The 121,896-nt window shown below is 47.2% G+C and overlaps 1 protein-coding gene across 1 annotated transcript; it reads right to left on the bottom strand.

Moving 5' to 3' along the window:
- Positions 1 to 656: 656 nt before the first annotated feature.
- grin3bb (glutamate receptor, ionotropic, N-methyl-D-aspartate 3Bb) lies at positions 657 to 76,789 on the bottom strand. Its single transcript, XM_072482679.1, has 9 exons — positions 76,122 to 76,789; positions 42,050 to 42,648; positions 37,795 to 38,842; positions 11,445 to 11,590; positions 6,373 to 6,488; positions 4,683 to 4,834; positions 3,644 to 3,808; positions 2,704 to 2,771; positions 657 to 1,398 (listed from the first exon to the last, which is right to left on the bottom strand). Exons 1-9 carry the CDS (start codon positions 76,548 to 76,550, stop codon positions 1,008 to 1,010), a joined length of 3,114 nt encoding a protein of 1,037 aa, XP_072338780.1. The 5' UTR covers positions 76,551 to 76,789; the 3' UTR covers positions 657 to 1,007.
- Positions 76,790 to 121,896: the final 45,107 nt, after the last annotated feature.

Raw genomic sequence — 121,896 nt, 5'->3', positions numbered from 1 at the left:
CCCATTATTTATAGCTTTATACTCAACCCTACAGTTTAGCTACTGTCAGGGGGCCTTTAAACCATTCACACAAGTGATTTCTTTCCTTTGCTATTTCTTTAACACCACTCAAAATGATTCTACATTTTTATCCTCTGAACCAAGATCATTTCACACTACTGTACTGATCTCATCCTTCATTAAAAAAGCCACCTCTTATTTTACATTTGGAAAACTAATGAAGGCCGTGTTAAAGAGAAATGAGATGACGAGTGATATCAGCAATTAATAATTGACGATAACAAATTTGCAAATCATTATTGTGCAAGAAAGGCAATAACAAAGGAGATAAGGGGTTCTAGTTTCAAGACCCTATGGAAGAGAAAGTTAGAGAACTAATAGTGCACTGTGTCTTGATTTCTACACAATAGTTCCGCTACTTTTGCAGCACTCCATGATCAAGGTGATGCTCTTTAATGTCCATTGCAACCAAGCACATCAACTTTTTGACAGCAAAGAAAAAAATATCAATTACCTGAAAAGTTATAATCAGCATAGGCGATTGTCTCAGACTAGCAGCAAATCAATGCTTTTTATATAATCACGGTTTCAAAATAGTCTTTCTACCCCTGCCCAACCACCACCCCCACCCCCACCCACCCCTCCCCCCACCACACTTTCTATTCTGATGCTGGTGAAGTAGATTTTCTCAGATTCCGCTACAATATCATATAGATTTTAAATACAGACTTAAGATTTTTATTATTAAATTTTCCGAGTACTGTCTCTGTTTCAAGTTCAGTAAAAGTACTCGAATTTTCTGTGACAGTTTTTTTAAAAACTGCATCTGTTAGCAGTGACTTCAATTTAAATCAGCTTGCAAGTGATGCTCATGCGGCCAAAGTGCTTTGAAATGTGCTTTTATGGGATTCTAAATGGTCAGGTGAAGATCGCTAAAGAGTTGCAAACAGTTAAGTCTGTTTTTTTTAGTCAAAAGGTCCACATTTCTGTTAACGTCACGGCCACCATCACCTCTTGTCATGATTTTCTTTACCACCAGTGTTTGTAGGGGTTTGGTGATTGTCTTTAGGAATCTCGATGCAAGCAGCCAATTCATCCCTCTTGTTCATGGCAACGCGCAGCTGCTCTTTGATCATCTGTATCCTTTGCTCCAGCTCTTTTATTTCATTATAGTGTGCGTTCCTCTCGCCCTCGTGCCCAATCCCTCCATTCTCACAGATTGCACCAGGCGACTCCTTTTCCGACTTGACCACGTAACGACTGTGCGCGCAGCTTTGCAATTCCGCCTGGGTCCCCGTGTTGCCTTTGACCACTGCCCGTCTCGCGTTGTTCCACCTGGTCTGAGAGGTCACTCGTACTGTGGTGGGCGGCACCTTCTGGATCTTCTGCAAGTTGCACCTATGAAAGACAAAGCTATTACTGGACCTTCCCCCAATAATCTCATAGCGTTTACTGAAGGATTGTTCATATCTTAAATTACACAGAACACCAGAGGTCACTGTACTTTCTTTTCTTTCAGACAATGGTACATTGGCCTTTACCCTACCCTTTCAATCTCTTGAGAAAAGAGTCAACAGAAATACTTCCTGGTACCCAAAAGCTGTCAAGCAAAACTCCATCATCACATCACCACATCTAACTATGGCTTCCAGGGATCACATTGCATTCTACCCTATATCCAATAATGTCCCATGAGAGGATTTGATCTATCCCTATATCCTCCAGTTTCTTTCTGCTCATCAGATTTTAACTCAAATTCCTTTTTCGAAGGCGTGAACAATCACGGTTTCAGTTGCTGTTTCTGGGAGTCAGGTTCATACCCACTAACCTAACCCCATCTGCTGTGATACAATGCCCTAATTCAACTACATCTGGAATGCCATGTACAGTCTTCGGCACCACATCTTAGAAAGGACATACTGGTCTTGAAAGGAATGTAGAACAAGGTTCACCAGAATGTTACCAGGACTCCCAAATGTTAATCTTTGAGGCGATATTACATAAACTAGACTTGTATTCTGCGGAATATAGAAGGTTAAAGGATGATTTGATTTAGGTTATAGGATTATGAAAGGAATTCACAGGGTATATATGGAGAACCATTTTCCACCAGTGGGGGTTCTGAAACAAGTATAACATAACCTTAAAATCAGAGTCCGACCATTCAGGAGAGAAGTTAGGAAATACTTTGTCACTCAAAAAGCAGCAGATGCTAAGTCAATTAATAATTTTAAACCTAAAACCAATAGATTATTGTTAGTCAAGGATTGTGGAGCCAAGGGGTAGGTGGTTGGAGCTCGGATACAATTCGGCCAAGATCTGATTGAATGGTGGAACAGACTCGAGGGGCTGAATGGCCTACTCCTGTTCCTTTGGTCCTAGTCTTTGCTCACAATGCAAATTAAACTGCTGCTGGCTTTGACACCACCTCCAGCTCTCCAAGATCGGGACCATGTTTCCCTTTAGTCTTTTCTTCAATAAAACCAACTTCAGTTCTCTTTTATCTCTGGTTTACAGAATTCTGAATCTAGGAGCTTTCATGCTTGAAACCCATCTGTAAGAAATGTCAAATCAGTGGGGGGGGGGTCCTTGATTTAAATTTAGTATCTATATTAACTGTGTATTTAATATTTTTCTAGGAGCAATGCTGAATCTAGAATAGAGATGTATCTAATCATTTATACATCAACACTGAAAGCCTACCTTTTATCTGTCGTCACATTTTGAATTTTCTGATCTTCGAAGGTCATATTTAAAACACGATGGATTTTCTACAAAAAGAAATGATCTCTTGTCACATAAGTCCATAGTATTTGCTGCGCTTGCAGAGTTGTCTTCCCACACAACGGATCAACAATCAGATCACTGACTAAGTAAGAAAAGCTGACAGCACCACTAAAATCTTATATCTTTTCAAATCTTGTTCCCTCCTGTAGTCGAGGTCCCCGTGCCTGAGAGGAGGTGGGACGTTGGAACGACGGGGATATGACAGAGAAGCCTGATCCAAGCTCAACTCAATGACCACAGATATGCATTCCCTGGCCAACACTGACTGGGAGCAGGAGCTGGCTTTCCCTTCCCTGCCCTAGAGATGCCGGGATTAATAGTGCAACCCTAGCTGGAATCAGTTAGCTCAGCATCGGCTGTGGATCCTCAGGCCCTAGGACAGTCATGATCTCAAGTTACACAATGAGACATTGGTAAGTGAGCAAACTGTCCCCAAGTTTTCTTTTATGTGACCTCTTTGCAGTAGACATAAAGCAACATAGAATGATCATTGCCCAGTGCCTTCTGGTTGTAATCACAATTGAATGACATGGGGATTCACACACCATCTGCTCATGCTTCAATATTGTCCTTAATGCATTCACTCTCATTTGTTCGTTACTTTCCTCACCTTGGGCTGTGTAAATTGCATATCAATTGGATGTTTGACTGTATTCACATGTCTAATTGGGAATTCACCGACACTTGTATTACATCTATATAGTTCTGAATGAGGGGTATGGTTTTGGAGGAGTATTATATGCAACATGAATCTCTGTAAATAAAAGCCTGAAAGTGAATAAGCTACAGTGTTCGATCATTCACTATCTGATTATCTGAGTTGGAATAGTCAAAGTGCACATCTGAAAAGTCTTACCTGGCTTGTGTGGAGCCAGTACTTAAATCTCTTCCGTTTCCTAATCCTTGGCAGGACCAGCCTGTAGACGATCTGCTCCCCAACTGTTGTCAGCAAAGATCCAGCAAAACCCAGGCACAGTAAAACAAAGAGCCCTGAGAAATGTTTGATGCCCATTTGTAACGTCTGCAAAAAGCATATTTCAAATTTTAGTCCCAGACGAAAGCTAGGGAGGGGTCTGCATGACGCTGTGTGTTGGACGCTGGAGCAAACGTCAGGTCTGAGATGCATTACAGAAGGATATGCAGCGGGAGATTTATAATTCTTGTGCTCCGAGAGGCACAGTAGCCGCTGAGAGCCTCCAGCACAGAGAGAATGTGGTTCTCCTGATTGAACAGGAGCTGACACATTTCATCTAAATGTTCACTGCAGAGGTGACTGGGAGGTGATCACAATGAAGTGTGTGCGACACAAAAAATAATGGAAAAGGTAGATCCTGAAAATGACTTCAAACCAAATAGGGACAGCAGGACAAGGAGAGAGTCAGCTCAAAAATTAATCAAGGGTAGCGCGGTGGCACAGTGGGTTAACCCTGTTGCCTCACGGCGCCGAGGTTCCAGGTTCGATCCCGGCTCTGGGTCACTGTCAGTGCGGAGTTTGCACATTCTCCCCGTGTTTGCGTGGGTTTCACCCCACAACCCAAAGATGTGCAGGTTAGGTGATTGACCATGCTAAATTGCCCCTTAATTGGAAAAAATTAATTGGGTACCCAAAATTTATTTTTAAAATTTTTTTTAAAATTAATCAAGGGTAAAAAGGGTCAATGTTAGGAAACTTTCCCCCACCGGGGTGTTCGAAACATGGAATGGACTTCAGATAGAGAAGATGAATCATTTAAGAAACAAAGTGGAGACAGGGTCCTGCAATAGGGAAAATGTTGGCTCAGATGGTATTTATTGATTGTATGTATATACACTGGCAATAAGATTCACCTTGTGAATATTTTTGAATCAAATTATATGAGAGAATGCTGGAAACAAATGGGCTTTGGGTTGCTCACCTCTGTCACTTCAAAAGTCCTTTTCCCACATGGGACCACCTTGTACCACTTGTCATGCAGCATATCCATGAATCCATCTGATTTGTAGCGACTGACCAATGCAGAAATGTTAGAATTTAGCCCCACGTTATGTGGCAAACCGATTCCATACCCTGTAAAAATAAAAAACATTTTAATCTAAATCTTCACCAACAACAGTAAATCCTCAAGAAGCTAATAGAACAAAGAGAGGCTTCTCAGAAACCTGAATCCGGACACCAGATTTCAAAGCACCAATTTATGATGGATGGCACCTGCATGTCAGGTCGTCAGAATGCAGGCTGGTAATCTGTGATGTTTTAAACGGTGAGGCAATGAGGAAGTGGTCAATTTGTTTAGTTGTTTAATTAGCAGCTGGTTAAGAGAGGAATGTTGGCCAGGGAGAATTTACTATAATAAAAACAATATAACTCATAATTGGGCTTGAAACATTAGCTCTGTTTCCCTCTCCACAAATGATGCCAGGTCGGCTGCGTTTTTCTCGCACTTTCTGTTTTATTTTCAGATTGTAGCACTGTGGGTAGCACTGTTGCTTCACAACTCCAGGGTCCCAGGTTCGATTCCCGGCTTGGATCACTGTCTGTGTGGAATCTGCACGTTCTCCCTGTGTCTGCGTGGGTTTCCTCCAGGTGCTCCGGTTTCCTCCCACAAGTTCTGAAAGTTGTGCTGTTAGGTGGATTGGACATTCTGAATTTTCTCTCTCTGTACCCGAATAGGCGTTGGACTGTGGCGACTAGGGACTTTGCGCAGTAACTTGATTGCAGAGTTAATGTTTGCCTACTTGTGACAATCAAGATTATTATTATAAAAGATTTCCAGTATCATGTTTTAATTTTAGCGAAGAAAATACTGCCTTGGCGTTCTTAACAACCAGCTGAGCAGGCAGAGTTGACCTCAGTCTCATCCCAAAGAATGGCTGCGGGATTCTCCGTCGGCGGATCTTCCGCTTCGTCGGTTGCACACCCACACTCGTGGGTTTCCCGAAGGTGTGGGATATCCACAATGGGAAACCCCATTGACCGGCTCCTGGAACGGACGATCTCGCTGCCAGCTGGAGCACCGGAAAACGAGGCTGGCGTGACGGAGAATCACGCCCTGGATTTCTGACAATGCTGCACTCCTTCAGTACTATATTAAAGCGTCAGCATGAATTATATGCTGAAATTCTGGCAAGTGGATTGAGCACACAAGATTCTGACTCAGAGAAGCAAGTGTTCCCAAAAAAGTCAAGCTAACAGTACCATCGTGGAAGAGGTACTTACTGATTATGTGATTGAGTCTACAGTTGTTTGATAATAATAATCTTTATTATTATCACAAGTAGGCCAACATCAACACTGCAATGAAGTTACTATGAAAATCCTGATTAGGTATCATGATGTGTATTGCTAATACATGTAATGCAAAGGAAATACAGAAACACTGTGTAGGCAGACGGAGAATGTCTAATCCGATTTGGAGGGATTTGTACATTTTCAGGCCCAGTTGAAAGCTATTACAGCTCCTAGAAAGGACATGACTAAAATATTGTTGAGAAAGATTCCTGCATCTGACTCTAATTCTATAAGAGCTCAGAATGTGACAAAGTGTACCATTCTATTTTCTAAATTACTGACTGCCTTGCATACATCCCAAAACAGTGGCATCTTACCTTCGATTGCAAATGGCTTCCCCACTGTTATCAGCTTGCATTCAGCATCAATGGACACCTCGTAATCCAGCAGAGCCTTGTCCATGATAAACGCATCCAATTTTGATGGATCGCTCCTGCAATTCAAAGCAATTGTTATTAAAAGTGAGATCTCTGCCGTGTTACAATTGTGAACTTGACGGAACAGAACGATCCTAGGCTCTATCCCCATTCTGTACAGAGATATCTAATCTCAGCTGTTGCAGCAGTTAAGTCTCTACAATTTTCAGCATGGCTCAAAGACGTCCCTCTCACCTCTGGCCCAATTTGGATTGAACACACAATCTAAATTATGATTCTGGTACAGGATTGAAGGAGCATTGTCACTGGTGTCATTTGTTGGATAAGTCATTAAACCAAGGTTCTTTCTTACACGGACATCTTTACTTTGGAAAAGAATTCTTAATGCAATCTGTAATAAAACTGTTACATCTGTTTTCTAGTTTCTCTCCAAATAAGTTTAAAAACAATGGAGCAGAAACAGTAGAGGCTACAGAGAAATGTTTAGCCGTTCAGTTGACTGAATGCTCGGGAAATTGAGCATAGTACTCAAAGTCCACAATCTGTATTCAGTCACAGCTCAGGGCAACAAAGTCCAAAGTTGGCATCCATGGAACAATTAAATACTTTAATTCAGTGGATAATAGTACTCACATTGTGAGATGCAAACTTTGTTAATGGAATTTTAATACTTTGCTTAAGACTTTGTTTTTGGCAATATAAATATCAGTTACTGTGATGAGAGAACCTGGCAGACTTTTCAGAAAACATTTTGTGTGATTCGTGGAGGAAAACAGTTATGGCCCCTATTTTGCGATCAGCAGTAAAGGGACAGCACTCACTTTTCATTTCGGGCAGCTGCCCAAAAGGCTTTTGAGACTCTCTGTTATCGGATGCTTAATCCAACACAGCACCGTCTACAGGGGACCTGGGGCACCTGTAAAGGGGCCAAACAACAGGGTGGTTCTTCAGTCGATCAGATTGAAGAATCCTCACACACAGCATCTAAACCAGGAAGTACAATTTAGATTTAAGTCAGAGGTACTGGAAGCTAATTAAGATTGGGGAAGAAAGAAAAAAGTTAAGAAAGAACAATAAAATCAGGCAGAAAAAAAAACAATTAAAAAAACAATTTCCAACAATAATTGAATTCTCAAGTAGTGAAACCTCAGACTGGTAAAATTATACTTTCAGGCCCAGGGAGGTTCTTTAGAATAATTATGACTTATCATACTGTTAAAATTTCACCGACACCGGAAAGAACCAGCCCTAAAATTTTTCTACCGTGTTTGTGGGTAAGTAGAACAACCGCATGCCGTTACATTGATTGCCTGCTGAGTTGATTGGTGCAGTACTATTAGTACACAGTCTGTGGAAGAGGAAGGTAACCCGTACCAAATTTCTGTGTTTAACTTCACACGTGCATACTCCGGCAATGCTGTTCCATTTACTCCATAAAGAACGGTCAGCGCTCGCTATTAGCTTCACCGCTATTCTCAAAGCATAATCCAGGCCAATGAAATACAGAATGATGGTTCAGCACTGGCAGTCCAATTAGAAAGCCATGCTCTAGGAAAATGTCATAAACGTAACACGTAAATAAGAGCATTTTATCACACTCAAACAACATGAACTCATAGATTGATAGAGAATGGATACTCTATTTTTAAAACAAATTGGAGTCGAGAGGTTAGGTGACCTTTTTCTTTCCTGTCAATGTACATGGAACTACACAAGGCCCTAGGGCAAATCTTCATGTCTGGAGAAGACATTAAAATGCAAATGAATTTTCAATACATCTTATTGAGAGGTCATTAAAATGTAACAGGTCTTTCCTGTGCCTGCCCTTCCTCAAATATTTTAAAAAACTGGTTAACAACAGACTTGCCGGCATTTTGGCATCAGAGTGCAATCCCAATGAACGAATGCGAAAAAAAACATGTTCTATCACGATGATATTGGAAGGGATGAAACCTGGACCCCTTTGTTTAACATGGTCAAATCATCAGAGGCCGGGGGTGGGATTCTCTCTTCTGGGGACTAAGTCCCCACACCCGCCGGAAAACGGGCGAGAATCACTCCAGACTTTTTCCTCAAAGGGGGCTAGCAGAGCCCCAGCTCTGGCTGCCGGCGGGGCCCTGCTAGCTAGACCGCTCTGCCGCGCATGTGCACAGCGGCCGCAAGTGGGTTCGCACATGTGCGCGGCGGCCCACCGCGGCGAGGGCACCGCCAACATGGCGGAGCCACACAGCGGGCCCGCGCAGAGGAAGGTAGGTTCCTCCCAGAGCGCGATACCCTGCCAATAGGTGGCCCCCGATCGGGGCCTGGCCACTGCTGAGGTCCCCCCAGAGTCAGAGACCCCCAGCTCCCCACCAGGACCGCCACCACGGCCGCGGGTCCCAGCTCCCGCCGGGTGGTACCATATGTAAACCACGCCGGCAGGAGTTCGGCTGGTCGAACGCGGAGAATCGCCGAGGGGGCCTGTTCCAACTGCCCCCAACCGGCGCCGTGTTGGCCGCGTGCGTGGGTCTGGCGGGTCCGCATAGAATCGCGGAAGCACCGTGCGCCGGATTTCCGGTGTGAACGGCTATTCTCTCCCCCCCCCCCCCCCCACCCGCGCTGGGTGCGATTCCGGGGCGGAGAATCCCGCCCCAGTTGTGAGTTGGTGGCCACGGTGGTTAGCACTGCTGCCTCACGGCATCGAGGACCTTGGTTCGATGCCAGTCCTGGGTCGCTGTTCGTGTGAAGTTTTCACATTCTCTCAGTGTCTGCGTGGGTCTCACCCCCACAACCCAAAAAGATGAGCAGGGTAGATGGATTGCCCACACTAAATTGCCCCTTAATTGGAAAAAAAAGAATTGGGTGTTCTAAATTTATTTTTTTAAATAGACCATTTATGAGAACAATGAAAGACAGATACTATGATCACTTGACAGAAGCCCTAATGGGAATTTAATAAGGCATATAAAGCAGCAAGAGGAGAGAATAAAAATCTAGACCAGCAAAGGGGATTCTCTAACCCTGGGACTGGGTCAGAGAATCGCCAGGCCGGGCGCAATTCACGCGACGATGCCCTGACGCCGGTCCGCCGATTCTCCGGTGACCGGAGAATCGGCGGCATTGGCGCTGGCGCAGTCAGCGTGGTGCCAGTCGGGGCCGCTCTACGTGTCCCTCCTGGTGATTCTCCGCCCAGGATGGGCTGAGTGGCCGCCAAGATAGCCCAAGTCCCACCAGCGCCGTTCACATGTGGCCTTACCCGGCGGGACCTTGCCGTCCATCCTGCGGGGGGCAGCCTGGTGGGGTGGACGGGGGATTCGACCCCGGGGGGGGGGGGGGGGGTCTCCACCATGGTCTGGCCCGAGGTCGGGGCCTATCGATCAGCGGGCCGGCCTCTCCTGGTGGGGGCCTCTTTTACTCCGTGCCGGCCCCTGTAGCTCTCCGCCATATTGCGTCGGGGCTGGCGCGGAGAAGGAAGCTAGTGCCCATGCGAGTGTTCACGCCGTTCGCAATGTGCATGCGCAGACCCGCGGCGCCTGTTTGACGCCGGTATCGGCAGCTGGAGCTGCGTGAGTCACTCCAGTGGTGTGTTGGCTCCCAGTAGGGCTCAGGATCGCTGCTCCTGGGGGTCTGTTGACGCCGACGTAAAACGCAACGGCGTTTACGACGGCGTCAACACTTAGCCTCAGGATCAAAAAATTCCGCCCAGGATGCCTAATATCCACGAGCAGGCACAGAATTCAGGCTAGCTTTTACTTATATTTATGTTATTGGACCTCAACTGGAGTGATGTAAGATAAATCTGCTGTTGCAAGCATTGAACAACTGCATATCCATTTTCTTCAATTGGACAGATTTCTTCAACGAACTGAAAATAAATCACAGGCCTGCAATGTTTTAACACTTCACCTCGGGAGAAGCAAGTATGACAGTGATTCTTTGGACATAATGCATGCTACTGCTTTTGTAATCACCATCTTTTCTTGAGAGTGTGTGAGTTGATGTGATTGCAAACACATTTTGGATGTTGAATAATTAACATTTAACCATTTTTTAAACTTATGAGGAAACCTGTCATTTGTCTGTTCTTGAGAGTTACAGCACTCAGGGACTTAAAACACATTTAGAAACACATCTGTCTTCGGTCAGTCAAGAGATGAAAAAAGCAGGAACCATCTTGCTGCCATCTCTCCCCTGTCCATAACAATTAGAATCTCTTGAGGAAATATTTACATTGCTGTTTTAATTTGACTGGAAAGCTTGAACATATGTTAGAATTTTTTATATATCGTAGAAGTTGCTCAAGTCTGTTGACACATGTCTCACAATTTCTCTGACTGCAGCTATTGTGAGAAAATTGTCCGGGATTCTCTAGTCTGAGTTCACCCCGCCCCCGCTGCCAGCGAGAACGGAGAATTTGGCTCTCGGCCAAAACTCCCTTCATTGCAATGGGACCGCCGAATACCAGCCGAGGGCGCGAACGAACAAAGAATTCCGGCCAATTAGCCGTCTCTCCGGGGACTATCTCCTACCCAAGCATTGTCCATAGAATTTCATAGAATTTACAGTGAAGAAGGAGGCCATTGGGCCCATCGAGTCTGCACAGGCCCTCTGAAAGAGCACCCTGCCTAAGCCCATGTCTCCACCCTATCCACATAACCCAGTAACCCCACCTAACCTTTTTGGACACTAAGGGCAATTTAGCATGGTCAATCCACCTAACCTGCACATCTTTGGACTGTGGGAGGAAACCGGAGCACCCGGAGGAAACCCACGCAGACACGGGGAGAAAGTGCAGACTCCACACAGACAGTGACCCAAGCCGGGAATCGAACCTGGGACCCTGGTATGTGAAGCAACTGTGCTAACCACTGTACTACCATGCTCCCCACGGTAAATGGTCCATCTCCCATTTGTTATCAAGTTCTGTCAGTTACTTGAACAATCAGGGAACTACCTGTATTTGCCAATGTAGGCAAATGCGGTGCCAATATTGATACAATGTTATGTCGTAATCGTAACGTCATGTTGCTTACTTCAGATGTGCCACTCCATCCAGGGTGGTTGGAACATTGAACCTTCTTATGTATTCATGCATCTCAGGAAAGCCCTTCTTCATGTAGTCCTCCGCACTGCTCTCTCGCACTGTTGCAAAGCGGAAACCCTGAGATGGATGGTGAAGCTGAACAACAAGTATCATAAAGTTGAATTAAATTTTGAAAAATTATGCCACTCCCAAAAAACAGCAACTTATGTTTATCTATACAACACTTTAATGCAATGAGGTGCAGGGTGCATTGCTGGAGCATTATAAAACAAAGTATGACACCAAATTATACAAGGAGGTATTAGGTCATATGACCAAACGTTTGGTAAAAGAGAAAGGAAGAAAGTGAGGTAACGAGGCAGAGAGGTAGGTAAGGTATTCCAAGGATGGGTCCCAGGCAACCGAAGGCACAGTCACCAATGGTGAAGTAATGGCATTTTGGTGGTGCACAGGGTGCATATGACTTGGGCAAGAATGAGTGGGTTCTTTCAGAGGGTAGCAGATGAGTGTGAGAGTTGTGGGCGGGGGCCAGTGAATCACGCGCACATGTTTTGGAGTTGCGAAAAATTGGGAAGATTCTGGGCGGGAATGTTCGCAGTCTTAGCCAGGACAGTGGAGGAGGAGGTGGACCCGGACCCTTTGGTGGTGATATTTGGGGTTTCAGGGAAGCCGGAGCTCATGGAGAGGAGGAAGGCCGATGTCTTGGCCTTCACCTCTCTGATTGCAAGGTGGCGAATTCTGCTGGAGTGGCGGTCGGCATCATCACCGGGGATAGCGGCTTGGTTGGGTGGCCTGTACAACTTCCTGCAATTAGAGAAGATAAAGGGTGAGTTAAGGGGTTCTTCAGGGGGGTTTGAGAAAAGGAGAAAAGATGTTTGTGACTGTGTTTGAGGAGCTGTTCGTCGTGGGGAGGGGGGGGGTGAAAAAGGGGGAAAATCTGTACAGACTGTATAGTTGATTGTTGGGAAGTATGTTTCCCGGGGGGTTTATTCGCTGTAACCTGTTTTGATACATGTTGGGAATAAAATACATTTTTAAAAAAAAAGTAATTGCATTTTGGGATGCTTAAGAGGCCAGCATCAGAAGAGCTCTGATATCTCAAAGGGTTGTGGAGCTGGAGGAGATTACAGAGATAGGGAGGGCAAGGCTACGGAGGGATTTGAAAACAAGGATGAGAACTTCAAAAGCAAGACGTTGCTTGACTGGGAACCAATGCAGTTCAGTGAGCATAGGGGTGATCGGGAAAAGCCCTTTGCTGCGAAGCAAGCAGCAGAGAGGTGTGGATGACCTCAAGTCTACGGAGGGTAGAATGTGGGAGGCCAGTCAGGAGTGTGTTGGAATCTTCAAGTCTAAAGATAACAAAGTCGCAAATTAAAGTTTCAGCAGCCGAAGGTTGTGAACAGACTGGCTTAATCACAGACTGTTGCTAGAGAGAGGAGTGGAGTTCACAGCTAGGGAACAGAGTTTGAAGCGGGGACTGAAACAACAGCATCCCCCTTCCCAGTATTTAATTTGAGGAAATTTCTGCTCATCGCATACTTTAATATGCTCCATGTACTTTCCTTTGCTTGTTTTCTATAAATTATCTCAGCAACCAAAATTGGGTCATTGACATGGGAGATAGTGCGAATTGATTTTTTTCCTTAAGAATATATTTTTTTTAGACTGATGTGGATTGTTGCAGCTGCTATGGTACAATTTGTCACAGCTGTCAAATGTGAGCAGGATTTTCAGAGCAGGTTGTTGGATCTGCATTGGCCTGAAGCCTCCTGAGTGAGATGGAAGCTCTTCATAAAAATCATTTTTCGCCTTTATAGTTACAGAGCATCAACCAGGCATGGAAAAGCCTCAGGGATGATTTGCATCGTTATAACAACAATTGGTTAACACAGCATGGTGGAGGTACGTGTTCTACTCTGTGCCCTCTTCATTTGTTTCTCCTGAGCCTGCTGACCCCTGCTGACTTATAAGAGATTTTACCTGCTTTATTTGGAGGCTATTCTGTTGTCTTGATTTGGTGGTGGTATGGGATGATTTGGTGGCGGAATTGCTGATTTCATGAATTCATATTTCCAAGTGGGAAACCTCTCAAAATTCCTAATCTTCATTTGGCTGTATGTTCCTGTCATTTCCATGATGTGGATTCTAATCACATTTAATTAACTCACAGAAGTATTACATGACAGAAGGAGGCCATTCGGTCTGCAGTTTCCATGCCAGCTCTCTGCGAAAGCAATTCACCTAGTCCCACTTTTTTACCCTATAGCCTGTAATTCTCCTTTTTTCTGGAAATTATCCAGCTCTCCTTTGAAGAGCATGACTGAATTTACATCTAACACCCTCTCAGGCAGTACATTCCAGAAACATTTGCTTTGTAAACAAATGTTCCCTCATGTCGCCATTGCTTCTTTTCCCTAAATTAGTGGCCATGGTTCTCGGCCCTTCTGTTGTGTTATGTGCTTGCATGCCAATGTAATGAAAACATGCTTGGTAGAGTAAGGGTTAGGGTTGGACTGAAGAATAACGTCGCTCATCGCATGATGTATCAAGTCACATGGTAAGGGACTCAGCGAGAACAATCTAGAAGCAGCTTGCATGGAGAAGCAGCACCATGCAGGATTTTACCTCTGCACTGTAAATTCTATGATTCTATGATTCTTGAACTGGAATTAGTAAATAGTTCAAGATTAACAATAAACAGTTCATGTTCAAACATATAGGTCTAGGGCGGAATGATGGTGCAGTGGTTAGCACTGCTGCTTCACAGCACTGAGGACCCAGGTTTGAACCCAGCCCCGAGCCACTGCCCGTGTGAAGTTTGTACATTCTCCCCGTGTCTGCTTGGGTTTTACCTCCACAACCCAAAGATGTGCAGGTAGGTGGATTGGCCACGCTAAATTGCCCCTTAATCGGAAAGAAAAAGAATTGGGTACAAATAAGTCTCAAGATCTATTAATTGAGACATAACAGATTAACCCATAATGCTACATTGGGCTCAGCAGAGACACCATAATACAATACTTTCCACCAATGGGAACAATTTCTCTCTATCTATTCTCTGCAAGCCTCTGTCTATCAAATCTCTTCTTGATATTGTCCAAGGAGAACAGCTCCAATTTCTCCAATCAATCCACATAACTGAAGTTACTCATTACTGAGATCATTTTCTGCACCCTCTCTAATGCCTTCACAAACTTCCTAAATTCGTAATTCCTACCAGGGCTGTGACCAGTGGTGTTCCGCAGGGATCAGTGCTGGGACCTTTGCTGTTTGTAGTATATATAAATGATTTGGAGGAAAATGTAACTGGTCTGATTAGTAAGTTTGTGGACGACACAAAGGTTGGTGGAATTGCGGATAGCGATGAGGACTGTCAGAGAATACAACAGGATTTAGATCATTTGGAGACTTGGGCGGCGAGATGGCAGATGGAGCTTAATCCGGACAAATGTGAGGTAATGCATTTTGGATGGTCTAATACAGGTAGGGAATATACAGTGAATGGGAGAACCCTCAAGAGTATTGACAGTCAGAGAGATCTTGGTGTACAGGTCCACAGGTCACTGAAAGGGGCAACACAGGTGGAGAAGGTAGTCAAGAGGGCATACGGCATGGTTGCCTTCATTGGCCGGGGCATTGAGTACAAAAATTGGCAAGTCATGTTGCAGCTGTATAGAATCTTAGTTAGGCCACACTTGAGTATAGTGTTCAATTCTGGTCGCCACACTACCAGAAGGATGTGGAGGCTTTAGAGAGAGTGCAGAAGAGATTTACCAGGATGTTGCATGGTATGGAGGGCATTAGCTATGAGGAGAGGTTGAATAAACTTGGTTTGTTCTCACTGGAACAAAAGAGGTTTTGGGGTGACCTGATAGAGGTCTACAAAATTAGGAGGGGCATAGACAGACTGGATAGTCAGAGACTTTTTCCCAGGGTAGAGGGGTCAATTACTAGGGGGTATAGGTTTAAGGTGCGAGGGGCAAGGTTTAGAGGAGATGTACGAGGTAAGTTTTTTACACAGAGAGTAGTGGGTGCCTGGAACTATCTGCCGGAGAAGGTGGTGGAAGCAGGAATGATAGTGACGTTTAAGGGGCATCTTGACAAATACATGGATAGAATGGGAATAGAGGGATACGGACTCCGGAAGTGTAGGAGATTTTAGTTTAGACGGGCAGCATGGTCGGTGCAGGCTTGGAGGGCGGAAGGGCCTGTTCCTGTTCTGTACTTTTCTTTGTTCTTTGTTCTTTCTATTAAATTTCATCTGCAACGTATCAGCCCATTCCACCTGTCTTGCCATGTCCTATTGAAGTTTACCACTGGATCCTCGCAGTTCACAATACTTCCATGTTTAGAATAATCTGCAAATTCTGGAATTGCGCCCTATACTCCGGACTTTAGGTCATTAATAGATCAAGAAAAGCAGTGGTCGTAACACCAGCCATTGGGGAAACTCATGATTTACCTTCTTCTCGTCCAAAAAACAACTGTTCAATATTCCTCTCCGTTTCCTGTCACTCAGCCAGCATTGTCCTTTTCATTCCACGGGCTTCAACTTTGCTGACAAACCAGTTATGTCGCGTTTTATCAAACATCTTTTGGAAGTCCATATACACCACATCAACAGCATTCTGCTCATAAACCCTCTATAACCTCATCAAAAAACACAGAAGGCAGCAACCAATTTGGGCATTGCAAATGCTCCCACAAACAGCATTGCGATAATGACCAGATAATCTGATTTAGAGATGCTGCTGAAGGTAAAGTCATTGGACAGAACACTGGTGAGAATTCTTCAACTGTCCAGCAACAACTTGGAAGGAGGCAGCATCGTTAGAGGTAAGAGACATTGGACGAACTGAAGAGGAAGTGGAAACTAGCAAAAGGATAGGAATTGAGACACCTCCAAATAAAACACTTCCTCTGCAAAGAGACAGTAGGGTACCCCGGGGCCCCAGAAAACACCTGATAGGCACAAGCAGCGAGAAGGGGGGGCTAAGTGAGAAAATATATGGACAGCAGCTGGACAGAGCCCGAACACCACTGGACGAGACCAGACAAAAATGGAAGGGCGAACTGGGGACGGAGGTAGAATGGGGACTCTGGAGCGAAGCACTGAGCAGGGTGAACTCCACCCACTCCTGCACAAGGCTAAGCCTAATGCAGCTCAAAGTGGTGCACAGAGCGCACCTGACCAGAACCCGAATGAGCAGGTTCTTCCCGGAGGTGGAGGACAAATGTGAGCGGTGCCAGAGGGGCCCGGCCAACCACACCCACATGTTTTGGGCTTGCCCCAAGCTTGCTGGGTTTTGGACAGCCTTCTCCGAGGCAATGTCCAAGATTGTGGGGGTGAGGGTGAAGCCATGCCCAATAGTGGCAATCTTCGGGGTATCGGAGCAGCCAGAGCTACACATGGGGAAGGGGGCCAACGGCCTTGCTTTCGCTTCCCCAATCGCACGCCGGAGAATCCTGCTCGGCTGGCGATCGGCAGCACCACCCACAGCTGCAGACTGGCTCGCTGACCTCTCGGAATTTCTCCACCTGGAGAAGATTAAGTACGCCATCCGAGGGTCAGAGGAAGGCTTCCTGGATACTTGGGGCAGTTCGGCGGCCTGTTCCAAAACCTGTTCAAGGCCAACAACGAGGAGTAAGCTAGGGAAAAAAAAGATGAGGAAAGCAGATATGCAGCAATGAAAAGGTGCATTAGGAGGTTCATTAATCAAACTGAACGTGCAACTGCCATACAATGGACAGACATTGCTGGAAAGCAGTGACATTTCAAACAATAAGGTCCCACACTGCGAACCCATATTGTTCACAGCTGTAGCAGTCGAACACGAGGGAACAGGTTTCTGAAGGTTTAAATGTGTAAATCTATCCTGCCGGCATAGAAAGTGAATTAGTTAAATTAGCCTGTTGTTTTTATTTTCCTATTTTATTCCCCATTCATAAAAATTCCAACTTTACAAATGCTGGACTCCTAAAAAGGCAACTGCTGGAATGCATCAATTGCACGGTCGGTTCTGTGTTTGTGGGAGACAGTACCTATCTGGGACAAGGATGGAAACTCCACTCCCATTACACTGCGTCTTGAACTGAAAACCCGCTTACAGAGGCAGAGCTTCATGGAAATGCACTCCTTAACATCAGGCAGACAATCCAAATTCCTGACACAATTTGGTACTAGGTGATGATTTGTGTTGTTATTTGGCTTTGCACTGGATACAGCAAACTAGTACAAAGCCACTTCTAAAAAGCACCCAGTAAGCCTGACACCTTGTGATGATGTGTGAACTATCATCTATGTAGATAATGTAATAACCAAACTGTATGTAAATATTAGTGCCTGTATGTATAGATTAGTATTCTAGCATCTGACCACAGGTGGCATGGTGACAGGAGTAGGTCACTAGAAGACAGGCCACATAGGATACATTCTAGTATCCAGCCACAGGTGGCATGGCGACAGGTGTAGGTCACTAGAAGACAGGCCACATAGGATGCATTCTAGTATCCAACCACAGGTGGCGTGGCGATAGGAGTAGGTCACTGGAAGACAGGCCACATGGGATGCATTCTAGCATCCGACCACAGGTGGCGTGGCGACAGGAGTAAGTCACTGGAAGACATCCACATGGGAGACAGGATGTATTCTTCTGGACAGCACAGAGACACAAGCTGGACAGCAAGTACAGAATACAGTTGCACATCGAGTAGCTCCTGAATCAACAGATCAACAGTAATTAATGATAGTTAATCATAGTTGTTTATATTTAGCCATCGTATCCAACTATAATCTTAGTAGCTGTCATAAAAACCTTTTAGTGTTTTAGTTAATTAATAAACAGTTTTGTTCATTTACAAAGCCGTATGTTCTCTGATCACTTCAACTACAAAGATCTCGCCATCCGTGCATACAGAGAACATTACATACCTCAGGCAGTTTTTTACGCTCACATCAAAATTTTTAATATTCCTGCCTGCATTTGAAACATTAACAATTTGCATAGAGTGGAGCTCTGTCCAACCTTCAGTGGCTCAGTGTTTCCCAACAAACTGAATTTACAAGTTTTATTTGCAGTGGGAATTTTTTCCATGTATTTGTTTATCCTATATCTGCAGTCTTCTCCTGCCCTACATCCCATCTTGTGGCCATCAGTCCCTGTCTCTGATTTCCTATGCATCCCGCCCAACCTCTACTCCACCATCGGCCACCTTAGCCCTATCCCTGGAGTTCAAACCCTGAACTCCCCTAGTTCTCTCCCTGCTATTGAATGCATAAAACTATAATTTCAGGGCCTTCGATAACCATTCCCACTATCCTTCGTGTTAGTGTCTCTTTCTCCCTCAGCCCAACACCCTCCATGATCTCTGCACCTCTCCAATTCTGTCTCTGACACGACCCAATTTTCATTGCCCCACCATTGGCAAGCATGCCTTCATGAGTTAAGCTCTCAAATTTCATTCCTCAATCACTGTCCTACCTCTCTCTCTCTCTTCACCTTCTCCTTAAAAGGCTCCTTAAAACCTACCCCTTTGGCTAAGCTTTTGGCCATTTGTCCGTGTCAAATTTTGTTTGACAACACTACCTGTGAAGCATTCTGGGATATTTACTACGTTAAAGGTGCTATATAAAAGTATGTTGTTGTTGTATAACATGTCATCAATTTGAACGTTAATATATAAGCAAATATAATGGATAACCTACAACGAGAGGCGTGAAAAAACGCAAGTTGGGACAGGCACTTAATAATCAAAGGAATCACAGAGGGGAAAATGCTTTTGAGCAGACCGAGACATAAGTTATTCTAAAATTAGCAGAGGTTGGCCTCTTAGTGAAGGTCAATAAAATCTCTGAGCCAGGGAGCATTAATCATAATTGGAATCTGTCACGGACTCGGAAAATACTGATGAATTTTGTAATAATGTTGAGCATTGAAGCACCATCGATAAATTATGTTGAATAAATAATAAACAAAGTAAAAAGTATGAAAACAAATCTAATTTCCAACAGGCACAACTGGACAGCCTTTAGTTTTTTTAATCCAAACTGTAAAAAGTGGGAACAAACTTAATCAAAATATTAAATGACTGGAGCGTTCGGGATGCCACATAGAATAAACCAATATTCTGGATTCTGGTTATTTGTCTCCAGTTTGTATGTTTGCAGGTTCACAGAATTGCATTCTGGATATTGCATCATTCCACCAAGAACTAACGGTTATTTAACTCTGATGGGCATCACAATCAGGCATGACTGAGTCCTCATCCATGTTGTGTTGTGTGACCTTGCTGTTGCAATGATGCACACAGGGCTGCTGGTGACTTAACTAGAAAGTTGATTAATTGATCAACACATGGAAAGATAACAACCACAATACTATACAGACTAAGTTACTATTTGAGCTTTGTGAACTCTCCTGGAACAACCCTTTGTGCGACTGTCCTGTTGTACGCCTTACTACTAACTGGTGAGAGCCGGATGTCACATGACCAATGTCTGGCACCACCAGCTGGTTGGAGGTTGCATTGCTAATATTATTATTGTACAATATTATTCACAGGCATATCACCACATCCCCCTTCCTTTGGAGATGTTAACATTTATATACAAAACATGATTGGTATTATTATTTAACACATGTGGCATGTATATACAAATTTAACTGCTTTAGGTCACATGATATGCCTTCTAAATGTGTCCCATGTGCACAGCTCATTTTGTATCACCAACAGGATCACCCCGCTAATCGTCTGGGCTCTTGTCAGCTTTCTGGAAGATTGGTTTCCGTGATGGTCTTTTGTACCTTCGCCTTTTGACGCGGTACGTCCTGAAGACCAGTATCCTTACTGGCCATGCATGCTTCACCAGCTTCTTTTTGTCTTTACGCGATGCTTTTTGCTACTGCGTTGTTGCATATTTTCTGGCGCAACCAGCTTCTTTTGTGTGGTTACACAATGCTTTTTACTGCTGCGTCGTTGTGTATTCTCTAGCCTGCCGGCTGCATTGTTGATGTCTTCTTGTTTGATGTCATCAGTGGGACTCACAGTGTCCCCACTCTCCTTCTCTTCCTCTTTTTGGTTTTGAGAATCATTTTGTGTCTGATTTTGTGACGACTCTTTTTTCGCTTGGGTTTGGCCGCACTCATTTTGCCGCTGGCCTGTGCCGTGGGAGCAGTAGTTTGTGGATCGTCTGCTGAGACATCTTGTGTTGCCGTTCTTTTGAGGGACTGTGCAGTCGTGGTCAAGTCTACACCCTCAATGGAAGGCTGCAGAGAGTCTGGTGTTTAGGTTGGATCCACATCCCCAACGATAGTTGCTGTCCCTACATCCTGTATTTGAGCCCCAAGTGATGGTTCCTCGTCACTCGAAATTACAATCCTTAAGTCATCTGTTCCTGAAGAGCCAAGTAGTGGCTCATCCTCGTCTTGTAATATATACGTTTCATCCATCTTCATAGAACTACATACCTATATAGCCATTTGCTCCTCTAACTCATCTTTCGGGGAAGTGGCCTCGAGCATTGGAGAGTCCACTACCAGAGCCATTTCAGAGGCCTGATACGATTCACCATATGCCTCTGGAGCCAGTTTCTCCAGAGTTGTTATTAGTTTGTTCGCAGCTGAGCCATTTTGCTCTGAGGTGTCTGCTACTGCAATCTCACTTTCCATCTCTGCGGGCGCCACCTCAGAGCTTTCACACTTCTCAGTGTCCTGCGCAGACTGGCCGTCCCTTGTGATCATCTCATCACTCCCGTGAAACAATCTTACTCGCGTTCCATCATCGCCCTCCAAGCGTTTACTTTCTTCATCGTATTCATGGTCAACGTAAATATCCTCGTATTCCTCATCGTCGGAGTCAATATAATCGTACTCATCATCGTCTTCAGTGAAGTATAACACTGCTCATGGGATTATGTGTTCGTACAGGAATTGACCTATTTTCAAATCAGCAGTCTTGCTGCAGAGCTGCCATCTAACAGCATGCTCTGGAACCTCAGGAGGAGTGAAGAGTTGAAAAAAAAGAGTAATTGAGTACAGTTTACGTGACTGCTTTACGAGTAGGCCGGCCATTATTTGACTGCTTCACTCTAATGGTTTCATTGTGACATTTTTTTCTTTCTTCCAGTCGATGTGGCAGCCTGTGCACCCCGTGATTGTACATACGAAGAAGCCTGACCCATCAGGCCGCGACTCCATCTGGTATGTTTTTGCGAGCACCTCATTTGTGAAGTACTCAGTCGGTTCAAACGTGAACTCCAGAGTGAAGCTCATGGGCTGTTCAGGATCTGAGAGGTTTATGGCAACATCTTGTAAATGCAGCAGGATGAGCTCATCGTGCCCCTGTATCATGTGAATGAATCCTCATTTTCCAAGACCGTTAACCAGAACCCTGAAGTGTCCTTCCGATCCTCCATCTCTGTCTCTGGTTGATCTTCCTCCACTTTCACTATCGCTCATATCTCATCAGATAATTGCACCACTGCATTGAGCTGCGAGTCGCAGTAATCTTTTGTTGACTCGCTGACTGGGACGTACAGTCTCTCCACTAGGTTCAGGGTCTCACACGCATCCGCCCCTAGGATAGACTCATGTTTCGTGTCCACAATGATAAATGGTACGATGTGTCTTCTGTTGCGTACCCATGCTTCCAGTTCACATTTCCCCAGCATCTCAAACTCATTCCCACTGTAGTCTATTAGCAGTCCTGGTTGACTGACAACTTTCGGCAGAACTCGCAGCCTGTGCAAATCGCACCCGTGTTGAGCTTGCATTTTATCAGTTTAGCATCACTGAAATGGTCCACCTGTTTACGATGGTATCAGCTGGATCATTACTGTTGTCCCAACTGGTCCTTACGACTTCTTCCTCCACATCATCTTCCTCTTTTATATTCAGACTCACCGTGTCCTTGGTTGAATTAGATCAACGAAAAATAGTTTGTCAAGGGGCATCTCATCAATTACATTGATTGAACCCGTTTGTTCCACTGTAGGACGCGAAAAATATTGTTTTGCTCAATGATTTATTTATACGGCCACACCTGGAACGTACTTTTCCAAGTGCTGGACATTGCCGTGGCCCATATCGGTTACCACATTTCTGGCATAAAATGGCAGCTCCTGTCGGCAGCTTAAAATTCCTGCCCGCAGTGAGACCACGTTTCTGCATCACAGCATCAGATGGCACTGGCATCTTTTTCCATGTTGCTGGCAAAATGTTTCAAACTGAGTGTACTGATTTGCTGTGCAGCCAACTCACCCGCAAATCTAAATTGCATTTTCCAATTTCAGAGGTTCTTCCCGTAACAATCTCTCACGGAGCTTATCATTCGATATGCCAACTATTTGGTTGCGTATCATCGATGATTTTAGAAATTGCAGGACTGGGCCTTCAGCCTCAAGTCGGTTACAAAGCTGTCAATAGATTCGGGGTTTCTGCGTACACGTACAAAAAATATATTTTTCAAATGTTTCCTTTTTTTGGAGAGCAATGCCAATCGAAGTACTTTATCACCTCATCATGCTTTTGCTTTCCTCTTTGCTATCAAAAGTGAAGGTATTGTAGATTTCTATTTCTTGTGGACCTGCCACCTTGAGAAGCAATGCAATGTGCCTTTCTTCAGGCTGTGCCTACAGGCCAAGGGCAGAGACATAGAGTTCAAACTGCTGTTTGAAAACGTGCCAGATTTCATCTCTGTTACCAAAGATGTGTGGGTTAGGTCGATTGGGCAAGCTAAATTGCCCCGTAGTGTCCAAAGGTTAGGGATTGCTGGGTTGCGGGGATGGGGTGGAGGTATGGCCTTAGGTAGGATGCTCTTTCAGGGGTCGAATGGCCTCCTTCTGCACTGTAAATTCTCTGACTTCTACCCAAGACTTGAAGTTGGTGGGGTGCCTTTAAACCTTCCATCTCGAAATTTACCGTTGTTTGTTGCATTGATTCGTCAATGGCCGTAGTTCACCAGGTTGGTGGAAGAATGTTCGCTTTTTCGTTCTTCGGCCGGTTTTGTTTGTCTTTTCTGCTGCTACCTTTAAATGTTCAACACTCCTGGTACCATGTTGTGTTCTGTGACCTTGCCATTGCAATGATGCACACAGAACTGCTGGTGACTTAACTAGAATGTTGATTTATTGATTAACACATGGATAGATAACAACCAGAATACTATACAAACGAAGTTACTATTTGAGTTTTGTGAACTCTCCTGGAACTACCCTATGTGCGATTGTCCTGTTGTATGCCTTACTACCAACTGGCGAGAGTAGGATGTCACATGACTGATGTCTGACACCACCAGCTAGTTGGAGGTCACATTGCTAACTATGTACAATATTATTCACGACATATCACCACAACCCAATGTTTACATGTACATTTTCCAGCAGTGGCCATTGATCAGAAGTAGGGACATTGGCTGATTTTCTTCACTGTCCTTCCCAAACCCAAGGCCAATTTAAGAAACATAACTGCAGTTCAGCTACAACTAACTAACTCAGCATGACCCAGGGATCAACACTGAATCTTTCTGGCCTGCAAGGGTCAGTTCCACACCAGAGGGTGCATTTAATCACTGAGCTATCAAGGTAACACACAGTGCAGTTCTGCGTCCTGTCTAAATACCTCTCACATTTCCAATCTCTTCCTCGGCTAAATATTTAGAAATCATTTTTAGAATTGAGCTGTGTGTCAAGGTAGCAGTCAACCTCTGTCATGGTTTGTGCAATCTGCTTATCATAACTGAGGTGTTTATCATCCCATATCTATTACACTGATATTCCTGTCATTTTTCATTATTCCTGCAGCATTGTTTCACACAGTCATCCCTGGGACCAAGATTCAAACATCCCAGATTAGAGATGCAAAGTGCTACAGCCAAATTGCAGAGTGCTACAGCCAAAAAATAGGCCTTTCAGATCATCAAGGCCGCACTGGAATTTTCCCCCCAAGTGACCAGGGGCGGCACGGTGTCACAGTGGTTAGCACTGCTGCCCCACAGTGCCAGGGGCTGGGGCTTGATTCCGGCCTTGGGTGTCTGTGTGGAGTTTGTACATTCTCCTTCGATACAGATTCAGTGGGGCTGGTGGCCTCCTTCTGCACTGTGGGGATTCTATGGACCCACTCGGCCAAGCACAGATCTTTATGCTCATTACACTCCCCACACCTTTTGTACTCATCCTTTTCAAGCACCTACCTAATACTCTTTTAATAGAGATGATGGGCCCTGCATCAACAATGGTTTGTGGCAGTGAATTCCACATACTTACCACTGTGTTATTCTTCTCCTTGTGTTTACTTAGTCGGTAAATATCAATAGGCAGAATAGAAAAGCAATTGAAATATAAAGTGTGTAGATGCTACTGAAATCAATTATGAAGAAAGATTTGGTCATTCTTCACAAAGCTTAAAAGGTCACAAGATAGACCCAAGATTATGAACACTTAGGATAAGGTAAGTAATGATTGTTTACATGGATTGTTAATGCATGGTCAATAAGAGGTAACTTAAGATGATGCTGAGAAGAATTAAACAAGAGTTTTGAGCAAAATTCTTTACCAGCCGGTGGTTGTTGTGGGACATCATTGAGTGAGTGGGGTTATTGTTTAGCAAGTTCAATATTGCTTCGTTGTTTCTGTAATTTATGCTTCTAATTATAAAACCAAAGATTCTATTTGGCATTTTGTGACTTTGTCCACTTATGAAACTACCTGTAATGGCCTGTGACCATTCAGGTCCTTTTGCTCTTTACATAATTTAATACCTCACTTCCTTATAGCCAGGAAGTAAGGCCTGAAATAAGTCCATGATAGGTCATTTTTATTCCAAACCCTTAACTTTCAGCCCATCGGTCATCTCTCTATTCATTTGGGAACCATGAGTGGGATTCGGTTTTTCTAACGGGGTCAACACTTAGCCTCAGGATCAGCAATTCTAGCCCTTACAGGGGGCCAGCACGGCACTGGAGCAGTTCACGCCGCTCCAGCTGCTGATCCTGGCATCAAATGTGCGCCGCGGGATCCACGCATGCGCAGTGGCACCGGCGCCAACGTGCGCATGCGCAGTGGCTCCCTTCACCGCGCCAGCCCCGACGCAACATGGCGCAGGACTACAGGGGCCGACGCGGAAGAAAGCAGGCTGCCAGCCAGAGAGGCCAGCCCGCCGATCGGTGGGCCCCGATCGCGGGCCAGGCTACATCGTAGGCCCACCCCGGGGTCGGACCCCCCTCCCCCCCAACATGCAGCCCCCCCCCCCCCACCCACCCTTCCACGCCGATTTCCCGCCAGCTGAGAACAGGGGTGGACGGCGCCGACAGGACTCGGCTTTTTTACGACGGCAGCTCGGCCCATCCCGGGCCGGGAATCGGCGGGCCGGCCGCGTAGAGCGGCCCCTGACCAGCGCCGCGCCAACCATGCCGGCGCCATTGGCGCCAATTCTCCGCTCTGCGGAGAATCGCGTGGCGTGATTTGTGCCGGTCGCGGGGATTCTCCAGCCCGGCCCCGGGCTGAGAGAATCCCGCCCCATACACCTTTAAAAAAACAATGTTGATTGATCCTGACTATTTTACACTTCACCAAATATTTTCCCCCATATTGTAAACTCTAGTGCTTGGACTTTCCATGAAGTTTGCTTGATCTCTCACCGTAACCTGACCAGAAAATAAGCCAAAGCCCCTGCGAGGTTTCTGTTATTCTTCTGCCAAGTTATGGTAAAGCACTGAGAGAATCCATGGATATTCTATTCTGAAAAGTTTACACACAACTGAAGTCAGACAAAGTGAATTTCCTGGCTTACTCCAGCATCCCCTTCAGAAGAAGGTGTGATCCTCTGGCACAATATTCCTCTCCACAGAAATTTGAGAATAACAGTCTTAATAACGTTTTTCAGCATCCTCAGATTTGAGCCAATAATTTTTCTACCCTCAAGGACAAGCAATTTCTTTAGTGATATTCCTATTTAAATAGTAACTTCCACTAACAGCTCTACACCCATCTGTGATGCTCCCACAATCTCAAAATATTCCTTCCTCAAGTATATCAGTCTTTCTTTACTCTGTAATATGGGCATGCCTTCTTCAACTGATAGTAGCTCAAACAATCATCTTCTAGCTAAAGTTGATGAGGGTGACAAACTAGAATGGCTTCATGCTCAATCCCCATTTATGCTGTTTTTCATGCGCTCCACTGCACCGGTAATGACATTGCACTTGGGATCAATGCTTTTGGATTAAAGAGGAAATGAATCAACCTGGATTTTTGCTCACAATCACATCCATGGCCCTTGCTGGAAAATACATATCACGCACGAAGATTGGTCACTTGGATGAAGTGGCAGAGAGTGTCCAGCACCATGGAAAAGTAGCCAGTAAAGGGGTCATTGCCCAGAAGCAAATGAGATGGGGGGGAAAGAGAAATTCGGGAGATAAACTGTCCATACTAAATGAATGTAACCTTCGAAGATGGAGCTTTCTTCTCTATTTGCCTTGCATTGCATCTAATCTAGAAGCATTTAATGGAGGGGTGCACAATGTACTTAGCTAACATGTTGGGTGTGATTCTCCAGCCTTGTTACACTCTCATTCAAGCGATACGAGGCCGGTGAATAGCGGGAGAGGCACAAAACGAGATCCGCGCCAGCCGGCAGTTTGCTAAGCAAACAGCCCGCTCCCGTAGCGTGGCGAGAAACCAATTATCACCACTTAAGCCCCATTTCCATACAATTAACGGGAGCCACCTCTTATCCTATGGCCTCCCGTCATTAACCGCCTTCCCCAGCAAGTGGTCACGCTGGTGCCGATTAGTACTCCTTTTTTAAAACGTGACCCAGGCGGAAGGGCTTCTGTGGGGAGCTGACGAGGTGTGTAACCATCTTTGCTCACAGGCAAAGAGCCCGGAGGCACTGGGCTGGCTGCCCCTGTGTTCAGCGGGGGGGGTGGGGGACCCTCGGCTGGGGATGGGGACTTCGGCTGGGGGTGGGGGACCCGTTGCAGGGGTGGGCCATAGGAGGGTGGGGGGAGGCGCTGGGGGGGAAACCAGGGGGCAATCATTTGCGTCACCACCATACCAACCCATGGATTGTATGTACCCATTCCGGGAGCAAACCTTGTCCCTGCCCGCCCTCCCCAATGACCACCCATAACTCCCGCTGACTGCCGAGGCCTCAGGCCATGCAGCGGAAGGCTATTGCTAATAGGGAATTGACAATCGTGGTTAAGTGAGCACTTCACACAACCCAAGTGGATCACTGTGGGTGGGCGGGCCATGTAGCATGTGGGAGTCATTGCCCAGCATCCCAATCAGACCGCGATGCCTGGACACTGTACCTAAACACTGCAGGAGGTAACACCACACGCACAGCAGCCATCACCCGAACACCCAGGGGATGGGAGATAGCTCCGGACACATGTTCACTGTACGCGGCTCGCCCGTGGCATTCTTGCGGTGGGGGGGCAGGAGAATCCAGTCCATAGACTCTGTCCTTGAATTGCAAAAAGTCCATGAGTCTCTCATGGTCAGTGAGAATGGGGCGGGTATAAATACCAGAGGAGTCAGTTGGATACAGAATCCTACCAGGGTAATGGAGAGGCTAGGAGACTAAGTGACAACGAGGGGGGAATTGTGTTATCAAAAAGCATTGTGTGTGAATGGCCACTGAAGAAGGGATTGAGAATTTGAGAATGCACTCTTGAGGGAACGAGGGCGTCTTTTTCCAGTGGTGTTGCTTCGGGGTAGGTGGATGTTGGCGGACTTGAGGTAGTAATAGCAATAAAAGTTTCAACGTTCAAAAGAGCCTATAAGTATTTTGACTCCTGCGTAAATAAGGTATTTCCTGTTATGGGGAGAGTTATTTTCAAAATGGCTGGCTTTCTTTCTGTCTCTTTTTCAAACAAAGAGATTCTAGAAACAGGTTGCGTACTTAACCAAACAGCTGCAAGACATTCGGGTAGAATTAACTTCTAATTAAGCATGGCCACAAAGATCCAATTCCAATTCTATTCCCGAACCTAGTGGTGCACTAAGGTAGGCTTTCATCTGTTTCCATAGCTAGTTATTTCTGGAACAGATCACTACTCTGTTGCCAGGGTCGGCGCTCCACATCAAGAGTGGCAGCCAAGAGTCTCCCGCTCTTACCGCCAGCCATTGACGTGTTTGGAAGGATTTTGCAGGTTAACACTCAACATGTTTGGCCGCATTATGAACACACCTTCCTTGGCCGTTACGTCCTGGGGTGGGACTTGAAACCAGAGCTTCTGGCTCAAAGGCAAGGACACTGCGCCTTGACCATAAAGTAGGACACAGGAAATATGTGTCCAGTACTCTGTTTTTTCCATTTAGTTTGAAGGCATTGGGAACACTTTAAAGAATCAGGGGCGCAATTCTCCCATCGGGAGACTAAGTCCCGACGCCGGAGTGAAAACCGGAGTGTTTCACTCCGGCGTCGGAGGCCGCTCCCAGCCCCCTATTCTCCCGTCCCCGGGGGGCTAGTAGCAGCGTTGTGTCATTTACACGCTCCGGGCCTTGGCGCCACGCAAACGCAGCGCCGCGTAAATGACGCGGCCGGTGCCACATGAATGACGTCAACCGCGCATGCGCGCTTGCCGTCCTCCCCGAGGCCGCCCCGCAAGAAGATGTCGGCTGGATCTTGCGGGACGGCGGAGGAAAGGAGGTCCTCCTTCAGAGAGGCTGGCCCGCCAATTGGTGGACACCGAACGCGGGCCAGACCCCTTTTGAGGCCGCCCTCGGTGCAGGAATCCCCCCCCCACAAGCCGCCTCCCCCCCCCCCCCCCCCCCCCAGCGTTCCCGCACTGTTCCCACTGGCAGCGACCAGGGGCGAAATTCTCCGACCCCCCGCCGGGTCGGAGAATCGCCGGGGGCTAGCGTGAATCCCGCCACCGCCGGTTGCCGAAGTCTCCGGCACCGGATATTCGGCGGGGGCGGGAATCGCGCCGCGCCGGTTGGCGCCCCCCCCCCCCCCCCCCCGCTCGATTCTCCGGCCCGGATGGGCCGAAGTCCCGCCGCTAAAATGCCTGTCCCGCCGGCGTAAATTAAATCACCTACCTTACCGGCGGGACAAGGCGGCGCGGGCGGGCTCTGGGATCCTGGGGGGGGCGCGGGGCGATCTGGCCCCGGGTGGTGCCCCCACAGTGGCCTGGCCCGCGATCGGGGCCCACCGATCCGCGGACGGGCTTGTGCCGTGGGGGCACTCTTTCCCTTCCGCCTCCGCCATGGTCTCCACCATGGCGGAGGTGGATGAGACTCCCTCCACTGCGCATGCGCGGGAATGCCGTCAGCAGCCGCTGACGCTCCCGCACATGCGCCGCCCGGAGATGTCATTTCCATGCCACCTGGCGGGGCACCAAAGGCCGTTTCCGCCAGCTGGCGGGGCGGAAAATTCGTCCGGCACCGGCCTAGCCCCTCAATGTTGGGGCTCGGCCCCCAAAGATGCGGGCGCCAGTCGGCGGACATCGCGCCGTTTCCGGAGAATTTGACCCCAGGTGTGGATGGCGCCGGCGGGAAGCCGTTGTGTTGGGCAGGCCGCCCGGCCCATCCGGGCCGGAGAATCGCCGCTCGCCCGTTACAAACGGCGAGCGGCGATTCTCCCAGCGGCCAGCCGTGATTCTCGCCGCGCCGGTTTGGGGGGATGGGAGAATCGCGTGCGGGTGCCGGGGCGGCGTGGCGGGACTCGCGCGGCGCCCCAGCGATTTTCCCACCCGGCGTGGGGGGGGGGGGAGAATTCCGCCCCAGATGTACACAAGGAAGAAATGGTAATACTTTTTCTGAGCCAGAGGAACAGCTGGGGATTTATGAGGACTCGAGTGATAAACGACTGGGGGTGGAACTTCCACAGGATTCCCCGAGTCCTTTCCATGGACCTTCTCCAAGTTACATCAGAAAATCAGAAACCAATGGATTTTAAGAGTAATTTGTTCTTGTGGTGTTTAAAGAGACAGGTCAGATTGCAAAGAACTCATCTTTGACAGCAGTGTAATATATTATATGTTTTGGACTGCAGTGTTTTTAAGATCACAAGGTAGTTGCTAATAAGGAAACCCATTTAGCCCAGTTCAGGTCATTGATTCAGAAAGGCCTTAAAGTTCCTCCATTGTACTATCCAATTGTTTCTTAAACGATTCCAAAATTCTCACCCCACTATTCTGTCTGGAAATCCATACTCTATTATTCATACTGCTGTCCTGGGTACAATCCATGAGCAATGTTGCTGAAAATCAAATTTTTTTTTTTTTTTACCTAATTACCACAAAATATTTTTTATAGGTTGCAATTACGAACCATCTAAATCTATAATTGTGGTCGAATTTTGAGTTTCGAAGGAAAGGATTGGTGTGCGCAAGATACAGATGCCTTACCGAGGAAATTGGCTGCCTCATAAAACGGAGATGAAATCTTTTAGTCATTGATAAATGAATTCATATCAAGAAAGGGAGGCACTCCAGAAACAGGGACTGACATTCAGCAAATAATTCTATCAGGGCTGCGCAACTGGATGTTGGCACTCTGCACAGATATAATTAATCTTATCGAGTGCTGGTGCTGTGGAACTTTCAGCTCCAGGTGTTTGTATTCCTCCACAGACTAAAGGCAGACAGATACATGGAGATAACTGAAACTAGCATTGATCTTCAATGCAGAACATAGAAGCTATCAGTCTGCTCAAAACAGTGAGACGTTCTCCAATTATAGCAGAACACTTGTACCTTCAGTGATCATCCATTATCGTTCTTAACTTTAGATGCTTTGGCTGGGGCAGCACGGTGGCGCAGCGGTTAGCACTGCTACCTACAGTGCTGAGGACCCAGATTCGATCCCGGCCCTGGGTCACTGTCCGTGTGGAGTTTGCACATTCTCCCCGTGTCTGCGTGGGTTTCACCCCACAACCTAAAGATGCGCAGATTAGGTGAACTGGCCATGCTAAATTGCCCCTTAATTGGAAAAAAATAATTGGGTACTCGAAATTTAAAAATAAGACTTTAGATGATTTGGAAAAGGTCAGCAGCCATGGCCCAGACTATTTCTAGTTAAGGTTTGTGACTTTTTAAAAACTTTTTTTTTTGAGTAAGTCAACATCCTCTTTATTGAACAGCAGCTTTCACGAAGCTCGGTTTTCTTTCTCGTGTGAAACCTAATAGCTTAACTCTCCATAATTCGTAAATTTAGTTACGATACCTGTATCCGGGGAGATTCCTCTCACCCATTTCTAACACTCCTGAAAAGGATCTGAGAAAAGAACTAACTATTTGATGAGTAATTCTTCCCTCATTAACATTTTTCCCCAACACTTTTGCATTCATAGAATACACATCTCAGAACATTCAGCTGTATCTGAGTTTCTGCTGATGCTCATACTCTCCTCCAACTCTAATTGATCTCTTCCTGCCCTACGTATTATACTGATAGTAATCTGAACTTTCCTCTTTTTAAAAAAAATTCATTTTTTGTTCATGGGTTGAGGGCGTCACTGACGAGGACAGCTTTTAAAGTCCATCCCTGATTGTCCTTGAAAAGGAAAGGGTGGGACTTCCGGTGGCGCCCTCGAGGAAGCAGATCGCAGGTCGGATCGCTGCCGCCCGCGATGGGCACACGGACCTTTGCCAACGGACTTTTTCGGGACCTGGCGACCTGAATCGGTGGAGGGGACAATAGGGAAGAGGCTTTCCCCCCCCCGGGGTATGGACAGCTGGACCAGAAGTGGTCGAGTGGAGCGGCAAGGATCGAACCGGGAGCAGCGGGGACCCCAGGCCGGGCAGCGAAGCATGGCGGACGGCAGGGACCAGGGAGCAGAGGCTCACTGGCCAAGGGAGCAACAGATGGAGTTCTTCAGGAATTGCTTCGCTGAACTGAAGAGGGACACGTTGGACCCGATGAGGGTGGTAATGGACCGAATGGTCGAGATACAGGCGGTCCAAGAGAAGGCGCTCAGGGAGGTCGAGGTGAAGCTCTCCAGCCAGGCGGACACGTTAACGGAGCTGGAGCACGAGGTGGAGGAGCTGAACGCCCACTAGAGGATGCAGGAGCAGCTTGAAGAGCTGGGGAACAGAGCCAGGAGGCAGAATTTGAGGATTGTTGGACTCCCCGAGGGCTGCGAGGGATCGGATGTGGGTGTATACGTGATGGGTATGCTCGAGGCACTGTTGGGACCGGAGGCCTTCCATCAACCCCTGGAGTTGGATGGGGCGCATAGAGCCCCTGCAAGTGACGAATGTGATATAAAATAGTTACTTTAAAGATATTAGTTACTGTAATGTAGATATAGGCCGGTCTAATTCATGTTAGTTCACAGACAAAGGATTTCAGAGAAAAGGAGGGGGGGTGGGGTGTTTAGAGTATGAGGAGAAAAGGATGCTGGGTAATAAGAGGCCAGGGGAAGGGATGAGAAGTGAGCCAATTAGGATGTATGGCCAGGTCAGGAGGGGTATAGGATGACCTATGGGAATCGTGTATGTGAAACTTGATGCCATTTGAATGTGTTGGTAGAGATTTCTTTGTTCTTCAGAAACACTCGATTCTGTAGACCTAGGAGACTGCTTGTGTTCTGGGTTTTGTGAAACGAGTCAGACTTGCAAGTCGAATAAAAATAACTAATGCTATGCCTACAAATCCATCTCGAGTTTTAATGAGGCCAGACTGACGGGTAAAGAATTTATTATTTCTCACAAGGAAGCCCAGGACAGGCGACCGCTGGTTGTCCGCTTTCACCAGCTTGCTGACAAGGAACATGTGCTGCGATGGGCAAAGGCGGAGAGGAGCAGCAGATGGGAGAACTGCGAGGTGCGCATTTACCAGGACTTGGGAACGGAGCTGGCCAAGAGGCGTGCAGGATTCATCAAGGTAAAGGCAGCCCTCTACAAAAAGGAGGTGAGGTTTGGAATGTTGTATCCTGCGAAGCTTTGGGTTACGTTTGAGGAACTCCATCACTTCTTCGAGACACCAGAACAGGTTTGGGCTTTCATTAAAGATAAGAAGCTGGACTTGAACTAACGGGCACTTAGTTTTTCAGTGCTGTACAGTGGCGGCGATCAAATTAACCTAATTTGCTCTGACTAGGTGTGGACTTTTATTAAAAGAAGAAGCTGGACTTGAACTAAAGGACTCTTTGTGTGATGGCGGTTTGTTAAATTATCCTGTACTGTAATGTTTTATCCAAGATTGTTTTCAGCCTGGACAGAGAGCGGGACTGGAGGGCGCAACGGGGGGGGGGGGGGGGGGGGGGGCTCGGTGGGGGGGGCAGGGGAGGTCGGGGGTGGGGGGGGCAGCTGAGAAGTAGAGCATTGGAGACTTAAGTGGGCAAGGTGGGGTGACCAGGGATCCCCCCTGGGGGAGAAAGTCGCTTGCAGGCTCTCAGGGAGCAGCGCAGGAAACCGATAGCAGCAGCACCCGAGGGGGAGGGGTTAGAGCCACGTTAATTTAGTTGAACACGTGTGGCATGGGCAAACAGAGCTGACAGGGAAAGTGCCTTATTAACATGTTTATTCTTTCCCACTGTTCGTTTTCACTATATTAAGGCTCTTTGCATAGGGCCTTTTTTCTCTCTGTAAATGTTACAAATATGTTTTAAATGAAAAATTTCAAAAAGAAAAAAAAAGAAGAAAAAAAGAAAAGGAAAACGTGCCTTGTTGAACGGCTGCAGTCCATGTAGTGTAGGTACACCCACAGTGCTGTTCAGAAGAGAGTTCTGGAATTTGGACCCAGCGACAGTAAAGGAACAGCGATATATTTCCAAGCCAGGATGGTGAGTGGCTTGGAGAGAAATTTGCAGGTGGTGGAGTTGCCATGCAGCTACTGCCCTTGTTCATCTAGGGGTGGTAGAGGTTGTGGATTTGGAAGGTGCTGTTGAAGGAGCCTTGCTGAGTTGCTGCAAATACATCTACATATAACGGGTGGAAGTTACCGGCTGTTCACGCCGGCAGGAAATTACGGTCCCATGCTTGCGCACGGGTTTCCCGGCGATGAGGGTGCTGTCAACATGGCGGGTGGGGGGGGGGGGGGGGGTCGGTAAATCCCGCCCAGCATAATTTCCTATTGTAACTCATTCTGTCCCATTTCATCAACAGTCTGGAAGGCCTCAGTTTTCTCCATCTTTCCTTTCTCCTACAACCTACAGGCTTTTAAAATCCAAGCTAGGCATCAATTCATCTCTGATTTAGCTTGTCCCCTCTCTGTTTAACCATGGGGTCCTGCACTGTGAACCTTGGACCCTCACCTAGGATTCTTAATAAAAGAGTACAGGATATGGCCATAGTGCAGGGCGTGTGAAAAAAAGCAGAGTAGGTGAGGGAACCTTCAAAATGTGAAGCTTATTTAACCCAACCAGCCCATCCTTTTTTGCTTTATCTCATGCCCACCCATCACCCTACCCCCCGTCTCCAGAATCTCTCTCAATCACTTCCCTCTCCAGAAATACATTGTCTTCTGACACATTTTAAATGCATCAACTTCAATCCCTCTCCAGGTAACGTGATTATTCACTGGGGGGAAAGATTGCCTTTCTGCTCATTGGGTATGTAACCTGTAGCACATGGCGCTGTTTACAGCTGGGGCAGTGAACTGCCAGAGCTGTAAAATAAAATGGATGTTTTTCAGATACCCAGGACCTTGGATCTTAACGAAGGGGTCAGTGAGCGATCAACATTGCCTCAGTGAAAGGCGATGTTGGAATGGGACTCAAAGCAGACATTGGACCCCCTTATCTACGTGTGTAAATGCCGGCTTCAGGCATGGGTAAAGGATGCCTTTTATTTGTCCTTACCCAATTTAAAAGCCCTTAGAACTTGGGAGTTTGTGTGTGCTTCCTGCTCACCATTTTGTGGCCTTAGGAATTCCATCCGGCTCTTGAAAACAGGTGCTACACACATTGTGACTAATTCTTTGAAATAAAATATTGATGCTTTGACCATGGGGACCGTGGGAAGGTGGGAGGTTGACCAGAACCCCCTCTGGTGGCCAACAACCACATTACGCATTCCTGCATTAATTCTTCATTGAACTGACAGGCAAAGCAGTTCAAGCTAAAGAGGCCACTTCAGAGTTTAAAAAGTCTGACCAGGGTGAATAATTTGAAGAGAGGGTTACCTGAGATCATCGTGCCAATAGTGATCTACAGGTTTCCCACAGCTGGATGGGGTAGTCCAGGCACTGGACCCCCCCATCCCAGGGTAGGGTCAGGAGTCCACCCCTTGCCCATAGCCTGAGACCACCCAAACCCCAGGACCTTTGGGGGACTCTCACTCTGCAATCTGGTAATGACAGAAGGGCACGAGAACAATGAGAGCACCTCCTTAACCCCCCTTGGGATCCATTGAGTGAGCCCAGGGTGTCAGTGCCATGGTGCCAGGGGCAAAGCACCATTGGCAATTCCAGGGGGTGGGGACTGAAGGGAGTGGCCTGAAGGGATGGAGCCTGTAGGGGTGTGGCTGAAGGGGTGGGCGGAGGGGAGGGGGGGGGGTCGAGGGAGCCGGGTTTGGGGGCTGATCCCTTATTCCCATGGTTGGGTGGGTAGGAAGCCCCTCTTTGCTGAGGGTTTGGGGGTGCTCCCCTTGTCAGCAGAGAGGGGGGGGGTCAATATTTATGTTGTGGGGGGAGATGGAAGGAGCAGCCGCTGGACGCTGGGATCAAGGCGCCATTCCAAATGGAAAGGAAGAGAAACCAGCGTGCTTGCCGCCATGCACAGCCACACATAAGTTTGCATGGCAGGGGTGATGTTGCTAATGCCAGCGAGGACCAGTCCTGATTCTTCGCTGGCGGGAGCACTTAAACTCCTGAACGGAAAATCTCACCCATTGTTTTTGTCAAAAGTCGGTGCGGGGGTGGGGGGAGCAGTTGTGGTAAACCTGCAATTTTAAGTACAGGCCAAGTTTCCTTGATCCAAAACACTCGAGGCTGATTGTGTTTCAGATTTCAGATCATTTCGATTTTCTGATACTGCATTACAATGGCCCAAGCATAGGCTAGCTACAGTCTACAGTAAATCAAATGGTTAAAAAAGTAAGATGCACCACTGAATAATAAGCACAGGATACTTGCAATGTGTTCAAACCCACGGCACCATCTGCGATTCTGCTTGTAGGTCGGGGTTTGCAAGGTAAACACAACAGATGAACAACTAGACTTCGCACACTAATGGTCGGGTTCGGTGGGTGATGTTCGTGCCGGCTTGGGTCATAGACCTCCTGTGTTAAATATCAGTGAGGTTTTCAAGAAGTGCGGTTTTTGGATGTGCTTGGTTTTTCGATGTAAGGAGAAAGAATACTCGACCTGTAATTATATCAGTGCTCTAACCCTCTGGGATGATAAAATAGATTAATTCTACAATACATAGCCATGATGCAAATCAGGGCTCAGTTCACACTCTGCATTTGCAAATATTAAAAGATTGTGTTATTTCTGACATGGACATTTCAGTAAACCACTTTCTAAACTGAATAAGAATTGACTTGTGAATCCCAGAGAAATTGGAAATAGTGAGCTACCATGACATGAATAGATAAGGTGTGGATGGGTGTTGTACCAACACAAACTCAACAGGATGATCCCAGCCCCATCCCTAGTCTGTACTGAGCTGAGCTGGGAGTAAAGAGAGCTATACGTAGCTTCAGTGGCCCTGGGCAAGGAAGGGGAATTAATTCAGGGTTTCCTGCTTCTGTTGGCTATTCTCAACCTAATCATTTGACCAAGGGCATTGGGCACAGCATTACACCCAATCTAGATCCTATTTCACTCAATGTTCTCACAGGCACATCGGATTGTGATCTGGAATAGGAGCACAGATATATCTATTTTTCTCCTCCCTAGTCTACAACATTGAGGCCAGCACTCCAACAGTCACAGAGTCCAATTTCAGCTATCTCAGCATTCAGCAAGGAGTTCCTTTGGACACTTTCAAAGTTTTGAAAAAAATTTAGAGTACCCAATTTTTTTTTTCCCAATTAAGGGGCAATTTAGCATGGCCAATCCACCTACCTTGCACATCTTTGGGTTGTGGGGGTGAGACCCAGGCAGACACGGGGAGAATGTGCAAACTCCACACGGACAGTGACCCAGAGCCGGGATCGAACCCAGGTCCTCGGCGCCGTGAGGCAGCAGTGCTAGCCACTGCACCACCGAGCCGCTCCGGACACTTTCAAAGTTGACTTAAAATAAAAAGTTAAACAATCAAAACTCCCTCTTGTTTTCTGGCCTGGGCAATGGGAGACAGGAACTTCACCTATTCACACAATCATTTTCATTTATCAAATTATGTTTGACATCCTCTTTAAAACACCTCTAGAATTACATTGTTAAACGTGTTTCCATTTTCCTTTCAAATAAAATGTTCTGAAACCTTTGTTTTTACCTTGGCGTCGTGAATCCCAGAAAGTTCCTCAAAGGTTTTCTCTCCAACCATAACAGCTGCCAGATTAGCTGTATAACTGGATAAGACAAGGAGGCAAAATATTGCCCAGAGATTCATTAAGAAACGCCCAGTCCAACATTTTGGTATCTTACTCGAAACCGTTCGTCCAAAGAGGATTGCGTAACACAAGTTAAGAGCTGAGGAATAAGAGAACACTTTGATTCTATTTCTTCCATTGGGGGTCATTCCAAAAGGACTGTTCCACTCGTAAAGAGTCAGAAACAAGGCCGTGATGTGGAGAGCCACAAAAATCCCAACCCACATTGACCAGTGTAGTGGCCACATAAAAGCACCAATTGGAGCTGCTGTGTCCTTTGACCTCACGAGGATGGCTAAACTGGTGGAGTAGAAGGGGCTGGTGAAATCTATCACCTTGCTGCGTGCTGAATTGATGCTAAAGGATGTGACGGCCATGTGGGCAGCGCCGCTGAGGAGATCACCCACCAATCCTGTCCATGAACCGTTCTTCCAGGTGCCATACTTCCCATCTCCAACAATGTACAAGTCAAAGTCAAAAGCAAGGTCGGCTGACAGCTTCTCCAGGAGGTCCATGCAGTAACCATAGCAGCATTTCTTGTACTCTGTTGGCACTGATCCATTTTCATTGTTGAGCTCCTCAAACAGCCGTGCCAGCACAGCGGGGTCTTTAGTGTGAGGGTCCAAGCACAAGAGACCTGCTGGACAGCTACCATCACGGTCAATCTCCCTGGTGAAAACAAAGGGCAACTCCACCAATGTGACGACCCGCAGCCTGGAGTGAGATGAGCCGCTGTCCTCGTTCATTTCATTCTGCATTCTGCTGGGCCAGATGCCGTGCTCAATCTCAATTTTCTGTCGGTTCCATTTGCCAACTGTCACCCAGGTGGGTTTTCCCAATGGGTCCTGCCTCAGGTTCCAGATATGGTAACGGTGATCACTGCGAATGTGTGATGTCCCCTGTACATGGATGTAACCCGTCTCTCCGTCAAACGACGTGTTGGCCAAAAACCTGGAGGGAATAAAAGTGGGAAGAAAAACTAGCTCAATGGCAACAACAACATGCATTTATATAGCATCTTTAATGTAGTAAAATGTCCCAAGGCCATGTCATCACACGCAATCCTAAGTACAAAAGGAGGTATTAGGACAGATGACCAAAACTTTGGTCAAATTGGCTGGTTTTAGAGGGCGTCTTCAGGGAGGAATTCTAATGCTTAAGCATTAGAAACAGCTAAAGAAACAGCTGCCATGGGCAGAGTGAGGCTAAGGAAATTGTGGAGCACATAAAGCTAGAATTGGAGAAACGCAGCACGGTGATGCAGTGGTTAGCACTGCTGCTCACGGCGCCGAGAACCCGGGTTCGTTCCCCGCCCTGTGTAACTGTCCGTGTGGAGTTTGCACAATCTCTCCATGTCTCCATGGGTCTCATCCCCACAACCCAAAATGATGTGCAGGGTAGGTGGATTGGCCATGCTAAATTGCCCCTTAATTGGAAAAAAAAAAGAATTGGGTACTCTAGAATTTTTTTAAAGAATTCGAGAAATGCAACATTTTTTGAGGTTTGTGGAGCCGCAAGTGGTTACAGAGATAGGGTGGGTCAAAGCCGTGATGGATTTGAACGCAAGGGCAAGAATTTTTAATTTTGAGGCATTGCTGAATTTAGGTCAGCGAGCACAGGAGTGATGGGAAATGGGACTTTCTACGATTCAGGATACAGTCAAGTCTTTGGAGGAGATGCAGTTTATGGAGAGTAGCAGAGGAAAGGCTGGCCAAGGACATTGGAATAGTTGAGTGTGGGGGTAACAAAAGCATGGATCAGGTGATGGGCTAAGGCAGGGTTGGAGATGAATTCCTGGATTTTGATAAGGGAAAAGCAATATATGTCCATATCAGGATGCTTTGGAGGAGAACTAGAAGGTGACAGAGTTCCAATGCACCAAATGCCCTTGTCCTTTAAATAATGGAACTCTGGTGTGGAATGTGCTCCTCCATCTCCTGTCTCCGCTGCTGAATTCTCTACACCTGCTATCAGTGGCAGGGTAAGAAAATCTGTGTGGAGGACTCTGACAGCCATTGGGAAAGAAGGATGTCTTAGATTATGCTGTTCCATGCCCTGGTCGAGTTTGGCAAGCGGGGCTGAGCGAATGGAGGGCAGTCAGGAAAGCTGAGCTTCTTTGCACTTCACCATCCAGAGGACCCAAAGGGGTAATGGGGTAAGGTCGGCTGCTAAGTGCCACTGAGATGAACAGCCTGTGGACACCTGGTAAACATGGGCAGCTGAAGCTGGTTTCAAGCAGGGTTCATAATAACTGCGTGTGTCAACTCACTTTAGTCAGGTTACTGTCCCGAATACACTCACGACCAGCATTGACTGCGTCAAGAAAAATAAATCTCTTAAACAGAAAGCTGGAAATGACTTAAACATAATGAAAGTTTGGGGTGCAACCATTTCATTTTTATAAAGCTTACTGATTGCTATCAAACCCAGAGAGCCTGGGTTCAACTTATAGCTGTTATTCTCTTGGCGGCTCCACACCCCATCGTACTCAACCAATCTCCTGGCTCTCACTGCTTAGCCTAACGACTATCAATGGCCAAAATAAATGCAAAATGCAAAAACAACAGTTCTGCAGAGGGATCATTTAGATCCAAAACATTAACTCTATTTCTCTTCACAGCCTCCTAGCAGGAGGCAGAGGGTGATGGGTGGTTTCTGTGACTGGAACACTGTGTCCACTGGTGTACCGCAGGGACCGGTGCTGGGTTCCTTGCTGTTTGTAGTGTACATTTATGATCTAGATGTGAATGTGGGGGAGTATGATCAGTAAGTTCGCAGATGACACAAACACGGGTGGTGTGGTAAATAGCGAGGAGAAAAGCCTTAGAATACAGGATGATATAGACAGGCTGGTCAAATGGGCAGGACAGTAGCAAATGGAATTTAACCCTGAAATGTTTAAGGTGATGCAGTTTGGGAGGACTAACAAGGTAAGTGGATGCATAATGAATGGTAGGACACTAGGAAGGACAGAGGATCAGAGGGACCTTTGGTGCATGTCTTAAGATCCCTGAAGGCAGCAGGACAGGTAGATAAAGTGGTTAAGAAGGGATATCTTTAATAAAGAAATTAGGGGTTGGGTTATAGATTTAAACCATGTCAGCACTTAATAATAATAAAAAATAATAATCTTTATTGTTGTCACAAGTAGCCTAACATTAACACTGCAATGAGTTACTGTGAAAAGCCCCTAGTCGCCACATTCCGGCACCTGTTCGGGTACACAGAGGGAGAATTCAGAATGTCCAAATTACCTAATAGCATGTCTTTCAGGACTTGTGGCAGGAAACCGGAGAAAACCCACGCAGACATGGGGAGAACATGCAAACTCCGCACAGACAGTGACCCAAGCCGGGATTCGAACCTATGACCCTGGCTCTGTGAAGCCATAGTGCTAACCACTATACTACCGTGCTACCGTATATGGAATACTTGCCTTTATTAGCCAAGGCGTTGAATATAAGAGCAAGGAGGTTACGATGGAGCTGTATAAAATGCTGATTAGGCCTCAGCTAGAGTACTGTGTGTAGTTCCGGTCGCCACACTATAGGAATGATGTGACTACGCTAGAAAGGGTGCAGAGGAAATTCACCAAGATGTTACCTGGGCTGGAGCGTTTCAGCTATGAAGAGTGGATGGTTAGGCTGGGGTTGTTTTCCTCAGAGCAGAGAAGGCTGAGGGGGGTCCTCATTGAGGTGTACAAAAATAGGATGCACATAGATAGGGTATATAAGAATAAACATTTTCCTTAAGAGAAGGGTAAATTGCCAGGGAGGTGCATAGATTTAATGTAGGCAGAAGGAGACTTAGAGGGGGTTTGAGGAAAAGGTTTTCTCCCAGAGGGTGGTGGGAATCTGGAACTCACTGACTGAAAGGGTGCTACAGGCGGGAATCCTCACAACGTTTAAGAAGCATTTAGACAAGCACTTGAAACGCCATAGCGTTACCAAGTGCTGGAAAATGGGATTAGAAAAGATTGGTGTTAGGTAGCGGACACAGAGACGATGGGCCGAAGGGCCTCTTTCTGTGCTGGCCACTTGGGTGATTTACTTGAGGGGCACCCGCAGCTATGGAATAAAAACTCTAACCACAGTTGAGGGCTGGAGGAAACAGGGGAAAGAGAAAATCGAATTCATCAAAATATGCTAAAAATCTTACCTTGATAGATATTGGCCTGAAGATAACGCTCCTTCTTTCTGTTTGTCATTACAATTCACCATGCTTTGGATGAGCGTTATGTCTGGTCGAATAAACACGGCTGTTGATATTGCTCTGGCTATCAGCTCCACCGCATCCCTCACGTAATTTCCCAGAACCGGTTTGTTCACTTCACCGTAAGCAAGGAGACCCAGAGGCAAGCCTGTGGTCTGCAGATCCTCAACGTTGAGTGGATGACCAATAACCCAATGAAAATCGGGGGAAGTCAAACCCAACCCAGCTGCTGTTTCAAAGACGAAGCCAGAGCATTTGGCATTGCCGCTAAACATCAACACTGAAGTAGATGAGTCCTTTAAATCATTCAATTTCTCGTGTAAAAAGCGAATGATGCCCGCATCATCCATGTCTGTTAAGTTGAGTAAAACCCGCAGTTCAAAGTTAGAGTTGTTGCTCAAGTAACTGAGGAACCTAGAGATATCCCAGCTGTGGCACAGAATCACACTGACATCATACCAGGAGTTGGTTTTAAGGACACTGATGAGTAAGTCCATCAAGGAGGTCACTGAGCTCTCCATGCTCATCTGCAGATGCAAAGGATTCTGAAAAGTAAATTAGTTTTGGAGTTAGGAGCTGGAGTTTGAAAATGAGGTTATCTAAAACATCCAGGGTGATAACGGACTTTGAGCTTTTGTCTCTAGGATTAAAACTGGCTTGGCACCCAACAGGTTCAACGCCAACCCAAAATGCACACAAGCACTATTCAGCTCAGCCAGCAAACTCACTGGGCCACCATCCAACTCACCCAGTGCCCGAACTGAATTCCTGTAACCTCTCTGGGTTACACCATTCCACACCTACATTTTTCTAAACCCTTGGCCATCCTGCATCCTACAGTTCTACAGATTGACGTGATCAGCGTGTGTTCCTGCAGGAAGTGAGTGCTCAGTATTTATTCGATCGATGGAGGTTATCAATAGTTTGGATAGGAGCTCTGTGTGTTGGCACTCATGAAGATATTCAAAATGTTTACAATTTGAGGAACTATTTCATTTTACAAGCAATATTTTAGACTTATTTTTCACATATTTCTTGTTCAACCATTCTGATTTTGAAGCAACTTAGTCTCATCCCAACACCATAGGCATTGTTGTACCATCAATTCACTGCAAGACGATGAGAACGAGTGAACAAAGGCTTTATTAACCGAGAACTTGCCTGCCTGTGAGTTCAGTAACAATGAGTGCCGCCCACAGGTGGTCAGGTCTATATACAGCCCCAGGGGGGGCGGAGCCAGAGGCGGAGCCCACCGGGGCTCCTGTACAATACATGGTGGTAGATCGTATTACTATTTCCTGGTCATAGGTCACAGTACTAAACAGACAGTTTACACTATGGTGAAAACATTCACCACATTCACCCCCTGTTAAAAAAAATGAAGTCCGGCGGGGCTGAGGTGGGGTCATCATATATTCAGTCTGTCTGGAGGCCGGATTGTTCTTTTGGACCTCCTCAGCTCTGGCGGTGCGGCGAGTGCGGGCGTTGCAGTTGATGACTCCGAGAGCGTGTTGTCTGGAGCTTCAGTCCGGCGTGTCAGCATCGGTTGAGGGGAGGGGGTAGGCAGGGGGGTGGTGGATGGCGGCAGTGTAGGTGCGGGACAGTACAGGAGCCCCAGGGGGGTGCAAGGAGCGTGGCGGGGGGGGGGGGGGGCGTTGGCCGGGGAACCAGCGGGCGCCAGGTCCCGTAGGGAGACCATATCTTGCCGTCCGTCTTGGTGCGCGACGTAGGCGTATCGGGGATTGGCGTGCGGCAGCTGGACTCTCTCGACCTGGGGGTCGGTCTTATGGCTCCTCGCATGCTTCCGGAGAAGGACGGGCCTTGGAGCTGTCAGCCAGGATGGAAGCAAGACCCCAGAGATGGACTTCCTAGGGAAGACAAACACACGGTCGTGAGGGGTCTCATTCGTGGCTGTGCAGAGGAGCGACCTAATGGAGTGGAGCGCGTTGGGGAGGACCTCCTGTCAGCGGGGAATCGGGAGACCTCTAGACCGGAGGGCAAGAAGAACGGCCTTCCACACCATTGCGTTCTCCCTCTCCCCCTGCCCGTTTCCCTGCGGGTTGTAGCTCGTAGTCCTGCTCGAGGCGATGCCCTTACTGAGCAGATACTGACGCAGCTCATTGCTCATAAACGATGTGCCCCGGTCACTGTAGATGTATGCAGGGAAACCGAACAGGGTGAAGATGCTGTCCAGTGCCTTTATAACAGTGGCCGAGGTCATGTCGGGGCAGGGGCAGCGAAGGGGAAGCGGGAGTACTTGTCAATAACGGTCAGGAAGTATATATTACAGTTGGTGGACGGGAGGGGCCCATTGAAGTCAATACTGAGGCACTCAAAGGGCCGATAGAAGTGCGGTTTGCACTCTGCGCAGACTTGGCAGTCCCTGGTCATGGCCCTGACCTCCTCGGTGGAGTAGGGCAGGTTGCGGATCTTAATAAAGTGGTAAGCCGCGTGACCCCCGGGTGACAGAGGTCGTCGTGGATAGCCCGAAGTCGGTCATCTTGCGCGCTGGCGCATGTGCCGTGGGACAGGGCATCTGAGCGCTCGTTGAGCTCCCCAGGACGATACTTGATATCGTAATTGTAGGTGGAGAGTTCAATCCTCCACCTCAAGATTTTGTCATTTTAAATTTTGCCTCGTTGTGCGTTGTCAAACATAAAGGCTACCGACCGTTGGTCGGTGACGAGGGTGAACCTCCTACCGGCTAGGTAGTGCCTCCAATGCCGCACAGCTTCCACGATGGATTGACAGAGGAGTGCCAGATCTCGGAGGCATTGAGGGATCGGGAAAAGGCTACTGGCCTGCCCATCTGGTTGAGGGTGGCGGCGAGGGCGACGTCTGACGCATCGCTCTCTGCCTGGAAGGGGACGGACTCGTACACTGCATGCATTCTGGCCTTAGTGATATCGGCCTTGATGCGGCTGAAGGCCAAGCTGGCCTCAGCCGTCAGGGGGAATATCGTAGCTTTAATAAGTGGGTGGGCTTTGTCTGCATAGTTGGGCACCCACTAGGCATAGTAGGAGAATAGCCCCAGGCATCGTTTGAGGGCCTTGAGGCTGTGGGGAAGAGGAAGTTCCGTGAGGGGGCGCAAGCGGTCGGGGTCGGGCCCTAGGACTCCGTTTTCCACGACATAGCCGAGGATGGCTAGCCGGGTTGTGCGGATAAACGCACTTCTTGTTATATGTGAGATTGAGGGATTTGGCGATTTGGAGGAACCTCTCTCTGAAGGTTGGCGTCATGGTCTTGCTGATCATGGCCGCAGATGGTAACATTGTCCAAGTACGGGTATGTAGCCCGCAGCCTGTACTGGTCCACCATTCGGTCCATCGTTCTCTGGAAGACCGAACCCCCATTAGTGACGCCGAAAGGGACCCCGAGGAAGTGGAAGAGTCGGCCGGCTGCTTCAAAAGGCGTGTAGTGGCGATCTTCTGGGCGGATCGGGAGCTGGTGGTAGGCTGACTTCAGGTCTACTGTGGAGAAAACCCGGTATTGCGCGATTTGGTTGACCATCTCCGCAATGCGGGAGAGGGGGTATGCTTCCAGTTGCCTGCACCGGTTTATGGTTTGGCTGTAGTCCACAACCATCCGATTCTTTTCCCCGGTCCTGACAACTATTACTTGTGCCCTCCAGGGGCTGTTGCTGGCCTCGATGACCGCCTCCCTCAAGAGTCGCTGAACCTCTGACTTGATAAAAGTCATGTCTTGTGCACTGTCCCGTCTGCTCCTGGTGGCGACGGGTTTACAGTCGGGGGTGAGGTTCGCGACGAACAGGGGGGGGGGGGGGGGAGGAGGTGACCTTAAGGGTCGCAAGGCTACATACCGTGAGGGGGTGTAAGGGTCCCCGAACTTTAGGGTCAGACTTCGGTGACTGCATTGGAAGTCTAGTCCAAGCAGTAGGGGGGCGCAGAGGTGAGGGAGGATATGCAGTTTAAATTGGATGTACTCTGAGCCCTGTATTGCGAGGTTCGCGACACAATACCCCCAGATCTGTACCGAATGGGATCTGGAGGCAAGGGAGATTGTCTGGGACGTGGGGTAGATGTGGAGGGAGCAGCGCCTTACCGTGTCAGGATGGACGGAGCTCTCTGTGCTCCCGGAGTCGAAAAGACAGGGGGTCTCGTGCCCGTTGACCCGGATGACCATCATTGAATTTTTCAGGTGCTTTGGCTGCGACTGGTCGAGGGTGACTGCGCCGAGCTGCGGGTAGTCTGCGTGGTCAGAGGTATCGGAGTCACAAGGTGGCGGCCCCCACGAGTCGCACGTGTCGGGCTGAGTTGAATATGGCGACCAAGATGGCCGCCCCCACGAGTCGCACGTGTCGGGCTGCGTGAAAGATGGCACCTCCCACGAGTTGCACGAGGCGGATGACGCGTCTGAAGGGGGCGTTCCCGGCCGACAAGCAGCATCATTGCGGGGTCTGTGGGCCTGTGAGTCCGTGGATCGGGCCTGGTACGCTTGAGACTTCGGGGCTTTATGTCGGGCCAGGCAGACTCTGGCAAAATGTCCCTTTTTGCCGCAGTCGCTGCATGTTGCGGTGCGGGCTGAACAATGCTGCCTGGGGTGTTGGCCCTGACCGCAGAAGTAGCACAGCGGACCCCCGGTCTGGATGGGCAGCCGCGCGGCACAAGCCTGTGATGTAGTCGGACCTGGTGAGGGCCGCGTCGGTGGGTGCCCACGTGGGGTTCCCTGGGTCTGCGGGGAACGCGCTGAGGCTCTGGTAGGTCACCCCTAATGAGGTGGCTAGTTTTACCGTGTCCTGCAGGTCCGAGGCCCCATTTTCCAGCAGCCGCTGCCTGACGTAGTTAGACCGGACTCCAGCCACATAGGCGTCCCGGATCTGCAGCTTCATGTGCTCCTCGGCCTTCACATCCTGGTAGTTGCAGTATCTGGCGAGTAGGGTCAGGTTCTCCAGGTACTCGTCCAGCAATTCCCTGGCGCGTTGACGGCGAGTAGTGAGAAGGTGCCGTGTGAACACCTCGTTCACGGGCTTCACAAAACGCTCCTTCAGCATCGCGACAGCCGCATCGTATGTGTCGGCTTTCTCAATCATCACGGAGATTCGATGGCTTACCTGGGTGTGGAGGAGGCGCAGCTTGAGGGCGTCAGAGGGAGGCGTTTCAGAGGAGTCAAGGTAGGCCTCGAAACAGCAGTGCCAGTGGGAGAAGATCTCCTTAGCTTCTGTCGCTCGTGTGTCGAGGTCGAGTTTATCAGTCTTTAGTGCGGCTTCCATAGTGATGTCTTTGTTTAATAAATTGTTGTATCAACTCACTGCAAGACGATGAGAACGAGTGAACAAAGGCTTTATTAACCGCGAACCTGCCTGCCTGTGAGTTCAGTAACAATGAGTGCCGCCCACAGGTGGCCAGGTCTATATACAGCCCCGGGGGAGGGGGGGCGGAGCCAGAGGCGGAGCCCACCGGGGCTCCTGTACAATACATGGTGGTAGATCGTATTGCTATTTCCTGGTCATAGGCCACAGTACTAAACAGACAGTTTATACTATGGTGAATACATTCACCACAGGCATCAGACTAGAAATTTGAATGCAAGTTACCTAACTCAAGAAACAAATGCACCAATTCCACAGGCTCCTGACCACCTTAGCAACCTCCACCTTACCTGCCTCCACAGATGGCTATCCTGCCAATGATCAATGCTTCATGAAAGGCCTATTTGAAGGCCCAACGATGGTTTCTCTGCAGCTAGAAGAATCATTGCCTTTGGGAGAAGAGGAGAAAATGGAGAGAATTGAAAATATCTACACTAGAACTCTAAGAACGGAAATCTTGGTTTTATCCGCCTACCAATGCATTTAAAACTGCTTGGGAAGAAATGAATGATTTGTGATTCATTTTCCCCCTCCACCCAATCCTAATTAACCAAGTTTACAGAAACTGAGATTAATTATTGCAAACATATTAATCCATGCTTACTGTATTCAGTACGGATTTATTCCTTGTTTGTTGTACAATGTCTTACAATAAGAAATAATCCCTGCTCTGAAGGAGTCTGAACAAGAATCTTATCAAAGCATTAATTTTGGTTGATGCTTGGGGATATGGGATGTGGTTTATGGATTGTTTTGAAGCTTGATGTCAAGACATGAAGCATTGCACCCAGCTAGAGCTGTAAACCTGACTGGTAGAAGTATTTGCTAACCTGTCTTATTGCACTGGTATTAACGGGGTTATAGTTCAGCACCATAGAGACAGTGGACTGATGACCAATTTTCTTCCTTCCTCTCCTGAAGATGGTGAATGGGAAAGGGAAAGGAGTAAGACTAGGTTCCTGGACAAACGGAAGAAAATTGGAGGAATTTAAAATGCGCTGCCGGTGATGTTGTTTAACTGCTGCAACATCAGCAGGGCGAACCACGGAACATGGGAGGATAGAAATCTGGAAAGTCAGCAAATGAGAGAAATGGGCAATCAATTTGTTTTTATGTGTGATTGATATGGTTTAGGGTGGCATAGTGGTTGCACTGCTGCCTTACAGCGCCAGAGTCCCAGATTCGATTCCGACCTCGGGTGACTGTGTGTGGTGTCTGCGTGAGTTTTGTCCGGGCGCTCCGGTTTCTTCCCGCAATCCAAAGATGCGCAGTTTAGGTGGATTGGCTGTGTTAAATTACCCCTACTGGGTCTAGTTGGGGTGCTCTTTCAGAGGGTTGGTGCAGACTAGATGGGCCGAATGGCCTCCTTCTGCACTATAGGGATTCTGTAATTCTACGATTCTATATAATTGGCATGGTTGAGGGAGGAATATTTTCCAGGACACATGCTCTTCTTCAAATCGGGCCATGAGCTCTGTAAGGCCCACCTAAAGAATGGTCTTGGATTAAGTTGGTATTGCATTAAGAACAGAAGGCAGACCAGTCACATGTAATTCCCAGTGTTCTCCAGATTTCTCCCCCCAAAGTTCCAGCAAATCAGCAAAGATTCATGGCTGGACGTTTGTCACCAAGGTGGATCTGCCACATAGACCGTTTTCCAACTCAGCAGACCTGCCTCACTTTAAAAGGTCCAGTTAGATCCAACATTCCTTCCAAGGCAGGGGCGGAGCAGACTCAGGCCTCCAGCCCCAGAAGCAGATTATGGACGGACAGGGGAGGGTGCAGGCAAGTGCCAAGGTGGGCTGGTTAGAAGGCCCACTTTGGTTTTCTGGGACTGTGACCCACTTGTTTTAGAAGCTTTTATGCCCTTTAGCCCTCACCACCCACATCCTTTCCCTCCAATACATCCCCATGGCCCCTGCATGCTACTCCATGCCCCCATCCACTCCCATGGCCCCACTTACTCTGATGCCACTTCCATAGTCTCTCACCCAGTATCCACCATGGGCAGACCTTGGGAGCCATGTGGAAATGAAAGAAATTAAACTTCTAAAATGTAATACAGCTCTGACTCAAATGAACCTGACAGTGAAAATATCCCATTCACAAAACCCATGCAAGGCTTTTATATTTCATGTGCTCAATCTCTTAGAAAAAAACCAAATAGATTTCTATTCAGTAGCCATATCAAAAGCAGCTAGTCTTTTAAGAGACTCTTTAAAATGTCAATCGAACTGTAATTTCAGAACTCCTGCTGAGATCATTGTAGCTTCTGAAACTCAGCCAAGCATTCACAATGAAATAATAATGATCCTTGAGAAATGTCAACCAAGACTTCTACTGAAACTGCCAAGATGATAACTTTTTCTCCAACCTACTCCAGATGGACCATTAATCAATGCAGCCCATTAGCAGATGTTTTTTTTAAACTGTCAATGACATATTTAAATAACCTCAGGTCATGACACTAAAACAAACCTTATCCACCCTTTAAGAGTGATTATGTCAACCGCATCAATTTGTGACATCTATACTGCCAGTTAAAGCCTTAAGAACAACCAAAATGGAATCTATTTGAACTCAGCACTAAGTTCAAATGGCCCTGAAGAGTTTTGGTTTTCCACCTGTGTGAATCATGCTCTGCCCTCCCTCCTCCTGCTGGCAAAAATTGGATTTGTTGGAAATAGGGGTGGGACATTCGCATTCAAGCCAAACCCTCTTATTTTGAAAGGTACATGGAGATTTCCTGACTCCACAAAACTTCAACCCTCTGTCTTTTTCTCTGTGTATATCATACCATTTGTGAACTGTTGAACTGTACCAACTCTAGCCCTCTCCCTGGCAAACATCTGAGGTTGAACCAGACCTTTCACTTGGAGTCAAATTTGACCCAAAGATGGACTTCTGAGCACATATCTGTGCCAAAAGAAGACTTCCATAATTTCATCAATATCTCAGCTCATATTCTGCTGAAATCTTCATTCATGCCTTTATGACCTCTTGAATTGATTATTCCAACATTCTCCTGCTTAGGATCCACTCTTGCATGAACTTGAACTTATCCAAACCAAATATTGATTTCATATATTCTTGGGATGTGGGTGGCACTGGCTAGATTAGCATTTATTGTCCATCCCTAATTGCCCATGAGAGGGTGGCAGTGAGCTTGCTTAGCAATAACCTGCTCATTGATAGTCAGCTTGGGTTCTTGATGAGCATCCCATCCACAAACATTCACTCTTTCCACCTCCAACGCACAGTGCCAGGGTCACTCAGCTCCTGACCTCATGACAGCCTTGTTTCAAACATGGACAAAAGAGCTGAACTCCATAGGGGAGGTGAGAGTGACTGCCCTTGACATCAAGACAGCATTTGACCGAGTATGGCAGCAAGGAGCCCTGGCAAAACTGAAGTCAATGGGAATCAGCAGGAAAACTCTCCACTGGTTGGAGTCATACCTGGCACAAAGGAAGATGGTTTGTGGTTGCTGGATGTCAATCATTTTAGTCCCAGGGCATTACTTCAGGTATTTCTCAGGGTAGGGTCCCAGGCCCAACCATCTTCAGCTGCTTCATCAATGAACTTCCTACCATCATAAGTCAGAAGTGGGGATGTTCACTGATGACCGCACAATGTTCAGTATCATTTGTGACTCCTCAGATGCTGAAGCACTTCATGTCCAAATGCAGCAAGATCTGGACAATGTCCAGGCTTGGGCTGACAAGTGGCAAGTAACATTCACAACACACAAGCGCCAGGCAATGACTATTTCCAAGAAGAAAGAATCTAATCAATGTCAACATTCTGGGGGTTACCGTTAACCAGAAACTGAACTAGTCTAGTCATATAAATATCATGGCTACAAGAACAGGTCAGAGGCTCAAATTCTTTGAGGAACTGACCTCTTGACTTCCCAAAGCCCGTCTACCATCTACAAGAAACAAGTCAGAAGTGTGATGGAATACTCTCCACTTGCCTGGATGAGTGCAGCTCAAACATTCAAGAAGATTGGCACCATCCAGGCCAAAGCAGCCTGTTTGAGTAGCACCCCATCCACAATCATTCACTCCCTTCGCCTCCGACACGCAGTGGAAGCAGTGTGTACCATCTACAAGATGCATTGCAAGAACCTAACAAGGCTCCTTGGACAGGTTCCATGACCACCACCATCTAGAACGTCTAGAGTGGCAGACGCATGGGAACACCACCACCTGGAAGTTTTCCTCCAAGCCACACATCATCCTGACTTGGAAATATATCGCTACTCCTTCACTATCGCTGTATCAAAATCCTGGAACTCCCTCTCATACACATTGTACACGATACCATGAATATTGCTGATTTTGTTGAGATAGCATATTTACAAGAACAACTTACATTTATATAGTGCCTTTATTGTGGTTAAAAGTTCCAAGGGGAGATAGTGGCATAATGGTAATGTCAATAGGCTAGTAACCCAGAGGTCCAGAATAATGCATTAGGGAATTCCGTTCAAATCCCAGCTGGTGGAATTTTAATTCAAGTAATAAATCTGGAATTGAAAGTTCATCTCAGTAAAGGTGACCAGAAAACTATCATCGATTCTTGTTAAAAAAAAAAACCATCCAGTTCATTAATATCCTCCAGGGAAGAAAATCTGCTCTCCTTACCTGGTCTGGCCCACATGTGGATCAAGAGGCACAGTAACTTTTAACTGTCCTCTGAAATGGGCCAATTCAAGGACAATTAATTACCACTTCCATCACTTTACTGATGATCGAGGGTAGACTGATGGGGTAGTAATTGACAGGGTTGGATTTGTCCTGCTTTTAGTTTACAGGATGTACCTGGACAATTTTCCAAATTGTTGGGTTGATGCTAGTGTTGTAGCTGCACTGGAACAGCTTGGCTAGGGGCACTGCAAGTTCTGGAGCATAGGTCTTCAGTACTATTGCCGGAATATTGTCAGGGCCCATAGCTTTTGCAGAATCCGGGGTCTTCAGTCTTTCCTGATATCACGTGGAGTGCACCAAATTTGCTGAGGATTTCATCTGTGATTTCATTGAATTTACAGTGTAGGAGGCCATTCGGCCCATCGAGTCTGCACCGGTTCTTTGAAAGAGCACCCTACCCAAGCCCACACGTCCACCCTATCCCCATAACCCAGTAACCCCACCCAACACTAAGGGCAATTTTGGACACTAAGGGCAATTTATCATGGCCAATCTACCTAACCTGCACATCTTTGGACTGTGGGAGGAAACCGGAGGAAACCCACGCACACACATGGAGAACGTGCAGACTCTGCACAGACAGTAACCCAAGCCGGGAATCGAATCTGGGACCCTGGAGCTGTGAAACAATTGTGCTAACCACTATGCTACCATGCTGCCCACTACCATGTTGGGGACCTCTGGAGAAGGCTGAGATGGATCACCCAGTTGGCCTTTCTGACTGAAAATCTTCCAAATGCTTTATGCATTTGTCCAAATGTCTTTTGCATTGATGTGCTGGGCTCCCCCACCATTGAGATTGAGGGTACTTGAAGGGCCTTATCTCCCAGTGAGTCACCATCATTTACCACTGGATGTGGTAGGACTGTAAAACCGACATCTGATGTGTTGGTTGTGGAATTGCTTAGCTCTGTCTATCGTTGGCTGTTTATGCGGTTTGACACGCAAGTAGTCCTGCATTGTAGTTTCATCAGTTTGACACCTCATTTTTAGGTATGCCTGGTGTTGCTCCTGGCATGCTCGCCTGCACTCTTCATTGAGCCAAGGTTGATCCCCTGGCTTGGTGATAATGGTAGAGTGGGGGATATGCCAGACCATGAGGTTACAGATTGTGGTTGAGTAATATTCTGCTGCTGCTCATGACCCATGGCGCCTCAGTCTGAGTTGCTGGATCTGTTCAGAGTCTATCCCATTTAGCACGGTGGTAGTGCCGTGCAACATGGTGGAGGGTATCCTCAGTGTGATGACAGGACTCCAACTCCACAAGGAATGTGCATTGATCACTCCTACTGATACTGTCATGGACAGATGCATCCAAGGCAAGCAGTTTGATGAGGATGATGTCAAGTATGTTTTTCTCTCTTGTTAGTTGCTCACCACCGGCCACTCAACCAGTATAGCAGTTGTGTCCTTTAAGCCCAATTCAGTCTGTGGTGGTTGTGTTACCGAGCCACTCTTGGTGATGGATATTGAAGTCCCCATTCAGGAATTCTTTCTGCATCCTTGCCACCCTCAGTGCTTCCTCTAAATAGTGTTCAACATGGGGGAGTACTGATTCATCAGCTGGGGGGCAAAGTGGAGAATGTCATGTGGCAATCAGCACGAGCTTCCTTGCCCATATTTGATCTGATGCCATGACACTTCATGGGGTCTGGAGTTGATTTTTCACAGTGCTCAGCAAAGGTTTATACCAACAAAAAGGAAGGACGGTAGAAAGAGGGAAAATCAACTGTGGATATCTAAGGAAATAAGGGAGAGTATCAAATTGAAGGAAAAAGCATACAAAGTGGCAAAATTAGTGGGAGTCTAGAGGACTGGGAAATCTTTAGGGGGCAACAGAAATCTACTAAAAAAGCTATAAAGAAGAGTAAGATAGATTATGAGAGTAACTTGCTCAGAATATAAAAACAGATAGTAAAAGTTTCGACAAATATATAAAACAAAAAAGAGTGGCTAAGGTAAATATTGGTCCTTTAGAGGATGAGAAGGGAGATTTAATAATGGGAGATGAGGAAATGGCTGAGGAACTGAACAGGTTTTTTGGGTCGGTCTTCACAGTGGAAGACACAAATAACATGCCAGTGACTGATAGAAACGAGGCTATGACAGGTGAGGACCTTGAGAGGATTGTTATCACTAAGGAGGTAGTGATGGGCAAGCTAATGGGGCTAAAGGTAGACAAGTCTCCTGGCCCTGATGGAATGCATCCCAGAGTGCTAAAAGAGATGGATAGGGAAATTGCAAATGCACTAGTGATAATTTACCAAAATTCACTAGACTCTGGGGTGATCCCAGCGGATTGGAAATTAGCAAACGTGACACCACTGTTTAAAAAAGGAGGTAGGCAGAAAGCGGGTAATTATAGGCCAGTGAGCTTAACTTTGGTCATAGGGAAGATGCTGGAATCTATCATCAAGGAAGAAATAGCGAGGCATCTGGATGGAAATTGTCCCATTGGGCAGATGCAGCATGGGTTCATAAAGGGCAGGTCGTGCCTAACTAATTTAGTGGAATTTTTTGAGGACATTACCAGTGCGGTAGATAACGGGGAGCCAATGGATGTGGTATATCTGGATTTCCAGAAAGCCTTTGACAAGGTGCCACACAAAAGGTTGCTGCATAAGATAAAGATGCATGGCATTAAGGGGAACGTAGTAGCATGGATAAAGGATTGGTTAATTAATAGAAAGCAAAGAGTGGGGATTAATGAGTGTTTCTCTGGTTGGCAATCAGTAGCTAGTGGTGTCCCTCAGGGATCAGTGTTGGGCCCACGATTGTTCACAATTTACATAGATGATTTGGTGTTGGGGACCAAGGGCAATGTGTCCAAGTTTGCAGGCGACACTAAGATGAGTGGTAAAGCAAAAGGTGCAGAGGATACTGGAAGTCTGCAGAGGGATTTGGATAGGCTAAGTGAATGGGCTAGGGTCTGGCAGATGGAATACAATGTTGACAAATGTGAGGTTATCCATTTTGGAAGGAATAACAGCAAAAGGGATTATTATTTAAATGCAGAGAGACCTGGGTGTGCTAGTGCATGAGTCGCAAAAACTTGGTTTACAGGTGCAACAGGTGATTCAGAAGGCGGATGGAATTTTGTCCTTCATTGCTAGAGGGATGAAGTTTAAGACTAAGGAGGTGATGCTGCAATTGTATAAAGGTGTTAGTGAGGCCACACCTGGAGTATTGTGTTCAGTTTTGGTCTCCTTACTTGAGAAAGGACATACTGGCACTGGAGTGTGTGCAGAGGAGATTAACTAGGTTAATCCCAGAGCTGAAGGGGTTGGATTACGAGGAGAGGTTGAGTAGACTGGGACTGTACTCGTTGGAATTTAGAAGGATGAGGGGGGATCTTATAGAAACATATAAAATTATGAAGGGAATAGATAGGATAGATGCGGGCAGGTTGTTTCCACTGGCGGGTGAAAGCAGAACTAGGGGGCATAGCTTCAAAATAAGGGGAAGTAGATTTAAGACTGAGTTTAGGAGGAACTTCTTCACCCAAAAGGTTGTGAATCTATGGAATTCCTTGCCCAGTGAAGCAGTAGAGGCTCCTTCATTAAATGTTTTTAAGATAAAGATAGATAGTTTAATAGGGATTAAGGATTATGGTGTTCGGGCTGGAAAGTAGAGCTGAGTCCACAAAAGATCAGCCATGATCTCATTGAATGGCGGAGCAGGCTCGAGGGGCCAGATGGCCTACTCCTGCTCCTAGTTCTTATGCATCCAGAAGCATTATCCCCATCCAAATACCAATTCAGCCTGGGCACCTCACCTTAGGAGAAGAGAAAGGAGATTAAGGTTTGAACAGCAGAATTATTCCCAAGGTTAAATTAGGACAGGTTGTACAGGCTTGGTTTATACACTGTTGAGTATGTAGGTTGAGTGGAGATCTAACTGAGGGCTTGAGAAGATACTGGAATTGATATGGTCTGCAGATACTTCTTCTGTGGGGAAATTCAGAAGGGGTGATATTCTAATATTAGAGCCAGACCACTCAGGAGTAAAATCATGAAGCACGTCTCCACACAAAGGGCATTGGAAACCTGGAACACTCTCCCCCAAAACTCCTGGCCTCTTGGTCAATTGAGATCAATAGATTTTTGATAGACAAGGGTACAAAGGGATAAAGAGCAAAGACACATAGATGGAGTTGAAATACAGATCAGTGAGAACGGAATGGCAGAACAGGCTTGAATGACAGAATCGCTACTTGTGGCCCTTTGTTCCTAATAGCAAATGTAGGATAAGGATGTTTAGCAGAGTAACGGTTAATGTGGGACTGGAGAACCATATTACCCACAGAGTGACATAGAGAGTAATGTGATATTAGACTGTCTGTAGAGTAGAGGTTGGAAGAAGCTGACATGGATACAGAACCCATGAATGGCAGTACCTTGGGTACTTATATAGTTATGGATTAACAATAAACGGTTTATGTTCAACTATGCAGGCCCCCAGACATCTCAGTGAAACACCAAACATACTTTAAAAAATGGTGGCAGCGAAATGAACAAACCCAGAACCTCAAAGCAGCTGGGAAGGAACCCAGAATCTCAAAGCATGGAGAAGTAAAGAAACTGAAGCCTGACCTGAGAGAAGTTTGCCTAAATTGAAGACACAGTTGGAGAGAGCCTAAATAAAAAAGCTCCATTACAAACGCAGAGGCTGGATATGTGGAGGCCCATTGCCAGACCTGATTGAATAGAGTCAAGCAACCTAGTCAGATCCAAAAAAGGCTGAGCAAAATTCAAAAAAGCAAATAAAAGGCTGAAAGACAGCAAAACGATCCACTGCGCAGATAAAAAGCCAGACCGGATTGGACATAGAAGCAGAGTCAAAGCACCGAGCCAAATCACAAGAAGGTTGAACAAAAAGAAAATACAATAAAAAGGTCAACTTACCTTTTAAAATAGGCAGCCATTAGGATCAGCACATCCAGAATGCAGCTTAAAGAGAGCCACAGCGAGCACCCCAACCGGCACCATAACATGAGTTGGCCAAGCTCAATTGGAAAAAAAAGTTTCTAAAATACAGAAGGCAGAGTAAAAACAGTCACTTTCTAATTCCCCGCGTGGAAGTTCAAACAAAGGGCCAAAACAAAGATTTCCTGTTGAGAGAATAGTTTTTTTTTTAAAACAGAAGAGTGGGAGCCTGCCAAAACTGACAAAGCATTGAAAGAACACACAGGCGGGAATAAAAACTGGCAAATGTGGAGCCACCTTGAAGTAAAAAGCAACTTAAAGAGGTACTCACCTTTTACAAAAAACAGCCATGGATAGAAAATTAAGACACCCGAAACAGTTTAGGCTAAGACCCAAAATTGGGATTCATATTGCCGAAGAATTCCTAAATTATCTGCGAACATCGGGGTGAAGTAAGAAATCAGTTAATACATTTTTATACTTGTTTGGTGTATTTGCAGATGAAGTAATTCTAATCCAACATACAGATGAATCCTCAACCACATTAGATGATATATTAAAAGCCTTTGACAAGTATTTTAATCTCAAAATTGAGCAGAGTGCAGACCTTAAAAGAAAGCCTAGAATATCCGCAACAAAGCATCAGGGGAAACAAAAGACCCCAGAGCCAGGAAGACATAAGACCGCAGAGCCAGGGAGACAGAAGACCCCTGAGCCAGGTAGACAGAAGACCCCAAGGTGAGGGAGACAGCAAACCTCAAGATGGTAGCTGGCCATGCCAGTGTAATGAAGTACACATGCCAAAGAGTTCAGTGCAGAAGAAAGAAGACACTGAGAAGCAACTGAAAGGCTTACAAATAGAGTTTTTTGAAAATGTTCACACATTACCCAAACTGCAACAGCAGGTGGCCGTGATGAGGAAGCATCTGGCTGTGATGAAGGAAAGCTATTTGAAATAACCCAAAAGAAACAAATCATGCAAATCAAAAAATTAAGCTATTCCACAAGAAAATGTTTGCATCAAATCTGTGTTGAAGGAAGACAGCCAGAAGTACAGCTAAGTACAACAGCAGGCAGAACAGGTACTCAAAGAAATCACTGTCATAAAAGACTCTTTGAAGAATCAATATGTAGCCCTGGAAAAATGTGAGGAGCTAAAAATTATGTTGAATACTACTTTAACGAAAGCAACATTAGACAATCAGTAGCAACAAAGCAATGTACCGAAGTGCAGTATGAGTTGGCAAGAGGTCAGCAAGAAAATTAATTTTTGAAACAACAGCGGATTGTCCTTCAAGACAAAATGCAAAAGGAGTTCATAATCCTTCAGCAGCATGAAGATTGTCTTGAACAGCATAATGGAGGAGCGGTAGTGGAAGAAACTTGACAAAGCAATTGAACTTCAGAGAGGAAAGGAAAACCTGAAGAAGTATCTTCACATGCTGCAAGGATCCCTCAGGTCAAAATTTGTTCTTCTGGAAATTTACAAAGGGAAACAAACAATAATTTAATGTCGCTGAATGAACTGAAGAACAAGTTGGCAGAGAACATTCAGCAATGTTCAATATTCCAGGAGGGAGTCAAGAGGTGCAAGAAAGAAGCTGAAGAGCTGAATAAAATGGAAAAGAGGCGACATTGAAAGGAAAGGTCGTAGAACTTTCCAAGTTGTGTGTGGATAATGAAGCCATGAGTTTCATAATTACAGAACAGAGACAAGTTAAGACTTTGCCAGAGAGAGACTTGGTCAACAGTGAAACTAAAATGAAACACAAAGCATTGCTGTATACAGAGAAAATAAAGATGGAAATAAGACTGAAAAGGAGCTAGAAGAAAAAGTACTGAATGCCTCAAACTAACTGACAACCACTGAGTTGCTAAAAAATTAAATGGCTGAAAATGTGAAACAATGGGAAATGAAGGCACCATTTTTGAAATTTGATTTTCCAGTAAGAACATGGCAGATGGGAAAAGAAAATCTAAATCCACTCTAGGAATGAATGGAGTACACTTTCCCTTCAAAAGGAACAGGACAAATGCATGGTGTCCGAGCACAATAAAGGCATTGTTGGCAAGGAGAAACACAACATGGAGGAGTGTAAAACATTAATCAAATGGAGACAGCCAAGTAACCGAAACAGAGTTACTACAATTTCAATGCTAAACTGACAAAATTAACCCAAGGCAAATGATACCACCACGCCTTCAAACGTGACAAAACGAGATCTGGAAGAACTGTTAAGCCTCCAGACCATCTGAATTTATAAAGTCGGAGATTTGAGCTGGGGATGGGGAGAAGAAGAGGTAGCAAGTAAAGATTGTACTGTAAATGTATTTAAGCAAGGACTTTGGGGGGGGGGGGGGGGGGAAGAGTGTAGGATAAAGTTGTTTGTCAGAAGAAGGGTTAATGTGGGACTGGAGAACAATATCACCCACACCGTGGTGTAGGGAATAACATGATAGTACACTGTGTAGAGAATAGAGTCTGGAAAGAGCTGGCATAGAGACAGCTCCCATGAATGTCAGTGCCTTAGATACATACATAACGATGGGTTAACAATAAATGGTTTATGTTTAACCATCCAAGCCTCCAGACCTCTTCATGAAACACCAAACAACGTTTACAACTGTTAACACTGGCCTGGGTTGTCAGAGAAAAATCTCAGGGGGAATCTCAAGCCATGCCTTGCTGAATTGATGTTTAAACATTTTTTGCGACAAAGGTGTTGGAAGTGTGTGCTGATAATGGCACAAGGGCGACTCAGTATCTGAGACCTTGGTGAATAACAGGACAATTAGCAAAACACCTTAACCAATGAGATTAACAAATTGAAGGGGGAAAAAACAGAGGAAGGACTGATACAAAGATTGAATTCAATCTGAAATGAGTGACTAAAAGATAAAAAAAGAGAGGGAAAGGGAATCTGGATTCAGGGAAAGAGAAAACGAGAGATAAAAAGGAAAGATAAGATAAACGATTAAAATAATATTTTGTAAATCTCCCAACAATAATTCATAACTTGAAAGAATGAGACTCTGGACTTAATTGTTCACTTCCTGGACCAAGGAGGTCAATTGACCATAATTAACAATTTTCATATTGTTAAAGCGTTCTTAGATTTTAATTACTCAGCTTAATTTTCTGCAATGAGTTTAATGAACATTTCATGTAAACTCAGTGCATGAAAACCACAGCAGGGATTAAGGATGAAATGCTGCTTTTACAAAGGAAACGGAGCAGTACAAATTAACCAGCAACTTGTGGCAATTTACAATTCACAGGGTATTTGTTGCTGGCCAATTTCACATTAATAGCAGCTGCATGTGTCCATTCATGTCTATTTTAATGCAGATTCTGGGCTATTATACCACACTGAATTTCTCTTCCCTCCTCTATAAAAAAATAATGAAAAGACCATACGAAATATGCACTCCAAGGCATAAAATCACTTGTTACCCTGTGGAACAGGCTCTCTTTCAAATCTAGCTAAACTCTTCTGCTGGCTGACACAACACTTAAATGCAAGGCTCTCTCTTGCAGGCTGCAGAACTAAAACTATCTCTTGACAAACACATGAAGTTCAATTTAATCTTGTAATTGGAGATCCCTGGCTACCATTGTATGTCAAAATGAAATACAGGTTATCAATAACTTGGTCCCCTTCACAGCAGTCTCAGGCACAGCTGTCAATCTGGCTGGGCCAGATTTTAAATCTGTGCTTCAGTGACTTGGAAACATGGCTGCAGACGTGTTTCCGAATATGAATTAGAACCAAAACCCTTAGAAATTATACTGAAACAAAAAGAAGCAACTCCTTTATCAATGGCAAGTGGATAACTAATTAACAATTGTCCCCTATTTAATCTAACTGTAACACTTGAAACTAAACATTTCCATACTTAAGCTGTATTAACATACGATATGTTTCATAGATCACTCGCCTGATATATGCCAACTAATTTAATCTACCACAATTTACTTTGCGTTTTTAACTCTTCCACTGTGGTTGATAGGGTCCTTGATCATGTTTATCCCATTTCTCACAATTCTGCCCCGGCTCCATGGTCATGATATGGTTCCCTTGGTCTTCGTCTTCCACCCACCAACCTTCACCTACAATAGACCATCCTTGCCACTGTTGATGGCACCACTAACTACATTTTCAGCATTTCAAAAGAACCATTCTCCATGTAACACCCTCTTACACTTGCCTTTTACCCCCAGTTCCATTTCCCGTTCTAATAACACTTTCCCATGCAAGTCCAAAAGATAAACACCTGCTCATACATCTCCTCCTAACTCACTGTCCTGGGTCCCATACACTCCTTCTATAAACTTTAGCCATGATGTGGAGATGCCGGTGTTGGACTGGGGTGAGCACAGTAAGAAGTCTTACAACACCAGGTTAAAGTCCAACAGATTTGTTTCGATATCACTAGCTTTCGGAGCGCTGCTCCTTCCTCAGGTAATATAAACTTTAGTATATGCTGTAATCACAGATGCTGTGCCTGTGTCCTCAACAAGGAGTAATCACAAACACAGAGAGAAAAATAACCATCCGTTGGCTAGTCAGAGATGTAGAATGTATTAAAATGGTGTATTTTTTAATAATTTGTAGTACAATGACTATTAGCAAAAATTCCTGCGATCAGGAGTCAAAATGTATTGGGTCCATTCGTAAAAACCATGAAAGGTTTTGATCATAGACAGAGAAAATGTGCTTCCACTCATGGAAAAGAATGAAACTATTATGCCAGGACAGCAGCAGGTTTACCTAGAAATGTGGTTTCAACCTTGCGAAGCTACAACATGGAATTACTTGCATTCTAAACAGTGGAATAGCATGCAATAATCAGAGCTAAGTGATCACATGACCATCGGATCAGGTCTAAGCTCTGCAGTACCGTCACATACAGTCATAAATGGTGGCAGACAATTAAACAACTAATTGGAGAGGGAGGCTCCACAAATATCCCCAGACTCAATGCTGTGAGAGCCCAGCACATTTGAGCAAAAGACAAGGCTGAGGCATTTGCAACTGTCTTCAGCCAGAAATGCAAAGTGGATGGTCCACCTGGGCCTCTTCCCGAGGTCCCCAGCATCACAGATATCAGTCTTCAGCCAATTTGATTCACTCCACATGATACCCAGAAATGGGGGTGGCATGGTGGCACAGTGGTGAGCACTGCTGCCTCACAGCACCAGAGCCCTGGGTTCAATTCCAACCTCGGGTGACTGTCTGTGTGGAGTTTGCATTTTCTCCACGTGTCTGCATGGGTTTCCTCCGGGTGCTCTAGTTTCCACCCATACTCCAAAGATATGCAGGTTAGGTGGATTAGCCTTGATAAATTGCCCCTTAATGTCAAAATAAATGTTAGATGGGGTTATGGGGATAGGGTGGAGTTGTAGGCTTAAGTAGGGTGCTCTTTCCAAGGGCTGGTGCAGGCTCAAAGGGCCAAATGGCCCCCTTTGCACTGTAGGGATTCTATGAAATTGCTAAAGGAACTGGATACTGCAAAGACTTGGGGTCCTGACAACATTTAGGCAATAGTACTGAAGATTTGTGCTTCAGAACTATCTATGCCTCCAGCAAAGCTAATCCAATATAGCTACAACCTTGGCATCTACCCAGCAATGTGGAAAATTGACCAGGTACATCCTGTCCACAAATATCAGGACAAATCCAACCCATTCAATTATGGTTACATCAGTCTACTCTTGATCATCAGCAAAGTGATGGAAGGGGTCATCAACAGTACTATCAAGTGGCACTTGCTCAGCAATAATGTTCATGTTCAATTTGGGTTCTGAGCAACACCATTACTGCAGCCGGCAAGGCAGCCATGCAGCTGTGCATGCCGCTGACAGCCCGCTGTAAACCTGGTGCCCTGAGTCGTATAGGTGACCCCCGCCAGGGCACCCCCCCCGGGTGCCCTCCAGCCCCAACTGAGCCATCAGCTGTATGGGCACTTCAGCACAACCAGTCCAATCTTTTTGGCCCCGATCAGTGTGTGTATGGGGGGTGTATTGTTTAAATGTGGCTGCAGCTTGTCAGCCCTGCGAGTGTCCATCACAGACCCAGTGATTCCCCACCGTTTGTCATGGAATTCGATGGTGTTCCACGTGGGGCCGGTGCTAGCCCCTCACTGGTAGCAGGCCAGTCGTGGCGCCGATCTTTCTGACGTGAAAGTCCACAGATTCTCTGTTGGCATCAATACTTAGACTCAGAAACGGAGAATCTGGCCCACTACCTTCAGGGTCATGGCAGCATTTGACCGAGTGTGGCATCAAGGAGCCTTTGCAAAACTGAAGTCAACGAGAATCAGGGGGAAACTCTCCACTAGTTGAAGTCATACTTAGTACAAACAGCATGGTTATAGTTGTTGGAGGTCAAGCATCTCAATCTCAGAGCACTGCTACAGGAGTTCCTCAGGGTAATATCCTAGTCCCAACCATCTTCAGCAGCTTCATCAATGACCTTCCTTCCATCATAAGGTCAGAAGTGGGGCTTTCACTGATGATTGTACAATGTTCAGCACAATTCACAATTTTTCAGATATTGAAGCAGTCCATGCCCATACACAGCAAGACCTTCAGGTTTGAGTTGATAAGTATTGAGGTAGATAGAAAACTGGTTGGCAGAGAGGAAACAAAGAGTAGGGATTAATGGGTCATTTTCAAATTGGAAGGCAATAACTGGTGGGGTACCACAGGGATCGGTGCTGGGACCCCAGCTATTCACAATATATATAAATGATTTGGATGAGGGAACAAAATGTAACATCTCAAAGTTTGTAGATGTTACCAAATTAGGTGGGAGGGTGAATTGTGACGAGGATGCAGGGATCCTACAGCGAGATCTGGACAGGTTGGGCGAGTGGGCAAACCAATGGCAGATGCAGTATAATTTGGATAAGTGTGAGGTTATTCATTTTGGAAGCAAAAACAGGAAGGCAAATTACTACCTGAATGGTTGTAAATTGGGAGAGGGGAGTGTGCAGCGGGACCTGGGCGTCCTTGTGCACCAGTCGCTGAAGGTAAGCATGCAGGTGCAGCAGGCTGTAAAGAAGGCTAATGGTCTATTGGCCTTCATTGCAAGAGGTTTTGAGTATAGAAGCAGGGATGTGTTGCTGCAATTGTACAGTGCCTTGGTAAGGCCACACTTGGAGTATTGTGTGCAATTTTGGTCTCCTTCTCTGAGGAAGGATGTTCTTGCTCTCGAGGGAGTGCAGTGAAGGTTTACCAGACTGATTCCAGGGATGACAGGACTGTCATATGAGGAGGGATTGACTAGGTTGGGATTGTTCTCGCAGGAGTTCAGAAGAATGAGGGGGGATTGCATAGAGACTTATAAAATTCTAACAGGACTAGACAGGGTAGATGCAGGGAAGATATTACCAATGATGGGTGTGTCCAGAACCAGGGGTCACAGTCTGAGGATTCATGGTAAACCATTTTGGATAGAGATAAGGAGACATTTCTTCACACAAAAGAGTGGTAAGCCTGTGGAATTCATTACCACAGGAAGTAGTTGATGCTAAAACTTTTAATATATTCAAGAGGCAGCTGGATATAGCACTTGGGGAGAATGGGATCAAAGGCTATGGGGAGAAAGCAGGATTAGGCTATTGAGTTGGATGATCAGCCATGATCGTGATGAATGGCGGAGCAGGCTCGAAGGGCCAAAAGGCCTCCTCCTGCTCCTATTTTCTATGTATGTATCTATGTATAAGTGGCAAGTAACATTTGAGCCACATAAGTGCCAGGCAATGACCATTTCAAACAAAAGAAAATATAATAATTTTCCCTTGACATTCAATGGCATTACCATCATTGAAACCCTCACTATCAACTTACTGGGGATTACCATTGACCAAAAACTGAACTGGACTAAATACCATAGCTAAAATAGCGAGCTAGAGGCTGAGAATTCTGCAGTGAGTAACTCACTTCCTGACTCCCCAAAGCCTGGCCACCATTTACAAGGCACAAGTTAGGAGTGCAATGCAATTCTTGCCTTGATGAGTGCAGCTCCAACGACACTCAAGAAGCTTGTTACCATCCAGGACAAAGCAGCTTCTTTGATTTGCATCCCATCCAGCATCTTAAATATTTACTCTCTCCACCACCTGTGCACAGAGACAGAAGTGTGTACCATTTACAAGATGCACTGCAGCAACTTAAGAAAGTTCCTTCAACAACACCTTCCAAGCCCGCAACCTTTACCACCTAGAAGGACAAGGTCAGCAAATACATGGGAACACCACCACCTTGAGGTTCCCCTCCAACTCACACACCCTCCTGACTTTGGAAATATATCACCATTCCTTCAGTGTCACTGGATCAATATCCTGAAATTCCCTTCCTAATAACCTTGTGGGTGTAGCTACACCACATGGACTGCAGCAGCTCAAGAAGACAACACAGCGCCACTTTCTCGAGGGCAATTGGAGATGGGCAATAAATGCTGGCATTACCAGCAATGCCACATCCCATAAATGAATATCCAGCACATGCCCTCAGTTGGAATTGTTGAAGGTTCGCCTACACTGTCGAGAAGCAAACATCGATCACAAGGGTCGCATTATGATCCACACTGTATGGAAGTGGGTAGCGTGTGCTTCACCAGAGACTGACTATGAAGAAGGGAAATGTGATGAGAAGATTGGAAAATTAAATACGTAACTAAGATTGGATTGTTTAGCAGTTGTCAGACATTTCTAGAGTGTGTGGTCGAAGTAAAGTTTCTTATAAATTCTTAAAAGTAAATTCATTGCAAAACTAAGGAAAGCTTTAGCCAAAGCTAGCCACAGTCACTGCCATCATTTTGACCAAGTCAGCTGAAAGTCTTCTTTAATGCTAGTTATTTTCATAAAATTGCTTGAATTACATATTTTTTTCCCTTTGCTTTTTCCCTCCCCTCGGTGGCTCAGTGGTTAGCGCTGCTGCCTCAGAGAACCAGGAACCCGGTTCGATTCCGACCTCGGGTGACCTTGTGGAGTTTGCACATTCTCCTCTGTCTGCATAGGTTTCCTTCGGGTGCTCTGATTTCCTCCCGCATTCCAAAGATGTGCAGGTTAGGTGGATTGACCTGATAAATTGCCCCTTAAGTGTCCAAAGGCTAGGTGGGGTTAGGGCTGGGGAGTGGGCCCAGGCAGGATGCTCTTTCAAAGGGCCAGTGCTGACTCGATAGGCCGAATGGTCTCCTTCTGCCCTGAAGGGATTCTGTGGATTCTATTCTATGATTCCTGAAGACAAAGGTTCTTGCTGGGGTATATGTTCCACGTGTGTCCTGTAGCACCTCGTCCAAATGCCCATTCTTCATATGTGAGCCTAGCGAGCCATTGGCTGTGGAGAGCATCACAACCAAAGCTGCCCCTGTCCTTCCCGATACAAGTCCTTTGCAGCAGGCGGCAGAGTCATTAGATGGCAAATCAGGAGTTCTGCCAGATTAACGCCCCCCTCCCCATAGACACACAAACCAGGAACAATGGTCACGTTTTTTAAAAAGTCTAATTCAGTGCTTCATCTTTACACTAAGTATTTTCATTTAAGCTCAGAGAAGACTAGCCTCGATTATGATGGACGGGGTCACAAAGGATACACTGGAAATAATTTTAAAAATGGACAAACCCGAGGCAAAGAGCAATGAAAACACCATTAAACTCGGTGAATATGTTTCGCTGGCTTCTGCATTATAAACAGTCACAGGCACTCAAAATCCAATCTCAGAAACAGACTCAATGACCAATGAGTACATTAGAAACCGGTCGACTTGGAGCAAAAGAAAACTCACTTCTGACGGAAAGTGAGATGTGATTAGCAAACATGGTTCACTCCCTTATACAGATGGTGTCATTGCCATCTCGGCGCAGCGGCTGTCACTGTACAACTCCCAAGCGGGTGCAAATCACAGTATTCGGTCTGTTAATGACAGGTATGTAATGGAGCGCTGACTGTTATCTCCGGGATCTCTCGATCTCTCTCATTTTTTTTAAAGCCGCGATTTAATGTGGCCAAAAGACATGAGGAATTTGTTTTAAAAAGCAGGTCAGCCTGTGTTAAGACAAATCAGTACAGGATTAATGAGAAGTTTTGTACTGGCATTGCACACACCAGGAATCAAATAGGAACATGAAAAGCAAAAAACAATGCTTCCGTGTAAAATGGGCCATTATTGATTAATACCATTAGTTCTCGAATTTTTAACTCCAATTTTCTCCCCTCCCTTCCATATGCTGGAGTATAGGTTCCACAGGAGCTATTTTTTAAAGTTGCCCAAATCTTTGAGTTGTAGTCGGAATATTTTAACATAGAATGCACCGCACTTTCACTTCAATCTTGCCCTCGGACACATCCACACTCGTGTTCACCAATAATCGCTAAATCGTGATAAAGTGGGAGGCTCGGTCGATTTTCCTCGCGTTCTGATCAACTAATTCAACACAGCCTCACGGTAGCATTGTGGATAGCACAATTGCTTCACAGCTCCAGGGTCCCAGGTTCGATTCCGGCTTGGGTCACTGCCTGTGCGGAGTCTGCACATCCTCCCCGTGTGAACGTGGGTTTCCTCCGGGTGCTCCGGTTTCCTCCCACAGTCCAAAGATGTGCAGGTTAGGTGGATTGGCCATGATAAATTGCCCTTAGTGTCCAAAATTGCCCTTAGTGTTGGGTGGAGTTACTGAGTTATGGGGATAGGGTGGAGGTGTTGACCTTGGGGTAGGGTGCTCAAGGGTGCAAGAGCTGGTGCAGACTTGATGGGCCGAATGGCCTCCTTCTGCACTGTAAATTCTATGAAAACTAACCTACCATTAAATTACCACTCAATCTGCCCTCTATTCAGGGACCTATATACTCAAGCACTAACTTCACCTACCTATACAGGCACCGGAGAAGATGCAAAAAAAAGATACTGGAGCTAAGAGATTATATCTGGAAAGACAAAACCGACTGGTAGTCTTTTCCCTAGAAAAGAAAAGGAGGGGGGTAACAGAGATCTTTACAATTATAGTGGTGGTTGTTAGGGTAAAGAATGATTCTGCTTGTATGGAAATCCAAAACTAAGCATCATAAACATGATCCATCATCTCTTCCATGCTACAGGCACATGGAATGGATGGAGCATATACTCACGTCCGTTCCCATAGCTAGGATTACCTGGAAAAGGTTGCTAGCCTGTCATCATTTTGGCCATCAAGTGACATTTGAACCCACGGCTACCTGACTCAGAGGCAGGAACGCTACCCACTGCGCCACTCGAGCTGCCATTATCGATATGATAGTCACCAATAAATACAATAGGAAATTCTGGAGACATATCTTTGCCCAGAGATTGTTGGGCTAAATGGCCTGCTTCTAAGCTGTCCATTCTATGTATATAATGAGGACACTAACATTATTTCTTATCCAATATCCTACACACCAGCCTGCCTATCCATGCACACAACAAACTACCTGCTCACCTTTCCACCTAGCTTCTCACTAATCCATCCATTAATCCAATTCCCCAACCCACCCACATTCATCAACCACTCTCTCAACTTGATTGCCTGGAGCCCATTTATACAATACATTTCAGGGGAAAAAACAGTTCTGTTCTGCATTTTGCAGTTACACTAACTATAGCCCCATTGCTTCATTTCCCAATGTGTAAAACAATCACAAGACTATCAGGGCAAATATTGTTTCTAATTTGATAGTTTGTTAAAAGATTATGTAATTTGTAAAGAATTACAAAATTAAAGACTTTTTTCATTAGAGGTCAGCTCACACCCAAAGTCATTGTGATCCTTAATCTGTTCCACTCTCGTCTCCTATCTGACTTCATTAATTTGTTTCATAACTTAAAGTCTGAATTCCCAGATGGTTTCCTTTGCTGTCTTTGTACCCCCTCGTGTTCAATGAGATCAGTCCTCGAACTGGGCCAGCACGGTAGCATTGTGGATAGCACAATTGCTTCACAGCTCCAGAGTCCCAGGTTCGATTCCGGCTTGGGTCACTGTTTGTGCGGAGTCTGCACATCCTCCCCGTGTGTGCGTGGGTTTCCTCCGGGTGCTCCGGTTTTCTCCCACAGTCCAAAGATGTGCAGGTTAGGTGGATTGGCCATGATAAATTGCCCTTAGTGTCCAAAATTGCCCTTAGTGTTGGACTGGGTTATGGGGATAGGGTGGAGGTGTTGACCTTGGGTAGAGTGCTCTTTCCAAGAGCCGGTGCAGACTCGATGGGCTGAATGGCCTCCTTCAGCACTGTAAATTCTATGATAATCTATATGACAAACCACCGCCCCCGCCCCCTCTCCCATCCTTCGTCAATCCACCCTGTCATGAGGACTGTCTGTTCTTTAGAAGTTAACTTTTAAAAACTCGACCTTGCTATTTATCAATATTTATGAGAGCCACAAACAATTTAAGCTCACAATCTACATGAAGGAGATTCTGTGGAATGGACTCAAATCTACACTTCTCTGTTTTCCATGACTATCCTTTAGTCTCTCTGGAGTCGAGATGATGCCAAGATAATGAGGTTGAGAATTGATTGGTTATTCAACATCTAATGCACAGCATCCAGAGTATTGCTGGTGACCGAACATTCAGCCTGGTACATTAATGGAACCATGACTGGTTGGCCTGTTGCTGGGAGTGAGGATTATTTAAATAGCTCTGCATACCAGGTCATGTATTAAGTGGTAGGAGATGGGTGGGTGGATGGTGGGAGATGACGAGGGGGTGTATGGCCCTGCTGCTCGAGTACTCTACATTGACAGGGTATATGGTATTAATTCTAGGTATACCATTGTGCAGTAGGTTCCCGGATCCGAAAGCTCCAGTGTTAGTGGACTCTGTACGGGTGGGACAATGTCCCACATCGAACAAAGAGAAACTGTAATGTTGTTAACTTCACAGTGTCTTGGTTTGGAAGTTCTTAAATCAGGCAGTGGATTATATTGCGGCTGAGAAAAACAGACCTAATCACAATTCATCACCCGCTCTCACCAAGCCCCTCTGCCTGTTCCTGTGGCTGGTATTCCATACATATGGTGCAATATGTGACTTTGGTATTGTTAGTGAAAAGGAAAATTGGACAATGAAATGGGGAACGCATAGAACATGATTCCCATTTGTATCACTTTTAGAGATCCACTATCTGTATCTAGACAGAAACCGATAAATGGAAACATACAGAGATGGTTTAGTTTGTCTTATACATATCTGCACAAACTAAACCAAGGTGTGGGCCCATCTGGATGAGATAGCGGGAAGGTGCCTTTGTTCCAGTGGCACATCAGACATGAGTGCATTCAAAACAAATCTGGGGACAAGACTGGAAGAGAGTCTGCACGCTATTGGAAACCCTGAGATGTTCTGTCATTGTGGTCAGTTCTTTCCTGCAAGTGTACACCTAATTATCAAACACTGCATCTGTACTCAGAGGCAGGTGACAAGGATAATAATTCCCACAGATCTGATTTCACAGATAAACATCTCCTAATTTAATACCTGTTCCTCAGCTGGAACTCAATTATTCAGTTAATGGCCTACTCATGCTCCTATTTCTTCTGATTTTATTAAGAGTAATGACAACGTTTATATTCCCCACCTCTCCTAAAGACAGTGTACAGGATATTGGGGGAGTGTGGGCTAAACAGGGTCAGTGTGGGACGTTCCCACCTCACTGGGAATGGAGGTCCCATCCTCGGGAGCTGCCACGGCCTCTCGGATCGGCTGGCAGTGCCATCAGTCATGGTAGCACTAAGAGTGCATGAGTGGAAGAATGAGACGGTGGGTCCAATGGATCCAGGAGACAGGCATGTTTCTAGTTTAGGATAAGAAGGGTTTGGGATACGGAGGGTGTCAGGAGGGAGTGCTGAATGCAGCAGTGAGAAGGAAAAGGGGAAGGTAGGGGGAGTTCTATCTTAGGGGGTCAATCTCACCCACCTGGAACCGTAAACGACAGCTCCCGAAGATATAATCCCTCTTCCTTCCCATCCTTTGAAAATCTTCAAAAAATAAAATCAGGCTGCTCACTCCTACTTGACTGTTATGCATTTATTTTTATACCCCCATCCTTAAAGTTGCAAAGCCAATGTGTAGAGTGGACAGGGCAAACCCTTAATCCTTCTCATTGCTTGTTCCAAAAAACAATTCAAATTCAAATTGAATCCAATTCATGATCATGAAAAGAGGCTGGTTCAGCTCACTGGGCTAAATCGCTGACTTTTAAAGCAGACCAAGGCAGGCCAGCAGCATGTTTCAATTCCCGTACCAGCCTCCCTGAACAGGTGCCGGAATGTGGCGACTAGGGGCTTTTCACAGTAACTTCACTGAAGCCTACTCGTGACAATAAGCGATTTTCATTTCATTTTTTTCATTTCATCTCCACAAGAGAGACAAGCTGATAAGAAAAGGCCTTGTACCTCATCTTGGGTTTGAGTGACACATGATTTCATGAGCTGCGATTATAGATTGGTAACAAACCCAATTGGCCCATGAGTATTTATTTAAGTATGTGGGCTGCTGATTTTTGTGCCCATACAACCCCCCAGTATATGTGGGTGAACTCAGGGGTGGGTGAAAAGGGTGATACCCAATTATATGTGGTCCCCTCCTTTGCTGAATACACGCCAGCCGAGAGCACCTAAAATACAGCCCACTGTTTCTTCCTCAGGTATAGTTTGCAAAGGCACCAGGCATCCTCTGTTACCCTAAGTTCTTCATGTATCAGTGGGGATTCACCACATAGGGCACCATCTTCCTTCCGCCTCCCCATTTGTGACCTCTCCCAACTACCCCCCCCCCCCCTTCCCTCCCACACCCCATCCCACCACCACGGGCCTCAGTCTCTCTCCTTTTTGCCTCTCAGTTGTAGCCTTGTGTCTCAGTACATTTCCCACCTAATAGACTGTCAACCTGCCAGCCAAGCTGATTGCCCAGAGGGAACCCTGGTTAAAAGGCAAATTGTGCTGTTAATTTCAGAAGGATATCGGAGCAACCCTTACTTCAGGGTTCCCAGTCTGGAACTCACTTCCTTTGATGATATGCCTGTAGACAGATGTATCGTTGGTGGCGGGACCTCCAACCAGAAGGTGGCGGTACAGATCCACCATGCGGTCTTGAGACAGTTGTCATGCGAAAAGGCACTCAGATATAAGTCAGGGCCGATCAGGTGATCTGCAGCAGGTTGTAAGATGTATATGAGGACAATCATGCAAAGGGGTAGTTCTAGGGGAGTATAAAGAAACTCCAAGATAACTTGCTCTGTATCTGATCGTTACCTTACCACGTGTGTATTAATAAAATTCTGGGTTGGACAAGTAACCAGCAGTTCTGTAGATTCCTTACTAGACAATGAACACTGAACACAACATTCCCCACCTCTCCATAAATATCAGGGTTCTGAGGGGTGGGGTAGCATTTCAAAAGACATCTGAATAGGGTTTTCTAGTTGCTCATTCTTCACGTTCAGATTTAGTGGTGGGCACCGTAGCGGAGTTTAATATTGTCCTTGTCCAATGACACACACGTGCACGTACAGCAGCAATCACTAAATAATGATTGAGGAACCTTGGCTGATTTTCTCTCCATGGTTTAGCGATTGTGTAGCCAACCGAATTCAACACAGACCAAGACTGGAACCCGGGACCACATTGCAGGGTGAATTTACCAGCTGGGTTAAGGTGCCGCACTCAATCTTTACACAGTACAACGGAGAACAGCCAGCTACAGTTAGCCACATTCATTACGATATGTAAGAGATTGCGTGATCGGCTGAAACGCTGACAAGCGTGTGCTTACGATTGAAAACAGACTGAACAGAAGTGAAAGCAGGATTATTAATAACGATTTTGATCAGCAATGAACATTCTTTGACTGTGATTTTAATCTTTGCCACACGGTGATACATAGCCACACAGAATGACAATCATTCGAATCCCGAGTCAATTCAAGTTATACAGAAGCTATCAGAATTCTGTCGAGCAGGTTTGTTTACGGTCTGTGCTGATCTCATCTGGGACAGCAGCACGGAGCACCACAATTAACCCCTGGATTCTTTTCCCTAATTGTTATTCAGTGAGCTCCTGCTGAACGATGTATTGGGCGACAGCAGGATCAGGCTCCGTTGTGAATCCCTCCATGGATGGAATCCCCAGTCAGCACACATTGTCCAGTTTCACACAAGAAAGGCCATTTGGGTGAGATGTTGAAATTGCTGGCGCCTGTGAAGCCTGTATTCCCCGAGAGCCAGGAGGTGGGTGGAATATTGAAGGAGAAAACAGTTACCATATTTGTTTATTACACCTTCTGCGAGAGCCCAGTATATAGGACTCTAATGCTGGTTAGTGTATTTATTGAGACAGCACTGGGCGGTATAAGACACCCATGCCACACACTACATCTCACCAGACTGCAGTCAAAAACATAAAATATAACCACTGCACAGATTAAGGTAATAACTGATATGGTTCCGTTCCATGCAACTGCAATGATGACACCATTTGGCATTGCCCCAGGACTGCACCAGGAACCATGTCAACGGGCATCTTAGTAATTAGCAAGTGAAATGCTGAAGCAGACGGCATTTCAACTAAACGCACCAGTCATTCATCACTCACCCAAAGCCATATTGTTGCTGCAACATTTTATCACCAAAAATAATTCAGCTTCTTCCACTTTGTGCCAATTACTACCTAGTTATTGCGCACTAGTGACACCTATTGATGATAAGGCAACAGTGTAACGCAAATGACTATCTGCTCAATGCCAATCTCACTGGGGGTGGGTAAATATCAGCTGGCATCCCCGCACACAAATATAATGGCTCCCTGCTGGAAAATGTGCATTTCAGGTGAGATCATCGGGGTCATCTGCAATCCCCTCTAAGCCAAGTAGGCTTTTGATGATCCCAGGAAAGGAGAGGAGATTGGAGACAAGTGATGTCTCTCCAGCCACATCTGTTCTACATTTCTCTCCTAAAGCTGCTAACTTTCACAAGGCTGTGGCCATCTATTTGTTTTTAATTCTCAAGATGTGGCAAGGCCTACATTTATTCCCTATTTCCAGTTATCTCGAGTTGCTGATGAACAACCTTCTTCAACCTTTGCAGTCCTATAGTGAAAGTGCCCCCACAGACAGGGAGCTGGATAAGGAGTTCCAGAATGTTGACCCAGCAATGACGAAGGAACAAGTCATATAAAAGCATGTTGTGATGGTGTAAGACTTGGGAGGAGAACTTGGAGGTGCTGGTCACCTGTTGCCCTTGCCCTAGTGCATGTTGCAGTCTGGCGAGATTCTGCTGAAGCAGCCTTGGTGGGTTGCCGCAGTATGTCCTGCAGATGGCACACGCTGTAACCACAGCATGTCTATGATGGAGGAAGTGGAGGGGGTGCCAATAAGAGGGCCGCTTTGTCCTGGATGGTGTTGAGCTTCTTGGGTGTTGTTGGAGCTGCACTCATCCAGGCAAGTGGCTCCATCACACTCCTGACTTGTGGCCTTGCGGACAGGTTTTGGGGAGTCAGGAGGTGAAGCAGAATTCCCAACCTCTGACCTTCTCTTGTAGCCACTCCACTAATGTGGCTGGTCAAGCTGACTGGTCAATGGCGTGTGACAGGGTCTAGGAACACACGTAAATAGAGTGGAAACGGTCTTGTGTCAACCCAAGAAGAACATGTCGCTCACAAACTGTCCCCCTTTCAGATACCGAGCAAAAACATTCTAATGTACAGACCAGGCACAAAGAACAAAATCCATTGACGGGACACTAGCCTCAGTGAGGGTAATGCCATTGAAAGTCATGGCTGGCCTTGTTGGAGAATGGATGTGGCTATCACCCAGGACAGTAGTAGCTGACATGGCTGTTCTTCAGTTAGAAGCCGAGGGCGAGAGTGCGAGTAGGCTATTCCACTAGGAGAGCATCACAGCTGAGCCTGACACCGCCCTCACTCAAAGCCAACCTGCATGCATCTTGCGACCAGATGTGATTGCCATGGGCTGAAGAAGGAATAGTGACATCACAGGCCACTCTGAGCCCAGGCTCGGGGTGAAATTTAGCCCCTTCTTTGATCACACCCATTGGGCCAGTTGGAACAGAGCTAAGCTCTGTTTAAATCGGCAGGGTTCAATGCTGTAAATGATAGTAACAGTTTCAAAGTTAAACCCCGTCAGACATCGGAGGTCCGGCTCATTTACAATGTTCGTTTTACAATTTACATTTCGGCTCCTCCAACTACCACTGTCTCTCACACGGGCCAAGCGTTTAGATATTAGTCACAGTTTCAATAAGGGAACATTGAAGATCACAACTGAAGGACCACCCCAGAAATAAGCACCCCGCTGCCAGCGACAGTCTGACCAGATTATTCCGATCACCAATTAATTTACCGCTGTCAATTACTAAATGGAGGCTAGTTTAGTCGTTGAAAACAATACTTTTGAAGCACAATTCGATGCTCCCGAATTCCAATCGAGATACCGACTTCTGTTTAATAAATATTACAACCAATACATTACTCTCACAGCCCGTGACAGCAGGGACAATATATCACAATGCTGTAAAACTGAGTGTTTTATTTATATTAAACCTGAACGCTGACTCCCCGAAAAGGTTGCTGCCGATTGATTCGATGTTAATTTCAGAAATGACCAATTTAATCAGAACTGGTCACGGGTGGGCGGGCCGCCAGAACTCTTGTTATTTAAAAAAAATATATTTTAAATTACTCGCCGACAAAGTGAGATGACTGGAATTAAATAATTTGTAGTAATACTCAACTAGTCGATTGGAATTCCACCTTGGAATTAACCCCCCCACCCCAAAAAAAAACAGTCCAGGTGAGCTGCCCCCGAGTTTAAAAATTAAAACCCTGCTCCACAAGTCCCGGAGTGGGGCCCGAGTCTTCGGTTCCTCACAGACAACTCCTAACCCCCTCCAAATATTCACCCACATTCGCACTTTGGAAGCGACTTCGCCACAAGACTGACAATTTCAAACCAAGTTGAAATCAGCACCACTGAATTCTGAGACAGGGCTCTCTGAAGTTGGGTAACTTTTGACCACCTACCTCAGTCCGCAGCCCCTCTCCCCGCTCCAATATACTAATGAAGGGAATTTCCAGGAAAGAGGATAAAAAATCCATCTGGACCAGTTGATCTGCAGATTCTGGGAAAGCCAGGACGGCGGACACCCCCCGGACCACGATCGACTGGCAGATGGATTGTAAAAGTGAATGGGGGTCAGGGTGCCAGCCCTGGCTGCTGACCAGCTCCAGGCTCAAGTTGTAGGGCAACAGATTGCCTCTCAGGGCCGAGTCCACAGCCTCCAGCAGCGCCTGTTGCAGCAGAGCTTTCCTGGGCGTGGGCAGCACGGTGCCCAGGCTCACGGTGTGTCCGATCCTATTGAGGATGTGGCAGGGCTGAGGGTGAGGGTGGCAGAGGCCGAGCAGGGCGTGCAGGAGCCCGAGGAGAGCCCACAGTCTGTCCCGGGTCCCCATAGTCCAGTCTCCGGGGGAAGCGGCGAGGAGGGTCTGGGTGGGGGAACTCCTGCTCGCAGCCAGCGCACTGCCGCAGCTTGAGGCTGTCACTGGCTGCGAGGAGGGGAGAGCTGATCAATAGACGTCGGATGGGGCAAGTCTGAAGACACGGAGCTCTAAACCTGCAGCCTGGCTTTCCAGGAGGTTTAAAGTTAACCAGTGCTGTAGGAGGGAGAGGAATTAGAGAGAGAGAGAGAGAGAAGGCATGAAAGAACAAGTAAAGAAGAGAGAGGAAAATAAATGAATATAATAAAATAAATAGTGAGGGTTGCAGAGGCTGAGGGAGGAGCCGGAGGAGAGTCTGTCCCGGGGCCCTCAGGAACAAAGGAAGATTTTAACAGAGGTGGTGGAGAGAGGGAGATTTATTGGGGAGGGAGCTCTAATGCGGCAGGAACGTTGGGTGAAGGGATATTTAACATTTGTCCTGGGGTGAGGGTGTCTGTAGGTGCAGAGTTGGAGGGCTGCAGGATGGAGAGTTAATATTGGGGGAGAGGGAGGGAGCTTCTGTAATTTGAACGGAGAGAAGCCAGAGTCACCTCATCCTCTTCGCCATCTCCCCCAAGAAACTGAGCCTCTAACATAGTTTGTGGGGGCAGAGATCGAGTTCAGCTTTCACATTCCCCGGGGGGGGGGGGGGGGGGGAGAGTTGGGGCTGAATGAAAATTCCGGGTTGTCTTTTACCTCCCAGATTTCCAAAAGTGGCCATTTCAATCCTCGGATTGACTACCCATTCTCCCGATGTGACACAGATTTGGGGGTGTCATAGGTGCAATGGGAAGTTCCTCCACCTCAACCTGTTCAGCGGCCGGTTGAAGTTCATGTTTCCCGTGCCAAGGTAAGGGGACATCACAAGAGGTCACATGCTCAAAGTGAGCGTCTCCGTATTACACCAGTGACATGGAGAATCGCTGACAGCATCTCGGATCTGTGATTAGAACAGGTCGCGCCCCACTGACTCCAATCATTTGTTAGATGGTCCATTTCAAAGTGTGAATCAGTTTGTGGCATTAACACCGTCGGGCATTCAAGCGAAATGATGCCTCCCATTTAAATTACAAACACTGCACCCACCCTTTACAGAATTACAGAATTGTTACAGCGCAGAAGAAGGCCATTCGGCCTATCGCACCTATACTGGCTCTCCTAATGAACATTCCACCCAGGGCCGTCCCCCACCTACCTTCTCCTTGTTACCCTGCAGGTTGTGTTTCTTTCCAGATGTGGAGTGTTATGGGCCAGGAATTAGAGAACCCCAAAGTGTATCATGGAGTTCACCTGACCCACGACTTTTAATAGATTGTGGTATGGGGAGCACACGGTCCACTCTACAGGTACGGTGCAAACAGAGCTTTACAGTACTTTTAAATTAAAATGTTTATTCTATGAACTCAAGTTAGCCTTTTTAAAACATACAGTGAACATTTTAGCAACCATTAATTCAAATACAACCCCCGAAGAATACAACACTAAGTAATCCTTTTTTTTTAACAAAAAATTTTATTGAGGTATTTTAGGCCTATAGAAAAAATGACATTGTACAGTACAAACAAAAAAAGAAGTCAAGGCACAAATTCCACATTAAACATAATGCAAACCACGGCTCTGTTCACGCACAGGCCTGCCTCAATAGCCCCCTACTCTACTCTACTCCAGCACCCCCCCCCCCCCCCCCCCCACTGACGCTTACTCCTCTGCGAGGAAGTCAATAAATGGCTGCCACCTTCGGGCGAACCCTAGTAGCGAACCTCTCAAGGCGAACTTGACTTTCTCTAGGCCAAGAAAGCTCGCCATGTCCGATAGCCATACCTCAGCCCTCGGGGGCTTTGAGTCCCTCCATGCTAACAGTATTTGTCGCCGGGCTACCAGGGAAGCAAAGGCCAGAACGTCGGCCTCTCTCTCTCCCTGGGCTCCCGGGTCATCCGAAACTCCAAAGATTGCCACCTCAGGGCTCATTACCACCCCAGTTCTCAACACCCGGCACATGACATCCGCGAATCCCTGCCAATACCCCCTGATTTTAGGGCACGACCAGAACATGTGTACATGGTCAGCCGGCCTTCCGGCGCATCTAGCACACTTGTCCTCCAGCCCGAAGAATTTGCTCATCGGGGCCACCGTCATGTTGGCCTGGTGCACGACCTTAAACTGGATCAGGCTGAGCCTGGCGCATGTTGCTGTCGTGTTTACTCTGCTCAGGGCTTCTGCCCAAATACCGTTCTCCAGATCCCCCCGAGCTCCTCCTCCCACTTAAGCTTCAGGTCCTCGGTCTGCGTATCCTCAGCTCTCATTAGCTCCTTGTAGACGTCTGAAACTCTACCCTCTCCCACCTCTCCCCTAGAAACTACCCTGTCCTGCCTCCCCTTTGGCGGGAGACGTGGGAAGGACGGCACCAGTCTGCGTACAAAATCCCTCACTTGCAAGTATCTAAAGTCGTTCCCTCTCGTCAGCCCAAACCTCTCCTCCAGCGCACTCATACTCAGAAAGCTCCCTTCCAGGAACAGATACCCCCATCCTCACAATCCCCGCCCTCTTCCACAGTCGATACCCTCCGTCCGTGTTATCCGGGGCAAATCGGTGGTTGCCGCAGATTGGGGTCGACACCGATGCTCTTACCTCCCCTACATGCCTCCTCCACTGGCCCCAGATCCAAAGAGCATCCACCACTATCGGGCTGGTGGAGTACTGTGCCGGCGAAAGTGGCAGAGGCACCGTGACCAGAGCTGCTAAGCTAGTGCCCCTGCACGAAGCAGCCTCCATCTGCTCCCAAACCGACTCCGCACCCACCATCCATTTCCTTATCATCGCTATGTTGGCCGCCTAGTAATAGTTGCTGAAGGTCGGCAACGCCAGCCCCCCTTCTCTGTTCCTTTCAAGCATCACTCTCTTCACCCGCGGGGACTTCCATGCCCATACAAATCCCAGAATAATTTTATTCAGCCTCTTAATGAAGGACCGCGGTATAAAGATGGGAAGACACTGAAAAACAAACAAGAACCGCGGGAGAATCGTCATCTTCACAGTCTGCACCCTCCCTGCCAATGACAGTGGGAGCGCATCCCACCTCCGGACCTCCTCCCTCACTCGTTCCACCAGTCGGGACAGGTTGAGCTTATGCAACTTGCCCCAGTCCCGTGCCACCTGAATCCCCAAATATCGGAAATTCTCCCCCACTAGCCTGAACGGCAACCCCTTCAGCCTACTCTCCTGCCCCCTCGCCTGAATTACAAACAACTCGCTCTTATCCATGTTCAGTTTGTATCCGGAGAACCGGCCAAATTCTCTCAGGGTTGCCATAATACCGTCCATCCCCACCATTGGGTCCGATACATATAACAGCAGATCATCCGCGTATAACGAGACTCTATGTTCCACTCCCCCCCCCGGACCAGCCCTTTCCAGCCCCGAGAAGCTCTCAGTGCAATTGCCAGCGGCTCTATGGCCAGCGCAAACAGCAGTGGGGAGAGAGGGCAGACCTGTCTTGTCCCACGGTGCAGTCTAAAGTAGTCCGATGGCGTCCTGTTCGTCCTTACACTCGCCTCCAGGGCCTGATACAATAGCCTAACCCAGTCGATGAACCCCCCCGAACCGGAACCGTCCTAGTACCTCCCACAGATAATCCCACTTGACCCGGTCAAAAGCCTTTTCAGCATCCATGGCGACCACTATCTCTACCTCCCTACTCTCCGGGGGCATCATAATCACGTTGAGCAGCCTTCTCATGTTGGCCACCAGCTGCCTCCCCTTTACAAACCCGGTTTGGCCCTCCGCAATTACATCCGGTACACAGTCCTCAATTCTGGTCACCAAGATCTTGGCCAGTAACTTGGCATCTACATTGATCAAAGAGATCGGCCTGTATGATCCACAAGCCTCCGGGTCCTTATCCTGTTTCGGAATGAGCGAGATGGTGGCCTGCGACATCGTTGGGGGTAAACTCCCTCTGTCTCTTGCCTCGTTAAAGACCCTGACCAGCATCGGCCCCACTATCCCAGCAAATATTTTGTAAAACTCCAACGGATACCCATCATGCCCCGGGGCTTTACCCGACTGCATGACCTTCAGGCCCCCCCATCACCTCTTCGATCCTGACCAGGGCCCCCAGTCCGTCCACCAACCCCCTCCCCACTCTTGGGAATGTCAGTCCGTCCAGGAATCGCCTCATCCCCCCTGGTCCCCCGGGTGGTTCCGAAGTGTACAGCTTCCTATAAAAGTCCCTAAATACCTTGTTCAGCCCTGCTGGATCACCCACTAGATTACCTTCCCCATCCACTACCCTCCCTATTTCCCTAGCCGCTTCCCTCTTCCTCAGTTGCTGTGCAAGCATTCTACTGGCCTTCTCCCCATGCTCATAAATCACGCCTTTTACCTTTCTAAGCTGCTCTACAGCCTTGCCTGTAGTCAGCACCCCAAATTGGGCCTGCAGCCTCTGTTGTTTCCTGAGTAACTCTGGCCTCGGGAATTCCGCTTAACTCCTGTCTGTCCGTAGAATTTCCTTAATCAGTCGGTCCGTCTCTGCCCTATCTGCCCTGTCCCTGTACGCCCGGATTGAAATCAGCTCCCCGCTCACCACTGCCTTCAGTGCCTCCCAGAGCACCGCTGCCGAGACTTCCCCAGTATCGTTCACCTGCAGGTAATTCTGCATGCATTTCCTCAGCCTCTCGCACACCGCCTCGTCCGCGAGTAATCCAACTTCCAGCCTCCATGGTGGGCGCTGAAAGCTGTCCTTACAAAACTACAGGTCTACCCAGTGCGGAGCATGGTCCGATATGGCAATTGCCGAATATTCTGCCGCCATCATTCCGGCCAGCAGGTCCCTACCCACAACAAAGTAGTCAATTTGGGAGTACACCTTGTGGACGTGGGAGTAGTACGAGAACTCCCTCGCCGTCGACCGGCTAAATCTCCGCGAATCTGCTCCCCCCATTTGCTCCATGAACCCTCTCAGTTCCACCCATGACCTCCTCACTGTTACCATGCCCAGTTCCCCTCCCTGTCAGCAGAACAACTCCCCCCCACTTCTTTCCCTAGCAACACCATCCTTTCACCGTGCCCTAATCTAACTATATGGTCACCCCCCACCTCGGCTCCCGTTGACTAGCTGCACTCAGCTAGCCTGGGGCTCCCAGCCTCGGCGCCAGCGCGTCTCCCATCCATTGTTCCCAGTCACACCTCCCCCGACCCATCCATACCACTTCCCCAGATCAGCCCTACTTAAGCAAACACCCTATACAAGTAATAAACAACCCCCACAATAGCACAATTCAAGTTAAACAAGAAAAAAAGAGATAAGAAATAACAGGCCCTCTTCAGTTCTTCCCATACAGACACAGAAAAAAAATTGCACAAAGTTCCCCTGAAGCATCCATTTTAACCCAAACCTTTTAACTGTTTTCTTTATTAATTCCCCCCCCAGCCAAACTCCAAGTAAGCAAAGAGCACCAACAGGAAACATTCAGGTAAACCATGTAAAGAGCACGCAAAAACGTTTGAGCAACACGGTAGCATTGTGGATAGCACAATTGCTTCACAGCTCCAGGGTCCCAGGTTCGATTCTGGCTTGGGTCACTGTCTGTGCGGAGTCTGCACATCCTCCGCGTGTGTGCGTGAATTTCCTCCGGGTGCTCCGGTTTCCTCCCACAGTCCAAAGATGTGCAGGTTAGGTGGATTGACCATGATAAATTGCCCTTAGTGTCCAAAATTGCCCTTAGTGTTGGGTGGGGTTACTGGGTTATGGGGATAGGGTGGAGGTGTTGACCATGGGTAGGGTGCTCTTTCCAAGAGCCGGTGCAGTTTGATGGGCCGAATGACCTCCTTCTGCACTGTAAATTCTATGAAAAACAACCACAACAAAAAAAAAGATACATCCCAAAACGGGATAGACACCAGATATACGTAAAAGCTCTAACATGAGTTCAAACGTCCTCAGCTCAGGGCCAGCCCTTGCTTCTTAACGAAGTCCATCGCCTCTTCGAGTTCCTTGAAATAGTAGTGCTAACCCTTATACGTAACCCACAGTCGCGCCGGAAAAAGCAGCCCGAATTTCACCTTGTTTTTATACGGTATCTCCTTCACCTGCCTGTAGCCTCCCCTCCTCCTGGCCACTTCAGCGCTCAAATCCTGGTACATATGGAGGGTGGTATTGTCCCAAGTACAGCTTTGTGTGCTCTTTGCCCATTGCAGCACCCGTTCCTTGTCCAGGTACCTGTGAAGCATACCACCATCGCTCGTGGGGGACCCCCTCGTCGCGGCTGCCTGACCGGCACTCTGTGTGCCCTGTCCACCACCGGCGGGCGCGGGAACACCTCGTTCCCCAGCAACTTCTGAAACATACCTTCTACATATGCGGCAGCGTCTAGCCCCTCTGCCCCCTCCGGGAGGCCCATGATTCTCACGTTCTGCCAGCGAGATCTGTTGTCCAGGTCCGCCAGCCTTTCCAGAGGCACTTTTTGCTGGTCCCTCAGCCTCTGAATTTCCACATCCGCCACCGTTTGAAAGTCAGCCTGCTCCTCCACTGACTTCTCCAACTGCTGGAGCTTCTCCGCCTGATCATCCGGCCTTTTTCCCATCCGGTCAATCGACTTCTGTAGCGGCTCCAGGTTGTCACGCTTCAAAGCCAAAAAGCCCTCCTGCATAGTCTGCAGCAGCTGCTCCATTGTGGGCTGGGCTGTTGGCGCCTTGCTCTGAACATCAGCATGCTGGTCCCTCTCACGGCCTCCACTGTGCCCTTACTCGACCACTTCTTCTGCTGTTTACGGTCCCTCCGGCTTCTTAGGTCCATACAATTCTATATGGGTCCAGTGCCTGAGTACTAATGCTTTCCAGTTCCGCGTTCAAAAGCGCAAAAAAGTCAGGGGAAAAAGTCCAAAAGTCAGACTGAAACGGGAGCCACCAAATGTGCGGCCTACTCCCTCATAGCCACCACCGGAAGAACACTAAGTAATCCTTTAAGCTTCCCTTTTAACATCCATACGACTTAAAACACCTTTTACCAGAAGCACATCAGCTTAAAGTCACTACTGTTATTAGATTTAAATCACCAGGATCGATTTACAGTCTTTAGATTACAGAGAGAGATTCTTACACCTTCTGGCTGTGACTGCAGCTATCCAGCTCTGACAACGAAACTAAAACACATCCTGCAGCAAACAGCCTAAAACAAAAGCAAAAAAGCTGACAGACAGCCCAGCTCCACCCACACTCTGACATCACTGATAAACACCCATTTCTTAACGGTACATTGCTTAAACACCCATTTCTTAAAGGTACTCTCACTACAGATATTTATATACACACCCATTTATAAACACCCATTTCTTAAAGGTACTCTCATATGACAGGAGATGCCGACTTTGTTTTATACGTGGTCGTGGAACCAACCTCTTCACTCACCTGATAAAGGTGCTGCGCTCTGAAAGCTAGTGATTTGAAACAAACACGTTGGACTTTAACCTGGGCAGCAAGGTAGCACAGTGGTTAGCATAGTTGCTTCACAGCTCCAGGGTCCCAGATTCAATTCCCGGCTTGGGTCACTGTCTGTGTGGAGTTTGCACGTTCTCCCCGTGTCTGCGTGGGTTTCCTCCGGTTTCCTCTCACAGTCCAAAGATGTGCAGGTTTGGTGGATTGTCCATGCAAAATTGCCCTTAGTGTCCAAAAGGTGGGGTGGGGTTACTGAGTTACGGGGATAGGGTGGAGGTGTGGGCTTGGAGAGGGTGCTCTTTCCAAGGGCCGGTGTGGACTCAATGGGCCAAATGGTCTCCTTCTGCACTGTAAATTCTATGATTCTATGTAAGACTTCTTGCTCTTTCCAGATATTCATCTAATTTCCTCTTGAATGCCGGGATCGAACCTGCCTCCACCACACTCTCAGGTGGTGCATGTCCTCCTTGCTACTTTTCTTTACAGTTCAAAACAAGAATCATGGACAGTTTCCTATTGCAACTCATTTATTCCCAGGACTCACAAACTAAGAAGCTCCTCATCTCATATAAGGAGAGCAAAAAATAATACAGAGGGACATGTATAGTCAAAGATGGTGGAAAGGCGAAGGCGGAGTTATAGACCAACAGAAAAGCAGGGGGCGGATGAATTAATATTTGAAGCACATGTTACAGGATTATGGGGAAAGGATAAGCAGGAGGCTTAGTTTTGGGTGACTCTGGAGCTAAGTGCTGGGACAGACAAGAAAGGCCAAGGGGCCTTGTTCAGAGATGATTTTCAAAGCCTGCTTGGCGACACTTTGTCACAATTTCGTTATTTATCACATCTTCTTTCTACCTGGGTGGTCACAATAAGACATCTTACAACACCAGGTTAAAGTCCAACAAGTTTATTTGGAATAACTAGCTTTCGGAGCGTGGCTCCCTAATCAGGTAATCTGATTTTCACCATTTGGTACATCAGGCAACATAAAGCAGGCTTCACACCATTCACATTTACAATCTGACCACCTATTTGCATTTCAAAAGGCAGAAAGGTAGGCTAAGCGAAAGGCCCAGTGGGAAATTATGGATTGACTATTGACTATTGATACTTTCCTTGATGTTGATTAAACGTTTCAGGTGGATGACCTTCAATTGGAACTCAGATGAAAGGTCATCAATCTGAAACATTAACTCTGTTTTTCTCTCCCCAAGTGCTGCCTGACCTGCTGAGTATTTCCAACACCCACCATTATCAGATTTCCAGCATCGACAGTATTTTCTTTGGCATTAATGATGGGAAACAACAATTTTAATACATTTTTTTCCCCCATTTTCTCTGTGCTCTCACTGGGTGATGGGTAACAAGTCCACAATAGCCATTCTCATTGGACGCTCGGTGACACATTTTGAGTAGGAGGTGGTGCATTGCTTTGTCCCCTTTGCCAAAGACATCTGTTTGGTAATGCACAATCAATTAAACAGCAGCATGAGAACTAACCAAACACCAGGAATTAATCCTACTGAGTTCAAATGAGGCTAGGCGATTCTCATTAGCCGCTGCTTGTCTGAATTCATCCAATCTTCAAGAATTCATACCCTACAGGAGATGCATCAAAGATGCTCAAAATTGAGAGTTTAAGGAACTCTCAATTTCTTCATATTTGACACCTTATAGACATTGCCATAAATCGCATGAATTACTTCCCCATGGAGACAGTGTGTTGCCAGGTTTATGATCCAGCCTGGGATCAGAATGATGGACATCATTTCTGCACACTTTATTGAACCATAGCCAGCTGTGCATAGCTCCCCAAGATGACAAATTAGCTCAATGCAATCATCCATGAGTTTTGGGCAGGAAATGGTTGGCTTCTCCTCACTGCAGGTACAGGCTGCCTGCAGCCCCTACTTGTACTTAACTCTGCAAGTAGTCTGTATGCTGAGGGCTGTAAATAGAAAATTCTCATCACTTGATCGATTGGAAATTCCCATTTGCAGCACAGAGTGTCTCCTGGGATTGATGTGTACTGTCAAATAGAATCTCTGGAAAGGAGCAGCAGTGAAAATATCATTAAGATACGGCGCCGAGGACCCGGGTTCAATCCCGTGTGGAGTTTTCACATTCTCCCCGTGTCTGTGTGGGTCTCACCCCCCACAACCCAAAGATGTGCAGGTTAGGTGGATTGGCCACACTAAAATTGCCCCTGAACTGGAAAAATATAAAAAAGAAAATATCAGTAAGGGCATTGGGGGAGCTAAAGTGAAGAACCTAGCTCTGAATTGGGGATGTTTGAAGAGGGGGGGGGGGGCATCGGTTCAGCACAAGGTCACGTTTTTCCACCTGATAGTTTTGTTCCAGCGGACAAGACAGGTGGGTAACAGGAACACAATTTTTAATTTGTTCTGTACAGTTCCGTCCCCATTGGAGTTCAGGGTGTATTAAATGATTGACAAAGTGTATATTGCACCTGAGATGTGGAAAGACATTACATGGTGGAATGGTGACACAGTGGTTAGCACTGCTGCCTCACAGCACCAGGGACCCGGGTTCAATTCTGGCACTGGGTAACTGTGTGGAGTTTTCCTGTTCTCACCGTGTCTGCAAGGGTTTCCCCCGGGTGCTCCAGTTTCGTCCCACAGCCCAAAGATGTGCAGGTTAGGTGGATTACCAGGGATAGGGTGGGTAGCTGGCATGTTCTTTTGGCGGGTCAGTGCAGGCTCGATGGGCTGATTGGCCTCCTTCAGCACTGTCGGGATTCTATGGGTGGGTAAATACCATGATCAGGTAGTTTGTACATGAACTGTGCTCTATTATGTTCTTAACCATGGTTATCTTCTTGCAGTGTTGTGCAGATAGATTCAGTATTAATAGTCAAAGCTCCATGCTACAGGAATTAGGTACGTTGAATAGTGTATTGCCAAAGTCTATTTTACGTACCCTTGGTTCAAAGTTTTCCAAAGATTCAGAAGGTCCATTCAAGAGCAATTTTTAAAATATTTTATTTGCCATATTTTCATCATTTTCACCATACAAAAAAGAAACAAACAGAACCCTAACAATATAAAAAAAAGAGACAATCCCCCAAGCCTAACACCCCCCCCCCCCCCACCTGACCCCACCCCCTCAACAATCAACTGTAACCAACTCCCGAAAGTGCATAATAAACAAACCCCAACAATTGTAGAACCCCTCCTCCGCCTCCCCCTCAGCTCAAACTTCACCTTCTCCAGAATCAAAAACTCCAGCAGGTCCCCACGCCACGCCAAGGCATAGGGTGGAGAGACTGACCACCACAACAGGACCCGCCTACGAACTATCAGCGAGGTGAAGGCGAAGACATCCACCCTCGCTCCTGCCTGCAACTCGGGCCGGTCTGACACCCCGAATATGGCTTCTAGGGGACTGGGCTCCACATCCACATGCAACACCCCCGAGATTGTGCTAAATACCATCCTCCAAAACCTTTCCAACCTTCGGGTAGGAGCAAAACATATGAACATGGTTCGCGGAGCCAACATCCTCCACTCCCTCGAAAGCCGGCTGCTCATCATTGACTTTGTGAGTTGTGCCCTATGTACAACTTTCAGCTGTATCAGCCCCAGCCGTTCACACAAGGTCAAGACATTCACCCTCCGCAGCACTTCGCACCACAATCCCTCTCCCAGCACCCCCCACCACCAAACAACTCCTTCAATTCACCTTAATCCCATCCACAGACACCCTGTCCTCCTCCAGGATCCTTCCATATATCAGCGAAACAGCCTCTATTTCCAGACCTCCCGCTGACAGCACTGCCTCCAGCAACAAAGTGGCTAGCATTATCGGGAAGGTCGGGGAAACCTTTCTTGAGCAATCTCAAACCTGCAGGTCCCTAAACCCTTCCCCCTGCGCCAACCCATATTTCTCTCCCAACTCCTCCAGGCTCGCGAATCACCCCCAAGAAACAAATTCTCGCATCCATCCACCCCGGCTCCAACCCATGGTTTCCCCTAATTGGCAACCCCCCCCGACCCAGCCCCAGCCAAAAATGCTGCCTAAATCTTCAATATGACCACCACCACTGGACTCACCGACGACCTTCCTGGAGTGCCGACGTTGCCAACACCCGCAACCCCTACACGAGGCCGCCTCCACCTTAACCCATCGGGCCTCCCCCTTCTTACTGCAGCCCCACACCTTCTCCACATTCGCCGCCCAGTAATAGTACAGTAAGTGTAGGAGGCCCAGCCCCCCCCCGTCGCCCTCTCGGCAGGATCACCCTCCTATTCCTGGCCACCTTCTCCTCCCAGATAAACGAGGAGATCGATTTGTCCACCCCCCTGAAGAAGGACTTCGATAAAAAGACTGACAGGCACTGAAATAAAGACAAGAATTGCAGCAATACATTCATTTTGACTGTCTGCACCCAGCCCGTCAACGACAGAGGGAGGTTGTCCCACTTTGACAGGCCGGCCTTCACCCTTCCCACCAAACTAGTAAAATTATATTTTCGGAGCCCTCCCCAATCCCCGGCCACTTGCACCTCCAAGTGCCTAAAGGGGGGTGCCGTCAAATGGAATGGCAGCCCCCCCACCCCCCACTCCTACTCCCATATGGGAGACCATAAAATACTCTCTCATGCCTAAATTCAATTTATACCCTAAGAACGTCCCGAATCTTTGGAGCAGCCCCATTATACTCCCCACTGACGTGCTCGGTTCCAAGATATACGATAGCAGATCATCGGCGTATAAGGACATCCTATGCTCCCCCCCTCACTATTACCTTCTGTCATAATATGCACACAGGTATATGATGGTGCACATACAGGCAGTGATTGACACACAGGATGACCAGTGAACACACAGAACACAGCAGCCAATCACCAGACAGTACACGACCACTATAAAGCCAGAGGGCACTAGTTTTCCCACTCTCTTGGGATCCAGTCTCTGAGACAGTCAGAGCCCGTGAGCAGCACTAGAACATCCACCATGTGGTAGTAAGATAGTCTGGTCAGGTTAGCCTCAGGTCTCCAGTCAAGTCAGCATAGTGTCAACCCACAGTTAAAGTATGTATGATAGTAAGAGTTCAATAAAATCAAGTTGCATTTCTTCAAGTGTTGGAAGCCTGTCTCTCTCACTGCTGCAGCAAACGCAGTCCTCGCAGAGTCGGCATACCCAACACATCATGGGACCAGTGAGTTATGCTCGAGTTTGACGGACCTACCTAGAGATAACCTGCCTTTGACCAGCGATCAGCCATCCGGTAACATGGACAGTTTCCGCCCTCCCCCGCAGCTCCACATCGCCGGCAACCTCGGTGCTAACTGGAAGACTTTCAAGCAGAAGTTCCTGCTGTATCTTGACACCACTGACCTGGAAACCGCATCGGATGCCAGGAAGATCATTCTATTCCTCTCTACAGCCGGGGACCACGCTATCCACATCTTCAACTCCCTCACCTTCGCTGAAGGCGAGGACAAGACAAAGTTTAAAACAGTCCTGCTGAAGTTCGACAGCCACTGTGACATCAAAGTCAATGAGAGCTTTGAATGCTATGTGTTCCAGCAGAGGCTTCAGGGTAAGGATGAACCTTTCCAGTCCTTCTTAACCCACCTCCGTATCCTCGCGCAGTCCTGCAACTGCGGCTCCACTTCCGACTCCATGGTCTGCGACCAGGTCGTTTTTGGGGTCCACTCCGATCCCCTTCGCCAGCAGCTCCTTAAAGTTAAGCAGCTCACCCTTATCATCGAAACCTGCGTCGTCGACGAGCACGCTAACAACCGGTACTCCCATGTCAAGGCGGCAGAGATGGCGCGGCAAAGCCCCCACGATGCAGAGCGGGTGCAGTCTGTAAAACAGCTCCAGGGCCTGAGTCTGGATGAGGGCGGCCATTTCGCGCGCTTTTCCTGGGCTCCTGCGCATGCGCGCCACGACCAAGGGGACGGCGAGGCCGACGACCGAACTGCCCAAGTGCGCACATCATTCGACCGCGCCGCGCATGCGCGGTGGCGCACGGAGCATCCTGACGCCGGCGCCATGATGTGCAACAACTGTGGCTCCGCCCATTTAAAGCGGCAATGTCCCGCAAAATCTCGACACTGTTTCCAGTATGGCAAGCTTGGCCACTACGCAGCCCTGTGCAGATCTGCTCAACTGCCCAATAAACAGGGATCCCGGTCGCAGCGCAGGAATGTCGGGTCAGTACAGCAACCCATTGCAGACTCTGACTCTGACATGGTTCCAGATTCCGACACCGAGGGCCTCACATCCCCATTCCGGGTGGGCATCATTACCAAGCATACGATGCCTTCAGCGAAGAAGGTGAAACAACTCCCAGTGCTGAGCATTGATCCGGACGACGAGTGGTGTGCCACCCTCACGGTCAACAAGGCTTGCATACGCTTCAGGCTGGACACTGGCACTTCAGCAAACCTCATTTCAAAGTCTGACCTTGACACCATCCGCGTCAAGCCAAGCATTCTTCAACCGGCCTGCCAGCTCATTGACTACAATGGGAATGCCATTGCTGCCAGTGGCTCATGCCAGCTTGCGGTATCCCATCGTTTTTCAGATAAACCCTGCGTTTTGAAATTGTAGGAACCAACAGAGCTTCTCTGCTCGGTGCTCGGGCCTGCAAAATCCTGAATCTTGTGCAACGGGTTCACACCATGTCGTCCACAGAGGCAACGACCTCGCCAGATGTCAACTTCCAAGCCCAATTAGATGACATCATAGCACAATACCACAGTGTCTTCGAAGGTATGGGTACACTACCTTACCGATACGAGATACTGCTGAAGCTGAATGCCACACCTGTGGTTCATGCACCGCGTCGGGTGCCGGTACCCCTCAAGGACCGCCTCAAGCAGCAGCTGCAAGACCTCCAGGACCAGGGCGTCATTTCTAAGGTCACTGAACCCACGGACTGGGTTAGTTCCCTGGTCTGTGTCAAAAAGCCGTCAGGGAAACATCGCATTTGCATCGCCCCCAAAGATTTGAACAGTAACATCATGAGGGAACACTACCCGACACCTAAACGAGAAGAGATCACCAGCGAAATGGCTCACGCCAAGCTTTTCACGAAGCTGGATGCCTCCAAGGGGTTTTGGCAAATACAGCTGGATGGATCCAGTCGAAAGTTGTGCACATTTAACACCCCGTTCGGTCGCTACTGTTACAACCGGATGCCCTTTGGCATCATCTCCGCCTCGGAGGTGTTCCATCGCATCATGGAACAAATGATGGAGGGCAGTGAGGGGGTGCGAGTGTACGTCGATTATATTATTATCTGGTCCACAACTCCTCAGGAGCACATTGATCGCCTCAAGTGGGTGTTCCACAGGATCCACGAGCATGGCCTCCGACTCAATAGGGCCAAATGCTCGTTCGGTCAAACAGAAATAAAGTTCCTTGGCGACCATATTTTGCAGTTCGGTGTGCGGCCAGATGCAGACAAGGTGGCGGCGATCAACGCCATGAAGACCCCGGAGGACAAGAAGGCGGTCCTCCGCTTCCTAGGGATGGTCAATTTCCTTGGGAAGTTTAACCCAACCTTGCATCACACACCAAAGCTCTCCGCAATATTGTCAAAAAAACTACGGATTTCCAGTGGCTCCCCGCTCATGAGCAAGAGTCGCGTGAGCTCAGGGCGAAACTCACCAAGGCCCCGGTACTGGCGTTTTTCGACTCCGCCAAGAAGACCAAGATTTCCACCGACGCGATTCAGGCTGGCATTGGGGCAGTACTCCTCCAGTGGGACGAATCCTCCTCCTGGGCCCCAGTCGCATATGCCTCTAGAGCCATGTCGCCTTCTGAGCAACGATACGCTCAGATTGAAAAAGAATGCCTGGGCCTCCTCACAGGGATTGACAAATTCCATGATTACGTGTATGGACTCCCCAAATTCACGGTCGAGGCAGACCACAGGCCATTGGTTCACACTATCCAAAAAGACCTCAATGATATGACGCCACGGCTACAACGTATCCTCCTCAAACTCCGCCGCTACGATTTCGACCTGGTCTACACCCCGGGCAAAGAGTTCATTGTGGCCGACGCACTCTCTAGATCCATCATCACACCGTGTGGAGACGGCCAGGGATCCTTTACTCCAGCGGGTGATGCAACATCTCACGGATGGTTGGCAATAGGGGCAGTGCCCCCAGTTTTATAATATAAAGGACGATCTAGCGGTAGTGGACGGCATATTAATGAAGCTGGACAGGATAGTAATCCCACAGAGCATGCGAGAGCTGGTCCTCGGCCAAATCCACGAGGGTCACCTGGGGGTCGAAAAGTGTTGCCGTCGAGCCCGAGAGGCAGTGTATTGGCCAGGCATCAGTCAGGATATCGCCAACGTGTCAAAGGTTCCAGCCGGCTCAGCCCAAAGAGACTCGACAGCCACATGGACTGGTGTCCTCCCCATGGTCCAAAATTGGTATTGGCATCAGCAACGGTCATCAAGGCATGCAAAGAGACTTTTGCCCGTCATGGCATTCCACTTACAGTTATGATTGATAATGGCCCTTGTTTCTTCAGCCAGGAGTGGATGGATTTTGCCCGGCGGTACAATTTTCCACACGTCACTTCAAGCCCCCACTACCCCCAGTCGAATGGGAAGGCTGAAAAGGGGGTCCACATTGTTAAAAGACTGTTGTACAAAGCTGCTGACTCGAGTTCTGATTTTAACCTGGCGCTGTTAGCCTATCGGGCGACTCCTTTGTCCGCTGGCCTGTCCCCAGCACAGCTGCTATTGAACCGCACACTACGGACGATGGTGCCGGCTATCCACATCCCGGACCGTGACAATTTTCCGGTCTTGCAGAGGATGCAACAGTCTCGGGATCAATGCAAGTTGGCGTACGACGCCCACGCCACAGATTTCCCTGCTCTGGCTCCTGCTGACCGAGTTTGTGTTCAGCTACCCGACGGTGGTTTGTCTGCCACGGCTGTGGTGGTTAAGCAAGTGGCCCCGGGATTGTTCCTCATTCCCATGCATGATGGCTCCTTTCTTTGGCGTAATAGGCGAGCACTGCGGCTACTTCCACGCCCGCCACCTGAACGTGATGTCCCGCCTCGCATGCTGGTTCCTCAGGACGTACCTTTCCACGAGGCCACCGATCTGCCAGTTCTTTTACCAACCTCTACATTGGAGGCAGTTCCGCCCGTTCCAGTGCAGGCGGCCCCTGACCCAACCTTTAGGCGGTCAACCAGTACTCGTCGCCCGCCAGAGACTGAATTTATAGACTGAATGTTGCATTACCTTGAGATCCGTTTACACATCTGTACGTAGTGTTTCGTTCTAATTTGTTATCTGCCCTCTATCTGCACGAGACACCTTCCCATGTGAATATGTTAACATACTTTGTATATAGTCAGGTTCCTGTACACACTCACTATTTATTGACCCACACACATTTTTATTAAGAAACAAAAGTGGGGGGGCGATGTCATAATATACACACAGGTATATGATGGTGCACAGACAGGCAGTGATTGACACACAGGATGACCAGTGAACACACAGAACACAGCAGCCAATCACCGGACAGGACACGCCCACTATATAACCAGGCGGCACTAGTTTTCTCGCTCTCTTGGGATCCAGTCTCTGAGACAGTCAGAGCCCATGAGCAGCAACTAGAACATACACCATGTGGTAGTAAGATAGTCTGGTCAGGTTAGCCTCAGGTCTCCAGTCAAGTCAGCATAGTGTCAACCCACAGTTAAAGTATGTATGATAGTTAAGAGTTCAATAAAATCAAGTTGCATTTCTTCAAGTGTTGGAAGCCTGTCTCTCTCACTGCTGCAGCAAACGCAGTCCTTGCAGACCCGGCATACCCAACACATCACCTTCCACAGCCCCAAGCTCCTTAGCGCAAAGGCCAAGGGTTCTATAGCCAATGCAAACAACAGGGGGACATAAGCCATCTCTGCCTCATACACCAGTGCAGTGCAAAGTACCCCGAGTTCATGCTGTTAGTGCGAACACTCACCATCGGCTCCTTGTACAACTGCTGCACCCACACCACAAACCTCGGCCCAATTCCAAATCTCTCCAATACAACCATCAAGTAATCGCACCCTACCCAATCAAACACCTTCTCTACGTCCAGTGCCACCACCACCTCCATCTCCTTTCACTCCTCTTGTGGGACATTCTAAAACGAGAGGTCAGGGCCGGGATCCTCCGAACTCCCGGCCAAGTGTTGACCCCGCCGTTAACACCGGAGTGGCCCAGCAGTTCACCGATTTTTAGGGGGCTAGCAGCGAGCCCACGCAGAAGGAGGTTGGCCCCCTCCAGATCGCGGCCGCCCGCCGATCGGAAGCCACCGATCGCGGGCCTGGAACCGGTGGAGGCCCCCCCCGGAGTCAGATCCCCCCGCGCCACCCCCCCCCACCCCACCAGGACGTCCACAGCATCCGCGGGTCCGATTTCCCACCGGGTGGTACCAGGTTTGAACCACGCCGGCAGGACTTGGCGGGATTTCGGCCTGTCACCCGCGAAGAATCACCTACAGTGCAGTTAGGGAGGGAGTTGTAGAACATTGATACAACAACAGCAAAATAATTGCGATATTGTTCCAAGTCAGGGTGGATTTAGAGGGGGACGTGCAGGTGCTGGTGTTCGCATCACCTGCTCTTCTTGATTTTATTGGAGGAAGAGGTCACAGGTTTGAAGATGCCATCAAAGGAGCCTTGGTGAGTTGTTGTAGTACATCTTGCAGGTGGTACACACTGCTGCCACTGTGTGTCTGTGATGGAGGGAGTGAATGTTTAAGGTGGTGGATGGGGTGCCTGGAGGTGTTGAACCTCTTGAGTTTTGTTGGAGCCATACACATCCAGACAAGTGGAAAGTATTCCATCATTTTCTTGACTTGTGCCTTCTAGATGGTAGACAGGCTTTGGAGAATCAGGAGATGAGTTACTCACTTCAGATATCCCAGCTTCTAGCTTGTTAATGTAGCCACAGTATATATATGGCTGAAGCAATCAATTTTTTGGTCAATGATAACTCCAGGATGTTGATAGGGAATTCAGTTATACTATTGATTGGCAAGGGGAGATGGTTAGATCCTCGCTTGACTGGAGGTGGTCATTGCCTGGCACTTGTGTGACACAAATGTTGCATGCCACTTATCAGTCTAAGTCTAAATGGTGCCCATTTGCTGTAGATGGGTATCTGAGGAGATGCAAATGATTACAATGGAGGGAAGGTCAGTTATGAGCAGTTGAAGATGGTTTGTTCCAGGACATTACCCTGAGGAACTCCTGCAACAACGTTCCGCACGAGAGATGATTGACCTCCAACAAATGGGTAACATATTGACATAGATGGAAGATTGCCTAGCTAATGGGAAATAGAAGGGAGGCATAACTGGGTCTTTATCTGGTTGGCAATATGTAACAAGTGATGTGCCACAGGATTCAGTGAGGGGACCTCAGCCTTTTACAATTTCCATAAATGAATTGAACGAAGGGACCAAAGGTATGGTTGCTAAATTTGCTGATGACACAAATTGATGAGGACATACAAAGGCTACAAAAAGACATGGATAGGTTAATTGCATGGGCAAAGATCTGGCAAATGGAGTATAATGGATGGGATTCTCCGCCCCACCACATTTCTGCCCCAACCCGCCGGCAGGATTCTCCATTACGCCGACCGGTCAATGGGGTTTCCCATTGTGGGGCAGCCCACGCCGTCGGGAAACCCCTGGGCGCCGGCAAAACGGAGAATCACGCCTGCGGAGAATCCCGCCCAATGTGGGAAAATGTGAAATTGTCTATTTTGGCAGGAAGAATAAAAAAGAAACACATTATCTCAATGGTGAGAGATTGCAGATCTCTGAGATGCAGAAAGACCTGGGGTTGTCCTAATGCATGAATTACAAAAGGTTAGTATGCAGGTGCAGCAAGCAATTCGGAAAGTTAATAGAATGTTATCACGTGTGAAAATTATGAGTCACATTTTCCTACCATGCAACAGTGATTATGACAATTATCCCAGGCCGAGGATCATGGGAGAAGGCTTATTTCTGTGCAGTTGGCATGTTTTTTTGGTGACAGAAGAGACCAGTTCTTGATTCGCAGGCTCTTGAGCAGTTGAGGCTCAGGAACTCCTAGTTTGGAAGGGCTCTTTTGTAAACAGACTCCTTCTAATGTCTGTGCCTTTCTTCAACAGCCTTGCACATGTTTGCTTCAAATCTGTAGGTTTCTTTGCTGGTTGTTGTGGGCCAGATGCCCCTGTCAGCAGCCTTCAGCTCCAACAGCCATCGGCCAATGTCAGCTAGAGGGAGCTTTCTTTTCGGCTCCTCTTTGAAGTTCTTGCAACGTGCACCTGAGTCTCGATTACCAGAGCATAGTTCATCATAGAGCACTACTTCTGACATTCTGGAGCCCTCAATATATGGCACATATCTTTATTTTTTATTAATTCATGGGATGTGGGTATTGCTGGCTACGCCAACATTTATTGCTCACCCCTAATTGCCCTTGAGAAGGTGGTGGTGAGATGCCTTCTTGGTCTGCTGCAGTCTCTGTGTTGTACGTACACCCACAGTGCTGTGAAGGAGGGAGTTCCAGGATTTTGACCCAGCGACAGTGAAGGAACAGCGATATACTCCCAAGTCAGGATGCTGAGTGGCTTGGAAGGGAACCTCCAGGTGATGTTCCCATGTGTCTGCTGCTCTTGTCCTTCTAGATGGGGTTGGAAGGTGGTGTCTAAGGAGCCTCTGCTCAGCACAATTGGAATTATTGTTTGTGAAGTACTCCTGCCAACTAATGTTCAGGATGGATTGAAGACATGTGGATTGAAGTGCTCCAGCCGTTGCATTTATTTTTTGCACCATGATTCTGACCAACAAGATGGTAGTGAGGGCAGCCGCTCAGTATACTTGCATTTTGGTGGAACTGCATAGTAATGGTTTTGCCAGTCACGCCCCGAAGGGTGGCCAAAGGAGCCGTAGCTTTGGTGTTTTTGGTGACACTGGCATCATTTGAGACTGTGCTACTGAGATAGATAAACTATTCTGCTGTACTGAGGTTACTGCTGTCAATGCTGATCTGTATTGGATTGCAATGTTTTGTGGTCGTGCTTGGTACATCACTTCTATTTTATTTAGGCTAATAATAAAACCAAAGGCATTTTCTTCCTCTGAGAAACAGTTAACAATGAGCTATATTACCTTCTCCATGTGTGCCAGAAGGGCTCAAATGTCAGCAGCAGAAGCTCCATGATAATCCCTGCAGTGGTTTTGGGATGTGCTGGTTGTCACAGGTTGAAAAGAATGCTGTTTGTTCCAAAGTAGATGTATATCCCGCTGCGAAGCCTGCATTTGCCTCTTGAAGCATCATACTACAGAAAGTAAAGAGTCGGTGCCAGAATACGTCCTGCTTAACTCCATTGGAGATGGTGAGGGCTCCATCCTGCTTAATCTGATTTTTCTGATCTTCATGCAGTTAATAGAGAATAGTGAGGGAACCTTGGAAGGTACCTCAATCAGGATAGTATTATCCAAAATCTGCCCTGGCTGACTATATCAAACACTTTGGTGAGTTCTGCAAAAGTAGATTACTGGCACGTGTTTTAATGTTCTCTACATTCCTCTTGGGTTTGTATCAGCACAAAGATCAGGTCTGTAGTTATCTTATTGGTGTGGATGCACACTTCAGAGAGGCTTCCTTCAGCTATTGTCAGAGCAAGTTTATTTATTTTTTAAAAAATATATTTTATTGAAAATTTTTCAATCACAATTTTTTCCCCTTACACATCAAACATAAGAAAAAAGAAAATTTAACAGTACATGTAACATAATAACCACAGTCTAATAACAAGTAACTAACCAACATGGTAAACTAATCAATTAACATAAAATAAAACTTCCCCCCCCCCCAGGTTGCTGCTGCTGGTCATCTATCTTCCCTCTAACGTTCCCCTAGGTAGTCGAGGAATGGCTGCCACCGCCTGGTGAACCCTTGAGCCGATCCTCTCAGCGCAAACTTCATCTGCTCCAATTTTATGAACACCGCCATATCGTTTATCCAGGCCTCCAGTCCGGGGGGCTTCGCTTCCTTCCACATGAGTAAAATCCTACGCCGGGCTACTAGGGACGCAAAGGCCACAACATTGGCCTCTTTCGCCTCCTGCACTCCCGGCTCATCCGCAACTCCAAATAAAGCTAACCCCCAGCCTGGTTTGACCCGGACCTTCACCACCTTCGAAATCACTCCCATCACTCCCCTCCAATACCCCTCCAGTGCCGGGCACGACCAAAACATATGTGTGTGGTTTGCCGGGCTTCCGCCGCACCTCCCACATTTGTCCTCCACTCCGAAGAACCTGCTCAACCTTTCTCCCGTTATGTGTGCTCTATGTAGCACCTTAAATTGAATCAGGCTAAGCCTGGCACACGAGGAAGAGGAATTTACCCTGCTTAGGGCATCAGCCCACATACCCTCCTCTATCCCCTCCCCGAGCTCTTCTTCCCACTTTCCTTTTAGTTCGTCCACCAGCTCCTCCCCCTCTTCTCTCATCTCTCGGTATATCTCTGACACCTTGCCCTCCCCGACCCACACCCCCGAGAGCATTCTATCCTGGATCCCCTGTGTCGGGAGCAATGGAAATTCCCTCACCTGTTGTCTTGTGAACGCCCTCACCTGCATATACCTAAAAAAGTTTCCCCGGGGCAGTTTATACTTTTCCTCCAACGCTCCCAAACGTCCCGTCGATAAATAAATCTCCCACCCTCCTAATTCCCAACTGGTGCCAGCTCTGGAATCCTCCATCCATCCTCCCTGGGGCAAACCTATGGTTGTTCCTGATTGGGGACCCCACCAGGGCTCCCAGCACACCTCTCTGTCGCCTCCATTGTCCCCAGATATTTAATGTTGCCGCCACCACTGGGTTCGTGGTAAATATTTTTGGTGAGAGCGGTAGCGGCGCCATCACCAGCGCCTCTAGACTCGTCCCTTTACAGGACTTTCTCTCCAGTCTTTTCCACGCCGCTCCCTCTCCCTCTATCATCCATTTACGGATCATCGCCACATTGGAAGCCCAATAGTAGTCGCCCAAATTCGGCAGCGCCAGTCCTCCTCTGTCTCTGCTACGTTGTAAGAACCCCCTCCTTACCCTCGGGACTTTCCTTGCCCACACGAAGCTCGTGATGCTACTGTCTATTTTTTTAAAGAAGGCCTTAGTAATTAGTATAGGGAGACATTGGAATACAAATAGGAACCTCGGGAGGACCATCATCTTAATTGCCTGCACTCTGCCTGCCAATGACAGTGGCTGTATGTCCCACCTCTTGAAGTCCTCTTCCATTTAGACCATAAGACCATAAGACATAGGAGCGGAAGTAAGGCCATTCGGCCCATCGAGTCCTCTCCACCATTCAATCATGGCTGATTTCAACTCCATTTACCCGCTCTCTCTCCATAGCCCTTAATTCCTCGAGAAATCAAGAATTTATCAACTTCTGTCTTAAAGACACTCAACGTCCCGGCCTCCACCGCCCTCTGTGGCAATGAATTCCACAGACCCACCACTCTCTGGCTGAAGAAATTTCTCCTCATCTCTGTTCTAAAGTGACTACCTTTTATTCTCAGGCTGTGTCCCCGGGTCCTAGTCTCCCCTGCTAATGGAAACAACTTCCCTACATCCACCCTATCTAAGCCATTCATTATCTTGTAAGTTTCTATTAGATCTCCCCTCAACCTCCTAAACTCCAATGAATATAATCCCAGGATCCTCAGACGTTCATTGTATGTTAGGCCTTCCATTCCTGGGATCATCCGTGTGAATCTCCGCTGGACCCGCTCCAGTGCCAGTATGTCCTTCCTGAGGTGTGGGGCCCAAAATTGCTCACAGTATTCTAAATGGGGCCTAACTAATGCTTTATAAAGCTTCAGAAGTACATCCCTGCTTTTATATTCCAAGCCTCTTGAGATGAATGACAACATTGCATTTGCTTTCTTAATTACGGACTCAACCTGCAAGTTTACCTTTAGAGAATCCTGGACTAGGACTCCCAAGTCCCTTTGCACTTCAGCATTATGAATTTTGTCACCGTTTAGAAAATAGTCCATGCCTCTATTCTTTTTTCCAAAGTGCAAGACCTCGCACTTGCCCACGTTGAATTTCATCAGCCATTTCTTGGACCACTCTCCTAAACTGTCTAAATCTTTCTGCAGCCTCCCCACCTCCTCCATACTACCTGCCCCTCCACCTATCTTTGTATCATCGGCAAACTTAGCCAGAATGCCCCCAGTCCCGTCATCTAGATCGTTAATATATAAAGAGAACAGCTGTGGCCCCAACACTGAACCCTGCGGGACACCACTCGTCACCGGTTGCCATTCCGAAAAAGAACCTTTTATCCCAACTCTCTGCCTTCTGCCTGACAGCCAATCGTCAATCCATGTTAGTACCTTGCCTCGAATACCATGGGCCCTTATTTTACTCAGCAGTCTCCCGTGAGGCACCTTATCAAAGGCCTTTTGGAAGTCAAGATAGATAACATCCATTGGCTCTCCTTGGTCTAACCTATTTGTTATCTCTTCAAAGAACTCTAACAGGTTTGTCAGGCACGACCTCCCCTTACTAAATCCATGCTGACTTGTCCTAATCCGACCCTGCACTTCCAAGAATTTAGAAATCTCATCCTTAACAATGGATTCTAGAATCTTGCCAACAACCGAGGTTAGGCTAATTGGCCTATAATTTTCCATCTTTTTCCTTGTTCCCTTCTTGAACAGGGGGGTTACAACAGCGATTTTCCAATCCTCTGGGACTTTCCTTGACTCCAGTGACTTTTGAAAGATCATAACTAACGCCTCCACTATTTCTTCAGCTATCTCCTTTAGAACTCTAGGATGTAGTCCATCTGGGCCCGGAGATTTATCAATTTTTAGACCTCTTAGTTTCTCTAGCACTTTCTCCTTTGTGATGGCTACCATATTCAACTTTGCCCCCTGACTCTCCGGAATTGGTGGGATATTACTCATGTCTTCTACTGTGAAGACTGACGCAAAGTGCTTATTTAGTTCCTCAGCTATTTCCTTGTCTCCCATCACAAAATTACCAGCGTCATTTTGGAGCGGCCCAATGTCAACTTTTGCCTCCCGTTTGTTTTTAATGTATTTAAAGAAACTTTTACTATCATTCCTAATGTTACTGGCTAGCCTACCTTCATATTTGATCCTCTCTTTCCTTATTTCTCTCTTTGTTATCCTCTGTTTGTTTTTGTAGCCTTCCCAATCTTCTGACTTCCCACTACTCTTTGCCACATTATAGGCTTTCTCTTTTGCTTTGATGCATTCCCTAACTTCCTTTGTCAGCCATGGCTGCCTAATCCCCCCTCTGATAACCTTTCTTTTCTTTGGGATGAACCTCTGTACTGTGTCCTCAATTACTCCCAGAAACTCCTGCCATTGCTGTTCTACTGTCTTTCCCACTAGGCTCTGCTCCCAGTCGATTTTCGTCAGTTCCTCCCTCAAGCCCCTGTAGTTACCTTTATTTAACTGTAACACCTTTACATCTGATTCTACCTTCTTTCTTTCAAATTGGAGATTGAATTCTACCATATTATGATCACTGCCTCCTAAGTGCTCCCTTACTTTAAGATCTTTAATCAAGTCTGGCTCATTACATAACACTAAGTCCAGAATGGCCTGTTCCCTCGTGGGCTCCATCACAAGCTGTTCCAAAAAGCCCTCCTGTAAACATTCAATGAATTCCCTTTCCTTGGGTCCACTGGCAGCATTATTTACCCAGTCCACCTGCATATTGAAGTCCCCCATGATCACTGTGACCTTGCCTTTCTGACATGCACTTTCTATTTTGTGGTGCATTTTGTGCCCCCGGTCCTGACCACTGTTAGGAGGCCTGTACATAACTCCCATTATGGTTTTTTTGCCTTTGTGGTTCCTCAACTCTACCCACACAGACTCCACATCATCTGACCCTATGTCATTTAGTGCTATTGATTTAATTTCATTCCTAATTAACAAGGCAACCCCGCCCCCTCTGCCCACCTCCCTGTCTTTTGATAGGTTGTGAATCCCTGGATGTTTAAATGCCAGTCCTGAACCCCCTGCAACCACGTCTCTGTGATGCCTACCACATCATACCTGCCAGTCACAATCTGGGCCACAAGCTCATCTACCTTGTTCCGTACACTGCGCGCATTTAAATATAGCACCTTTAATTCTCTATTGACCGTCCCTTTTTGTTTTCTTAGTGTGGTGGACCTTGGTTTACTGAGCCTTTCCATACACTGTGTCATATTTTGTGGGATGGGGACTATCGTAACCTCTCCTGAGTTTTGTCTTTTCGTGCTTTTTTGTATTCCTAAGCAGCTACGCTTCCCACTGATTACTTCACCTCTTGGTTCCCTGACCTTCCCTTCCCCCCCAATCTCTAGTTTAAAGTCCTATTGACCACCCTATTTATTCTTTTTGCCAGAACACTGGGGAGCAAGTGCCTCATACCTGTTGGACAGAGTCAAGGGCTGAGGCTCCTGAGTTCCTGACTGCTGGTTCCCTTTACCTGCCTGACTTGCAGTCACACCCTGCTGTCCCTGGCCACTGGCAGGATTTAAACTACTTACTCTGACAGGTGTGACTGCCTCCTGAAACACAGTGTCCAGGTAAGTCTCCCCCTCCCGGATGTGCCTCAGTGTTTGAAGCTCAGACTCCAGCTCATCAACTCTGAGCCGGAGCTCTTCGAGCAGCCAACACTTACTGCAGATGTGGTCGCTGCAGCTCGCAATGGGATCTGCCAGCTCCCACATCAAGCAGCTCAAGCACATCACCTGACCAGCCATCACTAATTAATTAATTAGTTTAATTTATGTTTATGAGTTTAGCTGTGTTTTTTTGTTTTTTTTAAATTTGGGGCAGATTTGCTATCAACCACTCAGATCACAGCTTCCCTCTGACGTCACTTTTGGGGGAAAAAAACAAACAAAAAACTGGAAAACAGTAAGTTACCGTTAGGTTTTTATACTCAGAGACTGCTCCTCCTCCTCCGAACGGCTCCCGAAATTAGGCCCGAAGAAAGAGAGAGAACAAAACAGTAGGGAAAAAGTACCTTCTCCCACCCTTCACCGAATTACCTCACTGCACCAAATTACCAAATTCTCACTCGGTCTGTATCTCTCTCACTCAGGCTGTGTGTCCTTGACCTGCGCAATGCTTACTAATGTGCGCTTTCTGTCTGTCTTTTATACAGACTTTAGGATGACTCACACTAAAACTTCAAAGAGAAGAAAACAATGTGTACCTTTGTGCCCCTTAACAGGCCTCAGATGACTGCCAGATAACTGCCTCCTAGCAATTAGGGTGGGGGCAGCTTCAGCCAATCAGACACTAATCTACACTGCACTTTTAACTGAAATACAGCAAAATTAGATTAACCACTTACCTTTCCTGGTTACCTCACTGCACCAAATTACCAAATTCTCACTCGGTCTGTATCTCTCTCACTCTGGCTGTGACTCCTTGACCTGCGCAATTTGTTCTACCAATCGTGTCAGATTAAGTCTGTGCAAGGTTCCCCAGCTCCTGGCGATCTGAATCCCCAGGTATCGGAAGTTTCTTTCCACTTTCCTTAGAGGCAGGCCTTCTATCCCTCTACTCTGGTCCCCAGGGTGTATCACGAAAAGTTCACTCTTCCCCATGTTAAGCCTATATCCCGAGAAATCTCCGAACTCCCTCAATATCTGCATGACCTCTGTCATCCCCCCCACTGGGTCCGTCACATACAACAGTAGGTCATCCGCGTAGAGCGACACTCGGTGTTCTTCTCCCCCTCTAATCACCCCTCTCCATTTCCTGGAGTCTCTCAGCGCCATGGCCAGTGGTTCAATTGCCAACGCGAACAGCAATGGAGATAGCGGGCATCCCTGTCTTGTTCCCCTGTATAGTCGGAAATACTCCGATCTTTGCCGACCCGTGACCACACTTGCCGTTGGGGCCCCATAGAGGAGTTTGACCCAGCTAATAAACCCGTTCCCGAACCCGAACCTCCTTACACCTCCCATAGGTACTCCCACTCCACCCTGTCAAATGCCTTCTCTGCATCCATTGCCGCCACTATCTCTGCCTCCCCCTCTACTGGGGGCATCATTATCACCCCTAATAGCCGTTGCACGTTGACATTTAGTTGTCTCCCCTTTACGAACCCTGTCTGGTCTTCGTGCACCACCCCCGGGACACAGTCCTCTATCCTCGATGCCAGCACCTTTGCTAGCAATTTGGCGTCCACATTCAATAATGAAATAGGTCTATAGGACCCGCACTGCAGCGGACCTTTATCCCGCTTCAAAATTAGCGATATCGTCGCCTCCGACATTGTCGGGGGTAGAGTCCCTCCTTCCCTGGCCTCGTTAAAAGTCCTCACCAACAGCGGGGCCAGCAGGTCCACATATTTTCTTTAAAATTCCACCGGGAACCCATCTGGTGCCGGAGCCTTCCCTGCCTGCATATTCCCCAGCCCCTTGATAACCTCGTCCACCCCAATTGGTGCCCCCAGGCCTTCCGCCTCCTGCTCCTCCACCCTCAGGAACCTTAATTGGTCCAGGAACTGCCGCATCCCCTCTTTTCCCTCTGGGGGTTGGGACCTATAAAGTCTTTCGTAAAAGGTCTTAAACACCCTGTTTATCTTCCCTGCTCTCCGCACCGTAGCTCCCTTTTCGTCTCTAATTCCCCCCTATCTCCCTCGCCGCTGTCCTCTTTCGCAGCTGATGGGCCAACAGGCGACTAGCCTTTTCCCCATACTCATAACTCACCCCCTGTGCTTTCCTCCACGCACCTCCGCCCTCCTGGTGGTCAGAAGGTCGAACTCCGTCTGGAGTCGTCGTCTCTCCCTGTACAGTCCCTCCTCCGGGGTCTCCGCAAATTCCCTGTCCACCCTTAAGATCTCCCCCAGTAGTCTTTCCCTTTCCTTGGCCTCTGTTTTCCCTTTGTGGGCCCTGATGGAGATCAGCTCTCCTCTGACCACCACCTTTAGTGCTTCCCATACCACTTCCACTCGGACCTCCCCATCGTCATTGGCCTCCAGGTACCTCTCGATACATCCCCACACTCTTCCACAGACTCCCTCATCTGCCAACAATCCCACATCTAATCGCCAGAGTGCTCGCTGCTCCCTCTCCTCTCCTAGTTCCAGGTCCACCCAATGTGGGGCATGATCCGAAATAGCGATGGCTGAATACTCAGCTTCTTCCACCCTCGAGATCAACGACCTTCCCAAAACAAAAAAATCTATCCGGGAGTACACTTTATGAACATGGGAGAAGAAGGAGAACTCCCTGGCCCTCGGTCTAAGAAATCGCCATGGATCCACTCCCCCCATTTGGTCCATAAACCCCTTAAGCACCTTGGCCGCTGCCGGCCTTCTTCCGGTCTTAGATCTGGATCTATCTAACCCTGGGTCCAGCACGGTTTTGAAGTCTCCTACCAATATCAAGTTTCCTACCTCCAGGTCCGGTATACGTCCCAGCATCCGCCTCATAAATCCCGCATCGTCCCAATTCGGGGCATATACGTTAACCAACACAACCTCCATTCCCTCCAGCCTGCCACTTAACATTACATATCTGCCTCCACTATCTGCTACAATGCTCCTTGCTTCGAATGCTACCCGTTTCCCCACCAGTATGGCCACCCCTCTATTCTTTGCATCTAGCCCTGAATGGAACACCTGTCCCACCCATCCTTTCCTTAACCTAACTTGGTCCGCCACCTTCAGGTGCGTCTCCTGGAGCATAGCCACGTCTGCCCTCAATCCTTTCAAGTGCGCGAGCACTCGGGCCCTTTTAATCGGACCATTTAGGCCTCTCACGTTCCACGTGATCAGTCTCACTAGGGGGCTACCTGCCCCCTTCCCATGTCGACTAGCCATCACCTTCTCTAGGCCAGTCCCACGTTCCGATTCCGCGCTCCCACTCGTTCCCCAGGTGTCGCATTCCAGCCCTGACCACCCTTTTCTTTAGTCAGTTCCTCTTTGATTTCTGCAGCAGCAACCCAGTTATCCTCCCCACCCCCCCACCCCGCTAGATCCCCGTCTAGCGTGATTGCTCCCCCCATATTACTTCCGCAAGTCAGCTGACTTCAACTGACCCCGGCTTCTCCTGCTCATTCCTTGACCCCCCCCCGTGTGGGGAACTCCCATCTACCTTGCGCCTATCTTCCCACCATTATCTTTCTGGCGCGGGAACATCTCTGTAGCTGACCCACCTCTTGTGGCGCAGCTCCCTTTCCCACCCCACTCCCATTCCTCATCATCCGCCTATGTCCCTTCTTTCCCCCCCCACCGGCGCCCACATTTCTTAGTGTCTCCCCCCTTCCCCATTTACTTCTCTATATACATTGACAGTAACATTTCCCTGTAATATCAGTCCCTCAGTTCCGATCCAATTTCTCATCTTTAATAAAGGTCCATGCTTCTTCCGCCGTTTCGAAGTAGTGATGTCTCTCCTGGTACGTGACCCATAGTCGTGCCGGCTGCAGCATCCCGAACTTCACCTTCTTCTTGTGTAACACCTCCTTGGCTCGATTAAAACTCGCCCTCCTTCTCGCCACCTCCGCACTCCAATCTTGGTACACCCGTACCACTGCATTCTCCCATCTACTACTCCGTACCTTTTTGGCCCATCTCAGAACCACTTCTCTATCATTAAAGCGGTGAAATCGCACGATTGTCGCCCTAGGTGGTTCTCCCGCTTTTGGTCTCCTCGCCGGGACCCGATGAGCCCCCTCCACTTCTAAGGGGCCCGAAGGGGCCTCAGCTCCCATCAGCGAGCTTAGCATCGTGCTCACGTAAGCCCCGCAGTCCGCTCCTTCCACTCCCTCAGGGAGACCCAGAATCCGAAGATTCTTCCTTCGTGCTCTGTTTTCTAGGGCCTCAATCCTTTCAATGCACTTTTTGTGGAGCGCCTCGTGCGTCTGTGTTTTGACCGCCAGGCCCAGGATCTCGTCCTCGTTATCCGTCACCTTCTGCTCCACCACGCGGAGCTCAGTCTCCTGGGTCCTTTGTGCCTCCTTAAGCCCCTCAATTGCCTGTAGCATCGGGGTCAGCACCTCCTTCTTTAGTAGCTCCACACACCGTCTTAAAAATTCGTCTTGATAAAGGTGCTTTTGAAGGTGGTGGGGGTCCAGGTCGAACCAAGCTGGGGGTTGGCTATATTTGGGGTTGCAGAGGAGCCGGGAGTGCAGGAGGCGAAAGAGGCTGATGTTTTGGCCTTTGCGTCCCTAGTAGCCCGGCGCAGGATACTGTTGATGTGGAAGGAAGCCAAGCCCCCGGGTGTGGAGACCTGGATAAATGACATGGCAGGGTTTATAAAGTTGGAACGGATTACGTTCGTCCTAAGGGGATCGGCTCAAGGGTTCACCAGGCGGTGGCAACCGTTCGTCGAATACCTCACAGAAAGATAGAGGGAATGGAAAAGAAGAAGACAGCAGCAGCAACCCAGGGGGGGGGGGGGGGGGGTAGGGGAGGGGGGAGTAGGGGAGGGGGGGTGTAGGGGAGGGGGGGGGAGGAACCAGAAGGACTCTCAGGGATGTTAGTGTACATGTATAATATGTATAGGTTGTTGTTATAGGTAATTGTATATTGGACTGTTGAATTATATTTTTGGAGAGTATTTATTTGGGACAAGGCAGTTGCCATTTAGTTTTGTTTTTTAATTTTGATGTTGTTTATATATTATTTATTTCTTGCTTAAAACTGGCCATTGTTATTTATATTGTTATATTACTGTGTAAAGGATACACAATGTACTGTCATGGTTGGCCAAAAATTTTGAATAAAATATATTTTGTAAAAAAAAATTGTCTTGATCGGGCCCCCATGTCGCCTGGGCTTTCTCCGCCGCCATCTTGTTTCTTTTTCCTTTCTGTCCCTATCTTCGAGGATTCCTCGCGCTGCAGCCGCCGCCGCCACCGATATTTTCCTCTTTCGTTGGGGGGGACTCCCTATTAACTCACCCCACACCGGGTTTCGTCGCGCGAAAATTTCCCGTTGGGGCTCTTAAAAGAGCCCGAAGGTCCGTTGGAGCTGGAGCCGCCGAAACGTGCGGCTTAGCTGGTCATCGCCGCAACCGGAAGTCCAGAGCAAGTTTATTTTGACGTACTCTGGCCAAGCTTTTACCTGCAATAAAGAGTAAGGTAATGCCTCTGTCATTCAAATATTCAGACTTCTCTCGCTTGTTTATGTAAAGGGAGATAGTCACTACGCCTCAAATGTCCTGAGAATTGTCCTTTTATTCCAGTATACCGTAAAGAGACCTGTAAGCCTGTACAGAAACACATCTCCTCCACGTTTATAAACCTCAGCCGGAATCTTATCTACTCCGGGGCTTTTATGTGATCTTAATTTTGCTGTAGCAGTTTTAATCCCTTCACAGGTTGGTGGTTCATTGAACTCCAATCTCCCGTTCCACTGGTAGATCATTGTGATGGATGTCTGCTGCGCTATCCACTGTAAGCACCCTTCCTGTTGGTTCCCTTATTTCTCCTTCCTTTATTTTTGCTGTTATCATTTTGATCCACCGATGCTTTTGGACATGTATCTTTAACTTAAGCAGTAAAGCGAATGCGGAATTCAAAAGTTACAAAAGTTGCTAGCTTTGAACAGGAAAACTCAGATTCAAGAGAGATCTTTGGATTTGGTTCGATTGGTTGGCTCGTGCCCAATGAATTGGCCAAAAGGCCGTATTCTGCCAGGTAACAGGTGGTGATTGGATCGTGCCTGACCAAGACCTGGACACCGAGACAAGGACCTGCTCTCTCTCTCCCTCATATTTTCTCCAGAAATGCTGTGAGCTGCTGTATTTATGAAACTGCAGAGACCTCATTGAATCTACAATGAAAACAGCAACAGAATTCTTAACCTGAAATCCTGGACTGAAGCAAGGTGTGCTAGAAACAACTATCTGAAACAAAGACTCTTATCCTTTACTTTCATTCAAAAAAATTACACCCCTCTCCTCTACTCTGTGTTTGCCTGTTTTGTATGTGTGTGTGTATGTTTAGAGGGTAGGTTATGTTTAAGTGGGGGGGGGGGGGGGTTAGGAATTAGTTAATAGTTAGCCAGGTGTAGTTGCTACATACTTCATTATAGTTCTTATTATAAATAAAAAGTAATTGTGTTTATATTTACAAACCTGGTGATTGTAATTATTGGGCAGCCAAGGGCCAAAGACTTCGGGCATTTTTCTGAGAATTATTGGTTAATTCAATTGTGTTGTGATTTCGGGTCAAATTGACCTTGAATTGACCACACCCATCCCAGGGTGTCGTAACACCACTGACTACCAAGTAGGCTGTCCAAGTGTTCTGACCATTAGTGCAAGATAAGCTCTCTAACAATGAGCAGGATTCTGCCATCCAAATACATTGTTGGTGCCTACGTCTGGTAGGAACGTATATATACAGATCTCAAGGCATCGTAGAAGGATCTCATAACTCCCAAATCTGCATACAGTTATATCCTTTAAGCAAATACTATCCGTTTGTTGTTTTGGGTGACAGAGTGCTGGGTCCTCCATATATGCAGCTTGGATATGAGGCACGTACTCTATTGTGGCAGGAGTGTTTTTTTTGTTGAAAAAGCTTGTGGGTTTCTATGTCAATTCGTCAAACCAATGTTGGTTTCTTCTGGTTGAGAGGCCAACCACTTCTGCAGCACGGTAGCATAGTGGTTAGCACAGTTGCTTCACAGCTCCAGGGGCCCAGGTTCGAATCCCGTCTGGGTCACTGTCTGTGCGGAGTCTGCACGTTCTCCTTGTGTCTGCGTGGGTTTCCTGCGGGTGCTCCGGGTTCCTCCCACAGTCCAAAGATGTGCAGGTTAGGTGGATTGGCCATGCTAAATTGCCCTTAGTGTCCAAAAAAAGGTGGGCTGGGTTTGCTGGGATACGGGGATAGGGTGGAGGTGTGGGCTTGGGTAGGGTGCTCTTTCCAAGGGCCGGTGCAGACTTGATGGCCGAATGGCCTCCTTCTGCACTGTAAATTCTGATTCTATGATTCTATGATTCTAGTTGGACAGATCTCTACATCTCTGCCTCAAATGGGAGCTACCTTATTTTTAAACTGCATCCTCTAGTTCTAGTCTCCCTCATAATGGGAAACATCCTCTCAACATCCACACTGTCAAGTCCCCTCAGGATCTTCTATGTTTCAATAAGATCTTCCCTTATTCTTTTAAACTCCAATGGATACAACCTGTCCAACCTTTCCCCATAAGACCCCTTCATCCCTGGAATCAGTCAACTGAACCTTCTCTGAATTGCTTCTGATACAATTATCTCCTTTCTTAAGTAAGGAGACCAAAACTGTATACAGTATTCCAGATGTGGTCTCACCAACACCCTGTGCAACTAGTACAACATCCCAACTTTTATATTTTATTTCCTTTGCAATAAATGCCAAAATTCTATTTGCCTTCCTAATTACTTACTGTACCTGCATATTACCCTGTTTTAATTTAATGTACCATGATAGCCAGATCCCGCTGTACCACTGAGCTCCGAAATCTCTCTCAATTTAATTAATATACTTATTTTCTACTCTTCTTGCCAAAGTGGACAAGTTCCCATTTTCCCACATTATACGCCATCTGCCAAATCTTTGCCAACTCACTTCATCTATCTACATCCCTTTTCAGATTCCTATGTCCCCTTCACAACTTACTTTCCTATCTATCTTTCTGTAATCAACAAATTTAGCAAATGTTAGCTCAAAATAGCCTGTGGTGGGTTTAATGGTCAACACTGGGTTTAATTCTGGCATGCGATATGTCTCGTATGTCACATTGGCGCACCAGAATGTAATCCAAAAGGTGCATGTGCTTTGAGTGTAGGTGCCTCCAGGTGATCTCAAATCTGACTTTATGCTGGAATAGGGAACTGATGATGTTGACTTCATGCTCCAGCAGAAGATAACCAATGTCATTACAGTTGCCAATTCCATGTCTGCGCTAGACACCTTTCCAATGCTCCTGATCACATCCAACTCTTGTGTTGAAAACTCCAGAAGTGGTGAGTCTATCCTGGGGATCAACCTTCACTAGAAGGTTGCGCAGGTCACAGTAGAAGTCTTCTTGGTTACTATATTGGCTTGGGTGGTAAGGGCAAGTATGCTGATAATAATGGTAAACTGTTTGTCCTGGCTTGATAGTCCCATTTAAGACAGAGATGTGGAGATCTGTCCAACTAGAAACAACTGCAGAAGTGGTTGGCCTCTCAACCAGAAAACACCATTGGTTTGGTGAATTGACATAGGTGTTGTAATGATGTTGGTTACACAAAGTGCCTGCCAAAGAGAGCTTCTTGTCTTCTGTATCTTAGCAGAAAGCCTTGATCAACTAACTGTAATGATATACATATCACGAAGGATTCAGGCAAGGAGCTATCTCCATATCTAGATCTTAATGTGTTTCTGGCAAACATCATTCTGACCCTAGCTCTAGGTCATGTGCCTTCTTACATCGTTGAGTGGATGGTACTGTATTTAGTCTCACATTAACACTATATATACCGGACCCTTGCACAATATCTCCCCACAATTCTATTTGGGAACTAGGGGTGCAGTTAAACCATCATAAAAGGCTTGAGCTAATGCAGTTTTGTTTGGCTTAAGGGGATTTCCTGTGTAGTTAATTAGAACACAGCTTGGGAAGATGATTTAATTATCAGACATATATATGGCGGGAAAACAGGTCTGTGCAATTCTAGCTGAAGCTGTGACCACAAGTCAAGCAAGTTGCTGTCTGCAGTTCAATTAAAAAGACATGTCTGCAGACAGAAACACAGTGTGGTTGGAAAGGTGAACAAATCAGCTGAAACAGCTTCTGAAGAAATACAGCCAGAGTTTCTGCATGGGTCTGCCAGGTGTCAGACCTTTTCTGTAAAGCAAGTATTCCTGAGTGCCAGTGGTATTTAATAATGGATTGAGAGTTCTGATGGAATTTTTGTTGTTGTTTGAGTGGAAATTAAGATCGGAGTTGTATTCACTGAATTGAGTAATATTGTTTAAGGGGTAATTGTAAGTCCTTTTCAGGTGTGATGTTAAAGATATTCTAATGCTGTGTTAGTAATAAAGTTTGTTTTAATGTACCATATCCCTATTCCTCACAGTCTTACAAAATTAACAAAAATATTGGGGTTTATGTCCAGTATCCTAGCAACTGTTGGGGTCTGGTCTGGGATCGTAATATGTGAATATTATTCTCTCAAGATCATTTCTTATAGGGTGAACAAATATGGTATTCACCCCTTTGTTGCTGCTTTTTCTTTCTCCATGTGTGCCATCTCAAACCCTCTGAGCCTGACAAACAGCACTCCCATGGCAGGAAGAAGGTTTTGTGCTACTTTCGCCTCTGTTTTTTGTTGTCAATGGTGCAAGACTGCCACCAGGTTCCATTATCTCTTGTGATTGTGGCAGGCTGGCTGGAAGTTGCATGTGCGCACAGTAGTGGCTGTGTCGATCAGCTGTACCATCCTCACAGTTGAAGGTAGAGGCTTCTCAGACTGTTGATAATTCTCTGGTACCATTTCCATTGGAGGTGTGGTGGCAATTTTGTGGGTGGCAGGTTGGTCTGACTATTGGGGCCTTTCTGGAATCAGGAATGATATTGGGCAAACATGCTCCAGAAAGAAAGAAAAATCAGAGGTGAAATCTGAGTCTGAATATTCTTTAGTATTTTGAGTACTCGGGACTGGCTGGTTGATGACTGTGGTAGTCTTGACATCATCCGCCATCTGGAGGAGATGCAGAGCTATGCCAGCATCCCTGTTCAGGAGAGAGAGACTGGTTAAGAATGACATGCATCAAAGATCTTTTTGCCCACCCATGTTGTATCCTCTCCAATGATCGGTTTGTGCTTGGCAGAGTACAACATAATTCCGCTGCGCTTCTGTAAGTGCGCTTCTGCCAATTGTTTTCAAAAGATGTCATGCTCTTTGGTGAGAGCTTCTACCTTCATTTGCCATTTAATGTTTTGGATTTTCATCTCTTCGCATACCTCTTTGGGAATGAACTATTTTTCCAAGGTTCCCTCCAAATGTGCAATTGTCTCCTTCAGTGCTGCAGTCTTATTCTTGTACTTCTTAGCATCCTCCCAGAATAGTGAACATTTCTGAGGCTTCTGTGAAAACTGGTTTGTGATTTTTTTTTCCGAGACACATTAAATGCATTTAGTCTTGCTTTATAATGTTTCCGAGAGATAAACTCAGACCTGAGGGATCCCTGTAGCATTTGAAGTTCTTTCAACAGGTTTTCCTTTTTGTTATGAGCTCAAGTACTTCATCTTGTGCTTTCTTATGCTATCAGGGTCTCATTGAGTTTGTTCTGCCATTCTAACATCCTACTGCTCAAGAAATTCTTTATTCTGTCATGATGCTGAAGGGTAATTGACTGTTTTAAAATCTGATCCTGAAGGACATTTAGCTTTGTTTTAAACTGTTTATTTTCTTGTTTAGCTCTTGTCTTCTCACTCTGTGTATCAGTGTAAAGCTTTGTCATTGCTGATAGCTCCAATACAGCTTTTTCAATGCCTTTTCCAACTCCTCATGTTTTTCCAAAGGAGTATATTGGTTCTTTAAAGAGCCAATCAGGGCACTGACTTCTGTAAGTGCCTTTCTTGTCTGTTAGCGTGCTTGGCTGTATTTCACGTTGAGTTCTTTTAACTCAGCTTTGAGACAAATATTCTCTGATTGGACTTCTGCTTTTTCTTGACATTTGCTGCAGGGCTTTTCCCTTGTCGTTCACTACCAGCCACTGGAACAGTTCTGGAAGCATGTCCATGTCTCCGAAAAGGAAGGAAATTTGGGATTTCTGCCTTGGGCTTTGCATCACCGGGCTTCCGGAATGTTTTGTGCCTCTCTGGTGCCCTCATGCTTGGGTGTTGTCTTTTACCTTTTTGTCAATTATAGGGGATTTTCTATGCCTTTATTTAAGCTCTGCTCACCCAACCAATTGCAGATTAAAACATTAAACAAATGTTGTTAATATTTCATCGAAGCTGGTTGAGGACTCATCAATGTACTGGATTAGGATTATGTCATCAGCAAGTTCACCAAACGAAAATAAGAAGATTTAAATCTGAAGATTCATGTTTTACTGAGACCTGACGTTCTCAAGTTCCATTCTCCAGGACACCCAATTTTTCTTTAGGTTTGGCCCTGGGATGACTCTAAACAGATCTTGTCAGATGCATTAATGACCCATAAACATTTAATTGTTTTTTAGTTTTGTAGTTACCGCTTTAAATGTTGCCCGTTTAAGAAATGCAATGCAGTTAACTTTTTTTCTCCTTGCTTATTTTTGCAATTGCATCTTTAAAGGTCGATATCCTTTGAAGCATTGCTGTGCAATAATAGTTCTTTTTGTTTTGCTCTGCTTTTCTGCAATTACAGCTTTAAATGTCATTGCCCTTTTAAGAATGTCTGTGCAGGGACTGCTTTTCTCTCTCATCAAAATGGTTCAACAGCTGCCTTTGTATCCTGATCTTTCCATACTTTGTTGAGTTCAGCCGGCTCCTGGTGTGATCATAGGCCTTTCTAAAAATATAAACTGTTTGACTTTGCAAAAACAAAATGGTTAAGTTTATCGTGTTTGCCAGTCATTTGTTGCTCTGAACCTTGGAAATCAATTTTAAGGTGATTTTTGATTTGCCTTCTGTTTTCTTTCAAAGCTTGCTTTTTTCAATGGAGATTGTTTCAGCTTTCCAGATTTCAAGATGGCATTGTGGTATTATAGGTATTACGGTACCTGAGAGGCTAAAGCACCATTGGTAGAACCTGTATGCTTGCTATTGGCTAGAGTGTATAATAGCTCCGCCCTGATAGGCGGGGTATAAGAACCCGTGCCGCCCCAGCAGCCCTCATTCTGTACCTGAGCTGCTGGGGGAAACATCTAGCTTATTAAAGCCTACAGTTGGACTACAACCTCGCTTTAGTGGTCATTGATCGTGCATCAATTTAATAAGCTAGAATTTTAAGAAGAATGGATGGAGCTCCGAGTCAAGCTGGAGTGTCTGCAACGCGGCGAACTCAGCGGCAATCTTTAAGCACTGGCTGGCATGCTTTAAAGGGTATCTCGGGACTGCCGAAAATGCACCCACGGGAGAGCAGGAACTGCACATCCTTGACTCAAAGGTGTGCCCGGAGATTTACACCCTCATCGAGGAAGTGGAAGACTTCGATGTGGCAAATGAGCTGCAAAAACGACACTATATTCGCCCGGTAAACCAGGTCTACGCCCGGCACCTGCTTGCAACAAGGCGACAAACCCCTGGGGAATAGCTGGGCGAATTCTATCGCGCACTCCTGGTGCTGGGAAGAAGCTGCGGCTGCCTGCAAGTTTCGGCGAGCGAACACACGGAACTCTTAGTCAGGGATGCTTTCGTGGCAGGTATGCTTTCGTCACCAATCCGCCAGCGCCTGTTAGAGAATGAGTCCCTGGGTCACAGGGAGAAACGGGCCCTGGCAGGCTCCCTGGATGTGGCCACCAGAAATGCCCGCGCCTACGTTCCTGATCGCGTGGCAGCCCCCTGGGCAGCGTGGAACCCCCCAGCGGCCGACCCCAAGACTTCCCCTGTGTCCCCACAGGCCTGCGCTGCAAGGTGGCCTGGCAACCCAGAGGGGCCCCACTGCTACTTTTGTGGGCAGGCCAAGCACCTCCGCCAGCGCTGCCCGGCCCGCGCATCCACCTGCAAGGGATGCGGCAAAAGGGGCCATTTCGTGGGGGTTTGCCAGGCCCGAGCGGTGGCCATGGTCTCCAGCGGCGAATCCGGACCGCCACCACAAACTTCTCCATGGGTCCCGTGCGGCCAGCGATCGCCGCCACCCCCATATCCCAGGGCCACGTGCGGACCCCAGGCGCCGCCATCTTGTTCCGCGGATGCCACGCTTGAGGGATGGGCGCCGCCATTGTGTGCACCCCCGGCCATGTGCGACCAATGGGAGACGCCATCTTGGATGAAGCCCCAGGACCCCAGCTCGGCCGACCACACACTGCCTGAACAGAATTCCCAACTACCGCGATTGGCCTCGGTGACTCTGGATCAGTCTCGACCTCGAACACTCTCAACCGCTACGACGACTGTTTTCATCAACGGGCACGAGAAGTCCTGCCTAATTGACTCTGGGAGCACGGAGAACTTCACACACCCGGACACGGTAAGGCGCTGTTCCCTCCTCATCCACCCTGTTAATCAAAAAATCTCACTGGCCTCCGGTTCCCACTCAGTGGAGATAAAGGGGTTTTGTGTAGCAAACCTCACAGTCCAGGGAAGGGAGTTCAAAAATTTCCATCTCTACGTCCTTCCCCACCTCTGCACGGCTACACTCCTGGGTTTAGACTTCCAGTGTAACCTTCAAAGTCTGACCTTCCAATTCGGTGGCCCTACACTCCCCCTTACTGTCTGCGGCCTCGCGACCCTTAAGGTCGATCCGCCTTCCCTGTTTGCGAATCTCACCCGGATTGCAAACCCGTCGCCACCAGGAGCAGACGCTACACTGCCCAGGAACGGATCTTTATTAGGTCGGAGGTTCAAAGGCTACTGAGGGAAGGGGTCATTGAAGCCAGTAACAGCCCCTGGGAGAAGCATAGGATGGTCATCGACTACAGTCAGACCATCAACAGGTTTACATCAAAGCAGACATTGCAAAGGCCACGATGCACGCCATCGACGAGTCCCTCCCCTTCCAGGTCGAGAGCGATGCGTCCGACGTAGCTCTGGCGCCCACCCTCAACCAACCTCTAGCTGCCGATACAGCCTGGGGAATTGCCGAGTCTGTGGCCGCGCATGGGCATGGCGGTGGCCTGCAGCGGCCGTGCCGTACTTCACTGCGGAAAAGGCCCGCGGACCTGGCCCGCAAAATGGTCCCCCTCTTCGGCCGGCTCGCGCGTCCCAGACCACCTCACCACAGTGCCCCCAGCCCCGAATATGTCCACTCCTGCCCGTGAATCGGCCCTCCCCTGACTATGGCGGTGCTGGACTGAGTTTGCAGCCACCATGCTGAGTTCCCGACGAGTGAGACCCACGCCGTCGGGAACTCGGCCAGACGGGGGCGGAGCATTGGGGGGGCGGGCCTGAGGCAATGGCCTGAGGCCATGGATACGTGGCGCGGCGTATTCGCAGAGTATGCTGCTTTGGAGGGGGCGGGGCAATGTGGAAGAGGCGCCGCCCCCAATTCTGTCAGGAATTTGGATTCTCCGGCCGGTCGCCAAACGCGATTTTGGCGTCGGCGACCAGAGAATCCAGCCCCATATTACTCGCCAACCTCCATGAACATTCCTCACATTGAGTCGGAGAATAATATTTTTAGGGTCTTAATATCGAAACGTGATTAAGGAAGTGTTACAGGAAAATGTTATTTGGGAAATTTGCCGCGGGCAGGAGTGGACATTTTCGGGGCTGGGGGCACTGTGGTGGGGTGGTCTGGGACGCGCGAGATAAGCTCTGTCCTTGTTTGCAGTATGTGGAATTACGTGCTGAACCAGGTTGTTGGAACATGCATTCGAGGCCAGGAAAAGGACATTGACCTCTTGCTTTAGCAGCCCAACATAAATGCTTCTCGCACTGACCAATGATCACTTTCATGAATTAATTCCATCTGTTCTCGTGAATGAGCCTAATACTGCACATCGTTATTAGATCAATTGATTAATTATATTTTTATTACGCTACAAGTCTTGTATGTAGCACATTCTTCCTATAATTAGCACATTTTCCTGTAACACTTCCTTAATCACGTTTCGATATTAAGACCCTAAAAATATTATTCTCCGACTCAATCTGAGCAATGTTCATGGAGGTTGGCGAGTTGGTTATTAAATCTTTATTGATGTGACACTCCTTGTCAATTGCAGCACATGTTACAGGCAAAGTTTTGTATCACAGCTTTAAAAAAAGGCATAAAAGGAATAAAGGCTGTCATTTGGAAAGCACATTCCTCTCCACAAATCAAAATATTTTGATTAACATGAAGAATCAAACTGCCTGTAAGCTTGATTAACCTTATCAAAACAAATTAATAAAGAGAAAGAAATACTCCATTATAACATGCTTCCTGACCTTATCGCATGTGTTTACTCAATAGTAATTAGACTTTGTCATCTTAACACCACTGCAGAATAATACAAGCACATTGATGGTGTATCACTATAGTCCTTCAAAATCAACACATCGCCCAATTTACTTTCAGCAATTCCATAACAGATCGATTTGCATTTCGCACACATCCAACACATTTTGGAAGTTAAATTTCAAAAAGTCACACACAAATGACAAAAAAAAGATTGGTACTAATTGACAGGGAGCTGAAATTTTACAAGTCGCTGCAATTAATTTGAATGTCATTGCCCTTGTTGAGGATACACAGCAGATTTATCAGAATGTTACCAGCGATGAGGGACTTCAGTCATGTGGAGGTACTCCTGAGGGAGACAAAAACATAAAGAAATTAAAATTATGGTGATACGATTGAGGAGGAGTTTTACACGGCATTAAACCTGATCTGGTTGTGCATGACACTTAGTGCCTGAAATGGGAATGTATTTCATTCCCAGCACATCCCTTGCCTTGATAAGCAGGGGTTCCAGCACTGCAACATGCTGAATGGTTGTTAATGTGTGACATTGCTATAATACAGAACAGCTGTGAACCTCCCACTCGCAGACTCTTGGTCTATGGGGGACTATCAGTATTTAACACAACTGTGATTTGATTCTTGGATTAGGAATCATTCACATTTTAAAACAGAGGCTGATTTTCAAGATCACGGAGAATTGTTAAGGAGAAAAATGAGACTTGCGTGATCTTGAAACCTTATTTGTACTAAGAAGCTGCCTTGGTTGCCATGAGGCCAACTCATTTATCTGTAATATAAATGGTAGATGTGGTGCCCATTCCCTGTCCAAAACACTTATCTGTCACACTTCAAGTGAAACGCTCAATTCATTGCCTTATGCATCAAGGGAAAATATAACACAGGAGTCTCTGGGAACACAAAAGACCAGACACAAAACATCTGAAGCCTGAAACCTTGAAACTGGCATCTTCGCAAACTTACTCAGCATTTACTTCACATCAGCTGTCTCTTTAATAGAAAAATAAAATAGTGCAGATTCTGGACTGAAAACAGGGGGCTGAATTCTCCATTCTGGAGACTAAGGGCGGGATTCTCTGATCCTGAGGCTAAGTGTTGACGCCGTTGTAAACACCGTCGCATTTCTCGACGGCGTCAACAGACCCCCAGGAGCAGCGATTCTGACCCCTACAGGGGGCCAGCTCGGCACTGGAGCGACCCATGCCGCTCCAGCAGCCGACCCCGGCATTAGATAGGCGCCGCGGGTCTGCGCATGCGCAGTGGGACCGGCGCCAATGCGCAATGGCTCCCTTCTCCGCGCCGGCCCCGACGCAACATGGCGTAGGACTACATGGCGCGGAACAAAGAGGCCCCCAGCCCGAGAGGCCGGCCCTCCGATCGGCAGGCCCTGATCACGGAGGCCCGCCCTGGGGCTGGACACACCCCCAGTCACCACCAGGCCGCCCCCAGATGCATTCACGCCGCGGTCCCACCGGGTCAGAGCGCACGCGGACGGCACCGGCGGGACTTGGATTTTTTGCGTGGCCGCTCAGCCCATCCCGGTGGAGAATCGGCGGCGGGGCCGCATAGAGCGGCCCCCAGCCGGCGCCGCGCCGACTGCGCCGGCGCCAATGGCACCGATTCTCCGCTCTCCGGAGAATTGACGAACCGGTGTCGGGGCGGCGTCGCACAATTCGCGCCCGTCCCGGCGATTCTCCGGCCTGGCCTGGGCTGAGAGAATCCCACCCAAAGTGTTGACCCTGGTGTCAAAACAGTATAGTTTTCTCCTGAAAATCCTGGATTAAAGGGACACGAATTCCCAGCCCTGCAGGGGGCTAGCAGGGACCCGGGATAAATCTTGCAGCTTTTGCTGCAGGTACGGGCCCCTGCGCTTCCGGGTCAGAGTCCGCGCATGCACACAGCAGCAGCCTCCGCCATGGACTCGGACCGTGGAGCTGGACCCGAAAAAGAGCCCCCTGATTGGCCGCGTGCCCGACCCTCAAACCCCGCACAATCATTCCCCGGCCGCCTATAATGCCCCCCCGGCCTCCAATTGGCCCGCCCCCGACCAGGGACGCCACGGACTGAGTTTGCAGCTGCCACGCGAGTATCCCAACCGGCAATACCAGGTTAGTTCCACGCCATCGGGACTTCGGTCGGTTGCGGGAGAAGGGTGTCAGAGCGGGCCGTTGCCAATGGCCCCAGGCGGCACGGTGTACTCCCCGGTGATGCCGCTTTTCAGTGCCTGGAGAATCAGCTCCGGTCTCGATTTCGGCGTCAAACAGGATTCTCCGCCAAGGCGCCAGCCGTGATTTCAGTGTCAGGGTGCTGAAAATCCAGCCCAGAATGTTTCAAGTTCCATCAGAAAGTTTAAGCCAGGCAAGGAAAGGGTGAATGGAAAGAGTGAACAATAGAGAAGGTCTGCGAAAAGGTGGGAAGGCAGATGTAAAAGTCTGTCCTGTTTATTTCCTTTGTTCCCATTTATTTTATTTTTAAAAATTATTTTTGGTCCATGGACCAATAATCAGGATGTGCCTTTAACAGAAGTCTCAAAGTTGAAGCAACCTGCTTGCCAGGACACTGTGTTTCCAGGTTTTGTTTTTGGAAGGTGTCAGGTGGATGTACCTTTAAGAAATGGATGTTTATCAAATAGCTGCAGTTATGACAGCTGGGCTGTCTGTCTTGCACTTTCGTTTTGAGCTGTGAGCTGCATTGTGCTTTTGGTTTCATTTTCAGAATTGGAGAGCTGCATTTGAAGCAAGCAGATGTATGTTTGATCGCTCTCTCTTCATGAAAAAGAATGTCTCCTGATCACTTGGTGATTTCAAAGTAATACCTGTTTCTGTAGAGAAATTAAACCCGTTGTCCATGTAAAAAGGGTTTAACTTATGGGTGTTGCGAGAAAAGGTATTAAGAGTTATCTATAGAGTACTGTATCTTTTGGGGGGTTATTAGGATTGGTAGTTGATAAACTGTTCACTGTGTGTTTATAAAATGTTAACTGGGTTCATAGAATAAACATTGTTTTAGTTTTAAAATACTTTTAGTTCTCTGTTGCATCACACTTGTAAAGTGGGCCCTTGTGCTCCCCATATCCAAAATCTATTTAAAGTTGTGGGTCAGGTGAACTCCATGATATACTTTGGGGTTCTCTAAACCCTGGCCCGTAATAAAGGGTAAACCAGTCTCTTTGGTACCGAGTGAATCTTAGGAACCAGCTTTGGAGGGACTCTGTTCAATTGTTAAATGGCAATTGGTGGGTTGCCCAGGGACACTCTTCTTCCAGACAACATTCAGTGATTGATTCCTGCATGATGCTTTCTGAGAGAACTTAGACCTTGGAAGTGAAAGGAATGCTTGCTCTCTCTTTCTCTCTCTCTCTCCTGCTTGCGGAAGTGAAAGAATTGCTCTATTGTTCAGAAAGCAGGGAATGCCGGGCAATCCTTTGTTGTAAACTTGAAATGATGCTGAGTCTGCAGAGAAAGTAGACAAACGTGACAGAGAAAACCATCTTAAACCGAGAAGAAAGAAGTACCAAAATGAAAGCCTGAACGTCAGAAACACATTGGCCGGAAATCATCCCAGTGCATCAAAGATCCTTATCCTTTTATTTTTATTTATATTTTCTTTCCCTTCCATCACCCTAACCTCTCTGTGTTGTTTGCCTGTATGTGTGTGTAGAGAATGGGGCGAGTTAGGAAGAAGGGTTTGGGAAAGGGGTGGTAGATAACTATATTTTCTGTCCATTTAATATATCATTGTACATAATTTAAAAATTCTTGTCTTTTAAAGTTACAAACCTGGTGA

Source organism: Scyliorhinus torazame, chromosome 18 (genome assembly GCF_047496885.1).
Source record: "Scyliorhinus torazame isolate Kashiwa2021f chromosome 18, sScyTor2.1, whole genome shotgun sequence".
Classification (NCBI taxonomy): Eukaryota; Metazoa; Chordata; class Chondrichthyes; order Carcharhiniformes; family Scyliorhinidae; genus Scyliorhinus; species Scyliorhinus torazame.
This window is presented reverse-complemented; position numbering and strand designations above follow the sequence as displayed.

Bases quoted from the DNA above. Each gene is read 5' to 3' on its own strand.
- grin3bb (XM_072482679.1), bottom strand. From the start codon at position 76,550: ATGGGGACCCGGGACAGACTGTGGGCTCTCCTCGGGCTCCTGCACGCC. The intron at 6,489-11,444 runs GTAAGCAACATG...TTTGAATTGCAG, and splicing joins GATGGAGTGGCACATCTGAA to GAGCGATCCATCAAAATTGG. The intron at 3,809-4,682 runs GTGAGCAACCCA...TGCTTTTTGCAG, and splicing joins GGACTTTTGAAGTGACAGAG to ACGTTACAAATGGGCATCAA.